Genomic DNA, 144,179 nt, shown 5'->3' on the forward strand with positions numbered 1-144,179 from the left:
GGTACCATTTGTCCTAATAATAGTTGGGGTTTCCCTTACTACACTGTTGCAGTGGCTGCTCATAGTGTGGGAAGGCAGAGAGAGTGGTGTTCTTCCTCCGGTATGTTTCATCTGAGCAGTGCAGCTCAGGCAAGGTTCCAGCACTGCTGGGAATGGATTAGGTCGAGCTGGAGCTGTTTGTAAGATAAGAAATGAAAGTCGGTTAGTCTTTCATGAGCAAAATTAATGCATACTCGGCAAGCAGGAGCAAATACGTATTTTTTAAAAGGACCACTTTCCATAGCAAAGAGTAGTTTCCTTCTTGGCAGAATGTCCTCTCAGCATGGTGGAGAAGAGTAGGAAAGTGAGTGGAAAGGGCAAGGTGCTGCTCTGCTTGGCAGTAGACCTTCGTAACTGCCCTGGCCCTGTGACTGATTTTATTTATTATGACACCAGCCTCATAAGTTGGGAAGCCTGGCTGCATTTTCATGTCTTAGAATAGGGGGGAAAAAATACCTGGCTTACCTACTTCAAAGTATTGTAAGAATCAAGGAAGAAATAGATGTTCTAGCTCTTTGGAAATCTTTAAATGCTGGAGACAGACAGACAGACAGACAGACACACACACACACACACACACACACACACACACACAATCAGGTACCAAGACCCACACTCTGGAATAGTTATGTAATTCTGTCCCTTTTCTGTCTGTATGTTTCTGCTATGACCTGAGTTCATGCCTTTTTCCTGGGCTGTTGCACATGCCTCCTAATGTGTCTTTCTGCCTCCAGTATCTCCCTTGTACAACATCACTTCTCCACTGTACTTCCAGATTGATCTTCCTAAATCCACTTTTAATTATGTTTTCCTCCTACTCTGAAATTTGCAGTTGCTCCCTAGTACCCATTGAATCCACACCAGACTCCTTGGCCTGGTATTCAAGTCTTTGTGATCTGACTCCTGCCAAGATTTCCATCCTCGTTCTTGTATTCTGTAATATCCCATCCAGCCTCTAACATCTAGCCTGCACAAATGCCCTATAATTTCTTTGAGCCTTCAGGATTTTGTCATTTCCTCAACCTTACTTTTTATTTTCAAGCATCAGAATTAATGTTCTGAGGACTCGATTGAAATGTGAGTTTCTCCTATAAAAATTTTTGGTGTCTTGGGGGGGCATCTGTTTGGGAAAGAAATTATGCAGGGCACTCAAACATTACATGGTGGTGCAGTGAGAGGACTTCTCATATCCCTTCCGATTCTATTCATTTTTTGAAGCTGTGCTTCTTGGATAAAGTGTGAGGGTGAATATACCTGTTTTGATCAGTCAAGCAATATCTTCCCCCTTCTGTTCCTCCTAGCTTCTCCTTCCGCCCACTTTGAGTCCTGGCTTTCTCTGTTCATACTGGCAGAGTACCTTGTTTCCATCAGAGGCAGGCAATCTGGGGACTTGTATTGGAGCAGACAGGACGTGTTTCAACATTGCTTTGAAAAAAATACTGCCAGTCTGTTGGCCTGGCACACTATCACAAAACAAGTTTTAATCACTGTAATTGTTCTCTCCTTTATATTCTTCCAGAATTTTGTGCCACTCTTCAGCCACTGTCTTGCCCTCCTAACTCCTTTGTGTACATATCTTTCTCCCTAGACTTCAAGCTGTTTGAGGACAGAGATCTTTTCTTAGTTGTCATTTTGTCCCCCACAGGACTGGTGGGTGCTCAGTCAATGCCTGGTGACTTGAATGGACAGTGGATGAAGAAGGGGCTTCTGAGGGGTTTTTCATTTCTTATAAGGCAGAGGGTACACAGTAAAGGATTGTTTGAGCCCTGTTCATCCTCTGTGATGCCAGCCTTTGTGAAACTTCCCTTTGTGGCTAGGAAGTAACCAGTCTCCTGGTTATTGTCATGGAAAGACTTTGATTTCTGGCAGAGCAGCTCTTGGCTTTGTGCAGCAGTTCCATAGACTCCCTAGGAAAGAGAGCAATTTCAGAAAGAATGATTTGTTTGGTTTCCATTCCACAGAGAGAAAACAAATAAACAAAAATAAAGTTAAAAAACAACAATAAAGCATAGCATAGCCATAACCCTTTGACAAGGAATCCTGTAGCCATATGACACACAGCTTCAACAAAATCCCCTGGGCATTGAAGGGGTGCAACCCCAGTGCCAACCACAGACATCTGCCCTGCAGGACCATCTGGGAGTGGCTGGAAGAGTACCTACCCAAAGCATGGGGAGCAATGGCAGTCTCTCTGAAGGAATCCCAGAAGGATCACCATCAGGTTCATTAGGTAACAATAATGTTTTTATTCCACCTGTAGCTCTGCTCACAGGTACCCAATCTCTCTCTGTTAACCCTGTCTTTTTGGATTCTGGAGGGCAAGGGGTCCACACAAGAGCAAGGATGTGTACTTGCAGATCTAAGAACTCTCCATTGGATCTGTGTAATCTATTAGATATCTCTATTAGATCTCTCTTAGAATTATGTATCTCTGAAGAGTCTCAACAAACACTCATTTGAAATACTGCATTTTTAAATTGGGTTAAAATCCCACACATACAGGTAATAGTAAGGAACCCCTGGACTGTAGAGATACCCATATGACCAGCTCATGAAGGAGATAGGATATTGTGTGTCAGACTAGAAGTAGAGAGGAAAGACTTGGCTCTAGTATAATCTGTGGTATTAATTGAAGGAAAGAATAGGCCAATGGGGAAAGAACAGGCTTCATCATGGAAATCTAGAGTGGTCAGAACTTCAGACACAGATTCTAGGAGTACACACTCCAGGTACTAGGGAGGCCTTTTTCTCAGTTGGCGGTAGGACTTGCTATGACCAGCGTGAAATACCCTTGAGGAACAGTATCTTCTCTGTGCTCTGAGTTTATACACATCCTGCAGTCTTCTAACAATGAATTAGAGTCTATGGTACCTTAGTATCAAGAAGAAGTTTGGCCAGTACACACATACACACACACACACACACACACACACACACACCACTTTGGTTTCAATACTCCCTAAATGAATACCCAGGTGGTCTGGTTTCCTTAGCACTCTCCTGTGAATTTGGTAGCATGAGTCAGTCTTACTGAATCTGACCCACTTGGAAGTACACACAAGATTGAGTTTTTGGACAGGCAAGGCTAAGGAATGAGCTCTGAACTATGCCACATCTGTTAAAGGTCCCCTAAAAAGTATTCTGGCTGGTTAGCTCGTCAGCTTCCTCCTTGACAGTCCTCCACCTCATTGCCACCCTTCTCCAGTCACAGCTAGGGAAATCAATTAGCTTTGCACTGCCTAATGGCAGACTGTAGTCTGCAAATGTCTCATTGGTGCTCTCCATCCCCATCCACTGCTGTTGGGGTGTTATCTTGTTTGCCCATTTCCTCTTACATTTTGCAAATGCCTCAGCTGTGTTTGTGTCTTTTCCTTCCTTCAGTTTGGAGCAATCTGTTCATTCTGACGAGCCAGCAGCTTCCACAGTGTGCTAGGAAACGATCTGAGTAACCAGACTTGGTTTTCCTGCTGTTGCAAATACCTCAGGGAGGGGGAGGGCTGGTAGAAATCCATTCACTTTAATCCTGTGTGTTTTGTTCTGCTGAACTGTCCTTGTCTTCTCTTTATCCCTCTGGCCTATTGTTACAATAAGAAAAACATTGCTTTGCATTTGTATTCTGTGTCCTTTTTTGGGACAATTCTTATAATAAAGCAATCAGTTTTTCTTTAATTATGCCATGTGAGAATGCTGCATTATCTAGTGTAATTTGTATTATCTGTTGGGTTCACAATTACACCTGAATGGACCCATTGAAAATATTTTTGTGGATGTCAGTGAGGAAACAAAGTTTCTCTATTTAGATATTGAGTTACGCTTTGACTCTGTCCTCCCCATATTCATATGTTGAAGGCCTAACCCTGAGTACTTCAGAATGTGACCTTATTTGGAAATAGGGTCATTGCCAACGTACTTAGTAAAGATGAGGTCATGCTGAAGTAGGGTGGGCCCCAGTACAATATGACTGGTATCCAAAGGGGAAATTTGGAGAAAGACACATACAGAGGGAATACCATTTGAGAATGAAGGCAGAAATCAGGGTGCTATTCCTACAAATCCAGGAACAAAGATTATCAGCAATCTCCCTGACCTGCCAGAGTGTCTTGCCAATGGTTTTCAACCCCAGGCAAGTTCGCTATGGATTCAGTGTGACCAAAGAAAATGACAGCAAAACTTTTTTGGGGTGAAAGGGTTATACCCAACTTTATTTCCAGGTGGCAGGTCAGTCACTAAAATCCCATTCACTCAGAGAGAGTCTGCATGCAGCAAGCCAGTCTCTTCCTCTGGGCACCTCTGTCTGCACAGCCGTCCTCTGGGCCTCTCTGCACAGTCGTCCTGCACAGCCATCCTCTGGGCCTCTGTCCTCGGTGCTGCCAACACTCCAGCCTCTGCTCTGCTCTCCTGCAGCTGTGCAGCCATGCCATGTGTTGCACCCACACCACTGGGTGGATCTCTTTCTACAGAGTCACTAGCAATGTACTGCCCACATGTGTGTAGTGAGCTAGCCAACCAGGGCCAGGTGAGGATCCTGGCCACAGGAACTTTCATTTTATCCATACCCAGTAATTAAAAGAGCAGTGTGCTCTGGTTGGCTATACTCCTCACAGGGTTTCATTACTTCAGTCCTTCGAACTGATGCAGGCATTGCTTGTATCGACTTCTAGCCTTTGCAGTGGTCAGTGTTTCTGCCACACCTCAAAGTCCAGTCACATATGCCATGCAGTTTCCTATGTGTGGTTGTCATTTTGCACCTTCTTTGTATCCTTGCTATGCGGCACCAGTGCCTGATTCATGACAGGTTCTTAAATACTTGTGGAATGAATGAATGAATGGATGCCTACATGATAGCTTGACTTATTAGCAAGGGGAGTGGTAGTCATCATCATACTCATGGAATAAAGTGTCCTTTAAAAAGAAAAGATATGGACCCACTTTTCCCCTTTTGAGGTTATACTTTTCTCATGGGGCATTGTGCTGACAAGGAGTAGCCAGAGTTGATCGACTGAGTCAGTTTCTAAGACTCACAGTTCCATAGTCTGTTCTGTAATTCACTGCTAATCAAGCCTTAGTGTGCACGAGAAGCACCAGAGGGCTTGTTTAAAACAGTATGGTCCCACCCTCAGAATTTTGATTCATTACATCTGGAGTGGGGTCCAAGAATTAGAATTTCTAAGAAGTTATCAGGTAATGTTAATAATGCTGCTGGCCTGGGGACTGTGCTCTCATATAATTGATAGTGAAGTGGTTAAGTATGTGTGCTCTGACCAACGGTCAATCCCAGTTCGATCCCTTACATGTTTCTTCACTTTTCTGATCTGTAAATTGGAATAATATTAGTGCAGGCTTCCTAGGATTCTTGTATGGACAAAATAATGCATATAGAAAACTTAGCATTGCCCTTGGAACTGAATAAATGGTAAGTGCTGTTATCATTGTTTTGTATGTCAATTTGGTACAAGGTAACCTTTCAATGAAATGTCTGAATGATAAAGCAAGTATTAGTTGGGGCCTAGAAAAGAAGAGAAAAATTTGGAGTTAAAAAAAAACTTTAAAAAATTGGATCTTTAATATTCAACTTGAGGTTGAGGAAGATGCCTGGATGCTGCTGCAGGTGAAATGCTGATGCTAGGACAGCACAGATCATTTGCTGGTATTTTTCTGAATATGTCTTGACAGGTATTGAGTGGGTTAGAATCTGCAAGGAAACTGAAGGTTGAGAACTGGTGGGGATGTTGCAGATTGTGCTTGCGACCTGCAAACCTGGTCTTATCCGGTGTCCTTAGGTTAGCATTGCATGCCATCCCTAAGCCTATGGGCAAGCCAAATCCAGTGTTTAGAATACTTCTGTGGTTCTCTTTTAAATGCATATTGAAAGACTCAACAGGTTTGCTGGAAATAAAGAATTTTTCTTTTTTTGTATGTATGCATGTGCAGCATTTTCCAGTGTGGATGTCCATAGGCCTTTTGCATTAACCTGGGGTGTTTGGAGAAAGTGGATATTCCTGATCTAGACCTAATGAATTAGTATTCCTAGAAGTGGAGTCAGAAAAACCTGCATTTTGAAAAAGAGTCCTGTTCTGGTGCACATTAAACCTTGGGAAACACCACCACAAGACTATCCATCCTATGTGATAGCAAGGATGGTTATATTTATCAACTATAATTAATCCTTAGAGGAGCTCATAACATTGGCTCCAGTAGCTCTGTGAAATCCATTTCAAGGCCACACAAATTTTGGATCTTGCCTTATGCCACCCTAAGCCAATACCCAGTCTGTGTACAATAAAGAATGAAATGTAACTGAACAACAACTTATATCTTTGTAGTTGTTTCGATGTGTGCAGAGCTGGGTGCTTTCAGGATATAAAATTGGAAAATTAATTTCTGATTTCAGATGAGTCATTGTGGTGAACTGGCTCAACCAAGAGCCATATTCTTGTAAATTATTTTTGCACAATTGAATGAGTATTACTGGAGTCTATTCTTGGAGTTAAAAAAAATCACATTCTACTCTCATCTTTGATTCAGAGACCATAACTGGTAATCCCAGATTTATTTCACTGGAGGAGACAGAAATCAGTAGTTAGAATTCAAATAACTCAAGACCAGCAACCAACCGATGGAAGAGCATCAAGAACAGGGAGCAGTTAAGATTCTGTGCTAGGGGTCTGTATGCAACTCTTCAATGTTAGTCAACTCAGTAGGGCTGAGAGATTCTCCCTACTCTTCCTGTCTCTGGCTTGGCCTGGCCAGTGATGCTGGCTTCTATTTTTGGCCTTCACTTGGCACCTTACTCTGACATCTCCTGTTTCTGATCCTAACCTGGTAACTTGTGCTCATCCAGAATCCTTTATGCATCCGCCACCTTCTTGTCATCTCTGTTTACAGCACCAGCATCCTCTCTCTGTGCCTTGTAGGTCTCTACATATGCATACCTGTTATAATCATTGGTCCAGTGTGATAACTGCTATTGAAATACAAGCATTGGTTACCATGAGTTCAACCATTTAATCCAGATTTTTGAAGAGCATGTTGAAAAATGAACAGTAATACCTGCATCAGTAAGAAAAATCAGATCAGCAAGTTCATTAATGAAGGCTTTATTTATGACTTTACAGAGGCTAAAAAGTAAACTATAGGACTTGACTCTTGGCATCAGAAAAGTAAAATTTTATCTAAGCCTTAGTCCCTATTATGAGGGGGAATAAAGAAAGCTAATTATTGAGTGCCTATAATTGGCAACTTTGCACAGGTTGTAGAAGCCCAGATGAGGTTTAAACTGAGGTCTATCTGATGTTACACTAGATTTTGGAAACTCAAACATTTTCACTTTCTCATGACCACAAATGGCCTTCTCCAAGGAAAGAACTCTTTAAGAGTTATCAAGGGCAACAACAGTATCTGTGGAACCTCATCTGATAAATGTGTTTGTCCTTGATTATGGGTATAAGTTGCATTTGATCTTTAATTCTGATGATCTGTGTTTATATACTTTTGTTTTTTTTGCATATTTTCTGCCATTTCTAAAACTGCCGTCTCTCTCCAAAGCGTTTATCAAAGTCTCCTTTCTCATCACAGGCTGGGTTGCTTCAACAACAGACATTATTTTTCTCATGGCTATAAGTCCAACATTAAGGTGTCAGCAGGTTTAGATTGCCTGAGGCTTCTCTCCTTGGCTTGCAGATGGTCACCTCATTGCTGTAATGTCACATGGCCCTCATGCCCACACATCCCTGGTGTCTTCCCCTTCTCATAAAGACATCAGTCAGACTGATGAATTAGAGCTCTGTCCTTAGGACGTCTTTTTATTTTAGTTACCTCTTTAAAGGCCCTATCTCTAAATACAGTTACATTGGGGTTGGGGCTTTAGCATATAAATCTTGGGAGGGGTCACATCCTGTCCATAACACCACCCTACCCAGCTGTTCCTTAGAAGCAGTCCTGGGTGAGCTGAGATGGGACTTACATGAGAACTAGATAATGTAGAGCCTGCTCTGGTGGGGCGGGGGGGGGGGGGGGTGCGTGTAACTGAAGGACTCTCTTTTACCATGGTGAAACTTTAAGACTTCCTAAATATCTTGAAAACCAAGCATCTTTGTACTTAACTGACCTTACCTGTCAGATGTCTGTCAATAAGGTGACGGGGAGGAGAGCAGGTCAGTTATTGATGGACGGTGCCTGGAAGAGCTGCAGTTTGAAAAGAAATCTTTGACAGATTGGTATAAGTCAATGCAGGATCATTAACACAGATAAAGGATTTTATGTTTTCGGATACGCTCTAATGGGAATTTCTCAACTGCAGTTTCATTTACTAATTACTTAGATAATATTTTTGCTTATAAATAGCTTTTTATTTAGTCTCTGACCTAAGCTACATTTTATACTCATTCCTTGGTTGACAGGCATTTAGTTCAGATACAGCTGGCAAATATTAGGTTCCTTCTAGCACTTACTGGCAGTGAAATGTCAGGGCTGAGGTAAAATTCCTGTCTAAGACTTTCAAAGCCTATGTAAGAATTATCTCAAAATGCAAATAAATAGTAGTAACAGAACTTGAATAACGAATGCCATTATGGTAGGCTTGAAGTCACCACGTAATTGTAGTCCTAGCTCAGTTCTGGGGTTCCCCTGTTGGGGAGCTGTTAGGGCCACATTTCCTCACCATGGGGGAAAAATATAAAGGCCCACCAGATGTATACTACATTTGTTACTTTCTCCAAACTGCTGGGCTTGTCACTCAGTCACAGAGGGAAATCAGGTTTGTCTGACACTGTATTCTTCATTGTCAGGTTGATAGAGTGCTCTCTGTACCTCAAAATCTTTGTCAATTGCTATTTTTCTTTTCTTGTTCCAGGATTTTTCTAGGTATGGAAGTTAACAAGTCTCTAATTTCTGGGGAAAATTAGAAATAGGAAAGGAAAACCTGTTTCTCCCATTTTAAATGCTGCTTTGTTTACCCTTTTCCATTTATCAGGCTTCTCATAGTTTTTCATGAGCAGGATTCATGTGCATCAAAACTACAAGGCAGCCAAGCTGATTGTGATACTTCCCCCCCTTTCCACTCCTGTCTTTACTGGAGGAATTCTTCCTTACCACTATCAGAATAGCTACCTTGTCTGGAAGGAAACTAATTTTGCTTCCTCCCCTCCTCTGTGCTTAAGGCATTATCCTTCCATAGTTCTTGCCATTTTAAAAGGGACTTCTGAAAAGACTTAAACTCTTCAAAGACCAAGGGCTGTGTCTTTATTGGTGGAATTTCATTGAAGAGTGTCTATGTAGGTTGGGAGCTTCCTTGTAATCTCAGCAGCTCTCCACTTAGAGGCAGCCCCATGCCCCAGCAGGTTTCAGTGGAGGGATAAAGCATTTGTGATGATTGTAAGCTTTAGTTCCCAGGCACTTAAAATTTTCTCTTGTGCCAAGAATCTGTTCTAGAACAAGTGCTTTACCTATCCCATGATTAAATGAAAGGGCTGAGCTCATTTTCCTGATAAGTAATTGTTCAAGGACTCTAAGGAAAATCTGAGCAAACTTTTAAAAAGAGAGGTTAAGAATGTCGTGGTAAAATAAAGGGGCAGGGCTTGTGAGGACTGTGCAATTAATTACATATTAGGTAAGCCTAGTTCCATGACTACTGGGGTGATAAAATACTGGAATGTCAGACTTGAAGGAATTTCAGAGGTTCTCCAGCTTGTTTATCAAATAGGAGGCAATGTGGAATAATGAGGAAAGGAGGGGAAAGAAGCATGTGCTTTGGAGTCACAAGGACCTAGGTTTAAATCCCATTCTTAGTGGGTGATCCTGGGAAAATAAAGACTTCAATGGTTTCCACTTCTACAAAATGAGAATGATAATGAAGGCTCTTGTGGGGTGTGGAGATCTTTCATGCCTGAAGTACTGGGAATAATGCCTGGTCCATGGAAGGTGCTCAACAAATGGTAGCTGCTGTCACCATCATCATCGTCATTAGGTTACAGATAAGGCAACTGAGAAGTAGAGGTTAAGTGACTTAAGGTAGTTTAGCATTTTATTTAAGAACAGGGACTAGAAGCCAGGTCCCCCACATCTCTGACTGCATGGCCTGCCACAGCACACTACACTGTTCCATCAACTCTCACATATGACATACGGCCCTTTATAAGAAAGTGCCAAATTGGGGTAAGCAATAAAACTTGAGTAATCTGAATGTGCGGGTTAACTGTTCTTCCTCTTTATACTCTGAAAAAGGTTTGCTCAGGACAAGCTGGCCAAAATAACAGGAGTTTTATGGAAGTGACCTTCCAGAAAGAGAATGACAAAGGCTTGAGTAGTTATGGGGATTATTTTAAAGAATCATTAATATTTTTATGAAGTTACACTATCATCATTTTAAGTTGAATATTTGGAGTTCTTGGATTTTAAATATCTCTGATAACTCCTGCCTACAAGTGTTCATTCCATTCGACAGGAAAGGAAATTGGGGTCTACAGAGATGAGGGACTTGCCCAGAGTCACAAAACTGATAAGTGACAGAATCACAATTAGAACCAATCTCTCCTACATTCCAGAGCAATTTCTATCCAATCATAAGTCCCCAGATTGAAAAGCCCTCCTATTTTTCTTGATATTGTACATCCTATGAGTTTGGACAAATATATAATGTCATATAGCCATCATTATAATGTCATACAGAGTATTTCACTGCTCTAAAAATTCTCTGTACTCTGCCTATTCACTGTATGCCCCAACCCCTCATGCTTTTTTTAATTTAATTAATTTATTTTTATTTTTTGAAGAACATTATGTTTACTAGGCTCTCCCCTATGCCAAGTCCCCCCCACAAATCCCATTACAGTCATTGTCCATCAGCATAGTAAGACGTTGTAGAATCACTACTTGTCTTCTCTGTGTTGCAAAACCCTCCCCTTTCCCAAACCCCACACATTATACATGCTAATCATAATACCCCCTTTCTTCTTCCCCACCCTTATCCCTTCCTACCCTCCCATTCTCCCCAGGCCCTTTCCCTTTGGTAACTGTTAGTCCATTCTTGGGTACTATGATTCTGCTGCTGTTTTGTTCCTCCAGTTTTTCTTTTGTTCTTATACTCCACAGATGAGAGAAATCATTTGGTATTTGTCTCTCTCTGCTTGGCTTATTTCACTGAGCATTATACCCTCTAGCTCCATCCATGTTGTTGCAAATGGTAGGATTTGTTTTCTTCTTATGGCTGAATAATATTCCATTGTGGAATGTAATATTCCACACATCTTCTTTATCCATCCATCTACTGATGGACACTTAGGTTGCTTCCATTTCTTGGCTATTGTGAATAGTGCTGTGATAAACATAGCGGTACATCTGTCTTTTTCAAACTGGAGTGCTGCATCCTTAACGTAAATTCCTAGAAGTGGAATTCCTGGGTCAAATATAAGTCTATTTTGAGCATTTTGAGGAAGCTCCATATTGCTCTCCACAATGGTTGAACTAATTTACATTCCCACCAGCAGTGTAGGAGGGCTCCCCTTTCTCTACAACCTCGCCAGCATTTGTTGTTGTTTGTCTTTTGGATGGTGGCCATCCTTACTGGTGTGAGGTGATATCTCATTGTGGTTTAATTTTCATTTCTCTGATAACTAGCAATGTGGAGCATCTTTTCATGTGTCTCTTGGCCATCTGAATTTCTTCTTTGGAGAACTGTCCAGCTACTCTGCTCATTTTTTAATTGGATTATTTGCTTTTTATTTGTTGAGGAGTGTGAGCTCTTTATATATTTTGGATGTCAAGCCTTTATCAGATCTGTCATTTATGAAAATATTCTCCCACACTGGAGGGTACCTTTTTGTTCTATTGATGGTGTCCTTTGCTGTGCAGAAACTTTTCAGCTTGATATAGTCCCACATGTTCATTTTTGCTTTTGTTTTCCTTGCCCAGGGAGATATATTCATGAAGAAGTTGCTTATGTTCACATCCAAGAGATTTTTGCCTATGTTTTTTTTCTAAGAGTTTTATGGTTTCATGACTTGCATTCAGGTCTTTGATCCATTTTGAATTTACTTTTGTGTATGGGGTTAGACAGTGATTCAGTTTCATTCTCTTACATGTAGCTGTCCAGTTTTGCCAGCGCCATCTGTTGAAGAGACTGTCATTTTGCCATTGTATGTCCATGGCTCCTTTATCAAGTATTAATTGACCATATATGTTTGGGTTAATGTCTGGAGTCTCTAATCTGTTCCACTGGTCTGTGGCTCTGTTCTTGTGCCAGTAACAAATTGTCTTGATTACTATGGCTTTGTAGTAGAGCTTTAATTTGGGGAGTGAGATCCCCGCCACTTTATTCTTCTTTCTCAGGATTGCTTTGGTTATTCTGGGTCCTTGGTGTTTCCATATGAATTTTTGAACTATTTGTTCCAGTTCGTTGAAGAATGTTGTTGGTAATTTGATAAGGATTGCATCAAATCTGAATATTGCTTTGGGCAGGATGGCCATTTTGACGATATTAATTCTTCCTAGCCAAGAGTATGGGATGAGCTTCCATTTGTTAGTGTCCTCTTTAACTTCTCTTAAGAGTGTCTTATAGTTTTCAGGGTATAGGTATTTCAATTCTTTGGTTAGGTTTATTCCTAGGTATTTTATTCTTTTTGATGCAGTTGTGAATGGAATTGGTTTCCTGATTTCTCTTTCTATTGGCTCATTGTTAGTGTATAGGAAAGCCACAGATTTCTGTGTGTTAATTTTGTATCCTGCAACTTTGCTGTATTCCAATATCAGTTCTAGTAGTTTTGGAGTGGAGTTTTTAGGGTTTTTTATGTACAATATCATGTCATCTGCAAATAGTGACAGTTTAACTTCTTCTTTATCAATCTGGATTGCTTGTATTTCTTTGTTTTGTCTGATTGACATGGCTAGGACCTCCAGTACTATGTTAAATAACAGTGGGGAGAGTGGGCATCCCTGTCTTGTTCCAAACTCAGAGGAAAAGCTTTCAGCTTCTCGCTGTTAAGTATGATGTTGGCTGTGGGTTTATCATATATGGCCTTTATTATGTTGAGGTACTTGCCCTCTATTCCCATTTTGCTGAGAGTTTTTATCATGAATGGATGTTGAATTTTGTCAAATGCTTTTTCAGCATCTATGGAGATGATCATGTGGTTTTTGTCTTTCTTTTTGTTGATGTGGTGGATGATGTTGATGGATTTTCGAATGTTGTACCATCCTTGCATCCCTGGGATGAGTCCCACTTGGTCATGGTGTATGATCCTTTTGATATATTTTTGAATTCTGTTTGCTAATATTTTATTAAGTATTTTTGCATGTACATTCATCAGGGATATTGGTGTGTAATTTTCTTTTTTGGTGGGGTCTTTGCCTGGTTTTGGTATTAGGGTGATGTTGGCTTCATAGAATGAGTTTGGGAGTATTCCCTCCTCTTCTATTTTTTGGAAAACTTTAAGGAGAATGGGTATTATATCTTGTCTGTATGTTTGATATAATTCCGAGGTAAATCTATCTGGCCCAGGGGTTTTGTTCTTGGGTAGGTTTTTGATTACCGTTTCATTTCTTTGCTGGTAATTGGTTTGTTTAGATTTTGTGTTTCTTCCTTGGTCAGTCTTGAAAGGTTGTGTTTTTCTAGGAAGTTGTCCATTTTTTCTAGGTTTTCCAGCTTCTTGGCATATAGGTTTTCATAGTAGTCTCTAATAATTCTTTGTATTTCTGTTGGATCCATCGTGATGTTTCCTTTCTCATTTCTGATTCTGTTGATGTGTGTTGATTCTCCTTTTCTCTTAATAAGTCTGGCTAGAGGCTTATCTATTTTATTTTTTTTCTTAAAGAACCAGCTCTTGGTTTCATTGATTTTTGCTATTGTTTTATTCTTCTCAAGTTTGTTTATTTCTTCTCTGATCTTTATTATGTCCCTCCTTCTGCTGACTTTAGGCCTCATTTGTTTTTTTTTCCCAATTTTGATAACTGTGATGTTAAACTGTTCATTTGGGTTTTTCCTTCTTTAAATATTCCTGGATTGCTATATACTATCCTCTTAAGACTGCTTTCGCGGCATCCCACAGAAGTTGGGCTTTGTGTTGTTGTTGTCATTTATTTCCATATATTGCTGGATCTCCATTTTAATTTGGTCGTTGATCCATTGACTATTTAGAAGCATGTTGTTAAGCCTCCATGTGTTTGTGAGCCTTTTTGTTTTCTTTGTAGAATTTATTTCTAGTTTTATACCTTTGTGATCTGAAAAGTTGGTTTTTAGAATTTCAGTCTTTTTTAATTTACTGAGGCTCTTTTTGTGGCCTAGTATATGGTCTATTCTGGAGAATGTTCCATGTGCACTTGAGAAGAATGTGTATCCTGTTGCTTTTGGGTGTAGCGTTCTGTAGATGTCTGTTAGGTCCATCTGTTCTAGTGTGTTGTTCAGTGCCTCTGTGTCCTTACTTATTTTCTGTCTGGTGGATCTCTCCTTTGGAGTGAATGGTGTATTGAAGTCTCCTAAAAAGAATGCATTGCAGTCTATTTCCTCCTTTAGTTCTGTTAGTATTTGTTTCACATATGCTGGTGCTCCTGTGTTGGGTGCATATATATCTATAATGGTTATATCCTCTTTTTGGACTCAGCCCTTTATCATTATGTAATGTCCTTCTTTATCTCTTGTTACTTTCTTTGTTTTGACATCTATTTTGTCTGATACTAGTACTGCAACACCTGCTTTTTTCTCCCTATTGTTTGCAGGAAATATCTTTTTCCATCCCTTGACTTTTAGTCTGTGCATGTCTTTGGGTTTGTGGTGAGTCCCTTGTAAGCAGCATATAGATGGGTTTAGTTTTTTTATCCATTCCGTGACTCTATGTCTTTTGATTGGTGCATTCAGTCCATTTACATTTAGGGTGATTATCGATAGGTATGTACTTATTGCCATTTCAGGCTTTAGATTCGTGGTTACCAAAGGTTCCAGGTTACTTTCCTTACTATCTAAGAGTCTAACTTAACTCACTTAGTATGCTGTTACAAACACAATCTAAAGGTTCTTTTCTATTTCTCCTCCTTTTTCTTCCTCCTTCATTCTTTATATATTGTGTATCAAATTTATACTTTTTCTCTATCCCTTGATTGACTTTGGGGATAGTCAATTTAATTTTGCATTTGCCTCACAATCAGCTGCTCCACCTTCCCTACCATGATTTTACTACCTCTGGTGACAGTTATCCAACCCTAGGAACACTTCCATGTATAGCAGTCCCTCCAAAATAGACTGCAGAGATGGTTTGTGGGAGGTAAACTCTGTGAGCTTTTGCTTATTTGGAAATTGTTTAATTCCCCCTTCAAATTTAAATGATAAACTTGCCAGGTAAAGTAATCTTGGTTCCAGGCCCTTCTGCTTCATGGCATTAAATACATCGTGCCACTCCCTTCTGGCCTGTAAGGTTTCTGCTGAGAAGTCTATTGTTAGTCTGATGGGCTCTCCTTTGTATGTGATCTTATTTCTGCCTCTGGCTGCTTTTAACAGTCTGTCCTTATGCTTGATCTTTCCCATTTTAATTACTATGTGTCTTGGTGTTGTCTTCCTTGGGTCCCTTGTGTAGGGGAATCTGTGGATCTCCATGGCCTGAGAGACTATCTCCTTCCCCAAATTGGGGAAGTTGTCAGCAACTACCTCCTCAAAGACACTTTCTATCCCTTTTTCTCTCTCTTCTTCTTCTGGTATCCCTATAATGCGAATGTTGTTCCGCTTGGATTGGTCACACAGTTCTCTCAATATTCTTTCATTTTTAGAGATCCTTTTTTCTCTCTGTGTCTCAGCTTCTTTGTACTCCTCTTCTCTAGTTTCTATTTCATTTATTGTCTCCACCATATCCAACCTGCTTTTAATACCCTCCATTGTGTTCTTTAATGATTGGATCTCTGACCTGAATTCATTCCTGAGTTCTTGGATGTCCTTCCGTACCTCCATTAGGATGTTGATTATTTTTATTTTGTACTTCCTTTCAGGAAGAGTCGCAAGGTCCATATCATTTAAATCTTTCTTGGGAGTTGTATTAATAATTTTACTCTGGACAAGGTTCCTTTGGCGTTTCATGTTTGTATATGGCGCCCTCTAGTGTCCAAAAGCTCTATCCTGGAGCTGCTGAGCCCCTGAAGCAATGTCAGGGGTTGCAGGGGAGCGGTACTGGGGGTAGGAAAGAGCTGTTCCCTGCCTCCTGGCTCCTGTGCCTGTCTCCACTGCCTGAGCCAGTGTGCTGGGCACACAGGTATAAGTTTTTGTCCCAGAGCAGCCAGATATGGATCCCTGCTTTCCACAAGCAGCCGGAATCCCAGTCTCCCCAGGAACTCTGCCTGTATTAACTTTCCAACCCGGTACTCATGCGAGTCTCATGAAAGCACCATGAAATGTAGGTTTGTGCTCCCAGCGCAGATCTTTGGAGCTAGGTATTCAGCAGTCCCAAGCCTTCACTCCCTCCCTGCTCCATTTCTCTTCCTCCTGCTGGTGAGCTGGGTGGGGAGGGGCTCACATCCCGTGGAGCTACAGCTCTGGTATGTTACCCCGTTCGGTGAGGTCTGCTCTTTTCTCCAGGTGTGTGCAGTCTGACGCGTCTTCTTTCCTGTTGCTCTCTCAGGATTAGTTGCTTCAATTAAATTTTCTAATTGTATCCAGTTTTAGAGGAAGCCTCTGTCTCTCCTCTCACCCCGCCATCTTTGGTCCCATATTATTTTGATCCCCTCATGTTTTTATTGTCTCCATAGTTATGCCTTTTCCAAAATTTCATAGAGTTCAAATCAGTCATGCAGTATAGCCTTTTCAGATCAGCTTCCTTCACTTAGTAATTGTTGGGAGCAAACCTGTGGGCCTTTAGGCAGATTCGGTCACAAAAGCCTTAAGACAACAGCAACGTTTGAGTAAAGTCTTTCCTGTAAAGTCAGCAACAATGAATCCATCCACACGTTAGAAACAAGTTTTCCCCTATTACCAAGAAACACATTTAGTGAATTCCTAGGTTAGAGCTAGTGGTTAGGTTACCTTGCAACATGTGCTTTTCTAGGTTAGAGCTAGTGGTTAGGCTACCTCACAACATGTGCTTTTTCTGTCCTTTGTTAATCAAGAAACACCCTCTGCCCCAGGGGAAAACCCCTCCCTTAAAACCTCCCTCCCAAGGGCCCCACCCCCAAAATGGCGAACTCCCCGCTTCTCTTCCGGGTCCTCCATTCCTGCCGGCGCCAACCAAGACCCAATCACCCCTCTACACCTCCCCGCCGGCGCCACCTAAGGTCCAATTATCTCCTGACCCACCCCTTACTTGCTAACCTGTATAAATTGAGCCTGCAAACAATAAACTGTACCAGCCTGATCAGACATCCTGTCTTGCTGGTCGTTCTTTGTGTCCCTTGCCTCTCTTTTTTTTTTTTTTTCAATTCTCTCCTCCAGGTCGTCGACCCCCGTTGATAGTCCTGCAGGTCGGGACAAGTAATATGCATTTAAGCTTCTTCCATATCTTCTCATGGCTTAATAGTTCATTTCCTTTTAGTGCTGAATAATATTCCATTATCTGGCTCTACCACAGTTTATGAATTCACCTATGGAAAGACATTTTGGTGGCTTCCAAGTTTTGGCAGTTAGGAATAATGCTGTTAAAAATGTCCATGTGTAGGTTCTTTGTGGACATGTTTTCAACTTCTTTGGGTAAATATCAAAGAACATGATTGCTGAATTGTGTGATGAGAGTATGTTTAGTTTTGTAAGAAGCTGCCAAACTGTCTTCCAAGATAGTTGTACCTATTGCATTCCCACCAGCAATGAATGAGAGTTTTGTTGCTCTATGTCTTTGTCAACATTTAATGTCATCAGTGTTCTAGAACTTGGCCATTCTAATGGGTGACCCTCCTATTTATTCTTGCCCTTTCAGATGTCAAATTCTTGAAAAATAACTGAGTAGGGACATGATGGTCCCTCAGGGCTGTTTGAGACAGTGTTGCCAGATATCTTTCTAGCAAGTGGCACCATCAACTTGAATTTTTTAAAACTGATACTGTACATTTTTTAATATAGCTGACTGGTGACCCAGATTCATCCCTCTATATTCCACTTTGGTTTCTGCAGATTTAAGTTCCTATTTTGGTCTTTCTGTTCTGCATCTTGAACTAGCCATGGACATAATTCAGCCCACAAGAAATTTAGCCTTCACCTAACCTATAAGATCCTGGAATTAGTCCCATTTGGTAGGATATGGAAGCTCACTGTAACTCTGGGGGAAAATCCTGGGACAAAATACCTCTAAAATTGAAATCAGTCAAAGGGAGAAATAAAGTTATGAAACCTGTTTATTTCTTACAAGCAGTCATGCTGTCTCTTGACCAGGCTGAAGTAGAAGAGAGCTCTGCCCAAACTCTCTGGTCCAGATAAACTCTTGCATGCCCTTGTAATTACCTATTGATATGTAGGTGAACTATTTTTCTCCACCCCTTGGAAACACCTATTGATATGTAGATGCACTAAAACCAGGTGAGAGATTCTGGAAATACTACAATTTTACCCACACTCATCAAGGGCCTTTTCCCCATTTGTCTGGTTTTTCTTTGTGCTTAGTTCCTGACCAACCCTAAGTTTGTTCACTGGGACCTAGATCCTCTGCTTCCTACTTCTAGTATTCGGAACTTACTAGTGATATCTAGAACTTTATCTTGTCATAATATGGTAACTAATCCTGTTATGTTCCTGATAAGAGGTCTTAGAGTCTGCCAGAGGAATTTGATGGTATCCCACTGTCAAGTTAACAAGTGCAGAACTGTTTTACTGTAGCAACCAAAGGCTTTCTGTAACCAAAAGACTGACTGGGAGAGGGGCTGCTACCTTATAGCTTGTAGAATCTTTCAGAATAGCTTTACAGATGACTTCTTATTGGCTCTGTGAAAACTCAATCAAAAACACCATTTGTATAAGCTGAGCAAGCTCCAACAATATTTCATAATCTGACTCTTAGAAGTAGTAACTCTTTGAGTTAAAATTACATGTAATTAATATGACAAAAGGGGGTATTCTTAAACCTCTTGCCTTGCTATCTTTTCTTCCCAGCAGCCATAGGTGAGAGCTAACTATGAGGGTCTCTATGTCTGGCCTCTACTCTACCATGTGACCTTGGCCTGGAACAAGTAGAAGTTAAAGATGGGTCCCTGGAACTTCTTGGTTCATCTATATGTAAATCACTTAACATTATGCAAATCATTTCCCTGAACTTCAGTTAGACTCCTAAGAGTAAACAGTTTCCACTCCCACCACTGTACTTTCTGCCTCCAAACCAGGTGTTCTTATTTGTAAAAGGAAGAGAGCTATTGTATGTCCTACTAGAGAACAGGAATGGGACAAACAAAAAACAGACTCTATTGAGACAAAAACAATTCTGGAGAATGTGTTGTGAATTGCTGCTGGATGTAGCTAGGGAAATATAAAAGAACAAACCCTAAACGGGGGCTCCAGAGGAACAGAAACTCACACTGACTCATAACCTCACCCTCCCCGCCTGCCCAGTGTACATAACACTTGGCATACTGCTTTCTCTGGAGCACATTCTCCTTTATGGTGTCATGGACCTGTATTTCAAGTATGAGGACTATGACTACAAATACTTCCTGAACCAAAGGTCAACAGTCCTCTTCTATGAACCCCTCTAAATATATACATGTACACATGCAATTTAGCACCTTCAGACCTTTTCCTCTTAGGGGATGGATCCTGGAGAGCTGGGGCCAAGGATTGATCATTCACTCATTCCTTCCGCCATCCAGTCATTCGTCCACTGATTTATTCAACAACTATTTGAGTGTTTGCAGTTTGCCAGATACTTTATTTGGCATTGGATAACTGGAACTTTCAGTTTTTAAAGATAGAAGAGGAAATTAGGTGTTAGAGAAATAAAATACAAAACAATGATCTTTCCCTTGGGAAGAGTGTCCTAAAAATCTTCTCACTAGTTGCTATGTGTTAGTCATCAATCAAATCAAGTCATTCTCTTGGAGTCATATTACTCTGTGAACATATTTATTGTTAAGAGACAGATAATGATTAGTATAAACTTGTTTGGAGAGGATAGAGGAATAAGAACTCCAGCTTCTCAACTCAGCTTCAACTGACTACCAGACTTCCAGAAGTTGGGTTTATCTTGTTCTAGAACCTCTGACCAAAGGGTCTTCTAGGACATCTTGAAAAGTTATCAGACTTACTGGATAAAGGCAAGATGATAGGTTCAGCAAAAGAAATTCAGTGAGTGATACAGGACTGACCTTGTATGGAAGGAGTAGGGGCTTTTGTGGCATGCTTTGAGGTTTCCCCCTTAGAAAAGAATGTCTGTCATTAGCCTGAAGCAGGAGACTGATATATTCTAGAAGTGAACCGAGTTACTGAAAGTCAACTCACTGAAAGTTGAATCACCAAGAACTATCTTGGTGAATGATTAATTGACCAAGTCAGTAATTGACTGTCTTTCAAAGTTTTACTGTGCTTTGCTGTAGCCATCTTGTAGCCAGTATGGTGTGGGAGCAATAGGGATATTCTGTCCCTTGGAGATAGTAGCATACTTGTCCTTTCTCTGAAAGTGTTTAATTATTGATTCACCAAAGACTTGTTTCAATTAACTACTTTAAAAATTTCTTCTTAATTATTTGTGCTCAGTGAGATGTGTATTTGCCTAAAGAGGCTAGAATGTGCTATGTTAAACAAATTAACCTCAAAATCCCAGTGTTCTAAAATAGCAAATGTTTACTTCTCATGTATGGGTAATATAAGTACAATATGGTATTTTATAAGAAGTTCAGATGGCTGGGAACCAAAACTGGTGGAAGATGAACCCAGGATGATGGAAGCTATCATCTTGTACTGGTACTATTTAGAATACATGACCAGGTAAGGGAAGAGCCTAGAGAATCACTAAGGAGTCTTAATTGATTTAGGCAGGAAGTGATACATATAATTTCTCTTTATGTTAGAACTAGTCACATATTGCTCCCTAACTGTCTGTAGAGTGGCTAGGTTTCTCTTATGGAAAGGAGAACACGAATTGGTGACCAGTAAGACTATCAACATAGATGGACTTACTGTTTTGGAGCCTTTTTCTGAAATTTTTAAATTTACTGAGTTTGCAACAGTGGTTTTTCTGCAGCTGGAGTTGGGTGATGGATGAGGGTTGGCAGGGAAGGCTGTGTCCCATGGCAGAGGCTTAGATGTCTAGTTCTCTAGGAGGTGGAGGAGGCAAGACTTGATGTTGGTGACCTCAGTGCCCCATCCACGCCCCCTACACACATACACACTCACACATGATCTGAAGGGGCAAGCAGGTAGAGGGGTAGCTCTAACATTGAAACCAACAGGGTCTGATGAATTGATTATTTGGTGAAATGAATTTCAGAGCCCTTTGGGTGATGTCATTTTTGGTAAGTTAAACTAAAGACTGAAATTGCAGAAATGTTTGTGCTTGCTTCATTAAAAAATTTTTTTTGTAGCTTTGTTGAAGTATAATTGACAAGTGGAATTACATGTAAAGTGTACAATGTGATGATTTGATAGACATATGTATTGTGAAAGGATTGCTACCACCAAGTTTATTACATGTTTTTTTAATTTAAGCATGGATTTATCATGAGAAAGGATTGATAATTTTATCAGCCAGCCAATCAGAAAGCTTTTGGGAGGATGGGGGAGAAAGGGGATATTAGGAATATTTTGGCTTGGGTTGTTGGGGGAGGGGAGAGGAGGCAGTTGGGGTAGGGCACTGCTAGTAGAAGAAGGGCACAATTTTTTTGATGGCTCTTCCTTGATTCAAGGCCTGCCTGGTCTCTGGGGATTAATCTTGAAAGTCCAAGGAACTGAACTGCTCTTTCAGTCATTTGTTTGTACTTTCTCATGTAAAGCAGTATTCCTCAAAACATACTTTATATTTTATGTTCACAATAAACTAAGTTAATAGTTCCTTTTTATGTTAAGCTGAAAGTACTTTTTTTAATGAAAGATTTTTATCAAAACAATTTTATGTTAGTATAATAGTTTGGATTGGTATATGTGTATACTTTAAAAAATATTTTGTTACAAATAAAATTGTGTATGTTTAAAGTATACAACATGATTTGATATATACATAGTGAAATGATCTCTACTGTCAAGCTAATTAATGTATTTCTTTACATAGTTGTGAACTAATTAATGTATTATCTCCTAATATAATTACCACTCTTGTTTTTGTGCTGAGAGCACCTGAAAGCTGCAGTCTTAGCAAAATTTGTACATTCAATATAGTATTATTAGTCATAGTTGTCATGCTGTACATTACATCTCTAGATTTATTCATCTTACATAACTGTAACTTTGTACCCCTTGATCAATATTCCCCCATTTTCCCCACCTTCCTACCCCTGGTAACCATTTTTCACACTTTGCTTCTATGTATTTGACTTCTTTAGATTACACATAGTAAGTGAGATCATGCAGTCGATTTTTTTTCTTTCTGTGTCTGGTTTATTTCACTTAGCATAATGTCGTCCAGTTTCATTAATGTTGCAGATGACAGGATCTCTTTTTTAAAGGCTAAATAATATTCCTTTATATGTATGTATATATACATACCACAGTTTCTTTATTCATCTGTTAATGGACATCTAGGTTGTTTCCATATCTTGGCTATTTAAATGATGCTGCAGTGAACATGGGGACACAGCTCTCCCTTCAAAGTACTGATTTAATTTCCTTTTAGTATATACCCAGAAGAGGGATTTTTGGATTGGATAAAAGTTCTAAGTTTAATTTTTTGAGAAACCTCCATACTGTTTTCCATAATGGCTGTACCAGTTTACATTCCCACCAACATGGTACAAGGGTTCCCTTTTCTCCATAGCAATTGCATTTTTCACAGAAATAGAAAAAATCTAAAATCTGTTTGGAACCACAAAAGATTCCAAATAGCCAGGGCAGTCTTGAAGAAGAATAAAGCTGGAGGCATCTCATCCTAATTTCAAATTATATTACAAATGTATAGTAATCAAAACAGTATGTTGCGGGCATTCAAACAGACACATAGATCAATGGAACAGAACAGAGAGCCCAGAAATAAGCCCAAGCATATACAGTCAACAAAAGCACTAAGAATATACAGTGAGAAAAGAATAGACTCTTCAATTTATGATATTGGAGAAAACTGCATATCTACATGCAAAAGAATGAAATGGACTATTCTTCCATCATACTCTAGTCCATTTTGAGTTCATTCTTAAGACTTAAACATGAGACCTGAAACCAAAAAACTCCTGGAAGAAAACATAAGGGAAAAGATCCTTGGCACTGGTCTTGGCAATGATTTTCTGAGATCTAACACCAAAAGCTCAGGCAACAAAAGCAGAAATAATCAAGTGGGACTGCATCAAGCAAGAAAGCTTCTGTGGAGCAAAAAAAAAAAAAAAAATCAAGGCGGAGCCAAGATGGCAGCATGAGTAGAGCAGCAGAAATCTCCCAAAACCACATATATTTTTGAAAATACAACAAACAAAACTCTTCCTAAAAGAGAGACCACACCTGAGAGAACCCAGCCCCCTCCAATGCAGCTCCACCATATCGGAGCAGCAGCCGGAGGCAGGCCATGCCCACAGAAGACACAGGACAACAGCCAGACCACATCCACACCTGAGAGAACCCAGCGCCTTGTGAAGGGGGTAAGATAAAAGCCCTGGCCCGGCGGGACCCGAGCGCCCCACACCCCAGCTCCCGGTGGGAGGAGAGGAGTCAGAGCGGGGAGGGAGAGGGAGCCCAGGACTGCTAAATACCGAGCCCCAGCCATCCGCAGCAGAGCACAGACACAGTGCATGCATGAGGTGCTAGAAACTAGGGAAAAAGGACAGTAAGACCTGTCAGCGGGTCACTGCAGAAGATGCACATGGGACAAAGAAAAGCGAGTGCTTTTTGGAAGTCTTAAAGGGACAGGGACCACACAGCTGAACGGAAGCATCCTGGGACACTTAGTCAAGGAGCAGAGAATCTGGGGATCTTTGGGCACTCTAAACCCCTGGCAGCAGGGAGCACAGAGGCCCCTCATGGAGATAAATAGCCTCCTGGGCATTCCCCCTCCAATGCGGATCCACCATATTGGAGCTGCAGTCGGAGGCAGGCCACACCCACAGCAACAGCAGAGATAAACTCCATAGCAGCCAGAGAGGAATCACCAGCCCTTTCTGCGTGCAGCTGCTCAGCACAAGCCACTATAGGTCGCTGTTCTCCCAGGAGAGGAAAGCGACAAACCAACAAGAAGGAAAGTTCTTCCAGCTGTCACTCATGCCGGATCTGCAAACTATCTCTATCACCATGAAAAGACAAAATTACAGGCAGACCAAGATCACAGAGTCAACACCAGAGAAGGAGACAGACCTAACCAGTCTTCCTGAAAAAGAATTCAAAATAAAAATCATAAACATGCTGATGGAGATGCAGAGAAATATACAAGAGCTAAGGGATGAAGTCTGGAGGGAGATTACAGATGCCAGGAAGGAGATTACAGAAGTGAAACAAACTCTGGAAGGATTTATAAACAGAATGGATAAGATGCAAGAAGCCATTGATGGAATAGAAACCAGAGAACAGGTACACATAGAAGCTGACATAGACAGAGATAAAAGGATGTCCAGGAATGAAACCCTATTAAGAAAACTGAGTGACCAATCCAAAAGGAACAATATCCATATTGTAGGGGTACCAGAAGAACAAGAAGAGAGAAAAAGGGATAGAAAGTGTCTTTGAAGAAATAATTGCTGAAAACGTCCCCAAACTAGGGGAGGAAATAATCGAACAGACCACGGAAATACACAGAACTCCCAACAGAAAGGAAGCAAGGAGGACAACACCAAGACACATAATAATTAAAATGGCAAAGATCAAGGACAAGGAAAGAGTTTTAAAGGCAGATAGAGAGAAAAAGGTCACCTTTAAAGGAAAACCCATCAGGATATCATCAGACTTCTCAACGGAAACCTTAGAGACGAGAAGAGAATAGCATGATATATTTAATGCAATGAAACAGAAGGGCCTTGAACCAAGGATACTGTATCCAGCACGATTATTATTTAAATATGATGGAGGGATTAAACAATTCCCAGACAAGCAAAAGTTGAGGGAATTTGCTTCCCACAACCCACCACTACAGGGTATTTTAGAGGGACTGTTCTAGATGGGAGCACTCCTAAGACTAAACAGATGTCACCAGAGGATAAAAAATTACAAACAAAGAAAGCAGACCAACGAAATACTAACTAAAGGCAAAAAATAAAATCAACTACCCACTGAAAGCAGTTAAAGGAAACATGAAAGAGCACAGAATAAAACAACCAACATATAAAGACTGGAGGAGGAGAAATAAGAAGGGAGAGAAGAAAAGAATCTCCAGACAGTGTATATAACACCACAATAAGTGAGAAGTGAGCTAAGTTAGGCAATAAGATACTAAAAAAGCTAACCTTGAACCTTTGGTAACCATGAATCTAAAGCCTACAATGGCAATAAGTACATATCTCTCAATAGTCACCCTAAATGTAAATGGACTTAATGCACCAATCAAAAGACACAGAGTAATAGAATGGATAAAAAAGCAAGACCCATCTATATGCTGCTTACAAGAAACTCACCTCAAACCCAAAGACATGCACAGACTAAAAGTCAAGGGATGGAAAAACATATTTCAGGCAAAAAAACAAAGAAAAGAAAGCAGGGGTTGCAGTACTAGTATCACACAAAATAGACTTCAAAACAAAGAAAGTAACAAGAGATAAAGAAGGACATTACATAATGATAAAGGGCTCAGTCCAACAAGAGGATATAACCATTCTAAATATATATGCACCCAACACAGGAGCACCAGCATATGTGAAACAAATACTAACAGTACTAAAAGTGGAAATAGAATGCAATGCATTCATTTTAGGAGACTTCAACACGCCACTCACCCCAAAGGATAGATCTACTGGGCAGAAAATAAGTAAGGACACAGAGGCATTGAACAACACAGTAGAACAGATGGACCTAATAGACATCTATAGAACTGTAATCCAAAATCAACTAGATAAACATTCTTCTCAAGTGCACATGGAACATTCTCCAGAATAGACCACATACTAGCCCACAAAAAGAGCCTAAATAAATTCCAAAATATTGAAATTCTACCAACCAACTTTTCAGACCACAAAGGTATAAAACTAGAAATAAATTCTACAAAGAAAACAAAAAGGCTCACAAACACATGGAGGCTTAACAACATGCTCCTAAATAATCAATGGATCAATGAACAAATTAAAATAGAGATCAAGGAATACATGGAAACAAATGACAACAACGACACAAAACCCCAACATTTGTGGGATGCAGCGAAAGCAGTCTTCAGGGGAAAGTATATAGCGATCCAGGCACACTTGAAGAAGGAAGAACAATCCCAAATGAATAGTCTAACATCACAATTATCTAAGCTGGAAAAAGAAGAACAAATGAGGCCTAAAGTCAGCAGAAGGAGGGACATAATAAAGATCAGAGAAGAAATAAACAAAATTGAGAAGAATAAAACAATAGCAAAAATCAATGAAACCAAGAGCTGGTTCTTTGAGAAAATAAACAAAATAGATAAGCCTCTAGCCAAACTTATTAAGAGAAAAAGAGAATCAACACAAATCAACAGAATCAGAAATGAGAATGGAAAAATCATGACAGACTCCACATAAATACAAAGAATTATTAAAGACTACTATGAAAACCTATATGCCAACCAGCTGGAAAACCTAGAAGAAATGGACAACTTCCTAGAAAAATAAAACCTTCCAAGAGAGACCAAGGAAGAAACACAAAAGTTAAACCAATTACGAGCAAAGAAATTGAAACAGTAATAAAAAAACTACGCAAGAACAAAAGCCGCAGGCTGGACGGATTTACCTCGGATTTTATAAGACACACAAAGAAGACATAATACCCATTCTCCTAAAGGTTTTCCAAAAAATAGAAGAGGAGGGGAATACTCCCAAACTCATTCTATGAAGCCAACATCACCCTAATACCAAAACCAGGCAAAGACCCCACCAAAAAAGAAAATAACAGACCAATATCCCTGTTGAATGTACATGCAAAAATACTCAATAAAATATTAGCAAACCGAATTCAAAAATATATCAAAAGGATCATACATCATGCCCAAGTGAGATTCGTCCCAGGGATGCAAGGATGGTACAACATTCAAAAATCCATCAACATCATCCACCACATCAAGAAAAAGAAAGACAAAAACCACATGAACATCTCCACAGATGCTGAAAAAGCATTTGACAAAAGTCAACATCCATTCATGATAAAAACTCTCAGCAAAATGGCTATAGAGGGCAAGTATCTCAACATTATAAAGGTCATATATGATAAACCCACAGCCAACATCATGCTGAACAGCGAGAAGCTGAAAGCTTTTCCTCTGAGATAGGAAACAAGACAAGGATGCCCACTTTCCCCACTGTTATTTAACATAGTATTGGAGGTCCCAGCCACAGCAATTAGACAAAACAAAGACATACAAGGAATCCAGATTGGTAAAGAAGAAGTTAAACTGTCACTATTTGCAGATGACATGATATTGTACATAAAAAACCCTAAAGACTCCACTCCAAAACTATGAGAACTGATATCGGAATACAGCAAAGTTGCAGGATACAAAATTAACACACAGAAATCTGTGGCTTTCCTATATACTAACAATGAACCAATAGAAAGAGAAATCAGGAAAACAACTCCATTCACCATTGCATCAAAAAGAATAAAATACCTAGGAATAAACCTAACCAAGGAAGTGAAAGACCTATACCCTGAAAACTACAAGACACTCTTAAGAGAAATTAAAGGGGACACTATGAAACGAAAACTCATGCTATGCTTGTTGCTAGGAAGAATTAATATCGTCAAAATGGCCATCCTGCCCAAAGTAATATACAGATTTGATGCAATCCCTATCAAATTACCAACAACATTCTTCAACTAACTGGAACAAATAGTTCAAAAATTCATATGGAAACACCAAAGACCCCAAATAGCCAAAGCAATCCTGAGAAAGAAGACTAAAGTAGAGGGGATCTCACTCCCCAACTTCAAGCTCTACTACAAAGCCATAGTAATGAAGACAATTTGGTACTGGCACAAGAACAAAGCCACAGATCAGTGGAACAGATTAGCGACTCCAGACATTAACCCAAACAGATATGGTCAATTAATATTTGATAAAGGAGCCATGGACATACAATGGTGAAATGACAGTCTCTTCAACAGATGGTGCTGGCAAAACTGGACAGCTACATGTAGGAGAATGAAACTGGACGATTGTCTAACCCCATACACGAACGTAAATTCAAAATGGATCAAAGACCAGAATGTAAGTCATGAAACCATAAAACTCTTAGAAAAAAACATAGTCAAAAATCTCTTAGACATAAATATGAGTGACCTCTTCTTGAACATATCTCCCCAGGCAAGGAAAACAACAGCAAAAATGTACAAGTGGGACTATATTAAGCTGAAAAGCTTCTGTACAGCAAAAGACACCATCAATAGAACAAAAAGGTACCCTACAGTATGGGAGAATATATTTGTAAATGACAGATCCGATAAAGGCTTGACATCCAAAATATATAAAGAGCTCACCCACCTCAACAAACAAAAAACAAATAATCCAATTAAAAAATGGACAGAGGAACTAAACAGACAGTTCTGCAAAAAAGAAATACAGATGGCCAACAGACACATGAAAAGATGCTACACATAGCTAGTTCTCAGAGAAATGAAAATTAAAACCACAATGAGGTATCACCTCACAACAGTAAGGATGGCTACCATCCTAAAGTCAAACAACAACAAGTGTTGTCGAGGTTGTGGAGAAAGGGAATCCCTTCTACACTGCTGGTGGGAATGTAAATTAGTTCAACCATTGTGGAAAGCAGTATGGAGGTTCTTCAAAATGTTCAAAATAGACTTACCATTTGACCCAGGAATTTCACTCCTAGGAATTTACTGTAAGAATGCAGCACTCAAATTTGAAAAAGACAGATGCACCCCTATGTTTATCGCAGCACTATTTACAATAGCCAAGAATTGCAAGCTACCTAAGTGTCGATCAGTAGATGAATGGATAAAGAAGATGTGGTACATATACACAATGGAACATTATTCAGCCATAAGAAGAAAACAAATCCTACCATTTTCAATAACATGGATGGAGCTAGACGGTTTTATGTTCAGTGAAATAAGCCAGGCAGAGAAAGACAAATACCAAATGATTTCACTCATCTGAGGAGTATAAGAACAAAGGAAAACCTGAAGGAACAAAACAGCAGCAGAATCACATAACCCAAGAATGGATTAACAGGTACCAAAGGGAAAGGGACTGGGGAGGATGGGTGGGTAGGGAGGGATAAGGGGGGGGGGTAAGAAGAAAGGGGGTATTATGATTAACATGCATAGTTGAGCGGGTTGGAGAAAGGGGAGGGATGTACAACACAGAGAAGAGAAGTAGTGATTCTACAACATTTTGTTATGCTGATGGACAGTGACAGTAATGGGGGTTGTGGGAGGGACCTGGTATACAGGAGAGCCTAGTAAACATAATATTCTTCATGTAAGTGTTGATTAATGATAACAAAAAAAAAGAAAGAAAAGGGGGATTACTCCCTGATAGGATAAAACTAACTGCAAATCAATGATTAATGCATGCTTTAAATATCCTTAATTTTGATGATTTGAAGGGTGTCAGATGATCAGCTATGGAAGTACATTTTTCTGACAATATTCCTTTCTCTTAAAAAAAATGCAGTTCCTGTGTGGTGATCTCCAATAGGTTCTTAACAATGGTATAAAGGTTTTATCAATGTGTGGGCAAAGGGTTTCTTTGTGTTTATACAGAGGATCAAAGCCCAGTTTGCCTATCCAGAAAACGAATTAAGATACGATGTGAAGAAGAACTTCCAACATCAACATTGTCTGGAAGAGTCATTCCAGAAGATGATCATCAAAAAACTGCAACAAAGATCCTGGCACTGTTGCAGTTGTAGCTGCATTCATCCCACTGTTTCCTGGACTTGTCATTGGAATGAAGAAGGAGATATCTAAGGTGGCCTGTGCATACAGTAAAACAACAAATTTGACTGGATCTATACTGTCGGAACTCAACCAAGAATTAGGAGAAGTGCAAGTTGCAGTGCTCCAAAATCATGTGACTACAGACTATCTAATGTTAACACATGGGATGTGAACAGTTCCCAGGAATGTGTTCTTTTAATTTGTCTGATTTTTCTTAAACTATTCAAATTCAGTTAGACAATATCCATCATGTCATTGATAAATTTTCACAAATGCCTAGGGTACCTAACGGGTCTTCTTGGTTTCACTGGATATGGCTGGTAATTGTAGGTCGGCTTTTGTTATGTAGCTGTATTCCTATTATGTTAATGTATGTGCACAATTTAATTAGTAGTTTAAAATCTATATATGCTTATGTTACTCTACAAGAAGATATCTCAAAGAAATAATCAATCTTCCCATGTTTTCTTCTGTCTGCTACTTCTATAGCTTTTCTTCTTCCTTCCTAATTACAACCCTTTAGTAGAATTCATGCCTCATATAAAAAATTACCGAGTATCGTAATTCTTCCAAGTGGTAAAGACACCTCAAGACAAATGCTGGGCATAGAAGCCACAGGGCATAAATCTGCAAAGAAGTAAAAAGCTAACCTTTTCAAACAATAAGGCTTCTCTCTCCTACCAACTTTACATTTCCCTGTATGGCCCCGCAAGATGACTGGTTAGCTGGAGACTGGTAAGATTCCTCAAAGGAGGCACAACCTAAGACAGGCACAGTCGCAGGGGGACCTTCAGGAGAGAAATTGGGGACCAACAGAGAGGAGGCTTAGAACCTCACCCCCCCTGTTTTGAGAGAAATCTGCATCTGTGGATGTTTTGTTGCCCTTGTCTAGCTTGGATTAATAATTAGTCTATAGGCACAGACCTGATCATCTACATTTGCCCTCTTACACCACTAAATTATGTTTTCTACCTTTATCTTGCATCTACCTACCACTTCAGCATTTTATTAAAAATAATAATAATAATAATAATAATAATAATAATAATAAGGGAGAAATGTGGGATTCACATATAAATCATGTATAAGAATCAAAATAAAAATCATATGTGACTTGATTGTTTATACTTCATGATGCGTGATCAAAACCGAAAGTTTCTGTGATGTGACTGCCCTTGCACTGTTCACCATGTAAGAACTTATTCACTATCTAAGACCTTGTTTGCCATGTAAGAACTTGTTTGTTATGTTTCAGAAGATTGGAGACTGTTGAGATATAAGCTTGGGGTTGATTAATTGAGTCCCCTATACAGATCGATAAATATGAGAGATGCCTTCTCAAATAAAAACCATAAAAAAAATGAAAAGGCAACTAAATGTATAGGAGAAGACATTTAAAACTATATACCTAATAAGGGGTTAATGTCCAAAATATATGAGGAACTCATACAACTCAATAGCTAAAAAAGCCAAGCAATTCAATTAAAACGGACCTGAGTAGGCATTTTGGTCAATGTACATGTGAAAAGGGGCAGAACATTACTAATTGCTAGGGAAATGCAAATAAAACTGCAACAGGATATCCCCTCACACATGTTAGAATGGCTATTACCTGAAAGTACTTTTGTCACGATAAATTTAGAAGACACCTTCATAGTAATTTTGTCGAATGTTATACAAAGATTTAAATAAAATTGTATGTTCAGATCTCCTTTCTTCTTGTATCTCAAAATAGTCTTTCTCAGTTAAACTGTATGAAACCGCTGATCAACTTTTTTTGAAATAATTATCCTTCTGTTGCTGCTGGTCTACCCATAGGTTTGTCTCATGAAAAGATCAGTGGATGAACCAGGAGATCCCGTTCTAGTGTGAGATCTGCCAGTATTAAGCCATGTAACTTTAGACAAGGAAGTTAACTTCTGACAAATGGGATAACATACTTTTTTACCTATTTTATATCCATGCATTCTTTTAACAGTTATACAATCAATGCCTAATAACTGCCAGGCTCTGTGCTGGACATTGGATGTGGTGAATAAGCCAAGCATGACCCCTGCCCTCCAGAATCTTGTAGTTTAGCACTGGGGCATTTGCACTATCCTCTTCAGTAAGCATTCCAAATAACTCTGATGTTCTTTACAATATAGCCTTAAGTCTGGTAAGTGCTCTTTCCAGTGAACTAAAGCAGGTTCACCAAGGTGAACACACTGGTGAATGGTGTTGACATCAGTCAGTTGAAAGGATCAAGTCTGATGCACATCTACTTTACCTACAAGCAGCAGCTGATTTGCCATCTTCTCTACTTTCTGTGTAGCCTGTACTGCCTCTGTTACAGTCACACGGGGATCTTGGCTTGGCATAGGCCTTCCTTTAAAAGGGCCACCCTCATGCAAAATCAGGATATCTCTATGCTAGTATGTTATGGGAGTTGCTCAAGGAAGGATGAACTGGACTGTGAAGTAGAGCCTCCTCCATGAGGAGGTTGCTAATTTTATTTAAAATTAAATTTTGCTGAAATTTTAAAGTATTACAAGCATACAACATAGATTTCAAGAGGTACAAATAAGTCTATGATGAAATTCTCCTTTGAATTCCCTTCTCCCGGCCTTCTTGTTTCTGTCCTCAGAAGCAACCACTGTTACCAGTATTTTTGTCTCTTTCCAGAGATAGTCCATTCACATACAACGGTACTTATTTTAAATGAACTTTAATGTATATTATTACTTTTACGGTTACTTTTCAGAAAACCAAATGGTTGATCTCTCCTACCAGTTGATCTTGGAGCCATGTTTGTTCTAGTTACACATATTTCCTAGATTGTTCCCATTACGCACATTTCCTGAATTCCTGGCAGGAAGACAGCTATATCCTAAGACCAAAGATAAATCAAAAGTAGTTTCTTATCAGGAGAAGATGATAGATTCCTAATATATGGTAAGGTGAACCAAAATTATTCTTAACCTAGTCCACTATGGGGAGCATTTAATGAAAAATTGCAATGATTTGGAGGTGCCCTTAATTTCTGAGGCTGGGATTGGATACTGTAAGGAGGTAATGAGGGTTTTCTTAAACTGCCTTGGGAGGGTGCACAGTAGGACAAAGAGTGAAGCAGCCTTACTGTGAGGGGAAGAAAAACTTGTGTCAATGTTGTCTCCCTGGAAGTCATGAGAAAGTGAGAAGTAGAGTGAAGATGTAGTCAGTTAATGACTTCGTAACTTACTCTTTGCATAATTTAAAAAAGGATTTGAAGTATTGTAGGATTTAGTGTGGAATTAACTTATTTTCTTGAGCAGCCCTAGGGCCATTGTTTTGCATCAGTAACCCTGGAAGAGCCTTAATATCTTCAAAGATGTAGTGGACACTCTGCTTCTTATTGGCTGAGGATATAGCCACTTTCAAAGATTCAGCCTTGCCTTAGGATTTGGGACAAAAAATCATTTTCATGCATTTGAGGAGACTTAGATCAGAAGCTTGGAGATGGCATCATGTACTTGGTTGCTAACCATTTTCTGCCTTGCTACCGAGCTGCTTGCAACCAAAACCTTCCTTAGTCTCTGGTCTCCATATCTGGGCTCATGTAATGTTTCCCCAGTTTCCCTAGGTTGAGATTTCTTGCCTTCCCTGCCAACTCCTCACTCCAGTCTTTTAAAGGATTCATTCATTCATTCAAAGAGGTTTATTATTATTATTATTATTTTTTTTGAGAGGGCATCTCTCATATTTATTGATCAAATGGCTGTTAACAACAATAAAATTCTGTATAGGGGAGTCAATGCTCAATGCACAATCATTAATCCATCTCAAGCCTAATTCTCTTCAGTCTCCAATCTTCTGAAGCATAACGAACAAGTTCTTACATGGTGAACGAATTCTTACATAGTGAATAAGTTCTTACATGGTGAACAGTACAAGGGCAGTCATCACAGAAACTTTCGGTTTTGATCACGCATTATGACCTATAAACAATCAGGTCAAATATGAATATTCGTTTGATTTTTGTACTTGATTTATATGTTGATCCCACATTTCTCCCTTTATTATTATTATAATTATTATTTTTAATAAAATACTGAAGTGGTAGGTAGATGCAAGATAAAGGTAGAAAATATAGTGTTGTAAGAGAGCAATTGTAGATGATCAGGTGTGTGCCTGTAGACTATGTGTTAATCCGAGCTAGACAAGGGCAATAAAACATCCATGGATGCAGAAGATTTCTCTCAAAATGGGGGGTGAGGTTCTAAGTTTCACCACTGTTGATCCCCAATTTCTCACCTGATGGCCCCCCTGTGACTGTGCCTGTCTTAGGTTGTTCCTCCCTTGAGGAATCTTACCCGTCTCTGGCTAACCAGTCATCTTCCGGGGCCATACATGGAGATGTAAAGTTGGTAAGTGAGAGAGAAGCCATATTGTTTGAAAAGGTTAGCTTTTTACTTCTTTGCAGATTTATGCCCTGTGGTTTCTATGTCCAGCATTTGTCTTGAGGTATCTTTACCACTTGGAGGAATTATGATACTCGGTAAATTCGATATGAGGCACGAATTCTATTTAAGGGTTGTAATTAGGAAGGAAGAAGAAAAGCTATAGAGGTAGCAGATGGAAGAAAACATGGGAGGATTGATTATTTCTTTGACATATCTTCTTGTAGAGTAACTTAAGTATGTATAGGTTTTAAACTACTAACTAAATTGTGCACACATATTAACATAATAGGAATACAGTTACATAAACAAAGCAAATCTATAATTACCAGCCATCTCCAGTGAAGCCAAGAAAACCAGTTAGGCACCTTAGGCATTTGTGAAAATTTGTCTATGATATGATGGATATTGTCCAACTGTACTTGAACAGTCTGAGAGAAATCAGATAAATTAAAGCAACCCATTTCTGGGAACTGTTCACATCCCATATGTTCTTTTAACTGTAGATAGTCTGTAGTCATAAGATTTTGGAGCACTACAACTTGCACTTCTCCTAATTCTTGGTTGAGGTCCAACAGTATAGATCCAGTCAAATTTGTTGTTTTACTGTATGCACAGGCCAGCTTAGATATCTCCTTCTTAATTCCAATGGCAAGTCCAGAAAATGCTGGGATGGATGCAGCTACAACTGCAGCATTGCCTGGATCTTTGTGGAGGTGTTTTGATGATCATCTTCTGGTGTGAGTCTTCCAGAGAGTGCTGATGTTGAAAGTTCTTCTTCATATCATATATTAGTTCATTTTCTGGGTAGCCAAATTAGGCTTTGATCTTCTGTATAAAAACAAAGAGACCCTTTGCCCACACTTTCATATGCCCTTTATACCATTGTGTAGAACTCATTGGAGGTCACCACACAGGAACTGCTTTTTTTTTTTATTAAGAGAAAGGAATATTATCAGAAAAGGGTACCTCCATAGCCGATCATCTGACACCCTTTAAGTGATCAAAATTAAGGATATTTAAAGGATGTGTTAATCTTTGAATTACCATTAGTTTTATCCTATCAAGGAGTAATCCCCCTTTTCTTACTTTATTAAAAAAATCTTTAATGTACACTTACATGAAGAATATTATGTTTACTAGGCTCTCCTCTATATCAGGTCCCCCCTATAAACCACATTACAGTCACTGTCCATCAGCATAGCAAAATGTTGTAGAATCACTACTTGTCTTCTCTGTGTTGTACAGCCCTCCCCATTTTCCCTCCCCCCTATGCATGCTAATCTTAATACCCCCTTTCTTCTCCCCCCCCTTATACCTCCCTGCCCACCAATCCTCCCCAATCCCTTTCCCTTTGGTACCTGTTAGTCCATTTTTGGGTTCTGTAATTCTGCTGCTGTTTTGTTCCTTCAGTTTTTCCTTTGTTCTTATACTCCTCAGATGAGTGAAATCATTTGGTATTTCTCTTTCTCCACTTGGCTTATTACACTGAGCATAATACCCTCCAGCTCCATGCATGTTGCTGCAAATGGTAGGATTTTCCCTCTTCTTATGGCTGAGTAGTATTCCATTGTGTATATGTACCACGTCTTCTTTATCCATTCATCTACCGATGGACATTTAGGTTGCTTCCAATTCTTGGCTATTGTAAATAGTGCTGCGATAAACATAAGGGTGCATCTGTCTTTCTCAAACTTGATTGCTGTGTTCTTAGGGTAAATTCCTAGGAGTGGAATTCCTGGGTCAAATGGTAGGTCTGTTTTGAGCATTTTGATGAACCTCCATACTGCTTTCCACAATGGTTGAACGAATTTACATTCCCACCAGCAGTGTAGGAGGGTTCCCCTTTCTCCACAGCCTTGCCAACATTTGTTGTCGTTTGTCTTTTGGATGGCAGCCATCCTTACTGGTGTGAGGTGATATCTCGTAGTTTTAATTTTCATTTCTCTGATAATTAGGGATGTGGAGCATCTTTTCATATGTCTGTTGGCCATCTGTATTTCTTTTTTTGGAGAACTGTCTGTTCAGATCCTCTGCCCATTTTTTAATTGGATTATTTGTTTTTTGTTTGTTGAGGCATGTGAGCTCTTTATATATTCTGGACGTCAAGCCTTTATCGGATCTGTCATTTAGAAATATATTCTCCCATACTGTAGGGTTCCTTTTTGTTCTATTGATGGTGTCTTTTGCTGTACAGAAGCTTTTCAGCTTAATATAGTCCCACTTGTCATTTTTGTTGTTGTTTTCCTTGCCCGGGGAGATATGTTCAAGAAGAGGTCACTCATGTTTATGTCTAAAAGGTTTTTGCCTATGTTTTTTTCTAAGAGTTTTATGGTTTCATGACTTACATTCAGGGCTTTGATCCATTTTGAATTTACTTTTGTGTATGGGGTTAGACAATGGTCCAGTTTCATTCTCCTACATGTAGCTGTCTAGTTTTGACAGCACCATCTGTTGAAGAGACTGTCATTTCGCCATTGTATGTCCATGGCTCCTTTATCAAATACTAATTGACCATATATGTTTGGGTTAATTTCTGGAGTCTCTAATCTGTTCCACTGGTCTGTGGCTCTGTTCTTGTGCCAGTACCAAATTGTCTTGATTACTATGGCTTTGTAGTAGAGCTTGAAGTTGGGGAGTGAGATCCCCCTTACTTTATTCTTCTTTTTCAGGATTGCTTTGGCTATTCGGGGTCTTTGGTGTTTCCATAGGAATTTTTGAATTATTTGCTCCAGTTCATTGAAGAATGTTGCTGGTAATTTGATAGGGATTGCATCAAATCTGTATATTGCTTTGGGCAGGATGGCCATTTTGACGATATTAATTCTTCCTAGCCATGAGCATGGGATGAGTTTCCATTTGTTAGTGTCCCCTTTAATTTCTCTTAAGAGTGACTTGTAGTTTTCAGGGTATAGGTCTTTCACTTCCTTGGTTAGGTTTATTCCTAGGTATTTTATTCTTTTTGATGCAATTGTGAATAGAATTGTTTTCCTGATTTCTCTTTACATTGGTTCATTGTTAGTGTATAGGAGAGCTACAGATTTCTGTGTGTTAATTTTGTATCGTGAAAATTGCTATATTCTGATATCAGTTCTATTAGTTTTGGAGTGGAGTCTTTGGGTTTTTTATGTACAATATCATATCATCTGCAAATAGTGACAGTTTAACTTCTTTACCAATCTGGATTTCTTGTATTTCTTTGTTTTTTCTGATTGCCGTGGCTAGGACCTCCAGTACTATGTTAAATAACAGTGGGGAGAGTGGGCATCCCTGTCTAGTTTCCCATCTCAGAGGAAATGCTTTCAGCATCTCGCTGTTCAGTGTAAAGTTTGCTGTGTGTTTATCATATATGGCCTTTATTATGTTGAGGTACTTGCCCTCTATTCCCATTTTGCTGAGAGTTTTTATCATGAATGGATGTTGAATTTTGTCAAATGCTTTTTCAGCATCTATGGAGATGATCATGTGGTTTTTGTCTTTCTTTTTGTTGATGTGGTGGATGATGTTGATGGATTTTCAAAAGTTGTACCGTCCTTGCATCCCTGGGATGAATCCCACTTGGTCATGGTGTATGATCCTTTTGATATACTGTTGAATTCTGTTTGCTAATATTTTATTGAGTATTTTTGCATGTACATTCATCAGGGATATTGGTCTGTAATTTTCATTTTTGGTGGGGTCTTTGCTTGGTTTTGATATTAGGGTGATGTTGGCTTCACAGAATGAGTTTGAGAGTATTCCCTCCTCTTCTATTTTTTGGAACACTTTAAGGAGAAGTGGTATTATGTCTTCTCTGTGTGTCTAATAAAATTTCGAGGTAAATCCGTCCGGCCCCTGGGTTTTGTTCTTGGGTAGTTTTTTGATTACCACTTCAATTTCTTTGCTCATAATTGGTTTGCTTAGATTTTGTGTTTCTTCCTTGGTCAGTCTTGGGAGGTTGTGTTTTTCTAAGAAGTTGTCCATTTCTTCTAGGTTTTCCAGCTGGTTGGCATATAGTTTTTCATAGTAGTCTTTAATAATTCTTTGTGTTTCTGTGGAGTCATGATTTTTCCATTCTCATTTCTGATTCTGTTGATGTGTGCTGATTCTCTTTTTCTTTTAATAAGTTTGGCTAGAGGCTTATCTATTTTGTTTATGTTCTCAAAGAACCAGCTCTTATTTTCATTGCTTTTTTTCTGTTGTTTTATTCTTCTCAATTTTGTTTATTTCTTCTCTGATCTTTCTTATGTCCCTCCTTCTGCTGACTTTAGGCCTCATTTGTTCTTTTTTTTCCAGTTTTGATAATTGTGATGTTAGTCTATTCACTTGGGATTGTTCTTACTTCTTTAAGTGTGCCTGGATCGCTATATACTTTCCTCTTAAAACTGCTTTTGCTGCATCCCACAGACGTTGGGGTTTTGTGTTGTTGTTATTTGTTTCTATATATTCCTTGATCTCTATTTTAATTTGTTCCTTGATCCATTGATTATTTAGGAGCATGTTGTTAAGCCTCCGTGTGTTTGTGAGCCTTTTTGTTTTCTTTGTAGAATTTATTTTTAGTTTTATACCTTTGTGGTCTGAAAAGTTGGTTGGTAGAATTTCAACATTTTGGAATTTACTGAGGCTCTTTTTGTGAGCTAGTATGTGGTCTATTCTGGAGAATGTTCCATGTACTCTTGAGAAGAATGTATATCCTTTTGCTTTTGGATGTAGAGTTCTATAGATGTCTATTAGGTCCATCTGTTCTACTGTGTTGTTCAGTGCCTGTGTGTCGTTACTTAATTTCTGCCCGTTGGATCTTTCCTTTGGGGTGAGTGGTGTGTTGAAGTCTCCTAAAATGAATGCATTGCAGTCTATTTCCCTCTTTAGTTGTGTTAGTATTTGTTTCATGTATGCTGGTGCTCCTGTGTTGGGAGCACCATTCTATATATTTAGAATGGTTATATCCTCTTGTTGGACTGAGCCCTTTATCATTATGTAGTGTCCTTCTTTATCTCTTGTTACTTTGTTTTGAAGTCTATTTTGTCTGATATTAGTACTGCAACTCCTGCTTTCTTCTCACTGTTGTTTGCCTGAAATGTTTTTCCATCCCTTGACTTTTAGTCTGTGCATCTCTTTGGGTTTGAGGTGAGTTCTTGTAAGCAGCATATAGATGGGTCTTGCTTTTTTATCCATTCTATTACTCTGTATCTTTTGATTGGTGCATTAAGTCCATTTACATTTAGGGTGACTATTGAGAGATATGTACTTATTGCCATTGCAGGCTTTAGATTCGTGGTTACCAAAGGTTCAAGGTTAGCTTCTTTAGTATCTTACTTCCTAACTTAGCTCGCTTATTGAGCTGTTATATACACTGTCTGGAGATTCTTTTCTTCTCTCCCTTCTTATTCCTCCTCCTCCATTCTTCATATGTTGTGTGTTTTGTTCTGTGCTCTTTTTAGGAGTGCTGCCATCTAGAGCATTCCCTGTAAGATGCCCTGTAGAGGTGGTTTGTGGGAAGCAAATTCCCTCAGCTTTTGCTTGCTGGGGAATTTTTTAATCCTTCCATCATATTTAAATAATAGTCATGCTGGATACAGTATCCTTGGTTCAAGGCCCTTCTGTTTCATTGCATTAAATATATCATGCCATTCTCTTGTGGCCTGTAGGGTTTCTGTCGAGAAGTCTGATGTTAGCCTGATGGGTTTTCCTTTATAGATGACCGTTTTCTCTCTAGCTGCCTTTAAAACTCTTTCCTCGTCCTTGATCTTTGCCATTTTTATTATTATGTGTGTTGGTGTTTTCCTCCTTGGATCCTTTCTTTTGGGGGTTCTGTGTATTTCCATGGTCTTTTCGATTATTTCCTCCCCCAGTTTGGGGAAGTTTTCAGCAATTATTTCTTCAAAGAGACTTTCTATCCCTTTTCCTCTCTCTTCTTCTTCTGGTACCCCTATAATACGGATATTGTTCCTTTTGGATTGGTCACATAGTTCTCTTAGTATTGTTTCATTCCTGGAGATCCTTTTATCTCTCTCTATGTCAGCTTCTATACGTTCCTGCTCTCTGGCTTCTATTCCTTCAATTGTCTCTTGCATCTCATCCATTCTGCTTATAAATCCTTCCAGGGATTGTTTCACTTCTGTGATCTCCTTCCTGACATCTGTGATCTCCCTCTGGACTTCATCCCATTGCTCTTGCATTTTTCTCTGCATCTCTGTCAGCATGTTCATGATTTTTATTTTGAATTCTTTTTCAGGAGAACTGGTTAGGTCTGTCTCCTTCTCAGGTGTTGTCTCTGTGATCTTTGTCTGCCTGTAGTTTTGCCTTTTCATGGTGATAGAGATAGTTTGCAGAGCTGGTACCAGTGACAGCTGGAAGAGCTTTCCTTCTTGTTTGTTTGTGGCCTTCCTCTCCTGGGAGAATAGCGACTTCTCGTGGCTTGTGCTTCTCAGCTCTGCTCATACAGGGCTTCTGCTTCCTGCTCGGTTGGTATGGAGTTTATCTCTGCTGTTGCTGTGGGTATAGCCTGGCTCAGGTTGCTCCTCCAAAATGGTAGAGTCCCATTGGAGGGGGAGCGGCCTGGAGGCTATTTATCTCCGTAGGGGCCCTCTGTGCTCTCTGCTGCCCAGGGGGTTAGAGTGCTCAGAGATCCCCAGATTCCTTGCCTCTGGGCTAGGTGTCCTGTCCTGCCCCTTTAAGACTTACAAAAAGCACTCCCTTTCGTCAGGCGCTGGGTTCTTGCAGGTGTGGATGTTGTCTGGATGTTGTCCTGTGTCCTCTGGTCTCTATTTTAGGAAGGGTTGTCTTTGTTATATTTTCATAGATAAATGTGGTTTTGGGAGGAGATTTCTGCTGCTCTACTCACGCCGCCATCTTGGCTCTGCCTCCAGGTTTATTATTTTTACAGTTACTTTTAGTTCTCCTGGGTAAGAGACTGCCAAATGCTGCCTGGTCCTGATGGAGTGCATCTTTCTAACAAGGGAAACAGAGTAAGTGAACAGGTAGTTGTAATACAGTGCAATATCTTATGATCACATATTGTTAAGAGTGAGCACAGGATGTTGTATATTGGAGCACATTATATAGTGAGTTAATCCAATGGGGCAGGGAATTCATAGAGGATGTAATGGTTAACCAAATTGTAGAAGTTAAGTAGGTGGAACGAGTTAGAAGATAGTGTACAAGACTACCCAAACTTCTTAGATGTTCTGCTTCCCATGACTGAATCTGCCCAATCTTACTATCTTGGTGTCTATTATTCACCACCATAGTACTGTGTTGTTACGTCCTCACTAGGCATCTACTTGGCCCACAGCTTGATACCTTGATATTAAAGTCCACTCATGTAGACTTTTTTCTAAATATATTCCTTGTGGGTCTCTCTGTTCTTTAAGCTAGCTAGTTCCATCCACTCTATAGCACTGGTTAGGACAACATGGCAGACATTTTGATTTCTGGACAAAGGGGCATTTTGAACTCTTGAGAAATGTCATTCATAAGGGCGTGACAAGCAAGGCAATCTTCAGAGGTGTCAAACTGGTTGTGGTGTAGGGACTTGTAGCTGCTGCCTGCCCCAGAGCCAGGAAGAAGGAGCTACTTAGAGTCATAGATGGGTTTGAAGTCGGTGTGATGACAGAATTTCATAGACTTCTGCCTGGGAGTCAGGTTGGCAAAATGCAAATGCCAGCTGATGCTAACAGGTATGGATCAAAATGGTCAAGATAGAAAGGAAGGAGTTGGACTAGTGCCAAAGCAGAAGCATGGGTAGAAATCAACTCCAAATCATTTCCTGGAGCCAGCAGCCCAACTTGAAATGTCTTGAATCATGAGCTGGAACAGCTAGATGGTGACTAGGCAGCCAAGCGGTTGGGAGGCCAAAGTTGGTTGTTAGCAGGGAAATGGAAGAGAGAAGAGGTGAGGTGTGCTGTTGCCGGAGTAAGGGCCTCTGCCATGGACTTCTGTTGGCAGCGTTTTTGAGGTATCCTTTTCAGAGAGCTCTCGGGGTGCCCAGCTAAGGGTAGGGGCTTAGGAGTGTATAGGGCCCTGTGAGGGAATAATGTCACCCTCACTCCTTCTTGTTCAGCCTGAAGTTTAGCCTCTAAAATAAGGTGGACTTGATCATAATGATTTTATCTGAGTCCCTCCATGGAAGCATCAGTTTGTGAAACATTCAGCCTGATGCTTTCCATGTGTGCAGATTGATATTAAGATTTCTAGGACAGGAATTATGAAACAGTAATTCCCACACGGCTAATTGGTGCTGTCTGTAGTCAAGTCTACACCAGTCTTCACAAATGTTGACAAATGAGATCAATGTATAGTGAGTTCCCACAACTATTTTTTTTTTTTTTTGGTGGTGGGGTGGGATGAGATTTATCCACATGGACTGAATGTAGTTCAAATATGTTATGTTTTCACCTTGAAATATTTCTGTATTATAAAACATGTATAGTTTAAAGAAAAAAACTTACCCTAGATAAAGAAAGAAAATATTGCCAGTACCTTCTGACTTTGCTGGTGCTCCCCTTGTTGATGGCACCTTCATCTTTCTCTCATGTCCCAGAGGAAACCACTCTACTGTCCTGTGATAATCATTCCTTGCTTTTCTCTATTGTTATAGCAACCAGGTGTGTATTCTGAAATACATTTATTGTTTAGTTTGGCTATTTGATAAACTTTATATAAATGGAATCATATTCCATATATTCTTCCTTGACTTGATTCTTTGCTCAGCATTATGTTGGTGAGTGTTTTCCACGTTAGTGCAAGTTGCTCTAGTTTGTTTCTACTATTGAGTTAGGGATACACCACAGTTCATTTACCCAATCTATTATTTATAGATATTTCATTGTTTTTCTACCTGTTTTTATATTACAAGCACATGCCATTATAAATGTTATTTTTTTGCCTTTTACTACATATGTGTGAGGGTTTCTCTTGGGTATTTACCTAGGGGTAGAACATGTGCATGTCCAACTTTACTAAGTAATGCCAATCTGTTTTCAAAGGTATATAGAATTTTCTAAGCTATTTAAGATATTCCAAAGCATCACATACTCATTAGCAGTTGATATTTTGTCGGTCTTTAAATTTTTGGCCAATTTGGTGGGTATTTCTGGGTATATAATTAGGGTTTTATTTCACATTAGCTGATTACTAATGAGGTTTTCATTAAGGATTCCCCTATTTTTCTAAAAATCTATTCAGGCCTTTTACATACTTTATTCTGCAGGATATGTGGTTTGTTTCATACTATTTTTAAATAGATACACTAGTATATACATATATAGTGTTGTATGTGCTATAAAAACTCTTTCACATTGTGACTTGCTGTTTTTGATTTGCTTTATGGTAACCTTTAATGAATGGAAGTTTGTAACTTTAATGTAGTCAGATTTATCAGTTACTTTTTGTATGACTTGTACTTTGTGTTTTATCTAAGAAGTTTTTCCTTATCCAAATGTCACAGTCTCTTTTATTGTGCAGTAATTCCTCTGTGATTATGTCTTTTCCATCTAAGTGTTTAACCCACTTGGAACTTATTTTTTTGTGTGTGGTTTGAGTAAAGATTCAGGTTATTACTTATTTTTCCAAATGGATAATCCTTTCTTGACTGGTTTAAAGTCCATCATTACTTTACTGATCTGGAAAAACACCCTTGTCATATATCATGTGCCCATATATGCACAGGTCTGTTTCTGGGCTTTTTATTGTGTTTCATTGATGTATTTGCTTAATCATGCATGTTACTTATCCAGATCTTAATTACTATAGCTTTATGGTAACTATTGATATCTATAGGGAAATTTCCTCAGCTTGTTCTTTTTTTTAAATATATACTTTATTTCATATTATCATGGAAATAAAATAAATATAGGCCTTACTACTTTCTAAAATGCACTTTTTTTTGAGAGGGCATCTCAAATATTTATTGATCAAATGGTTGTTAACAACAATAAAATTCTGTATAGGGAACTCAATGCACAATCATTAATCAACCCAAAGCCTAATTCTCAACAGTCTCCAATCTTCTGAAGGATAACGAACAAGTTCTTACATGGTGAACAAATTCTTACATAGTGAATAAGTTCTTACATGGTGAACAGTGCAAGGGCAGTCATATCAAAGAAACTTTCAGTTTTGATTATGCATCATGAACTATAAACAATCAGGTCAGATATGATTATTCATTTGATTTTTATACTTGATTTATATGTGAATCCCACATTTCTCCGTTATTTTTTTTATTTTTAATTTTAATAAAATGCTGAAGTGGTAGGTAGATGCAAGATAAAGGTAGAAAACATAATTTAGTGCTGTAAGAGGGCAAATGTAGATGATCAGGTGTGTGCCTATAGCCTAAGTATTAATCCAAGCTAGACAAGGGCAACAAAACATCCACGGATGCAGAAGATTTCTCTCAAAACAGGGGGGGTGAGGTTCTAAGCCTCCTCTCTGTTGGTCCTCAATTTCTCACCTGATGGCCCCCCTACGACTGTGCCTATCTTAGGTTGTTCCTCCCTTGAGGAATCTTACCCGTCTCTGGCTAACCAGCCATTTTCCGGGGCCATACAGGAAAATGTAAAGTTGGTAAGTGAGAGAGAAGCAATATTCTTTGAAAAGGTTAGCTTTTTACTTCTTTGCAGATTTATGCCCTGTGGCTTCTATGCCCAGCATTTGTCTTGAGGTATCTTTACCACTTGGAAGAATTATGATACTTGGAAATTTTTTATATGAGGCATGAATTCTACTAAAGGGTTGTAATTAGGAAGGAAGAAGAAAAGCTATAGAAGTAGCAGATGGAAGAAAACATGGGAAGATTGATTATTTCTTTGACGTAACTTCTTGTAGAGTAACATAAGCATGTATAGGTTTTAATAAAGTAATTAAATTGCGTACACACATTAACAGAATAGGAATAGAGATACATAACAAAAGCCGACCTACAATTACCAGCCATATCCAGTGAAACTAAGAAAACCAGTTAGGTACCCTAGGCATTTGTGAAAACTTATCAATAATATGATGGATAGTGTCTAACTGAATTTTAATAGTTTGAGAAAAATCAGACAAATTAAAACAACCCATTCCTGGGAACTGTTCACAGCCTATATTTTCTTTTAACAGAAGATAGTCTATAATAGTCGCACAATTTTGGGGCACTGCAACTTGCACTTCTCCTAATTCTTGGTTGAGTTCCGACAATATAGACCCAGTCAAATTTGTTGTTTTACTGTATGCACAGGCCAGCTTAGATATCTATTTCTTCATTCCAATGGCAAGTCCAGGAACTGGCAGGATGAATGCAGCTAGAACTGCAACAGCACCAGGATCTTTGTTGAAGTTTTTTGATGTTCATCTTCTGGAATAACTCTTCCAGAGGATGTTGATGTTGGAAGTTCTTCTTCATATTGTATCTTAATTCATTTTCTGGGTAGCCAAATTAGGCTTTGATCCTCTGTATAAACACAAACAAACCCTTTGCCCACACTTTGAAGTGACCTTTACATCATTGTGAAGAACCTATTGGAGACCACCACACAGGAACTGCTTTTTTTTTAAGAGAAAGAAATATTATCAGAAAAATGTACTTCCATAGCTGATCATCTGACACCCTTTAAAAGGTCAAAATTAAGGATATGTAAAGCATGCAGTAATTGATGATTTCCAGTTAATTTTATCCTATCAGGGAGTAATCCCCACCTTTTTTTGTTATCATTAATCAACAATTACATGAAGAACATTATGTTTACTAGGCTCTTCCCTACACCAGGTCCCCCCCACAAACCCCATTACAGTCACTGTCCATCAGCATAGCAAAATGTTGTAGAATCACTACTTGTCTTCTCTGTGTTGCAGAGCCCTCCCCTTCCCCCCCTTTATACATGCTAATCATAATATCCCCTTTCTTCTTCCCTGCCCTTATCCCTCCCTTCCCTCCCATTCTCCCCAGTCTCTTTCCCTTTGGTAACTGTTAGGCCCTTCTTGGGTTCTGTGATTCCGCTGCTGTTTTGTTCCTTCAGTTTTTCCTTTGTTCTTATACTCCAGAGATGAGTGAAATCATTTGGTATTTGTCTTTCTCTGCTTGGCTTATTTCACTGAGCATAATACCCTCTAGCCCCATCCATGTTGTTGCAAGTTGTAGGATTTGTTTTCTTCTTATGACTGAATAATATTCCATTGTGTATATGTACCACATCTTCTTTATACATTCATCTACTGATGGACACTTAGGTAGCTTCCATTTCTTGGCTATTATAAATAGCTGTGATAAACATAGTGGTGCATCCGTCTTTTTCAAACTGGAGTGTGCATTCTCAGGGCAAATTCCTAGAAGTGGAATTCCTGGGTAAAATGGTAAGTCTATTTTGAGCATTTTGAGGAACCTCCATACTGCTTTACACAATGGTTGAACTAACTTACATCCCCACCAGCAGTGTAGGAGTGTTCCCCTTTCTCCAGAGCCTCGCCAACATTTGTTGTTGTTTGTCTTTTGGATGGTAGCCATCCTTACTGGTGTGAGGTGATATCTCATTGTGGTTTTAATTTGAATTTCTCTGATAACTAGTGATGCGGAGAATCTTTTCATGTGTCTGTTGGCCATCTGAATTTCTTTTTTGGAGAACTGTCTATTCAGCTCCTCTGCCCATTTTTTAATTGGATTGTTTGCTTTTTGTTTGTTGAGGTGTGTGAGCTCTTTATATGTTTTGGATGTCAAGCCTTTATCGGATCTGTCATTTACGAATATATTCTCCCATACTGTCGGGTACCTTTTTGTTCTATTGATGGTGTCCTTTGCTGTACAGAAGCTTTTCACCTTGATATAGTCCCACTTGTTCATTTTTGCTTTTGTTTTGCTTGCCCGGGGAGATACGTTCATGAAGAAGTCACTAAAGTTTATGTCCAAGAGATTTTTGCCTATGTTTTTTTCTAAGAGTTTAATGGTTTCATGACTTACATTCAGGTCTTTGATCCATTTGGAGTTTACTTTTGTGTATGGGGTTAGACAGTGATCCAGTTTCATTCTCTTAAATGTAGCTGTCCAGTTTTGCCAGCACCATCTGTTGAAGAGACTGTCATTTCGCCATTGTATGTCCATAGCTCCTTTATTGAATATTAATTGGCCATATATATTTGGGTTAATGTCTGGAGTCTCTAATCTGTTCCACTGGTCTATGGCTCTGTTCTTGTGCCAGTAACAAATTGTCTTGATTACTATGGCTTTGTAGTAGAGCTTGAAGTTCGAGAGTGAGATCGCTCTCCACTTTATTCTTCTTTCTCAGGATTGCTTTGGCTATTCGGGGTCTTTGGTGTTTCCATATGAATTTTTGAACTGTTTGTTTCAGTTCGTTGAAGAATGTTGTTGATAATTTGATAGGGATTGCATCAAATCTGAATATTGCTTTGGGCAGGATGGCCATTTTGAGTATATTAATTCTTCCTAGCCAAGAGCATGGGGTGAGTTTCTATTTGTTAGTGTCCTCTATAATTTCTCTTAAGAGTGTCTTGTAGTTTTCAGGGTATAGGTCTTTCACTTCTTTGGTTAGGTTTATTCCTAGGTATTTTATTCTTTTTGATGTAATTGTGAATGGAATTGTTTTCCTGATTTCTCTTTCTATTGGTTCATTGTTAGTGTATAGGAAAGCCACAGATTTCTGTGTGTTAATTTTGTATCCTGCAACTTTGCTGTATTCCGATATCAGTTCTCATAGTTTTGGAGTGGAGTCTTTAGGGTTTTTTATGTACAGTATCATGTCATCTGCAAATAGTGACAGTTTAACTTCTTTACCAATCTGGATTCTTTGTATTTCTTTGTTTTGTCTAATTGCCATGGCTGGGACCTCCAATACTATGTTAAATAACAGTGGGGAAAGTGGGCATCCCTGTCTTGTTCTCGATCTCAGAGGAAAAGCTTTCAGCTTCTCGCTGTTCAGCATGATGTTGTCTGTGGGTTTATCATATATGACCTTTATTATGTTGAGGTACTTGCCCTCTATACCCATTTTGCTGAGAGTTTTTATCATGAATGGATGTTAAATTTTGTCAAATGCTTTTTCAGTATCTATGGAGATAATCATGTGGTTTTCTCCATCTTTTTGTTTATGTGGTGGATGATGTTGATGGATTTTTGAATGTTCTACCATCCTTGCATCCCTGGGATGAATCCCACTTGGTCATGGTCTATGATCCTTTTGATATATTTTTGAGTTCTGTTTGCTAATATTTTTTTTTGTATTATTGCATCTACATTCATCAGGGATATGGTTCTGTAATTTTCTTTGTTGGTGTGGCCTTTGCCTGATTTTGGTCTTATGGTGATTTTGGCTTCATAGTATGAGTTTGGGAGCATTCCCTTATCTTCTATTTTTTGGAAAACTTTAAGGAGAATGGGTATTATGTGTTCTCTGTATGTCTGATAAAATTCTGAGGTAAATCTGTCTGTCCCAGGGGTTTTGTTCTTGGGTAGTTTTTTGATTACCGCTTCAATTTCTTTGCTCGTAATTGGTTTGTTTAACTTTTATGTTTCTTCCTTGGTCAGTCGTGGAAGGTTGTGTTTTTCTAAGAAGTTGTCCATTTCTTCTAGGTTTTCCAGCTTGTTGGCATATAGGTTTTCATAGTAGTCTTTAATAATTCTTTGTATTTCTGTGGAGTCATGATTTTTCCATTTTCATTTCTGATTCTGTTGATGTGTGCTGATTCTCTTTTTCTCTTAATAAGTTTGGCTAGAGGCTTATCTATTTTGTTTATGTTCTCAAAGAACCAGCTCTTATTTTCATTGCTTTTTTTCTGTTGTTTTATTCTTCTCAATTTTGTTTATTTCTTCTCTGATCTTTCTTATGTCCCTCCTTCTGCTGACTTTAGGCCTCATTTGTTCTTCTTTTTCCAGTTTTGATAATTGTGATGTTAGTCTATTCACTTGGGATTGTTCTTACTTCTTTAAGTGTGCCTGGATCGCTATATACTTTCCTCTTAAAACTGCTTTTGCTGCATCCCACAGACGTTGGGGTTTTGTGTTGTTGTTATTTGTTTCTATATATTCCTTGATCTCTATTTTAATTTGTTCGTTGATCCATTGATTATTTAGGAGCATGTTGTTAAGCCTCCATGTGTTTGTGAGCCTTTTTGTTTTCTTTGTAGAATTTATTACTAGTTTTATACCTTTGTGGTCTGAAAAGTTGGTTGGTAGAATTTCAACATTTTGGAATTTACTGAGGCTCTTTTTGTGAGCTAGTATGTGGTCTATTCTGGAGAATGTTCCATGTGCACTTGAGAAGAATGTATATCCTTTTGCTTTTGGATGTAGAGTTCTATAGATGTCTGTTAGGTCCATCTGTTCTACTGTGTTGTTCAGTGCCTCTGTGTCCTTACTTATTTTCTGCCCAGTGGATCTATCCTTTGGGGTGAGTGGTGTGTTGAAGTCTCCTAAAATGAATGCATTTCAGTCTCTTTCCTCCTTTAGTTCTGTTAGTATTTGTTTCACATATGCTTGTGCTCCTGTATTGGGTGAATATATATTTAGAATGGTTATATCCTCTTGTTGGACTGAGCCCTTTATCAGTATGTAATGTCCTTCTTTATCTCTTGTTACTTTCATTGTTTTGAGGTCTATTTTGTGTGATACTAGTACTACAACCTCTGCTTTCTTCTCACTGTTGTTTGCCTGAAATATTATTTTCCATCCCTTGACTTTTAGTCTGTGCATGTCTTTGGGTTTGAAGTGAGTTTCTTGTAAGTAGCATATAGATGGGTCTTGCTTTTTTATCCATTCTGTTACTCTGTGTCTTTTGATTGGTGCATTCAGTCAATTTACATTTACGGTGACTATTGAAAGATATGTACTTATTGCCATTGGAGGCTTTAGATTCGTGGTTACCAAAGGTTCAAGGTTAGCCTCTTTAGTATCTTACTGTCTAACTTAGCTCGCTTATTGAGCTGTTATGTACAGTGTCTGGAGATTCTTTTCTTCTCTCCCTTCTTATTCCTCCTCCTCCATTCTTTATATGTTGGTTGTTTTATTCTGTGTTCTTTCGTGTTTCCTTTAACTGCTTTTAGTGGGTAGTTGATTTTATTTTTTGCCTTTAGTTAGTATTTGGTTGGTCTACTTTCTTTGCTGTGATTTTATTTTCTCTGGTGACAATCTTTTTTGTTTTACGAGTGCCCTTGTCTAGAACAGTCCCTCTAAAATACCCTGTAGAGGTGGTTTGTGGGAGGCAAATTCCCTCAACTTTTGCTTGTCTGGGAATTGTTTAATCCCTCCATCATATTTAAATGATAATCATGCTGGATACAGTATCCTTGGTTCAAGGCCCTTCTGTTTCATTGCATTAAATATATGCCATTCTCTTCTCGTCTGTAAGGTTTCCGTTGAGAAGTCTGATGATAGCCTGATGGGTTTTCCTTTAAAGGTGACATTTTTCTCTCTATCTGCCTTTAAAACTCTTTCCTTGTCCTTGATCTTTGCCATTTTAATTATTATGTGTCTTGGTGTTGTCCTCCTTGGATCCTTTCTGTTGGGGGTTCTGTGTATTTCTGTGGTCTGTTCGATTATTTCCTCCCCCAATTTGGGGAAGTTTTCAGCAATTATTTCTTCAAAGAGACTTTCTATCCATTTTCCTCTCTCTTCTTCTTCTGGTACCCCTCTGATACGGATATTGTTCCTTTTGGATTGGTCACAGAGTTCTCTTAGTATTGTTTCATTCCTGGAGATCCTTTTATCTCTCTCTGCATCAGCTTCTCTGCATTCCTGTTCTGTTTTCTAGTCCATTAATGGCCTCTTGCATCTTATCCATTCTGCTTATAAATCTTTCCAGAGTTTGTTTCACTTCTGGAATCTCCTTCCTGGCATCTGTAATCTCCCTCTGGACTTCATCCCTTAGCTCTTGTATATTTCTCTGCATCTCCGTCAGCATGTTTATGATTTTTATTTTGAATTCTTTTTCAGGAAGACTGGTTAGGTCTGTCTCCTTCTCTGGTGTTGTCTCTGTGATCTTGGTTTGCCTGTAATTTTGCCTTTTCTTGGTGATAGAAATAGTTTGCTGAGCTGTGATGAGTGATGGCTGGAAGAACTTCCCTTCTTGTTGGTTTGTGGCCTTCCTCTCCTGGGAGAACAGCTTCCTCTAGTGGCTTGTGCTGGGCAGCTGTGCACAGACAGGGCTTGTGATTCCTGCCTGGCTGCCATGGAGTTTATCTCCGCTTTTGCAGTGGGCGTGGCCTGGCTCAGGCTGCTGCTCCAAAATTGTGGAGCCGCATTGGAGGGGGAGCGGCCGGGAGGCTGTTTATCTCTGTGAGGGGCCTCCGTGCTCCCTGCTGCCCAGGGGTTTAGAGTGCCCAGAGTTCCCCAGATTCCCTGCCTCTGGACTAAGTGTCCTGCCCTGTCCCTTTAAGACTTCCAAAAAGCACTCGCCAAAACAATACAAAACAGAAAAACAAACAAACAAACAAAAATTATATAAACAATTTTAAAAAAGCCACTTGCTTTTCTTTGTCCTCAGGCGCTGGCCTCAGGGACCTGCTCACTGGTCTTGTTGCCCTCTATCCCTAGTATTGGGGTCCCTGTTCCTTTAAGACTTCCAAAAACCACTCGCCAAAAAAAAAAAAAAAGCCACTCGTTTTTCTTTGTTTTCTGGCCCCGGCCTCAGGGACCCGCTCACCATTCTTGTTGCCCTGTTTCCCTAGTATCCAGGACCCCACGCATGCACTGTGTCTGCACTCTGATCTGGATGGCTGGTGCTGGGTGTTTAGCAGTCCTGGGCTCCCTCTCCCTCCCCTCTCCGACTCCTCTCTTCCTGCTGGGAGCTGGGGGGAGGGGCGCTCAGTCCTGCTGCGCCAGGGCTTGTATTTTACCCCCTTCATGAGGTGCTGGGTTCTCGCAGGTGTGGATGTGGTCTGGATGTTGTCCTGTGTCCTCTGGTCTCTATTCGAGGAAGGGTTGTCTTTGTTATATTTTCATAAATATATGTGATTTTGGGAGGAGATTTCCGCTGCTCTACTCACGCCGCCATCATGGCTCCACCTCTCTGGCCCAACTTTTTTTTAACTTAAGCCTTTCTCATTCTTCTTTCGAAAATAACATTTGAACAATATGAAAAGTCATGAAATGGGCTTCTTGTTTGCTCAAAAATCAATACAAGTTGAAAGAAAAAAATATCTATTTTTTTTATTTTTACCATCACAGTAATAGTTCCAGTGGAAGAATTAAAAAAAATAAAAATAAAGACAAACACACAGATATACAGAAAGTCCAGTGACTACTTTTAGGTCAAAAAACATTGAAAGAAATGTGTGGAGGTTAGTAGCCAGACTACACCATCTGAACTAACTGCAGTAACTGTGCCATAAATAAATATCTTCCTTTTTAAATACTTGGTTCACAGATTTTTTCCTGGAATTCATCCATAGTTGATTCCCAATAAATGTCTTCTTTGTGACTGTGGTACCATAGAATGTACTTTGTTTCATCATAGAAATTTTCAAGTCAAATCCATTAAGTTTTCATTAGTCTAGTTACTGCAGAAAATCCCATCATATTTGACATTAATTCAAATTCATCCATAATCTTCTATTATGTTCTCTTTTTGACTGAGCTAAAGTATTCATCAAAAGAAAGGTTTCTGGTGTACATCACTTGGCATCTGAAACTTATTTAGCATGAAGGGAAAAGTCCATTTTGGGTCATCTTGTTTATGTGTTTGCTTCATTTCATTAATAAAGAATAACATGGGCCTAAGGAGAACATCAATAAATAAAATCTAATATACTTGTCTCTAATTAGAAAAGTTGATGTTTATCTCTTATATAATATTTATAAAACCTGAGGTATCTGTTCAGAAAGTACTATAACTTTCATTTTCACATAAACAAAAGAGAATTTGTCCATCCCACCTTTCTGCAGAGCCAGTTTGATGAGCAGTAGGTTACCATATCTGAAACGTATATATTTAATTACCCTATGCTGGCTTCAGGGTTGGGGAAAAATGCTAAATGCTATTGGAAATGGACTCAGCTGTCTGAAACAACCTCACATTGCTACTTTCCATTCCTTCCCTAGAAAGCATCCTGTTGCTCAAAGCCAGGCTTCCAGAGCTGGTTTTTTTCCAGGTGGTGGTTTATAGATCTTTTGGGTTTATGAGACCTGTGAGATTTTATTTGAAAAATGAGGGTGGAGGGGAACTAACATGGATTGCCAGCTTTTAAAGGAAACAGCTATTATTTATCCCTGTCATTTCCTTATAGAAAGCAAATTTTAGCATAAAGTACTAAAAACATGATTTCAGACTAGAGTCCTTCAAATTAAGTATATTTAAGTTAAATAAATTTAACTGTGTGAAAAACTCAACACAGAGACTTATTTAGAGTATTATGGCAAGCTAGGTACTTAGATCAGCTCTGCTATTGAAAACAACTAAATCTGTACAAAATAGATTGTAAAAATCCTCTTAAATTTATCAGTGACTAACAACAAAAGTAGTTATTTTTTGACCAAAACATTAAGTAAGAGCCAGAACAAGAAAGGTAAGCAGAGCTGCAAGGAGTATTCACCCTTAGAGAAGAGCATTTCTCAAAAAGGAAACTGGAGCATTGGCCTTTAGCTCTGTGAATGTTTTTTGCTTTATGGTCTGCTTTGCCTGATAGGAATATAACCACAACCTCTTCTTCTTCTTTTTTTTAAAGGTATCATTGATATACAATGTTATCAAGGTTCAACCTCTTCATTTTGTGTAGAATTACATGGTATATGTTTTTTTCCTCCTGTTATTTTCTGCCTCTTAATTTTTATGTTTTATGTGTGCTTCTTGTAAACAGCAGAGAGTTGAAACTAATTGGTGTCTTAAACTGACAATTTTTGTCGTTTAACTGGAACATTTAGATCACTTATATTTACTATGATTATTGCTGTAGTTGAATGTATATCACTTTGTGTTATTAGCCTTAGAATTTTTCCTATGATAGTAAGAATACAGATGTGTTTTACCTAACCTTTATTCATCATTGAGTCAACAAGTAGCACATTTGATGATGTTTTCTTTAAACACTATTGTCCGAAGAGGAATGATCAAGACCTTTTTAATTAAAATAAAAGGTGCTGGGTGAGACTCTAGCCACTTGAGTAGGCAAAACAGATGGTGAGGGAAAAGTCAAGCATTGTAGCCAGGATGCACCTTCTTAGAAGAAAACCTTTGTACCAGTCATTTCTCATAGCACAATGTATTTGTATACTCTTGCTTTTTATGAGTGGCCTGTTGTGCTTTTTATTCCTCTATTATTGTGTCTCTGAGCATGAATGATTTGTTGTTGATTGTAAAGTCACCTATGTTGTTTGTTCTCCAACACTGATAGATTTTGTCAAAGAAAAAAATAAAGGCTTTTTTCTGGTTTGGATTAATATTTCATATTCTTGAATAGTGTTTCTACTCTCTTAGAGTTGTGAACACAGAATTATAACTTTCAGAGAACAGCTTCCATAAATATGTGGGATATAAAAACTGACAATTTAAATCTTTTTAGTGGAAAAAAACCCAATGATTTGTTTCTATTAAAAAAATTAAAAAGTATTAGGAAATAATTAGGTGAATCATTCTTTAAGCCTCTTTTCTACCTCTGATATAGACAGCTAATCAGTAAGCCAAGTGATCACCACCTCCATGTGGTGTGACTTCATGAATGCTGAATCTAATGCACAGTATAGTGAATATAGGCAACAATACTGCATTATAATCATCAAACTTATTAAGAGATTAGATCTTATTCTGACCACTAAAAAGAAATTATAATTACGTGATGTGATAGAGCTGCTAATTATCGCTATAATGGGAATCATTGAAATACATGTGTACCAAATCAATGTGTTGTATACCTTGAATTTACACAATGTTATGTGTCAGTATAGTTCAATGAAAAAAAGACATTTGTAATGTAGATGTTTCTAAGAATGCTATTTACCTGCTGCATTGAGAACAGTGTTAAACCAGTGTATGGGAGTTATATCTATTCTGGAAAGCATGCAGCAAAGTGTTTAAGAACACTTAAAAACAAAACAAAATGCTGAAAGTTTGTTTCTGCAGAAATATCTTGTAGGTGTTTGAAATTCTACCATAAGAATTCCTTTTAGTTAAATATGGCTCTTATGAACATCTTTTAAATGATCCTCTTGGAAGGTAGGCCCCTTTATGGTCTCTGACACCTAAAGGTTTATTGGACGTCTTTTTCTTGTGAGCAGGAGATACCTAAGTGTGTGAACACATTGGGTACTTAAGGGGATGATGGAGGAAGGGTAAATGATGAGTTTGGGGGCTCTGAAGACAAGCTCCATGCACTACATAATGTTAATAGAGGACTAGAAGGGCCTGCGCACTGAAACTGTCCACACACAAGAACCTATATTTTTTTGTGTTAAGAAAGTACATGCTAAATTCATCAGTAGAGGCCTAGTAATAGAATCGGTTATATTCCAATAATAATGATAGAAATGGGTAAGGAGAAAGATGGGCTAAAGGTTAAAGGGAAGGATGCAAGTTTAGAGCTTACTTGGGAACCAGAGGGGTGGAAGTGTCAGGGATATAAAAACTTCTGTCTCGCTTCTTAGGGAGAAAATGCCTGTATAGTAATTCATGTTCATATTCCTGCTTTTTTATAGCATTAAATGCAGGGATATCTAATTTGCACAATGAAGGTCTAACTGCATTTTTTTTAAGAGGTGAGAAAAGGTTCTAAAATGTGGTGGTGAATCATGGAATTTCTTGGTTTGGATTCTTCTGTTAAGAATGATGGTTATGTATAACTTCTGCGGAAGGTTTCATAAGCAAGCACAAGATAGGTGGAACTCTAATAGAACATTATTATGCCTGGAGTAGTGTTGCTAAGGTACACTAATAGAGTCACGTGCTAAACAGATTACTAAAGTCCAAGTTATAAGTTTAAGACTAAGGTAGATTCTGGAATGAACTGTTGGCTTGACAGACAAGGGTTTAGGGATAAGGGTGGCACAAGAACCTATATTTTTGTGTTAAGAAAGTGCATGCTAAATTCATGCATTTAAGTAAGCACAACAGAAAAGTCCCAGCCTTAGGAATTGTGTGATTGTTGCCTAATATCAGTGATTAGCTACAAATGAAGTGGGCATTTGGCTTCAGAAACAGTCATTTTCAGGTTGAGGCGGGCTTTTATTCTGCAGGAGCATTTAACTAGAGCCGTTAAAGGGGTATCATTGGGTCTTTCATTAAAATGACAAGGAACATACTACTTAAAATGGCCTAAGTGCCCTGGCCTATGTTGCTCCAAGCAGCTTAGAGGTTTAGTCTGTGACAAATGAGTATGATGGAATTGCTGGAGAAAAAAGAAAACTGTGAAAAATGTACAGAGCTCTTCCACCTTCATTTACTGAGATGACCACAACCTGGCTCCACAGAGGGAAAAGCTCCTGTATCCTTCCGAGTCCCAGCAGGAAACAAGTGGTATATTCAGAAGGGGTGATTGGAGGGAATTGAATGACTGTATGGGCAGGGTTAATAGAAACAAAGACGGAATGGTGAAGCACCCCCGAGGAGGGGCTGCCACTGTAGGAGAGGGCCACCTGACAGAAGCTGTGGCCTGGGCTAGAGGAACACAGCCACTGCTACCCCGCTGCTTGGCCAAAAGGGAGCCAGATCTCCTGCGGGGCCTCCCAGTGGCCACACTCAACAGGAAGCCAGAGGTGAGGAAGCTTCTTAGATGGTAATGGTCAGCCTGTCGACAAAGATGAGGGTAGAGAAAGGTGGGGAGTATGTAACATCTGGACGGGGAAAGAGAAACAGTCTTGTGTTTCACAATGGCAATGGGATGGGGAAGGCATCCTTTCTTCTGCCACTTCCACCTGGGAGATATCTTCTCTTATTTCCAGCAGTGGATGTCTGTCTGGGCCACCAAGAAAGCACCATGAGTAGATGATGTCCCATGTCTTAAAAGGCTCAGTTGAGAAGATAATAGATTATGGAGTGGTGGAGACCTGGAGATCACTGTGTTATCATGGGTCAAGATGAGCACATGATAATTAGCAGCAGAGATTTTAAGCTGATATTTATTATGTCACCTTATATTTCATGTTGCATAGAACATTAAGATAGCACCGTCTGTAGGGGTCAGAAAAGTATGACTATTCTTATATAATTGTATAATTATATCATTTTAGAAAGACTGAAGATAGAAAGAATAGACAGTGACTTTTATGCCTTTTTCCTTTCTTCTCACACCTTTCTCTTCCTGTCCGTCCTTGCTCTTGCTGACTATACTCAATAATGGCATTAAGCCCAAATGAATATTGTGCTGTCTATCATAAAACATTATGTGAGAAGCCTGAGTTCTACTGAGGCAAATGTTTCTGACCTAGAAAAAGTGTGTGTGGAATATAATCTGTATTGATAGTTGATTCACATGCTATACAATTCATCCATTTAAAGTGTACAATTAACTGTTTTTCATATAGTCTCAGTTATGCAACCATTGCCACTAATCTCAGAATGTTTACATTAGTATTCTGTAAATTTTGTTTATCCAGTCATCAGTTAATGGATACTTGGTTTCTAATAGTGCTGCTATGAACATTGCTGTACAAATTTTTGCATGGATGTGCTTTCACACACAGAGTTGTGGATTTGCTGGGTCATATAGTAACTGCTTAATTTTAGCCATTCTGGTGAGTGTGAAGTGGTATCTCATTGTGGTTTTGATTTACATTTCCCTGATGGCTAATGATGCTGAGCATCTTTTCATAAAATAATTGGCCATTTTGTATACCTGCTTTGAAGAAATGTCTGTTCAGATACTTGACCTTCTTCTCAGTTGTGATATTTGTCTTTTTATTGTTGAGTTATAATAGTGTTTTATATATTCTAATATGTCATTTATCAAGTACATGATATACAAATTCTTGCATTCTCTTGGTTGCCTTTTCACTTCCTGATGGTGTCATGGGATGCAAAAGCTTCTTAATTTTGAGGAAACAAAAATTTGTTTTCTTGTGTTGCTTGTGTCATATCTAAGGAAATATTGCCAAAGCCAAGATCATGAATATTTATTCCTAGGTTGTCTTTTGAGGAGTTTATAGTTTTGGCTCATATATAGAAATCTTTGATCCATTTTGAGTTAAATTTTGTATGTGGTGTGAAGGAAGGGTCTAACTTCTAATTTTTTTTCTTTTTATATATGGATATCCATTGGTGCCAGTACAACAGATAGATCTGATTTTGTAGACTTCATAAAAAATTGGTCTCTGTAGAAAATACAGGCAGTTGGAGAGAGGGCTGTTTCTTTAAACACAACTCATTTTAGGAGGTATGATAGGCAATACTCAAACAACATGGCAGTAAAGGTTCATATTCTGTGTCCAAGTTAATGTGTCTTGGAAGATAAAGCAACCAGGGAGACCAATGGGATTAATGGCATGAAGGGGTTGGTGCTGCCTGGTATGTGCATGTACCCAGGTAACAGTTATTCAGCCACATATATCCTGATTATACAAGTTTACCCATGATGCAACAGGTCTGTTTGGAAAGCTCTGAAAAAAAAAATGAGGTTTGCAGTGAGATATAGAAGTTCCTGGAATTTTTAAATGGGAAATTCTCATTCAAATGTTGTAGGGGAAGAGACAGTGAAGCAATGAAAGGGCTCTTGGTGTCTGTCTGAAGGGGATTCAAGACATCTCTAGGCATGATAAAAACTTTAAAACTCATAGGCTACACAGCTGAAAAGGAGGTGTCCATTTTTTCATCCCTTCATGCAAAGAGAAGGAATATTTCAGACAGTGAGAAGACACTTGGAATGATTAGTAGAAAGTAAAAACATAGAATGTTGACATTATTTTTTTGCCCTGAGAATTCTGATTTTCCTCTGTTTCTCATTTCATGGGCGCTTTTTTCCTCATGAAGTAAAGAGAACCCTTTTCCTCAGTGTGTGACAGAATCCCCCAATCCCATTCCTGCTTGGCCATTTCTGGCTTCAGGTCAGTGCAGTATACCCTCAAGCTAGGGGCGAGGTGTCTGTAATCAGGTGAGGATGAAAGCCATGCCTCCCAGTTATCTTCCAGGAGCAGAGCCTACTAGGATCATGAATTCTCTTAAAGCTGCTGTAATTGTATGTTCTCCTATTTAAAACTTCATTTTCCTGGTTTTAGTATTGTTTATCTGAAAAAATGGAGATGGAGCTAATTTCAATTGTACAGAAAACTTCAATCAGATGTTATTCTTTCGTTTGCTTGTTTACATACTTCTTGCATAATTAATGTAGCACACTGTGATCCAAATTAACATTGTTTTTTACAGTTTAGCTTCATATTTGACTAGGTGACATTTTCTTGATGTTATTACCAGAAACTGTAATGGGTATATTTTTTAATTTGGTAAGTAATTTATGTGCACAGTAAAGTACTTTCTTTCTCCAATTTATTACCAAAAGATTAAGGCCATCACGAAGTATAATATTTTCAGCTAGTGACAGCTCTGATACCACCGCTGACATACCCTCAGTGCCACACAATTCTAAGTGCAATTAGCTTTTCTTTTTCTTTTCTTTTTTTATTGAAGTATGGTTGCTATAAATATTATATTGGTTTCAAGTTTATAGCACAGTGGGTCAACAGTTACCCATATTTTTTAAATCCTTAACCCTACTAGTGCAGTTACTATCTATCAATGTAGGAAGATGTTACAGAATCATTGGTTGTATTCTCCATGCTGTACTACCATCCCTGTGACCAACTTATATTGTGATTGCAAATTATTGTGCCACCTTATCCCCCTCATCCTCCCACCCACCCACCCACCCCAACCTTGCCCCCATGGTAACCACTAGCCACTTCTCAGTGTCTGAGTCTACTGCTGTTTTGTTCCTTCTGTTTTGTTCTGTTTTTATATTTTACAAATAAGTGAAATCATATGGTATTTGTCTTTCTCAACCTGGCTTACTTCACTGAGCATAATACCTTCTGGATCCATCCATGTTGTTGCAAATGAGAGGATTTCTTTTTTTCTATGGCAGAATAATATTCCATTGTGTATATGTATCACATTTTCTTTAGCCATTCATCTACTGATGGACACTTAGGTTGCTTCCATGTCTTGACTACTGTAAATAGCGTGGTGATAAATAGGGGTACATATATCTTTTTGAGTCAGGGATTTTGTTTTCTTCAGGTAAATTACTAAAAGTAGAATTACTGGGTTATATGGTGTTTCTATTTTTAATTTTTTGAAGAATCTCTATCTTGCTTTCCACCATGGCTGCCCCAATTGACATTCACACCAACAGTGTAGGAGGGTTCCCATTTCTCTGCATCCTTGCCAACCTTGTTAATTCTTGTCTTTCAGATATTGGCCATTCTAACTGGTTTGAGGTGGTATCTCATTGTAGCTTTGATTAGCATTTCTCTGATGATTAGTGATGTGGACATCTTTTCATGTGCCCATTGGCCATCTGTATTTCTTTTTTGGAAGAATGTTCAGATCCTCTGCCCATTTTTTAATCAGGTTTTTTTTTTTTTGGTGTTGAGTTGTATGAGTTCTTTATGTATTTTGCATGTTAACCCCTTATTGGATAAGTTGTTTACAAATATATTCTCCCATAGTGTAGGATGCTTTTTGTTCTGATGATGGTGTCCTTTGCTGTACAGAAGCTTTTTAGTTTGGTATAGTCCTATTTGATCAACTTTGCTTTTGTTTCCCTTGCCAGGGGAGATGTGTCCAGAAAAAAATTGCTCATGGTTACGTTAAAGAGATTTTTGCCTATGTTTTCTTCTAAGAGTTTTATGGTTTCATTTCTTACATTTAGGTCTTTAATCCATTTTGATTTTACTTTGGATTACTGTCTATCTCCATACACAAGTTTCATTCTCTTGCATGTGCCTGCACAGTTTTCTCAACACCAGTAATTGAGGAGATTGTCTTTTCTCCATTGTATATTCATGGCTCATATATCATGTATTAATTGAGCATATATGTGTGGGTTTATATCTGGGCTCTCTATTCTATTCCATTAATCTATGAGTCTGTCCTTGTGCCAGTTTTGATTACTGTAGCTTTGCAGTGTAGCTTAAAGTCAAGGAGCATAATCCCCCCAGGCTTTGTTCTTCTTTCTCAGAATTGCTTTGGCTCTTTGGGGTCTTTTGTGGATCCATATAAATTTTAGGATTATTTGCTCTAGCTCATTGAAAAATGCCATTGGTGTTTTGGTAGGGTTTTCATTGAATTTATAAATTTCTTTGGGCAGCAATTAGCTTTGCTTTTGTCAAAGTTGCTGGTGACTGACTGAGTGATGGTCACATGGGTCTCTGCCTCTATGGCTTGGATGGGAATAGAAAACAAAATCAATCTCTTTCATGAAAAAGCTGCACAAGATGGAATTTCTCTACTTAATGTGAAAGTAGAATCGAGTCCTCTGTTCATACATTCATGTTCTTCTGGGTTGGAAATTTAGTTTGTCTCCATTCATGTGTCTTTAATAAAAAAGATGATTAGAAGTGATTTCTACCATTGAGGAAATGCTGGATTTTATCATTAGCACTTGGTAAAATGGGGGCTTATATATTTAAATTGATCCTCTCATTTGGGGCCATGTATTTATTCCAAGGGCAGAGAAATATCTTCCATAAACAGTTACCGATAGTTTTAAATAATCATTTTGATACATTGTTTTATAGAGCTGGTTAAAGCTGCTGAAGTAGACAAACTCTTTTGATTTGGTAGATCTAGTGTCAGATGCCAAGAAAATTTGTATCCTTTAGCAACTGTGTCCTTATTACCCTTATAAATAAAATGGATTGTTATTTGTCTCAGCTGTCAATCACTTGGGGGCTACCTCATGTGGTATCTTATTCTTGTTAGGTACACTGTTAACGCAAGTATTTCTTTCACATATAACAGGAATTTTGTTGAGTTTCTCAACATAGCATTTTGCTTGTGGTAATTTATCAGTTCATTTCCAACCCCTTCCCAGTAATGCATATGAAAATGATTAATGATTATTCCTTTATTTTTATTTCTTTTGGAACTGCCAGCCCTATTTACAGAAGATCATTATATTTTTATAGATCTTAAGCACATCTGCTGAATCAGCAAAGCAAAGAGTTCCAGCAGTTTCACTGATCATAGCTGCATCTTTTGGATATTGCAAACAGCTATTACAAATCACTTGGGAGAGTTGGAAGGGGAAGACCCTGTTTGTGTTTTAAAGGAGAGGAAATGCTGTGGAAGGTTTCTGAAATATTGATGTTACAACCTATAATAAAATGAGCTCCTAGGCAGCCCCAACTTCCTAAAAGTCCCCCAAGCACAACACTTCCTCAAATAAGTTTTCACTGCTATTTTAACTTAAAAAACCTGTGTCCAAGAGATGGAAGGGGTGCAAGGAAGATTCCCCTCCAAGAATGCCATCTCCTTCAACACTGTTCGTATGAAGATCTCTCAGCCTTCTCCTGCTAATGTCCTAATGGCATTACTTTCCGCAGCCCTGCTTATAGGTCTGTTCCATTTCAGCTTGGTGATCATATCCCTTCTCAGTGAATCCTTCTACTCTGCACACTAAATCACCCAGCTTGCCTGCAAAGCCTCAGCATCATCACCTTTTTGTATCGAGATGCCAAAGTCTTCACATTTACTTTTCCAACATCTTTTTTCACATGTATTTATTTTGATCATATTCACCCCCATTTGGAATTGGCCACTGCTTGGGAACATATATCCTTATCACATAGGCTAATACTAAGCTCTTACTGAATGGAGCTGTTTTTGCAGACAGAATTTGATTGACATAGTATAGACTCAAATACACAGCATCATTAGCTAGATAACTACAGGATTCAACTCCACAGGTCTCCCCTTTAACTTCGGGCTGGGAAAAACGTGCATGCTTGGTATAGCAGAGGCAAAACCTCCCTTGGCTCTCTTATCATGGACTCCTCTTGGGCAGGATTTATCTGTAGGCATATGATGGATGTGGTTGTCTCGGGTCCCTTGCAAACCTAACCTTGTATTTCAGGAAGATGGCTGGTCATAAGGATGAGAGGCTGGACTAGCCCTGGAACCCAGCCAAGTAGGTGGAGTGTGAAACATACCACAAGTGTAAATGGTTGAGGGGTAGAAGCTGATAAGCATACTTGGATCCAGATAGGCAGCTGTGCTGTGGGGTCTGAGGAGTGTAAAGGTGCCTAAGAATGGTGCTGAGGAGCAGCAGGGCTGGTGAGCATCTCTGAGAGACCAGAGGTTATCTGTTTTCTGTTGTACCCTTCCACCATCCCTGTCAGATGGCAGCCTGCCTTGCCGCTACAGAGGTTTCTGCAGCCTGAATGAGGTCAGAGACTTACATCATCAATTCTGTTCCAGAATGAAGTACTGACAAATAAAAAATGCTAGAATTTTCTCTGGGTAATGTGCTATATAAGTAACACACCTCAATATATGAGAGACCACTCCCCACCCCCTCCTCTCTCCTTTTCACCTTGAAGTCTGGCTTTCCTTAGACTTAAGACAATCAGCTGCTTTCTTTCTTGTGCATAAAGAAATGGGGCTAGTGGAGTGTTGATGAAAATTGAGCTGACATTAAGATTCACACAGAACCATGGAATGTTTATATCACGAGTCCCTGATGAATGTAAAATTAAAACCACCAAACAGCCCAGGTCCTTTTTGTGCATTCAGGTGGGGTGAAGAAGCTCAGGAATCATTTTGCAACTTCTCTGGTTTTGATCGCTCCTCCATACAAGTAGTTATACTTTCAGAACTGTATTTTTAAGATGAGTATTTCATAGAAATAGGAAGCGTGTGAGAGAAATGGTCCTGCCTCATTCAGAAAACCTAGACCAAATGTGTTTACCTAGAGTTCAAAGCCATCTGTCACCCAGCCGGCCTTACTCATCCAGTGCCTTTGTCTCCTCTCGCCTCAGCTGTACCTCTCTGAGGTAGCTAGCTGGCCTTCAGCCTCTGTAGATTTTGCTGCTACCTCACCTTCACTCACCCTTCTCATTGTCCTGATCTACTGGCACTCTACCTGGGGTTTATGTTGCACGCCTGCTGTGAAGCTCAGTGATCCCTCCAGTTGCCACCAGGATCCTCATCTCATTGGCTTCACAATGCTCATATTCTCCATAGAACTCATGATGACCCTTAACCATTTTGGACCTCATGTCACTTTCTAGTTGCTCCATTTGCATACAACTCAAGTCCATGGTGACATGGGAGATCCATCAAGGGCAGGATACTATGACAATCTTCTTTTGTGTGTGGCCTTTAAATAGTTGAGCACATTGTGAGGACCAAAGGGGGTTCGACTGAGTTAGAGTGTGAGAGGGATAGCTATTTGTAATAAGGTGGGGGGTAGAGGTGGGGGAGATACTGATTAACAATCATGACTTGTTAATCTAATACAAAACCTATTTTTTTTTCTACTTTTGTTATCTTCTTTCTGATGCCAAGATTGTTTCCCAGTGAAGTCTAACTCTCCTGGCCTGGCATTTTAATTCCTGCTATCTTGAAAGTACATGTGGTTAGGATGACAAAGCAGTCCGGACAACCACATGCTGGATTGTTAATTTCTTATATCCATTTCAAACCATTCTCTTTTTAAGTCTCCGGGAATGCATGAATTCTATTTATGCATTGAATCTGGATGTTTCTTCCGGAAAGAAACTTGGTATTCCTGAATGCTGCTTGAGAAAGACTGTTTGCATTTAGAATTTCAATGGGATAGCTTTGGAAAATGAACTGACTAGCTATTCCTGAATTCTGTTTAGAAATGACAATGTTTAACATTTCCTAAAGAACAATAGAAAGGTGACACTTATTAAAGGAAATGGCTGGCCTTTGATCTTTCTGGCAGCTTCCAGTTTCTGAGAGTGTAACTGAGATTGAGTCTTGCTCATTTGGATTACTATTGATTCACTCCATCTATTCCTCTTGATGCCCATTACCATTTCTCTAGCTTAAATTGTTTATTTTCTGGATTATTAAAATAGCTTCCTCACAGGCCTCTATCCCTCCTAGCAGTCTTGTTTTTCTCAATTTCAGCTACCAGGGAGCCACCAAAATGATATTTCTAGAACACAGTTCTGTGTCACCCCTGCTTACAGCATGTCAATAGCTCTCCTATGCCCACAAGGTAAGCAGAACCTCCGTGATCTGTCCCCGTTTTCTGTCCAGCTCTGCAGCCTGCTTCTGCCTCACTCTTCCTATGCTAGTAATACTGAAACGCTTATGATGCAGTCCTCAGCTCTGCCTTTCAGCATCTCCCTTTCTGTCCAAAGCCCTCCTCCTTCTTCCTCTTTGTGTGTTTAATTCTGATCAGTCATTTACAATTCATCTCACCTGCTCTTTCTTCTTGGCTACTTCCCTGATTGTCACCTGTCCTTAGGTGCCTGTCCTGTGGGCTTTCTGAGTACTCACCATCAGTTGCGCAATTCTCGAGTCTGGTGTCTGTCCATGAGGCAACGTGGCATGAGTCTTCAACGCACACTCTCTAGAACCAAACTGCCTAGGTCTAAATCCTGGCTCCACCACTTCATAGTTCTACTATCTTGGGCAAGTTCCTTGACCTCCCTATCCCTCAGTTTCCTCATCTGTAAAATGGGAATAATAGTACTTTTCTCAGAGGGTTGCTGTGTTGAAGAAAGTTAGTGAATACATACGCATTCCTTGAAGGCTTCCTGGTATTGGGGGGAAAGTTTTCCCTCTACCTTTCAGGGCTCTTCCAGCTGCCCTAACAATTAAATGGACATGAGACAGAGTAACAGGAGAATATCAAATTTTATTTCATACCTATGAGGAATCCACACAGACAAGGGATTCCAGAGACAGGCAAGTGAGGTATATATATCATCCTGAACTAAGGAGGAGGGTCTTGGGGTCTGGGACTTCAGAGGGAAGGAAAGCTATTTACAGGAAGCTGAGGAGTGAATGTTTGGTAAATAAATGTTTGCTGGGCCATATAGAAACAAGGGACCTAGGGAGGGATTCTAACAAACAGCTTGTAAAGTCTTCCCTGTTTACCCTACTTCCTATTAAAATGTAATATTCTGTGGTGGTGGCTCTCTTGTGGACAGGTCCTCCATCCAAATTCATTTTTAGCCAGTTAGGGGGACGGTCAAAGTTTCTTCCTGAGGTTTTTGGGCTTTGATTTATTTTTCAGCTTGAAATAATCTGCATGCCAAAGTGGTGCATCTTGGGGCAGCCTGGCCTTGGCCCCCATACTGGGATCTTGTAAGGACTTAAGAACCATGAACTGTGATTATTTGTACACTTAGAATCTAGCACAATACATAGCACAGAGTAGGTACAATGGTATGGCCTTATTTGATGCAAGGTGTCTTTTAAAAATTGAGATTAAATTCACTTACCATAAAAGTCACCCTTTTGAAGTGTACAAGTCAGTAGTACTTAGTACCTCAACAGTGTTGCACAACCATTACCTCTATTCAGTTCCAAAACATTTTCATCATCCGAAAAGGAAATCACATCCCCATATACTTGTCATGTAGTCAGCCCCCATCCGATACTCGCTCCCTTCAGCTGTCATGCAAGGAAATTTTCTGATGCATTCCCTGCAGGGGCATATTAGAAAAGTGTGATGTAACAAGGCCACAACAGGAATAGAGTTGTAATTCAAAAATGCAACATTTGTAAAAGATTGGCTGTCGGGATTTTAGCTTCTGCTCACTGGGCTGGCCATGTCTCATGAAAGGATTTTCTGAGGCTACCAGTGTGGTGCCAAGTGTTCTACTGTCCTTTTCTTTAAATAATACAAGATTTCTTTGAAGGGACATAATAGTAACATTTTTCCTTCAATCAGGGGCTTTAGAAAGAAGGCATTCCACATTGTGTAAGATGTGCTTAATGCAGTCTGGCCTTTAGAAGGCCACCATCTGAAGTATGTAGAGACAAGAGAGAAGACTAGAGCAGGTGCTGTTGACAGCACCGTTCCTGTGTGCCATTGCTGGCTCAGTGGCTCCACAGTGATATTGGGTCCCTGTTGAAAGAGCCATTCAAGCGATCTGCTGCCCACCAGCTCAGCCCATGCATATTCATAGTTGAGAACAACACTGCCTTACTAAAGGACTTTCTGACATTTATGAGGACCCAGCTATAGCTATTGATTTCTCACTCTTTCCATTGCCAGCTGCTGCCACTTTGCTGACCCTTTCAAGTCCAGTTCTACTCATGTATTGAGACCACTTCCTGCTGTGCATGTGCACATGTGTGTAAAAGACCTCTCTGTGGCAGTGAAACTCTATCCCAATATCAGGTGTGTTTTGTGAATCTGATTACTAGTATTTTTTCTCCATCAGACCTCTTAGAATCCAGATTACAGAGACCTTCTGCTACCTCTGCTTTGACCTTCTAGATCCCCAGAACCTTGATGTATGTGTGATGATTTGGGCAACTATAGGGGCTTTATCCCTCAGCCTGCTGTTCGTAGCCTCGGACCACTGTCTGGCCTTTTCCACATTGTCATTAGAATTGAGACTGGCATTGCCTGTATCCTACTGTTAGAACATAGATAGATTTATATCTGACAAGAGACATTGTAACATTCACATTTAAAAAGTATTTGCTTTAAAGTAGGTTATACAGATCTACATGTGTATGTGGGGAAAAGTCAAAGAAATTTATTGCATGTGAAGGGTAGTATCATTTAAAAATCTATTATCAGATTCACTTTTATTTTCTAATTAGTGTGATAAAATTCAATCAGTGCTTTTATTTAATGCCTAATTTTAGGAAGCTTTTTGCAGCTAATAAAATGAATATATTTAAGGCCAGGGGGATCTTTCAGACCCTGAAAACTCAATGCTTTTCTTAATGAGATGAGGGGTCCTGTAACTCCTGTTGCATCTTCTAGGCAGTGGGGATTTGCCTGCCCCAGTGGCTCTGTGTTGTGCAAAATACATGAAAAGGGAGAAGCTAGAGCTGCCTTTGTACAACTCAGATCTGGTCAGGTAACTTGCTGCTGCATGATTTATGTTTGGGAGAAAAATCAGCCTCTTCTGCAGACAGGCCAGAAGGACTGAGGTGGCACAAAGAGTGGCCGCAGGTCTGCAGAGAGGGCATGAGAGACACCAGCCAGGCGCTGGGGTTGACTGGTTTTTACAGGGTAGAGTCAGCTGGACTGTGAATGCAGTTGGCCCTCACTGGTTAGGCACATGCTGAATCTCCCCATGTGTGAGGTTAGGAACAAAATGTCTAAAAGGGAGGTGGCAGAGTTTAGGGACTGCCTGGATGTGGTTCCGTCCTTTGCCACTTCCAAGGATGGTTGGTCACTGTACGTGCTGGGTAGGTTACTAAGCTGCTGGGTGATTCTGTTTCCCAGCCTACAAAATGATAGATGAATAATATCATCCACCTCTCATAGGTAGAGAACCTGGTGTAAAGCAGGTGCTCAGTGAATTTTAGCTCATATTACTCTAATTATTACCACGGCTACTGGAAAGTAATAAGTATGGTGGCTAAAAAACATGAGTCAGCCATCAGAATAACTAAGCTTCTCATGTGGACCCACCACTTAACCACTTTTTTCTAAGTGGCGTAAGTTACTCAACCTTGTGGGTCTCATTTTTCTCATCTGTCAAATGGGATGAATATGAGTTCCTACCTCAGAGGATAGTGGACAAGAGTAAATGAGATAATACATACAAAGCCGTTTATATAGTATCTGGTACATCACGAGCACTCAGATATTACTAACTGCCAATTTAATTATCACCACCGGTACAATCATCATGAAATTAATGAGTTGTGCCTTGTGATATTACTTCCAGCACAAGAACTTTGGGATTCCCAAGTCTTCAGGCAGTCCTATATACTTTTTCTCTCAGTCCAGCTCAAATGCTGGAAATGGATGGCCAGTGTCAGGGTCTATCAACAGATTCAAGATAGTCCTCTTTCTTGCTGTCTGCCTCAAACCTCTCCCTTGCCTGCATTCTTGGAGAATTGTAGGGAGATGCTTTGTTAGGACACTAAGGGAAAAGAGAAGCACAAAGGGGAAAAGAAAACATCAGAAGTGAGTTTTTGTGTAGCCTGGGTCCCACTAGCCACAATTGCTCTTGTCTGGACAGCTTCTGAGACATGTGGATGTTGAATATGCACAGATCACAATATATAAAATAAGTAAGACATCCTATATATAAAATATGTATACAGTTACTATCTCCCAGATATATACTTTTTATAACAGTTCTATTGAGATATAATTCACATGCCATAACATTCATCTTTTTAGGTACAAACTGTAGTGGTTTTTAGTACATTCACCATGTTGTGCAACCAGTACCACTATCTACATTCAGAATATTTTTGTCATTCTCCCCAATAAACCCAAGCCCATTAGCAGGCATTCCCATGCCTCTCAATCCCCCCAGCTGTAGGCAACCACTAATTTACATTCTGTACCTGTGGAATTGCCTGTTCTGGACATTTCATTTAAATGGATTCATGTAATAGGTGGCATTTTGTCTCTGACCTTCTTTCACTAGCATAATGTTTTCATGCTTCACTCATGCTGTAGTGTGTATTAGAACTCCATTCCTTTTTTATGGCTGAATAATATTTCGTTGACTGGTTCTTTCCAATGTTTTAAGTAATATCTGTCTTAAACCTCCAACTTAATTCAATGTCCTCAGGGTAGCTCTTCCTTCTCATCTCTTCCATTTCCCTAAGAGAAAGGGTTTTTGGAGTCCCAGGCATTGTGGGACACACGGGGGATGGTGGATACAAGAGGTTGTTTAGGGCACATTACCAATGGATGCCTGGATCTTAGCATCCCTGTACAGTTACAGACCTACCCAGTGGTCTCTTTCCTATTCATAACGAAGACAGAAGGGTCATTGTCCCTCAGGCACAGACATATAAAAAAGCTTGCAACTTCCTGTCCTCACACAGATGGGCAGTGTCCTCTGCCCGCAGAGTACAGAGAAGAGAGCTAGCTTACAAATGCTGCCTTGCCTTCCATACCATTTCAGTTCTGGCTACAGGACATGTGCTCTCCCTGGAGAGCTTTCACTGACTTGCATAAAGGAGCAGGATAGCGACAAGTTTCTCAACTAGGCTAATGTTTGAATTAAGATAATCCTAAAAACAGTGACATTTGGCAGCGTGGGGAAATAATACTGAGAAATGCTTTGGAGTCAGATGGAGTTGGGTTTGAATTTCTCAACTCTGACCATGGGTCCTTAGCCTCTCATAATGATTCACTCATCTGCGAAGTGGCATAATAGTACCTCATAGGGTGAAGCTGGTAAAGTTCCTGGCATACACAGTTGACCCTTGAATGATTCAGGGGCTAGGGGTGCCTGCATAGTTGAAAATACATGGACAACTTCTGACTCCTTATAAGCTTAACTACTAATAGCCTACTATTGACTAAAAGCCTTACTGATAATATCAACAACACATGTGTTGTATGTTATATGTATATTATACTGCATTCTTACTTTCTTTTCCCTAGCTTCTTTGTGTTTTTTCAAATTGTCACAAATGTCCAAACATTTTCCAATATATTTTTTGAAGAAAATATGTATAGATGTGAACCTGTGTAGTTCAAACCCATGTTGTTCAACTGTAGTAAGCGCTTCACAACTGGTATGGTACATGGTTACTCCTACTTGGGTATACCTTTGTGTAGTGATTAATAGCATTTGACTTTGGAGTCAGGCAGGCATAGGTTAGAATCCTGGCTTTACTACTTATTAGCTGTGTGCCCTTGGGTGAACTCTTAGGTTCCTGCCTTATCTGGAAACAGTTGTACTTTATAGGGTTGTTGAGAAGTTTAAACTACATGTTTTTTTTCCAGGGCATCTCAGCACATGGTAGCGGCTCAATACACAGTAGCTATTGCTACCATTAGGAAGGCAAATACATCTCTTCTGGTATCATGTTTACATCAGTCCACCTAGGCTCCTTGCCCTTCCCATAGTACTCAGGATAAACTCTAGACTCCTCTTCAGGGCCTGCAGAGTCCTGCGCAGCCTGGCTCTGCTCACATACCCGACCTCACCTCCGACCAGTAACCCCCTCCTTGCTCTGTTACAGCCATACTGGCCTTCTTGTGATTTTACTCAGCTCCACCAAGCCCTTTCATGGGCCTTCTGTTTGCTGTTGCCTTTCCTCATGTCTCCAGATCTTCCAGTTGGCAGCTCCTCCTTGTCATTCAGGTTTCAGTTCAAGTGTTAACCTACTCAGAGAGGCTTTCTCAGCCATCCAGTAGAGTTTCCCCATCTCCAAGTCACTGTTTTATTACCCTCTTTTATTTTCTTTATAGCACTGATTGCTATCTGAAATTATTTTGACTTACTATTTGTGGTCAATTTCCCCCACTAGAATATGAGCCACATGAGGGCAACCACTTTATCTGTTTGGCTTATTGCTGTACCACAGCAAATAGAACAGGACTTGGGAAATAGTACAATACGTACTTGCTGGCTGGCTGGAAATGGTGAAAATCTTCACTCTGGCATTCAGGATTGCCACCATGGCTGGGAGTGGTATCCCGCCAGAGAGAGGAACTGTCTGCAGGTTACATGGCAATAGCTCATTAGAACAGATTACATCTTTAACTGGAAAGGAATCCTAATGTACTATCCTCTTACGGAGCATTTCTCTTTAGAAGCTGTGTCAGTCAGCTGAAAATATGCTTCATATCAGGCAACCACATGTGTGACTCTGTGAGGTGAAGCTTTTTGTTTTTACATTGAATTACTCAGATAATGTCATATGTGCCTGCTTCACTTTGCATGTAGGTACACATTTGGAGTGTTTTTTTAAGTTTAGTTAAACAGGCTCTAGGAAGCATTGGGAGGATTAAACACCTGGCTTGGTAACTAGTAACGAGCCAGATTTGGAAAGATAGTTTGCATGAAAACCTATGGGTGCAGACGGTGAGTCTGCTGGCATAAATTTGCAAAGCCCGTAGAGGAGTCTGGGCTTGACAATTTTATTGTGTATGGGAGGTTATTAAGAAAATAATTGAGGGTCTCTGGAATAATAAGCAGTGACAGTCTGTTCTTCCTGGAGAATTCACAAAGGCAGAGTATCCTTGACAGATACTTCATTTTTTTAGAAGTGGTGAGGTGTGGGGAATGGGTTGAAAATATTAACAGTTAAGCAGGAAAGGATCTGAAAATAAACCAAGATGTGGTGATGTCTGGTGATTGGGCTTCCCGAATCTCTGACCAAGTAGAGAGATTGGACGGCTCCTGGAGACTTAGTCATCTCCTGGCCAAGAATTCTCCTGGTTGGTGCTTCCCGCACTTCTCTCAAAGCCACTAGAACTAGCATGATGCTCAGCTAGAGGAGTGAAGAGTCGCATTGAGAGGGGCAGCTCATCTGATGGTAGTGTTCCCAAATGCTCGTCATGAGGCTCTAGAGACTCTGATTCATAGAGATATGCAGTTCTAATAAAGTCCCCAGCTATTTTTTTTATTAGGGTATCATTGATATAGAATCTTATGAAGGTTGCACATGAGCAACATTGTGGTTACAACATTCACCCATACTATCAATCGCCCGCCACCCCATTGCAGTCACTGTCCATCAGCGTAGTAAAATGCTATAGTCCAGTTATTTCTGATGGCAGATGTTTCTGAACTGTATTTTGGGAAACGCTGATTTAGTGTCTTTCACTTAATGAAGTTTTAGAATTTTAGTGTACACCAAACCTTACACCTCACCAGCATCCCCTGCCCCTTCTGTCTGAGAACTGCATAGGACCAATTGAATAATTGCCTGTTATTTGCCACTGGGAAAGAGAAAGCCCCTTATTGGGCCTCCTCTCCTCCTTTCCACACGTGTGCTGTTGTGTATTTGGCAGTGTTTTTGTCTCCTTTTGATCCCTATTCTTCCTTCCTTAAATGAATACCCAAATTCCCTCTTGACTGTAGTTGCTAAGGGTTGTAATTCACCATTCTCATTAATCAGAGGCTCTGTGTAGGTGCTACAGTCTGAATGTTTGTGTCCCCCAAAATTCGTGTGTTGGAATCCTAATCCCCATGGTGATGATAATAGAAGGTGGAATGTTTTGGGGGGTGATTAGGTCATCATGACTGGGATCAGTGCTCTTGTAAAAGCGACCCCACAGAGCTCCCTAGCACCTTCCACCATGTGAGGAAGCAGTGAGAAGTCTGCAACCTGAAAGAGGCCCTCACTCGATCATGCTGGCCCCTTGAGTTCAGACTTCCAGCCTCCAGAGCTGTAAAAAATAAATTTCTGTTGCTTATAAACTGCCCAGTCTGTTGTATTCTGTTACAGCAGCCTAAAAAGACTGACACAGTAGGTGTTCTAGTTACTGGTTTACTCAGTTTAAAACTCTTTTTAGCAACTGAAACTCAAACTGAAGAAACTTCAGTGTCAACTTCAGAACCCTTCTTTAAGCTCTAAACCATTGCACACAGCACCTACCTCTCTCCCAGCCCAGTGCCTCTCTAAATCCTGTCCCCCGGCAACAGGGGAATGGGCATCTGTTGGAGAAGCAGATAAAGGAGGGTTTCACAGAGGGAGCTGAATTTGAGCTGAGTCTAGAAACAAAGGCCATCTGCAGATCAAGTTGGAGGGACAGTGCAGTCTAGAACAAAGAAACAATATGAATGTAACCATACATGAAGTCCAGTATCTTTCCAGCTTACTAAATGTATGTCAGAACCATGTGGGGTGCCAAAGGAAGAGATGAGTGGAAAGCAACAGATTCCTGGGCCCTGGCCTCAGAGTTTTTGATGCCAGAGATCTTGGGAGCTACTTATGATTCTTAATTTTAACAAGTCCCCACACAAATGATTTTGATACAGATGTTTTGTGCACACTTTGAGAAATAGTGGCCAACCTAGTGGTAGCTTGGTACAGATGTGGAAACTCAGGGAGGAGAGTGACCTGTTGGTTGAAAGTATCCATTCCAGGGAAGCTGTGAAAGATTCTTCCATCTAAGGTGAGCTCTGAGCCATGCTCCTGAAAGTCTCTCCTAATTTGTACTTGGCTATAAATTTAATATCCTTTTTATGATACTTGAAAGAGCTGCATGATTTCATGGTCCGGCCATTACTGCCGGCATTAAAGAAATGACTATTACTGGTACTTAATATATCTTTCCGAGTTTCTTAATGACTGTGAAGCAAATAGCGTAAAAGCTACCCTGTTTGCATACAGAGCACATATGTAGAGAGTGAACACCTGTTCTCTTGGGGTGGGTTTGATAGGCAGTAGCTCCCTTCAGGCATTCTCAATATAAAGAAAAGGACAATACTTTTATCACAAATCTCTCCCACTGTTCCTTGGGCCCTCATGGGTCTTCAAGTACCCTCAAGCTCTAACTTCAAGTTAGTTAATTCTTGGAAGACAGGTAGAAAGAATAGCACTCCAGTTAGGGCTCTAAAGAATTTTTTAAGGGACTGAAATAAGGGAAAATGATGAATGCATATACTGATAAGAACTTCTCTCTCTACCCTCACCTTTTTATGGGGAAGTGTGTGGGAGGTGGTGGTGGTGGTGTGGGAGACCCTACTGCTTCATCACCGTTGCTAAACTACCTTAATTCCTGCAAGTCACTGTATTTAATGAAGGATCATGATATGGCAATCTGAGGGAAACTGCATTATAATTTAGGTTCATAATATTGCACTGTCTCCTGATGCCTTGGTGTTCAGGATGCTTAAAGTAGATATACCACAAAAAATGATTTGTGAAGGAATGTACTGTGTCCATTTACAATTTCCTTTTCCCATTAATATAAGATTGGGGATTGAAGCACCGTTAGTCAAGAATGAGAAAGTTAAGGCAGCTAAAATATCTTAAGAGTCCATCTTTCCCTGTAAGTGTGGATTGTACTGGCCAGTGAGTGGGTGAGAGTCAGAAAGACTAAACACAATGAAGAAACTTGACCAATCAGGAGTATAGGGTGAGTATGAACCATTTTCCTCCCTGGATCTTGGTGAGTGGTCAGCAGCACCAACTTCTTTAATTTAATGCTTTCCTGTCCTGGTTAGGGCAAAGTGTATTCTGTTTAAGCATCTCTTGGGAGTTTGTGTGGTGGAAGATGAGTGAATATGTGAATAGATTCAGTGAATACATGAATAGATTTAGTGATTTTTTGATATGCAAAGCATCTTGCCAGTTATTTTAGATAAATAATGCCTACAATCCACAGGCACCCGGTTCTCCTTCCCTTACTCTCACAGCTTTCCTGCAGGCTGAATTGCTACAAGCTCCATAAACAGATGATGGACACCAGTATGGGGGAGAACCTTCCAGCATATAGATTGATTTAAGAACACCCATTTAGACTTAATAGAATAATTATTGAGATAATTATTGAGATAAATGGCATGCCATATTAGTAATTGAATATTGCATAAACAAGATATACTGGCTGTAATTATAGTTCTACAAATACCTTAATAGGTATATTAAGTCAGTGAGCCACAAAGTATTTCACCAAAGGTTAAATCTTTAAGATGTCCCAGACTGTAAATAACTGCTACTTTGATTCTTTCTAGAATATATGTAGTAAATAGAATTATGGTTTTGATGGTGCTACCTTTGTCTCTTTTGATCTAAAGAGGTCTATCAGCTAACAAAGTGTTCTGGACATTTACTTTGTGTGTTGGTCTGTATTAGGGTCTGTGGAAACTTGATTATTTTATGTTACTGAAAGCTGAAACATTGACTAGATGCCCAAAAATATAAGTTACACTCTTTGGATAATAAATAGCCTCTAACTTTCCTCACCTTATATAGGTTACTAGGATATTAGATAATACACTGCAGTAATAACTCGTATGAGACTCTTCATTCATATAATATACGGAAGCCTTTATAACCTCGAAATGTGTCTGAGATGAGCAACCATTGTATAGGATAAAACTTCTGGATTTGGAGTCAAAACCAAGTTCTGCCTGTTGGTAGCTCTGTGACTTTGAGCAAGGTACTTCAGCACTCTAGTTCTCAAATTTCTCACCTGCAAAACGGATGTAGAGGTGACACTTCCCTCTCACTGCTGATGTTGGAGATGGAACAAGATCAAATAGGGAACATGAAAGTGCCAGATGCATAGTTGAAGCCCAGTCAGTGTTTCCATTCCTTCTACAAATACAAACTAGTTTGCAAACAAGTGATTGAATTTGACTTGAAGATCTAGAACCAGATACTAACCTTATTCAAATTTATCTGCTTGAATCCATCAATATCTTTTCCAGGGGGTCAGAGTGTAGTTAGGAGTGTAAACTTTGACACCATGCATCCAACTCATGGCTTGCTCATTAATTAATGGTGGCAGGTAGGTCAGGTTATATAACCTCTCTGCTTCAGTTTCCTCATCTATAATTTGGAATAATCCAGTAGTACCTGCCCCACAGGACCAATGCAAAAAACAGCGATGCAGGTAACATACTTAGCTCAGCACCTGTCCACACCAGGCACTCAATTAATGTTAGCTATTGATCTTGCACTGAAATTAGAGGTGCACAGCCAGTTTATGCAGATGGTATACAACTGGAATGACAATCTTTGGGGAGCTAATTGTGTGGACTGTGGAGTTTCTGATGTGTTTGTCTTCTTCCTCATTCATTCTTTAGGTCTTGCATGGTGTTTGGTACCTGGAAGCAGTAGTTGTTATTATAACATAATTATAAAGTCCATTTATTCATTTATTCATTCATTCAAACAACAAATGGTAACTGGGTGCCTACTAAGCACTACAAAACCTGCTGGATACTAGATACACAGTCATGAACAAAGCAGATGGTTCTTACTCTCATGGAGTTTGTTATTCAAGTCATTTGTAGCACACTACGCTTGGTGCTAGGGAAACATGCTCTATGTATGGCCTTGAGATATTTATTATAATCTAGTTAAACTACATTAAATCTCTCTGGAGCAAGACAAAATTTAACTGGAAAAAAATACAAAGTCTAGTTGGCTCGATCAGGCATAGGTACCTACAAATAAACTATCCAGTATGCTGTGGCTGATTACCACATGAGTGACGATGTTATGCTGAAAGAGTTCAAAGGAAGAAATGATCAGTGAGGGTGACTTGTGATCTCATTGGTTCCAGGATGATGGGCAGGGCTGGTGACTGGAACATGGGCCAGATTTTACAGTGCAAGCCAGACTCAGATGACAGGGAACAAGGGGGTGGAAGTAACAGGCAAAGGCAAGGAGGCAGAAATGTGTGTAGTGAGTTTAGGGAACATAGAGGAACTTTGACCGAAGGAGAGATTTTTATATAGAGTGTTACATGTAGGTAGCCTCGTAGAGTGGAGAAAGTAGATGGGAACCGTATTTTGGAGAAGCTGGAATATCAGGCAAGGACTTTAGAGTACCATTGAATTTGTCTCAGCAGGTTACTGTTGAGATCATGTGCCAAGTGATATTTTTGGAGGCTGGAGATTTCAAAGTGTATGCTGAGTTACCCAGTACAGTTATGAGGACTAGAACAGTGATAGTTGTAACTGAAAGAAATATTCAGTAACTCCACCTCTCCAAATTTAGTGTAAGGAATTAATTAGACAGTGGTGTCAAGATGAGTGTACAGGGATGTTCATCCTAGCATCTCAAGCATTCTTTAAATACATAAAATACCACACATGTGATTAAAATTTCCTATTTTAACCCCTCTTCTCCTGTATCCCATTTGCCTCTACCCCTACTCTGTATGTAAGCGCTGTATTGAATTTGATGTTAATCATCTCTTGTGAATCATCTCTTACATTTTTACTGTCATGAATGAATCCACAGTGTAAAGTGTCATTTGCAAGTTTTTAACTTTATATAAATGGTATCATACTGCATCCTTTTGCAACATCATTTTTGAAATTTATCCAGCCAGTATATGTAGCTCTAGTCCAGTAGTTGTCAGACTTCAACATGTGTCAGAATCACCTGGAGGTCTTGTTGAACCACACACACCTTGCTGTCTCCCACTCCCAGAGTTTCTGATTCAGTAGTAGGTCTGGAGTGGAGCCCAGGAATTTATATTCCTGATAAATATATGAGACCACATTTTGAGAACACTGCTCTAATTCTTCAGTTTAGCTAAAGAATAATATTCCATTGTCTGAATGTGCCACAATGTATTTACCTGTTCTCTTATTGATGGCATTTATGATGTTTCCATTTTTCCCAATTATTGACTATATTATAGTGAATATTGCTGTATACATCTTCTTTTGCCATTGTGCTGAGAGTTTTATAGTATATATACCTAGGAGATGGTAAGGATGGATGGTAGGGAATGCATATCCTCAACTTAGGAGATTTTACTGAATTGGTCTTCAAAGGGGTCGCACCCATTTATACTCCTTTCCTCCTGTAATACACATATCTGTGTGTCAGATTTCCAGTTCCACATCCTTGCAAAAACTTGGTAAGGTCAGATCTTTAAGTTATGGCAATCTGATGTATATTCCATTCTTTTAAATTTACATTTCCCTGTTCATTGGGAAGTTGAATATCTCTTTATGTGTTTTATTGGCCATTTGTGTTTATATGCATTTTGCATTATTTGAGATCAGTGCTGTGCATTAGAAACACAATGTGAGTCAATATGTACTTTACATTTTTCTGGTAGTCACATTAAGGAAAGTCAAAAGGAACAGGTGAAATTAATTCTAATACTATATTGAATCCAATATATCTGAAATATTACCATTTCAACATTTAGTCCATTATAAAAATTACAAATGAGGTACCTTACATTATTTTTTCATACTAGGTCTTAAAAATCTGGTGAATATTCATACTTACAGCACACCTCAACTCTGACAAGCCACATTTCAAATGCTCAACAGACACGTGGGGCTATTGGCAATCATATTGGGAAATGCAGTTTGAGTGTCCATGGCCTTTGGATATACATTGCAAAATAGTGTCACCCACCCTGTCACTTGTCTCTTCATGTTGTATATGTTGATTTATATTGCATAAAACTTTTTTCTTTTTTTTTGAGAAGGCATCTCTCATATTTATTGATCAAATGGTTGTTAACAACAATAAAATTCAGTATAGGGGGGTCAACGCTCAATGTACAATCATTAATCCATCTCAAGCCTAATTCTCGTCAGTCTCCAATCTTCTGAGGCATAGCGAACAAGTTCTTACGTGGTGAAGGAATTCTTACATAGTGAATAAATTCTTACATGGTGAACAGTACAAGGGCATTCATCACAGAAACTTTCGGTTTTGATCATGCATTATGACCTATAAACAATCAGGTCAAATATGAATATTCGTTTGATTTTTGTACTTGATTTATATGTTGATCCCACATTTCTCCTATTATTATTATTATTTTTATTTTTAATAAAATGCTGAAGTGGTAGGTAGATGCAAGATAAAGGTAGAAAACATAGTTTAGTGCTGTAAGAAGGCAAATGTAGATGATCAGATGATCAGGTGTGTGCCTATGGACTAAGTATTAATCCAGGCTAGACGAGGGCAGCAAGACATCCACAGATGCAGAAGATTTCTCTCAAAGCAGGGGGGGTGAGGTTCTGAGCCTCACCTCTGTTGATCCCCAAATTCTCACCTGATGGCCCCCCTGCGACTGTGACTGTCTTAGGTTGTTCCTCCCTTGAGGAATCTTACCCGTCTCTGGCTAACCAGTCATCTTCCGGGGCCATACAGGGAAATGTAAAGTTGGTAAGTGAGAGAGAAGCCATATTGTTTGCAAAGGTTAGCTTTTTACTTCTTTGCAGATTTATGCCCTGTGGCTTCTATGCCCAGCACTTGTCTCGAGGTATCTTTACCACCTGGAGGAATTATGATACTCGGTAAATTCGATATGAGGCACGAATTCTATTTAAGGGTTGTAATTAGGAAGGAAGAAGAAAAGCTATAGATGTAGCATATGAAGGAAACATGGGAGGATTGATTATTTCTTTGACATATCTTCTTGTATAGTACCTTAAGTATGTATAGGTTTTAAACTACTAACTACTTTGTACACACATATTAACATAATAGGAATACGGTGACATAAACAAAGCAAATCTATAATTACCATCCATCTCCAGTGAAGCCAAGAAAACCATTTAGGCACCCGAGGCATTTGTGAAAATTTATCTATGATATGATGTATATTGTCCAACTGTACTTGAACCATCAGACAAATTAAAGCAGCCCATTTCTGGGATCTGTTCACATCCCATATGTTCTTTTAACCATAGATAGTCTATAGTCATGAGATTTTGCAGTGCTACAACTTGCACCCCTCCCAACTCCTGGTTGAGTTCCAACAGTACAGATCCGGTCAAATTCGTTGTCTCACTGTATGCACATGCCAGCCTAGACATCTCCCTCCTCATTCCTATGGCAAGTCCAGGAGACGGTGGGCTGGATGCAGCCACAACCGCAGCATCGTCCGGATCCCTGTGGAGGCTTTTTGATGATCATCCCCTGGCACAAGTCCTCCAGAGAGTGCTGATGCCGGAAGCTCCTCCTCATATCGTATCTTAGTTCATTTTCTGGGTATCCAAGCTAGGCCTTGATCTTCTGCGTAGAAACTAACAGACCCTTTGCCCACACTTTGACATGCCCTCTATACCACTGTGCAGAACTCATTGGAGGTCAGCACACAGGAACTGCTTTTTTTTTTTTTTTTTAATTAAGAGAAAGGAATATTATCAGAAAAGAGTACCTCCATAGCTGATCATCTGACACCCTTTAAGTGATCAACATTAAGGATATTTAAAGCATGCGTTGATCTTTGATTTTCCAATAGTTTTATCCTATCAAGGAGTAATCCCCCTTTTCTTTCTTTCTTTCTTACTTTTTTTTTTTTTTTTAATTTTTAACCTACACTTACATGAAGAATACTATGTTTACTATGCTCTCCGCTATATCAGGTCCCCCCTAACAACCCCATTATGGTTACTGTCCATCAGCTTAGCAAAATGTTGTATAATCACTACTTGTCCTCTCTGTATTGTGCAGCCCACGCACCCCTTTCTCCCTCCCCCCCATGCATGCTAATCTTAATACCCCCCTTCTTCTTCCCCCCCCTTATCCCTCCCTGCCCACCCATCCTCCCCAGTTCCTTTCCCTTTGGTACCTATTAGTCCATTTTTGGGTTCTGTAATTCCGCTGCTGTTTTGTTCCTTCAGTTTTTCCTTTGTTCTTATACTCCTCAGATGAGTGAAATCATTTGGTATTTCTCTTCCTCCACTTGGCTTATTTCACTGAGCATAATACTGTCCAGCTCCATCCATGTTGCTGCAAATGGTTGGATTTTTCCACTTCTTATGGCTGAGTAGTATTCCATTGTGTATATGTACCACATCTTCTTTATCCATTCATCTACCGATGGACATTTAGGTTGCTTCCAAATCTTGGCTATTGTAAATATTGCTGCGATAAACATAGGGGTGCATCTGTCTTTCTCAAACTTGATTGCTGCATTCTTAGGGTAAATTCCTAGGAGTGGAATTCCTGGGTCAAATGGTAGGTCTGTTTTGAGCATTTTGATGCACCTCCATACTGCTTTCCACAATGGTTGAACGAATTTACATTCCCACGAGCAGTGTAGGAGGGTTCCCCTTTCTCCACAGCCTTGCCAACATTTGTTGTTGTTTGTCTTTTGGATGGCAGCTATCCTTAATGGTGTGAGGTGATACCTCATTGTAGTTTTAATTTGCATTTCTCTGATAATTAGCGATGTGGAGCATCTTTTCATGTGTCTCTTGGCCATCTGTATTTCTTTTTTGGAGAACTGTCTGTTTAGTTCCTCTGTCCATTTTTTAATTGGGTTATTTGTTTTTTGTTTGTTGAGGCGTGTGAGCTCTTTATATATTCTGGACATCAAGCCTTTATCGGATCTGTCATTTTCAAATATATTCTCCCATACTGTAGGGTTCCTTTTTGTTCTATTGATGGTGTCTTTCGCTGTACAGAAGCTTTTCAGCTTAATGTAGTCCCACTTGCTCATTTTTGCTGTTGTTTTCCTTGCCCAGGGAGATATGTTCAAGAAGAGATCACTCATGTTTATGTCTAAGAGGTTTTTGCCTATGTTTTTTTCCAAGAGTTTAATGGTTTCATGACCTACATTCAGGTCTTTGATCCATTTTGAGTTTACCTTTGTATATGGGGTTAGACAATGGTGCAGTTTCATTCTCCTACATGTAGCTGTCCATTTTGCCAGCACCATCTGTTGAAGAGACTGTCATTTTGCCATTGTATGTCCATGGCTCCTTTATCAAATATTAATTGACCATATATGTTTGGGTTAATTTCTGGGGTCTCTAATCTGTTCCACTGGTCTGTGGCTCTGTTCTTGTGCCAGTACCAAATTGTCTTGATTACTATGGCTTTGTAGTAGAGCTTGAAGTTGGGGAGTGAGATCCCTCCTACTTTATTCTTCTTTTTCAGGATTGCTTTGGCTATTCGGGGTCTTTGGTGTTTCCATATGAATTTTTGAATTATTTGTTCCAATTCATTGAAGAATGTTGCTGGTAATTTGAGAGGGATTGCATCAAATCTGTACATTGCTTTGGGCAGGATGGCCATTTTGACGATATTAATTCTTCCTAGCCATGAGCATGGGATGAGTTTCCATTTATTAGTGTCCCCTTTAATTTCTCTTAAGAGTGACTTGTAGTTTTCAGAGTATAAGTCTTTCATTTCTTTGGTTAGGTTTATTCCTAGGTATTTTATTCTTTTTGATGCAATGGTGAATGGAATTGTTTTCCTGATTTTTCTTTCTATTGATTCGTTGTTAGTGCATAGGAAAGCTACAGATTTCTGTGTGTTAATTTTGTATCCTGCAACTTTGCTGTATTCCGATATCAGTTCTAGTAGTTTTGGAGTGGAGTCTTTAGGGTTTTTTATGTACAGTATCATATCATCTGCAAATAGTGACAGTTTAACTTCTTCTTTACCAATCTGGATTCCTTGTATTTCTTTGTTTTGTCTGATTGCCGTGGCTAGGACCTCCAGTACTATGTTAAATAACAGTGGGGAGAGTGGGCATCCCTGTCTGGTTCCCGATCTCAGTGGAAATGCTTTCAGCTTCTCGCTGTTCAGTATAATGCTGGCTGTGGGTTTATCATATATGGCCTTTATTATGTTGAGGTACTTGCCCTCTATTCCCATTTTGCTGAGAGTTTTTATCATGAATGGATGTTGAATTTTGTCAAATGCTTTTTCAGCATCTATGGAGATGATCATGTGGTTTTTGTCTTTCTTTTTGTTGATGTGGTGGATGATGTTGATGGATTTTCGAATGTTGTACCATCCTTGCATCCCTGGGATGAACCCCACTTGGTCATGGTGTATGATCTTTTTGATATACTGTTGAATTCTGTTTGCTAATATTTTATTGAGTATTTTTGCATGTACATTCATCAGGGATATTGGTGTGTAATTTTCTTTTTTGGTGGGGTCTTTGCCTGGTTTTGGTATTAGGGTGATGTTGGCCTCATAGAATGAGTTTGGGAGTATTCCCTCTTCTTCTATTTTGTGGAACACTTTAAGGAGAATGGGTATTATGTCTTCTCTGTGTGTCTGATAAAATTCCGAGGTAAATCCGTCCGTCCCCGGGGTTTTGTTCTTGGGTAGTTTTTTGTTTACTGTTTCAATTTGTTTGCTTGTAATTCGTTTGTTTATCTTTTGTGTTTCTTCCTTGGTCAGTCTTGGGAGGTTGTATTTTTCTAGGAAGTTGTCCATTTCTTCTAGGTTTTCCAGCTTGTTGGCATATAGGTTTTCATAGTAGTCTTTAATAATTCTTTGTATTTCTGTGGAGTCTGTCGTGATTTTTCCATTCTCATTTCTGATTATGTTGATTTGTGTTGATTCTCTTTTTCTCTTAATAAGTTGGGCTAGAGGCTTATTTATTTTGTTTATTTTCTCAAAGAACCAGCTCTTGGTTTCGTTGATTTTTGCTATTGTTTTATTGTTCTCAATTTTGTTTATTTCTTCTCTGATCTTTATTATGTCCCTCCTTCTGCTGACTTTAGGCCTCCTTTGTTCTTCTTTTTCCAGTTTTAATAATTGTGATGTTAGACTATTCATTTGGGATTGTTCTTCCTTCTTCAAGTGTGCCTGGATTGCTATATACTTTCCTCTTAAGACTGCTTTCGCTGCGTCCCACAGAAGTTGGGGCTTAGTGTTGTTGTTGTCATTTGTTTCTATATATTCCTTGATCTCTATTTTGATTTGTTCATTGATCCATTGATTATTTAGTAGCATGTTGTTAAGCCTCCATGTGTTTGTGAGCCTTTTTGTTTTCTTTGTAGAATTTATTTCTACTTTCATACCTTTGTGGTCTGAAAAATTGGTTGGTAGAATTTCAATATTTTGGAATTTACTGAGGCTCTTTTTGTGAGCTAGTATGTGGTCTATTCTGGAGAATGTTCCATGTGCACTTGAGAAGAAAGTATATCCTGTTGCTTTTGGATGTAGAGTTCTATAGATGTGTATTAGGTCCATCTGTTCTAGTGTGTTGTTCAGTGCCTGTGTGTCTTTACTTATTTTCTGCAGGTGGATCTATCCTTTGGGGTGAGTGGTGTGTTGAAGTCTCCTACAATGAATGCATTGCAGTCTATTTCCCTCTTTAGTTCTGTTAGTATTTGCTTCACATATACTGGTGCTCCTGTGTTGGGTGCATATATATTTAGAATGGTTATATCCTCTTGTTGGACTGACCCCTTTATCATTATGTAGTATCCTTCTTTATCTCTTGTTACTTTCTTTGTTTTGAAGTCTATTTTGTCTGATATTAGTACTGCAACCCCTGCTTTCTTCTCACTGTTGTTTGCCTGAAATATGTTTTTCCATCCCTTGACTTTTAGTCTGTGCTTATCTTTGGGTTTAAGGTGAGTTTCTTGTAAGCAGCATATAGATGGGTCTTGCTTTTTTATCCATTCTATTACTCTATGTCTTTTGATTGGTGCATTAAGTCCATTTTCATTTAGGGTGACTATTGAGAGATATGTACTTATTGCCATTGCAGGCTTTAGATTCGTGGTTACCAATGGTTCAAGGTTAGCTTCTTTAGTATCTTACTGCCTAACTTAGCTCGCTTATTGAGCTGTTATATACACTGTCTGGAGATTCTTTTCTTCTCTCCCTTCTTATTCCTCCTCCTCCATTCTTCATATGTTGTGTGTTTTGTTCTGTGCTCTTTTTAGGGGTGCTCTCATCTAGAGCATTCCCTGTAGGATGCCCTGTAGAGGTGGTTTGTGGGAAGCAAATTCCCTCAGCTTTTGCTTATCTGGGAATTGTTTAATACCACCATCATATTTAAATGATAGTCGTGCTGGATACAGTATCCTTGGTTCAAGGCCCTTCTGTTTCATTGCATTAAGTATATCATGCCATTCTCTTCTGGCCTGTAGGGTTTCTGTTGAGAAGTCTGATGTTAGCCTGATTGGTTTTCCTTTATAGGTGACCTTTTTCTCTCTAGCTGCCTTTAAAACTCTTTCCTTGTCCTTGATCCTTGCCATTTTAATTACTATGTGTCTTGGTGTTGTCCTCCTTGGATCCTTTCTGTTGGGGGTTCTGTGTAATTCCATGGTCTGTTCGATTATTTCCTCCCCCAGTCTGGGGAAATTTTCAGCAATTATTTCTTCAAAGACACTTTCTATCCCTTTTCCTCTTTCTTCTTCTTCTGGTACCCCTATAATACAAATATTATTCCTTTGTATTGGTCACATAGTTCTCTTAGTGTTGTTTCATTCCTGGAGATCCTTTTATCTCTGTCTATGTCAGCTTCTATACGTTCCTGCTCTCTGGGTTCTATTCCTTCAATGGCCTCCTGCATCTTATCCATTCTGCTTATAAATCCTTCCAGGGATTGTTTCACTTCTGTGATCTCCTTCCTGAAATCTGTGATCTCCTTCCGGACTTCATCCCACTGCTCTTGCATTTTTCTGTGCATCTCATCCCACTGCTCTTGCATTTTTCTCTGCATCTCATCCCATTGCTCTTGCATTTTTCTCTGCATCTCTGTCAGCATGTTCATGATTTTTATTTTGAATTCTTTTTCAGGAGGACTAGTTAGGTCTGTCTCCTTCTCAGGTGTTGTCTCTGTGATCTTTGTCTGCCTGTAGTTTTGCCTTTTCATGGTGATAGAGATAGTTTGCAGAGCTGGTACAAGTGACCGCTGAAAGAGCTTCCCTTCTTGTTGGTTTGTAGCCTTTTCCTGGGAGAATAGCGACCTCTAGTGGCTTGTGCTGGGCATCTGTGCGCAGACAGGGCTTCGGCTTCCTACCCAGTTGCTTTGGAGTTTATCTCCGGTGTTGCTGTGGGCTTGGCCTGGCTGGGGCTGTTCCTCCAAAATGGTGGAGCCCCGTTGGAGGGGGAGCGGCCGGGAGGCTATTTATCTCTGTAAGGGGCCTCTGTGCTCCCTGCTGCCCAGGGGGTTAGAGTGCCCAGAGATCCCCAGATTCCCTGCCTCTGGTCTAAGTGACCTGTCCTGCCCCTTTAAGACTTCCAAAAAGCACTCTCCAAACCAAAACAACAACAGCAACAATGAGAGAGGGAACAGAAAGAAAAAAAAAAGGAAAAAACACGCGATTTTTTTTTTTTTTTTTGTCCTCAGGTGCCGGTCGCAGGCACCGCTCACTGGTCCTGCTGCCCTGTCTCCCTAGCACCAGGGTCCCTGTCCTTTCAAGGCTTCCAAGAAGCACCCACCCACCAGTCCCGCAGGGAAGGAGCACTCGATATTCTTTGTCCTCAGGCGCTGGTCCCAGGCACCCGCTCACCAGTCCCGCCGCCCTGCCTCCCTAGCACCGGTGCGCCTGTCCCTTTAAGGCTTCCAAAAAGCGCTCGCCAAAAAGAAAAAAAAAAAGGGGGAAAATGCGCGATTTCCTCAGTCCTCAGGCGCCGGTCTCAGGCACCCGCCCGCCGGTCCCGCAGGGAGAAAAGCGGGATATTCTTTGTCCTCAGGCGCCGGTCCCAGGCACCTGCTCACCGGTCCCGCCACCCTGCCTCCCTAGCAACGGGGGCCTGTCCCTTTAAGGCTTCCAAAAAGCACTCGCCAAAAAAAAAAAAAACCTCTCCGGTTTCTTTCCACCCGCCGGGAACCGGGAGTAGGGTCGCTCGGGTCCCGCCGGGCCGGGGCTTGTATCTTACCCCCTTCACAAGGCGCTGTGTTCTTGCAGGTGTGGATGTGGTCTGGATGTTGTCCCGTGTCCTGTGGTCTCTATTTTAGGAAGATTTTTCTTTGTTATATTTTCATAGCTCTATGTGTTTTTGGGAGGAGATTTCCACTGCTCTACTCACGCCGCCATCCTGGCTCCGCCCTGCATAAAACTTTTTACTTTTAATGTAGTTCCATTTACAGTTGTTTCCTTTATGATTTGTGCTTTGTCTTATTTAAGAAAGTCTTTGTATCTGAAGATCATAAAAATACTCTGTAGTTTTTCTTAGCTGAGTTTTTAGTTTTTCTCTTAACATTGAAGGTTTTAATTCAGTGGGAATTTATTTTTTGTGAATGTTGTCATGAGGGGATCTACTTTTTAAAAATTGTCTATACACTGAACCAGTTGTCCCAAAACCATTTGCTGCATAGTCCACTATATTCCGTTTATTTGTAAAGGTACCTCTGCTATAAATCAAGTTTCCACAGAGTGTGGGTTTGTTCCGTTTGTCCATTGGGCTATCACTGTTCCATATCTCAGTGCTTTAATTACTAAAGCTTTTAAAAACACATTTGGTATTTGTTAGGCTGACTCTTCCCCTCTTGTTTTCCTTTAAAGTTTTCTTGGCTATTCTTGGCCCTGTGCCTTTCATATGAATTTCAGGGTCAGCTTATCAAGTTCCATGAAAACTCATTTTGGGATTTTGATTGGGCTTGTATTGAGTTTATATGCTATTTGGAGGGAATTCAGATCTTTATGATAGTTTTGTCATACAAGGTCACATTTTATTTCTTCACTTATGAAAGCCTTACTTACTGTCAATGAAGTTTTTCTTCATTGAATGAAGAATTTCTTCCATAATGTCATGATATGTATTTTGCTATTTCTATGTACCTTATATATTGTTGCAAATAGTATCTTTTCAAAATTTGTTCTCTAACTTTTGCTTACTAATGCATAAGAATGCAATTGATATTTTTATTTTTTGTACTTTTGTAACTCTTCCCTTGAAATCTTGGGGTATCCTATTTATTTATTTAAAATATTACATAGAATAAAATCCATTTCTCTTTGGCATAGAGTTCTATGAAGTTAGACAAATGCATATAGTTGTGGAACCACCACCACACCTGGATATAGAACAGTTCTATCACTCCCCCAAATGCCTTCATCCTACTACACCTTTCTAATGAACTTCTCTTATATCTGTCCTCTGGAAATCCTTAATCTGTTTCTGTCTCTGTTGTTTGGCCATTTGCAGAGTGATGTATAACTGGAATCACACGGTATTTCTCCTGTGAAGTCTGGGTTTTCTCACTTAGCATATGTATCTGAGATTTACCATGTTGTTGTATATAATAATAGCATTAATTTTTCTTGCTTTTCTTCATTATATAGATGTACTACAATTAATTTATTCATTCACCAGTTGAAAGACACTTGAGCTATTTCCAGTTTTGGGTGGCTATGAATAAAGCTGCTATAAACATTCACATACAATATTTCGTGTGAACTTATGTTTTCGTTTCTCTTGGAGAAATGTCTAGGACTTGGGATAAATATGTTTTACTTCATAGGAAACTGTTAAACTATTTACCAAAGTAACTGGACCATTTTGCATTCCCACCACTAATGCGTAGGAAGTGCAGTTGCTCATCATCCTTGCCAGAACTTGATATTGTTCTAATTTTTATTTTTCTCTGCTCTTTGGCCATTGTGACAGGTGTGTAGAGATATTTCATTGTCTTTTTAGTTGGCATTTTCCTAGTGACCAATGATGTTAAATGTCTTTTCGATTTGCCTTCTGTATATCTTCTTTGGTAAAGTCTGGTAAAATATTGTGCCCATTTTTAAAGTTGGGTTGATTGTTTTCTTATTGTTGATTTTTGATAGTTCTTTATATATTCTGGAGACAAGTCTTTCATCAGATAGATGATTTGCAATTATTTTTTCCTTGCCTACAGCTTTCCTTACTATTCTTTCATCAGTGTTTTTCACAGAACAAATGTTTTAAATTTTGATGGAGTCCAGTTTATCAAATAATTTTCTTTGGTGAATTATCCTCTTGGTGTCATGTCTAAGAGCTCTTTGCTCAACCCAAGATCACAAAACTTTTATCCTATGTTTTCTTCTATAAATCTTGTTTTACATTTAGGCCCATGGTCCACTTCGAGTTAATTTTTGCATAGAGTATAAGTATGGATTTAAGTTTACTTTTTGGCATATGAATGTTCACTTTTTGGCATATGGATGCCCAGATTTTCCAATATCATTCATTGAAAGGGCTCTCCATTATCTACTTCATTTCCTCTGCACCACTGTCAAAAATCAATTGACTATGTCTGTATGGGACTATCTCGTATTTTTTATTAAAGAGCTTTACTGAAGTATAATTTATAAAACACAAAGTGCACCCGTTTTGAGTGAACAATTCAGTGGTTTTTACTCTATTTACAGTGTTGTACAACCATCACCACAATATAATTTTAGAACCCTTCCATTACCCCTAGAAGAGATCTGGTGCCCATTGACAGTAAGTCACCTTCCCTGATGCCTGCCTTTTCCCAGTCTTAGGCAGTTACTTTTCTACTTTGCCTCTATGGATTTGCCTATTCTGGACATTTTCCATAATTGTGATCATATATTGTATTTTGTCCCAGGCTTTTTCCCATGTAGTGTAATACTGTGAAGGACCATCCATGTTGTAGCATGTATCAGTACTTCACTCTTTTTACTAAAGAGTTAGTGTTGCATTGTATGGATGTACTACATTTTGTTTATCCAGTCATCAGTTGAAGGACATCTTGGGTTGTTTCCATGTTTTGGCTATTGTGAATAATGCTGCTATTACCATTAATGTATAGGCATATATTTTCATTTCTCTTGGATATATAATGAGGAGTGGAATGGCTGGCTTATATGGTAATTCTGTTTAATTTTTTGAGGTACTTCAAAAGTGTTTTCCAAAGTGGCTGTACCATTTCATGTTCCCATGAACAATGTTAAGAGAATTCCAGTTTCTCCACACCCTCACCAGTGCTCGTTACTGCTTGGCTTTTTATTGATGGCTATTGTGCTACTTCTGAAATAGTATTTCATTGAGGTTTTGATTTGCATTTCCCTAATGATTAATCATGTTCATATTAATCATGTGAAACCTCCATGAACATCATTTCAAAGGCTTCTTAGTCACTCATATATCCAAATCCTTTACCCATTTTTAACTGGGTTGCCTTCTATCTAATTATAAGTGTTTTTAATATATTCTGGGTACAAGTACTTTACCAAGGATATGGCTTGCAAATATTATTCCCAGCCTGTTGGAGATATCCCTTTCTTGAAGTATCCTCTGAAACAAACAAAAAAATTTTTTAATTGGTGAAACCCAATATATTTATTTGTCTTTTATTATTTGTGCAGTATCTGTCATACCTAAGAAATCATTGCCCAATCCAAGGTCATGAAGATTGATTACTGCTTTCTTCTAAGAATTCTTTACTTAGGCTCTTATATTTAGTTCTGTGGTCCATTTTGAATTAATTTTTCAGTGTCACATGAAGTAGAGGTCCAGGTTTATTGTTTTGCATGTGGATATTCAGTTGCCCCAGAACAGGGCACTTTCTGGACTCTCAATTCTTTGCTGTTAATCTGTGTGTGTTTACTTTCTTCAATATCATGCTGTCTTGATTTTATTAAGTCTTACATGTGAAGCCTCCAACATTGTTCTTCCTTTTAAAGGTGTTTTCACTATTCTAGTTACTTTGACTTTCCATAATATTTTACAGTCATCTTGTCATGAATGCTTATAATTATATTGGTTTGCCTACAGTTTCTCTTGTATTTTTACATATAGTCATATCACATGCAAATAAAAATAGTTTTGTTTGTTTTTCAACTTTTAGAAATTTTTCTTACTGTACAAGCAGGATCCTCCAGCAAAATATTGAACAGAAGCACAAACAGAGCACATCCACATCTTGTTTCTAAATTTTCAGTGGATGCTTCTAATGTTATCTTACTAAATCTGGCAGTTACTGTTAGTTTTTGGTAGACAGCCTTTATCAGGCTAAGGAAGTTACCTTCTATTTCTATTTTAATTTTTTCCCCTTCAGAGTATTGCTTTCAGTCTTTCGGTGCCTGTATGTAGATTTTTATCTTGTCAACCCTTTTAATGAAAGCATAGTCTTTTAAGGGCACCAGGTTTTCCTGAGGTCTCACTTCCAACTCCTTACCTTATATTAGCCAAGACTTTGTTTTCTGTACATATATGACAATTAAAATTCAAGATTCTAGTGAAAGGGGACCAAGAGAGATCCATGTGGCTGCTCTAACATCAGGTCATAGGCTCTCTGCCCTTGGTTTTCAAGTTCCTCATCATTTTGGGTTTCTGTTTTGTTTTTGTTTTTGTTTTTTTAATTTCATGAAAGTTCAGCTTAAGTATTTGAAAGTCTGAGTTTTAAATAAATTTCCTCATTTCTAGAAATTTTATATCAGGAAGCTTTTGGGGGAATTGCTAGTCTATTGCATTATTGCGAACTAAAGATTTTCACATGGTTTAAAAATGGGGAAAAAAACGTTAGGGAAACAACTGAACTATTTTTCTCATGCATAGCCCAATGGCTTGCAAATATTTGGCAGTTAATAAATATCTGTTGAATGAATCAATATTTTTTGTGCCCGTTATGATTCACAGCTAATGGGGGAAGAAGAGAAGTGAGTAAACAAATGTGCCAAGGTTTTGAGCCTGGAAGAATGATGGCGCCAATGATAGACAAATGGGGGGGAAGGTTAGAGGGATGGTGATTTATGGGAAATGGTAAGAATGTGATTTTCAGGTATATTGAGTTGGAGGTGGCAGAAAGACTTGTGGGTTGGGATTCTCAGCTAGGTATGAGGGAATAAAACTCTGGAGAATGGTCAGGGATGGGTTTACAAATTAGGGAATTATTTGCACTAAGGTGATAGTTGAAACTATGACATTAGCTGCTGTCACTAAAATATAGAGAATATAAGAATAAAAAAAGTATAGTGGGTTCAATATTTAGCCTTGATTAAAGTGGAATGAGAAGGTACAGCCTATGAAAGTATACATAAAAGGTATGGTCCAAGAAATAGGATGATAAAGACATATAGTATCACCAAAAACATGGAAGAAGAGAGATTTTAGGGAAGAGAAAAGGTTTAAATGGAAGTTGGTCATAAGATTCAGATACTATGTATGACTCATTACCCCTGGATTTACTTGCTAGGAATGTCTTTATCTGAGTCATGTTTATAACCATGAGAATTAGCATGTTATAATACTTCTCTTTTTAACTATGGTATAATTTTTAGCTTGAATCTAATCAAAGAATCAGAAAGAGTGGTTTGGGTTACGATTTTTTCCACGTGTATCGTTTTGCCTTTACCTATATATACACACACAAACACATCTTTGAAAGCACATCTTGTTATAAAAGCTCTAGATGTAGCTGTAGAAAAACTACTTACAGTTTTCCTGCTATTGAAAAGCCACAGTATACCACAGTTTGAAAGCCACAGTTTAAATATTGTAAAAATTGTTCAGAGAAAAAGGACATGGCCCCTTAAAAAAATGAAATGCATTTGGAAGAGGCTTGAAGTCTATTACCTAAGTGTCTTAAGGAAATCGACTGGGTGCTAATGCCAACTAAAAGTCTCATGTGCAGCGTATGGCCATAATCTTCCCTGGCTCTAACTGTCCTTCCTGCCAACAAGGAAGGAGAATTTAGAGGCTAGAAACTTGGGAAGGAAAATAGGACTTTTTTAGAAGGGTTGTAAACTTGCAGCTATAGGGCTGACCTTCTAGTGGGGGTATCAACGGTTGAATGAAAGCTATTTGAAAGAGCTTTTTATGTAAGCTGTTAAAGTGCTAGAACCATATCCAGGAGTGCTATGTATATATATATTCCTATAAATTTCTGACTCTAAAGAAATATTCAGGGTGAGTTAGAGAGTCATTGTTGACTTAGGCATGAGACGAACAACTAGAATTAGACTAAACAATGGCTGCTGCTTCATCAGGCCTACCTAATTTTAACTAGCATTAAAATCTTCATAGAGATTATGTAACATGTTTTCTTACATTGTAAATAAATTACTTGTTTTTTTAAATAGCTTTATTTGTAGAGTTCTGTTTGTTATAAAGCTTAAATGTCAGTGTGTGCATGTAACACACCAAATATACACAGATATTCACTGATGTTTCCCTTAGTTGTTGTCTGTGATGGGAACTGTCCTTCTGAATTATGGGAAGTGGTTAATTGATACCGTATGGCTCAGTACTAGGATTTAGAAAGCAAAATACATGGTTGTAAATGGAGCAAAGGATTAATTGGAGTCCATGGTCTTGAGTGAGGGAAGATTTAAAATACAGAAGTCAGAGGGAACAAAAGTTAATGTCAAGGGTATAGTAAGGAGAGCAGAGGCTGATATATTGTTATAGGGATAAGGAGTCTTTGAGATACAGACCAAGTCTTCCTGGGTCAGATAGCCTTTTGTATTTTGTAGGCAGCAGCACAGAATAACTGGCTTCCCAGGGAATGGCCAGGTCTGGGCTAGAGGCTGGCATACAGCTGCACTGTCCCAATTTGCTGCCTGGGCCATTCTTCAAGCTGGAGCAGATCCTGACAGAATCCTTTCTGCTTGGATAATGAAGCCATAATCTAGCCAGCCTGTCCAACTGATGGCAGCACATTTGATTTGTAGGTCTCATACCCTAGAAGAAAGGGAAAGCTTCCAGATTGTTAGCACTGCAAATGCAAAACTACAGTGTGATGGCAAACATCACAGAAACACACAGTGTTTATTTTTTAAGCATTGCATTTAAGATGGAAATTTCCTGAACAGTGGATGCAATGACAGTGAAAGGTGGAATAGTAAGAACCAATTTGGTAGCCATTAGCTTTTTTATTTTTCTATTCCATATGGATTGACAAGAATGTGAAATGAGATGAACAGGGGTATATCCTTAAACATTCAAAACAATTCAAAAAACAATTGATTTTTGTCTATGATAAAGCAAATCCATGTAATAAAACCATTGCCTGAAATTCTGTCTATATGTAAAAGGGGCAGAATAAATGGGGAGATTTCCTGTACTAGACTCTAAAGGCCTTAAATAAGTTAGAGGGTTTTTTCCTCTTGTGCTGGAATTTTTCAGTCAGTTTTTGGGTACTTTGGCATAAATTTGATGAAAGCCCCACAGACTTCTCATAACTTATTCATGGAACCTCACAGAATCACTTGGTTCTCTCAGCTATAAGGTATCAGTTAGGCTACAAATATTTAAATCCAGGGAAGCCAAGTCTTTATGTTTTTCCTGTTAAGTTACTTGGAATCACAAAGCAGCAGTCCACTTTTTGACTGTGATTATCCAGCAGCATGTGTTTAGGTTAAAATCTTTGTGGTCTGTTGTCTTTAGATGGAAATTATTTCATCAGCAAGACCTGTTAACATATTTGTCTTCATGCTCCCCACCACCCAAGTGAAATGCCAGTGGGTAGGATTTTGGGGAGAGCCTGGGTCTGCTGTGATGTAAGAGAGGAATGAGCTACCACTGTGAACTGCACTGGTCCCCAGCCAGCCAGCAGCCAAGGCCTGAATTGTTTGCAGGAGCTATTTGGAGGCAAAGCTGGGATGCCTGTGCTGCCTGGCTTCAACCTTGGCTCTGTTCTGGGCAGCAAACACCCGTCTCCCTCTCTGGAGTGGTCCATCCCCTGCTTTCTCTCACCTCATTTGCTGCTTCTGCCAATGCTCAGGCTGCAGTCATTTTCCCAAGGCTGTTTTTTTCTCCAGTGGAGCATGCTTGACACAAGGTTCTTCATCAATGCTGTAATGCACCTATGCTCAAAGTCAGCATCCTCTGACCTCTTGGAGGAGTGGAGCCGTGAGAGAGGTATGATGGTAGGGATAGAATTTACTATGACCAGTGATTGGATTACGTTATGCATGCCAGCTTTAAGAGTTGAGAGAATAGGTGGCTGATTACATGGTATGGTTTAGACATGGTCTCCCTCCACCTTCCCTCAAAAGATCCTCCTCATGAGCCTTTCCTAGTGCCTGGTGTTCCACTGTTAAAGATGGATTTATCTAGTTTAAGGTCTTCTCTGCAAAATACAAATCCTGGTACATGACACAGTATACCCAGACATGTAGTAGATCCCCCAAAGCTAAGTGAATGAATAAGTGAACTAGAGGAATTATCTATTAACCGAATTTACAGTGGAGTATATTAATAGGGAGTATTAGTATATTAATAGGGAGTATTAGGTTACCAGATGACTCAGCCATTTAAAATTGCTTCTTAAATTTTATATAACAATCACTTGAGAATCTTGTTTAAAGAAGATTCTGGGGCTGGACAAGACCCAAGAATCTGCATTTCTAACAAGTTCTTAGGTGATGCCAGTGCTGCTTCACAATTTGAGTAGTAAGGATTAAGAAGACTCTAGGGTAGGGTTTCCCAACTTGCCTGACCAAGGAATCTTTTGGGGTATTTGTTAAATATTTGAAATCAGAATCTCTAGGGTATTGACTTGGGGATCTCTATTTTTAATATATGCTTCAGGTTATTTACATGAACTGAAAAATAATAATCTTAGGAGGGAATGGGGCAGAGGCTTAAAAACATTTGGGGGCATTAGGTGGTCCACAGCCTTTTGGGAGTAAAGAAAAGATTGAAGGCACCAGGGCAGATTAGAAAACACATGGCTACAATTTTGCTTTAGAGCCATTCCTATACATGGCCTTGAGTTAGAGGACAGAGGGAAAATGAGGAGCCATTTGTTCTTTTTCTCCCAATAGGTAGCATTGGTATCACTTTTTACCAGCACAGAACATTACTTGGTTTTCTGGGTTTTGTTTTGCTTCTTGAGTAAGTTTGGTATCTTGAAAACAGCCAAGTTGATAGACACCATCTTTGGGTATTTCTCTTAAGTTCACTTTTCCCTGCATTTGCCTTCTCTGTGAGTGTTTAAATTTTAGTCTTCTTTGTCATCACATATTCTGTGAAACACTGGAAAACTTATTTCTTGGACTACTAAGACAGAGATGAGAGGGAACAGTCTGTGACACAGGGCTGTTGGAGAGACTGTCGCTTCTTTAATATCCATCCACGGAGGTGTGGTGCTATCTAAGGTCCCGCAGTGGGATGTAGTCAGTGATACACTTTGGTCTGTGGTTATCCTGGTCTGCTACTATTGCAGGCATTGCCAGTGACCAAGGAAAAGCTTCTCAGACACAGCCTTCTGAATGAGACGTGTGGCAAGCGTGAGAGGCTGCTGGGGATAGGCGGGCAGCCTCAGTGGCAGATACAAGTGACGGAACTCGGGACACTGTGAAGGTATCAATGACTTGCCAGAGGCCACATTACAAGTTGATGGCATAGCCTCATATTTGTATGAAAACTTTATTTCCAGTCTTTTGCAGGAGCCTTTGGGGTATTGATGTTCCCCGTTTTTAAACTATCCATTGGAAAGATGTGATCCTCATACTTAACATACTTTTGAATTCTGTCTCTCCCCTTCTTCCCTTGACATCTGTATAACTGGAATAGAGGGTGGGATTTGCAGCCAACTACATGAGAAAGTTTTCAGGTTACTCAAGGCAAGAAAGCAGCTTGTTTGTGAGTAGATGTTAGACTTCCTTTTGCCAGTGTGCATTCCGGGATGGAAAGATAGGGGGGACCTTGACTCTATGCCTGTCCCTTTATCCTCTCTCCTAGATGTTCTTGTACATTGAGACACTTTGAAAAAGTCTTGCATGGAAACTTTCAGTGAGGTCACCTATAACATTTCAGGGTCACTTTAAAGGGTCAAGAATGGCAAGTTTGAACACACAGAATTGACTTCATTGCTACCAGCCACTAGGATCGAACTTCAGAGACCTGCCACCAGGTGAATGGTGACACCAGTTTGAGCATGTCTGCAGGTCTTTGGCTGCATTCTGTGTGAATATGACCCACATTCTGCTAGGTAATTACATACCAAATCATATCTACATCACTCCTTTTCATTTCTAACTCCTACTTATGAATAAAATGATATGCAAGTGGTCAGAGGGCATTGAGGGACTCGGGTATAAAATATGTCCTCTCTCCTGCCTGAAAAGAAGGTACCAGAGATACCAACTCTGTGTTTGGGGGGTTGAGGAATTCCAGAAGGTCTCGTGTGTTTAGGGATGCCAGAATGAATGGACTTTAGTGAGGCTGCAGATATTTTGAAGTCTAGAACACCAGAAAGTCCAGAGATTCTCAACAAGACCAAGGTTATTTTTTAATGTGGAGATGCAATTAAGTATGTTCAGCAGAGTCATCTATACTTCCTACATTTTTATTTTATTTAACCTTTTTCCCCTCTAAATTTTTCTTCAACACTTTATCTCCAACATAATGAAAAAGTTGGCATTCCCAGAATCCTTTTATTCAAGGTCATCTAAGTGGGGCTTTTGAGTCCATATACTACTTTCTACGGATGTTTATGTTTGAGTCAAGGATGTGTGGGTATATGTCTGTAATGGAAAAGGAAAACATTTTAGAAATTCACAGCTTCCACACGGTTTGAAGTTTACAATAAAATTACAGAAAAGTTGCAGTTTACAATAAAAAAGCATATCCCTGAATTCAAATGAGATTCATTCTCCTACCTTCTCTTTAACTTTGCAGGTGAACTTAGCTTCCTGTAGTCTCTGAAGCATTTCCATCAACACTGGCAAATACATAAGAAAAATAAATCATTTTCAGCTTCTTTGATACCTGTTTGAAATGCTAATTGATGGGCATGTGTCCATTCAATCTACAGTTCATACCAATCCAATCCCTCCCTAGGCAGGTTTGCATATTTGATGAAATCAGACTTATACCAAGAAGACAGGAGCCCAAGTGAGATGAAAACAACCCAAATGTGACAACACATGAAATGGGCAGCTCCCACGTTTCTTGCCTCAATTTCCTCCTAATAGTCTCTCAGAGGAGACCACCCCCTGAAACAGCAAGAGTACATTTTATGCACATTAACTTTTCAGTGAGCTGGGAATGACAGTGGATTTGCCTGTGTTTGTAAAAGCACAGTTCCAGTGTTTTCGAAAAACCTGTGATAGGCATGGCTTGAACTAGATTTCTAATATGATTCTTTGAAGAATTATAACTGCCTAGACTATGTCTAAGGGTGTGTGGACTTGAGTGGGGAGGCAACAAAAGGATTTTGGCAAGGCCACTTAAGAGAAAGGGGGGTAAGACACACATAGATAAGGTACAGTAATATGGAGCGTTAAACTATGGCCTGGATTCTGTCACCTTCATGTCATTTCTAATCTTGAAAGTAAGACTTCAAGTGGAGTTTTGCAAGGTGGGGTTTTCTATAAACCATACCTGAAGGTGGTACCCTGCTTGGATCTGAGGGTGGACAAGGGAGAGACCTGATGTATATTTGTCTGGATAGAGCTGTGGAAATGTGGCTATTAAATAAAGGTTTGGTAGTAGATAGGACCCAACATCAAAAAAACAAAGGCTGTAAAGACAGAGAATCTTAGTTTAATGGCAAGAAAAGTCTGCTATGAGATTAAAGTATTGAACTATAATGATAATGAAAGAGAAAATGCTATTTATACTAGAGTGTAATTACTTTGTACAACTGTCATGATAAATAGCCATAAGCTTAGTGGACTCAAATGACACATATGTATTATCTCACAGTTCGATAGGTGAGAAATCTGGGCACCATGTGGTTCAGATGGTTCTTCTGCTTAGGGTCTCACAAGGCTGAAATCAAAGTGGCAGCCAGACTGTGTCCCTTTGGGAGTCTCAAGGGGAGAATGGGCTGGGCGCATACAGGTTTCGCACTGAATTCAGTTCCATGCAGCCCCAGGACTGACATTCCAGTGTCCTTGCTTGCTGTGGGCTGGGGTTGTTCTCAGCTTCTGGAAGCTGCTCACATTTCCTGATGGGTGTTTCTCTTCAGAGCCAGCAGGGCTGAATTGAGTTCTTCTCATGCTTCGAGTCTTCCTGACTTCCCTTTTTGCCTCATCTCTCCTGCCCCTTCTAACTTTGACTAGGAAAGCTTCATTGCATTTAGAGCTCATGTGACTACATTGGGTTTGCTGGGATAATCCAGGATAACCCCTCTGTCTTAAGGTTTATAGTGTGATTATAGGTGCAAAGCCCCTTCATATTAGAACCTTCATTAGTGTGGGCTAGTGTGACCATGGGACAAGCATCTTAGAGGGAGGGATAAGAGGGATATCTTGAGGGTTCTGCCTAACATCTGGAATCTTAAAAATATGTTCACTTCTTGAAAAGGGAGGGTGGAGCAATAAATCCAGAGTCTTATAGAACCATCCGGTTGTTACTGGAGAGAAAAGAGGAGTAAAAATGTGAAACTGATACCCATTCACTATGTATCATTGACTGAGAGAAGGAAATGTAACACTACAAGGAGAACAAAAAAGAGGTCCTTAGAAGAAAGGCCCTATGTACAGGTGATATTTACAATACTTAAGCTGCATGGCATGGCCATCAACTAATCACAGTGCATGTTGGCCACTATTCCACACTGGTACATACCCATTCTGTCACACCTTATGGGCCCAAGGTAGAATTGTATTCACCATCCTTGTTGCAGGTCCTCCCTCCATGCTTCTAGTAAGGGGGCTCCAAGCCCAGCCTTTTTTGTCCATTTAAGAGTGCAGATCTTTCTGTACCAGAGAAACGATTTCTAAAAGAAGAGGTCAGCCTCCACACAGGAATTAGAAAAGTCTGGTAATATGTAGGGATGGGAGCCTGGGTAGTGATGTGATGTAGAAAGCTGGGCTCAGGAGTCCAGACGGACTCCATGGAATTGAGAGGTAGGAATATGGGAGTAAGTCTTTGAGGCAGGCATGTTGAACATGTGTCTGAGAGAGGTCTAAATATAGGACTTCATCACCCTGGGGTGGCAGGTGGGCAGATTCACAGTTATTGTTAGTGTAAGTCAACCAACAAGCATAATGTCGACCCATGGTGGTGTGTGCCAGCCTGACCCTGGGGGCTGGGATAGCTAGGATCTGATGCAGGGAACTTAGAGGGATGGCATTTGGGGTAGTCCACATAAAACTGAGGACTCAGTCATGAAGACTGGGTGTCAGGAAGCCAGACTGCAGTTCCAGATGAGGCCTTTTGTATAGAGAAACAAGATACATGGTTACGAGGACATTGCGGTCTAAGGTAATAATGGAATCACAAATACAGCAAACTTTGGCCTTGAGCAGGAAGTGGTCTTGGGGTTGCACTTGACTGTGCAGGTAGGAGGTGAAGTTAACCTGACTAGTGGTTTAGAGTGTCGGTGGCAGGCTTGAAGGCCATCCATGGTCTGGTGCAGTTTCAAGTCCAGAATTTGGCCCTACCTTCACATCCTGCTGCTCCATATACTGGTAGAACAAGTGTAGCCTGTATATCAGCTTTATGATAAACATATTGGGCTATATTGCTTTGAACTTTAATAAAAAGAGTCAGGACCTGACTCTTGTCTTCTAAAAATAATTTCACTTAAAATGCTCTGTTATAAGAAAACATAAAGCCACTACTGAAAGCAACTGATGGATATCACAGGTTTCCATGACATTGGAAAAAAGGTATTTTTACAGGGGAGGAAAAGTAAGGTTAAAAAAAAGTCTTCTCAAGATGGCGGCGTGAGTAGAGCAGTGGAAATCTCCTCCCAAAAACACATAGAGCTATGAAAATATAATAAAGAAAAATCTTCCTAAAATAGAGACCACAGGACACAGGACAACATCCAGACCACATCCACACCTGCAAGAACCCAGCGCCTTGTGAAGGGGAGTGCTTTTTGGAAATCTTAAAGGGGCAGGACAGGTCACTTAGACCAGAAGCAGGGAATCTGGGGATCTCTGGGCACTCTAACCCCCTGGGCAGCAGGGAGCACAGAGGCCCCTTACGGAGATAAATAGTCTCCTGGCTGCTCCCCCTCCAACGGGGCTCCACCATTTTGGAGGAACAGCCCCAGCCAGGCCAAGCCCACAGCAACAGCGGAGATAAACCCCAAAGCAACTGGGCAGGAAGCAGAAGCCCTGTCTGCGCACAGCTGCCCAGCACAAGCCACTAGAGGTCGCTATTCTCCCAGGAAAAGGCTACAAACCAACAAGAAGGGAAGCTCTTCCAGCGGTCACTTGTACCAGCTCTGCAAACTATCTCTATCACCATGAAAAGGCAAAACTACAGGCAGACAAAGATCACAGAGACAACACCTGAGAAGGAGACAGACCTAACTAGTCCTCCTGAAAAAGAATTCAAAATAAAAATCATGAACATGCTGACAGAGATGCAGAAAAAAATGCAAGAGCAATGGGATGAGATGCAGAGAAAAATGCAAGAGCAGTGGGATGAGATGCAGAGAAAAATGCAAGAGCAGTGGGATGAAGTCCGGAAGGAGATCACAGATGTCAGGAAAGAGATCACAGAAGTGAAACAATCCCTGGAAGGATTTATAAGCAGAATGGATAAGATGCAAGAGGCCATTGAAGGAATAGAAGCCAGAGAACAGGAACGTATAGAAGCTGACAGAGAGAGAGATAAAAGGATCTCCAGGAATGAAACAACACTAAGAGAAATATGTGACCAATACAAAAGGAAAAACATTCGTATTATAGGGATACCAGAAGAGGAAGAAAGAGGAAAAGGGATAGAAAGTGTCTTTGAAGAAATAATTGCTGAAAACTTCCCCAAACTGGGGGAGGAAATAATCGAACAGACCATGGAATTATACAGAACCCCCAACAGAAAGGATCCAAGGAGGACAACACCAAGACACATAATAATTAAAATGGCAAGGATCAAGGACAAGGAAAGAGTTTTAAAGGCAGCTAGAGAGAAAAAGGTCACCTATAAAGGAAAACCCATCAGGCTAACATCAGACTTCTCGACAGAAACCCTACAGGCCAGAAGAGAATGGCATGATATACTTAATGCAATGAAACAGAAGGGCCTTGAACCAAGGATACTGTATCCAGCACGACTATCATTTAAATATGATGGCGGGATTAAACAATTCCCAGACAAGCAAAAGCTGAGGGAATTTGCTTCCCACAAACCACCTCTACAGGGCATCCTACAAGGACTGCTCTAGATGGGAGCACCCCTAAAAAGAGCACAGAACAAAACACACAACATATGAAGAATGGAGGAGGAGGAATAAGAAGGGAGAGAAGAAAAGAATCTCCAGACAGTGTATATAACAGCTCAATAAGCGAGCTAAGTTAGGCAGTAAGATACTAAAGAAGCTAACCTTGAACCTTTGGTAACCACGAATCTAAAGCCTGCAATGGCAATAAGTACATATCTTTCAATAGTCACCCTAAATGTAAATGGACTTAATGCACCAATCAAAAGACATAGAGTAATAGAATGGATAAAAAAGCAAGACCCATCTATATGCTGCTTACAAGAAACTCACCTTAAACCCAAAGATAAGCATAGACTAAAAGTCAAGGGATGGAAAAACATATTTCAGGCAAACAACAGTGAGAAGAAAGCAGGGGTTGCAGTACTAATATCAGACAAAATAGACTTCAAAACAAAGAAAGTAACAAGAGATAAAGAAGGCCACTACATAATGATAAAGGGCTCAGTCCAACAAGAGGATATAACCATTCTAAATATATATGCACCCAATACAGGAGCACCAGCATATGTGAAGCAAATACTAACAGAACTAAAGAGGGAAATAGACTGCAATGCATTAATTGTAGGAGACTTCAACACACCACTCACCCCAAAGGATAGATCCACCGGGCAGAAAATAAGTAAAGACACACAGGCACTGAACAACACACTAGAACAGATGGACCTAATAGACATCTATAGAACTTTACATCCAAAAGCAACAGGATATACATTCTTCTCAAGTGCACATGGAACATTCTCCAGAATAGACCACATACTAGCTCACAAAAAGAGCCTCAGTAAATTCCACAATATTGAAATTCTACCAACCAATTTTTCAGACCACAAAGGTATGAAAGTAGAAATAAATTCTACAAAGAAAACAAAAAGGCTCACAAACACATGGAGGCTTAACAACATGCTACTAAATAATCAATGGATCAATGAACAAATCAAAATAGAGATCAAGGAATATATAGAAACAAATGACAACAACAACACTAAGCCCCAACTTCTGTGGGATGCAGCGAAAGCAGTCTTAAGAGGAAAGTATATAGCAATCCAGGCACACTTGAAGAAGGAAGAACAATCCCAAATGAATAGTCTAACATCACAATTATTAAAACTGGAAAAAGAAGAACAAATGAGGCCTAAAGTCAGCAGAAGGAGGGACATAATAAAGATCAGAGAAGAAATAAACAAAATTGAGAAGAATAAAACAATAGCAAAAATCAACGAAACCAAGAGCTGGTTCTTTGAGAAAATAAACAAAATAGATAAGCCTCTAGCCCAACTTATTAAGAGAAAAAGAGAGTCAACACAAATCAACATAATCAGAAATGAGAGTGGAAAAATCACGACAGACTCCACAGAAATACAAAGAATTATTAAAGACTACTATGAAAACCTATATGCCAACAAGCTGGAAAACCTAGAAGAAATGGACAACTTCCTAGAAAAATACAACCTCCCAAGACTGACCAAGGAAGAAACACAAAAGTTAAACAAACCAATTACAAGCAAAGAAATTGAAACAGTAATCAAAAAACTACCCAAGAACAAAACCCCGGGGCCGGACGGATTTACCTCGGAATTTTATCAGACACACAGAGAAGACATAATACCCATTCTCCTTAAAGTGTTCCACAAAATAGAAGAAGAGGGAATACTCCCAAACTCATTCTATGAAGCCAACATCACCCTAATACCAAAACCAGGAAAAGACCCCACCAAAAAAGAAAATTACAGACCAATATCCCTGATGAATGTAGATGCAAAAATACTCAATAAAATATTAGCAAACAGAATTCAACAGTATATAAAAAGGATCATACACCATGACCAAGTGGGGTTCATCCCAGGGATGCAAGGATGGTACAACATTCGAAAATCCATCAACATCATCCACCACATCAACAAAAAGAAAGACAAAAACCACATGATCATCTCCATAGATGCTGAAAAAGCATTTGACAAAATTCAACATCCATTCATGATAAAAACTCTCAGCAAAATGGGAATAGAGGGCAAGTACCTCAACATAATAAAGGCCATATATGATAAACCCACAGCCAGCATTATACTGAACAGCGAGAAGCTGAAAGCATTTCCACTGAGATCGGGAACCAGACAGGGATGCCCACTCTCCCCACTGTTATTCAACATAGTACTGGAGGTCCTAGCCACGGCAATCAGACAAAACAAAGAAATACAAGGAATCCAGATTGGTAAAGAAGAAGTTAAACTGTCACTATTTGCAGATGATATGATACTGTACATAAAAAACCCTAAAGACTCCACTCCAAAACTACTAGAACTGATATCGGAATACAGCAAAGTTGCAGGATACAAAATCAACACACAGAAATCTGTAGCTTTCCTATACACTAACAACGAATCAATAGAAAGAGAAATCAGGAAAACAATTCCATTCACCATTGCATCAAAAAGAATAAAATACCTAGGAATAAACCTAACCAAGGAAGTGAAAGACTTATACTCTGAAAACTACAAGTCACTCTTAAGAGAAATTAAAGGGGACACTAATAAATGGAAACTCATCCCATGCTCATGGCTAGGAAGAATTAATATCGTCAAAATGGCCATCCTGCCGAAAGCAATATACAAATTTGATGCAATCCCTCTCAAATTACCAGCAACATTCTTCAATGAATTGGAACAAATAATTCAAAAATTCATATGGAAACACCAAAGACCCCGAATAGCCAAAGCAATCCTGAAAAAGAAGAATAAAGTAGGAGGGATCTCACTCCCCAACTTCAAGCTCTACTACAAAGCCATAGTAATCAAGACAATTTGGTACTGGCACAAGAACAGAGCCACAGACCAGTGGAACAGATTAGAGACCCCAGAAATTAACCCAAACATATATGGTCAATTAATATTTGATAAAGGAGCCATGGACATACAATGGCAAAATGACAGTCTCTTCAACAGATGGTGCTGGCAAAACTGGACAGCTACATGTAGGAGAATGAAACTGGACCATTGTCTAACCCCATATACAAAGGTAAACTCAAAATGGATCAAAGACCTGAATGTAAGTCACGAAACCATTAAACTCTTGGAAAAAAACATAGGCAAAAACCTCTTAGACATAAACATGAGTGATCTCTTCTTGAACATATCTCCCCGGGCAAGGAAAACAACAGCAAAAATGAGCAAGTGGGACTACATTAAGCTGAAAAGCTTCTGTACAGCGAAAGACACCATCAATAGAACAAAAAGGAACCCTACAGTATGGGAGAATATATTTGAAAATGACAGATCTGATAAAGGCTTGACGTCCAGAATATATAAAGAGCTCACACGCCTCAACAAACAAAAAACAAATAACCCAATTAAAAAATGGGCAGAGGAACTGAACAGACAGTTCTCCAAAAAAGAAATACAGATGGCCAAGAGACACATGAAAAGATGCTCCACATCGCTAATTATCAGAGAAATGCAAATTAAAACTACAATGAGGTATCACCTCACACCAGTAAGGATAGCTGCCATCCAAAAGACAAACAACAACAAATGTTGGCGAGGCTGTGGAGAAAGGGGAACCCTCCTACACTGCTGGTGGGAATGTAAATTAGTACAACCATTGTGGAAAGCAGTATGGAGGTGCATCAAAATGCTCAAAACAGACCTACCATTTGACCCAGGAATTCCACTCCTAGGAATTTACCCTAAGAACGCAGCAATCAAGTTTGAGAAAGACAGATGCACTCCTATGTTTATTGCAGCACTATTTACAATAGCCAAGAATTGGAAGCAACCTAAATGTCCATCTGTAGATGAATGGATAAAGAAGATGTGGTACATATACACAATGGAATACTACTCAGCCATAAGAAGTGGAAAAATCCAACCATTTGCAGCAACATGGATGGAGCTGGAGAGTATTATGCTCAGTGAAATAAGCCAAGTGGAGAAAGAGAAATACCAAATGATTTCATTCATCTGAGGAGTATAGGAACAAAGGAAAAACTGAAGGAACAAAACAGCAGCAGAATTACAGAACCCAAAAATGGACTAACAGGTACCAAAGGGAAAGGAACTGGGGAGGATGGGTGGGCAGGGAGGGATAAGGGGGGAGAAGAAGAAGGGGGGTATTAAGATTAGCATGCATGGGGGGGAGGGAGAAAGGGGAGGGTGGGCTGCACAACACAGAGAGGACAAGTAGTGACTCTACCACATTTTGCTAAGCTGATGGACAGTAACCGTAATGGGGTTGTTAGGGGGGACCTGATATAGGGGAGAGCATAGTAAACATAGTATTCTTCATGTAAGGGTAGATTAAAAATTTAAAAAAAAAAAAAAAAAAAGAAAGAAAGAAAGAAAGAAAAGGGGATTACTCGTTAACAGGATAAAACTATTGGTAAATCAAAGATCAACGCATGCTTTAAATATCCTTAATGTTGATCACTTAAAGGGTGTCAGATGATCAGCTATGGAGGTACTCTTTTCTGATAATATTCCTTTCTCTTAATTAAAAAAAAAAAAAAAAAAGCAGTTACTGTGTGCTGACCTCCAATGAGTTCTGCACAGTGGTATAGAGGGCATGTCAAAGTGTGGGCAAAGGGTCTGTTTGTTTCTACGCAGAAGATCAAGGCCTAGCTTGGATACCCAGAAAATGAAATAAGATACGATATGAGGAGGAGCTTCCGGCATCAGCACTCTCTGGAGGACTCGTGCCGGGGGATGATCATCAAAAAGCCTCCCCAGGGATCCGGACGATGCTGCGGTTGTGGCTGCATCCAGCCCACCGTCTCCTGGACTTGCCATAAGAAGGAGGAGGGAGATGTCTAGGCTGGCATGTGCATACAGTGAGACAACGAATTTGACTGGATCTGTACTGTTGGAACTCAACCAGGAGTTGGGAGGGGTGCAAGTTGTAGCACTCCAAAATCTTATGGCTATAGACTATCTATGGTTAAAAGAACATATGGGATGTGAACAGATCCCAGAAATGGGCTGCTTTAATTTGTCTGATGGTTCAAGTACAGTTGGACAATATCCATCATATTATAGATAAATTTTCACAAATTCCTAGGGTGCCTAAATGGTTTTCTTGGCTTCACTGGAGATGGCTGGTAATTATAGATTTGCTTTGTTTATGTCACCGTATTCCTATTATGTTAATATGTGTGTGCAAATTAGTTAGTAGTTTAAAACCTATACATACTTAAGGTACTATACAAGAAGATATGTCAAAGAAATAATCAATCCTCCCAAGTTTCCTTCATATGCTACATCTATAGCTTTTCTTCTTCCTTCCTAATTACAAACCTTAAATAGAATTCGTGCCTCATATCGAATTTACCGAGTATCATAATTCCTCCAGGTGGTAAAGATACCTCGAGACAAGTGCTGGGCATAGAAGCCACAGGGCATAAATCTGCAAAGAAGTAAAAAGCTAACCTTTGCAAACAATATGGCTTCTCTCTCACTTACCAACTTTACATTTCCCTGTATGGCCCCGGAAGATGACTGGTTAGCCAGAGACGGGTAAGATTCCTCAAGGGAGGAACAACCTAAGACAGGCACAGTCGCAGGGGGGCCATCAGGTGAGAATTTGGGGATCAACAGAGGTGAGGCTCAGAACCTCACCCCCCCTGCTTTGAGAGAAATCTTCTGCATCCGTGGATGTCTTGCTGCCCTTGTCTAGCCTGGATTAATACTTAGTCCATAGGCACACACCTGATCATCTGATCATCTACATTTGCCTTCTTACAGCACTAAACTATGTTTTCTACCTTTATCTTGCATCTACCTACCACTTCAGCATTTTATTAAAAATAAAAATAATAATAATAATAGGAGAAATGTGGGATCAACATATAAATCAAGTACAAAAATCAAATGAATATTCATATTTGACCTGATGGTTTATAGGTCATATTGCATGATCAAAACCGAAAGTTTCTGTGATGAATGCCCTTGTACTGTTCACCATGTAAGAATTTATTCACTCTGTAAGAATTCGTTCACCATGTAAGAACTTGTTCGTTATGCTTCAGAAGATTGGAGACTGACGAGAATTAGGCTTGAGATGGATTAATGATTGTACATTGAGCATTGACCCCCCTATACTGAATTTTATTGTTGTTAACAACCATTTGATCAATAAATATGAGAGATGCCCTCTCAAAAAAAAAAAAAAAAAAAAAAAAAAAAAAAGTCTTCTCATGTTCACAATTCTCTCCTTCTTGTTACTTTTGATGGGGCCTCAGCTGATTGGGGCCAAGAGTAGGTGGACTTTAAAAAATTACAAATGGACAGTTGCTAAACAGAATGGATGAATTTGTTCAAAGAAAAGGGCTGCATGCATCTCCTAGTCTTGCATGTTATAACTTGCCTACCAATCTATCACCAAAGAACATGCCTACTGCTCCTCAGGGATGTGCTTGCAAAAACAGGATGCTTTTCACACAAGCCGGTGCTCTTAGCCAGCGAAGTATAAAGATACTTGGGTAGGATTTTATAATGTATTTCATGGTAATTGAAAAATTCGTTTAAAGGCTCCTTCAGCCCAGTTGTGTTGGGGAGCTCCTCGTTAGTGCAGCTGAAGTGACCACTGTGCAATTTGACAAGAGGTGAATGAGGCCACCTTGTCTTTTTATCCAGAAGAGTGAGCTCTGGCTCTTGGATGGCTATTGTCTGGGGCTTTGCTCATTTTGAACCCACCGTGAGCACAGGCCTCAGTGATCATTTCAAGATATGAGTTGAGCCATTTTGAACTTCTGAAAAGCATTTCTAAGGTCACATGCCTTTGTATTGGCGAGAGTATTTAATAAGCACATTTAATTTAATTAAAGAAAGCCCCTATATAAGTGACCATGCTCAATGTGTCCTAATTCAAAAATTTGCAAGGAACATGTCTCATGTGGCCTAAAAAGAAGCTTAGACCTAACATAGTCAAGGGTTAATTTGATTTTCTGTTCTGTGCATTTAAAAACAGGAAATAAGTGATTCTTATAATAGATTTGGAATTTCATACTTGGGTACTCGACGGTGTACAGCTTATCAATGGATATAAATAAATGAAGAGCAATTTTAGTCATTGGGAGGTTGATTGCTTCATGGTTGTTACATTCAGAGTTCTGCATGTTGGAAATTGAAAAGTTTTTGACTTTGAGTTAAAACACCTTGTTTTGAGTCCTAGATCCACTAATTACAGGGCACCTTTGAGAAAGTGACATAATATTATGTTTCTCAATTCACTCATTGGTAATTATAAAATAGGGATAGTAGTAGTAAGTAATAATTTCTAAGTGTGTCCTCATACTCCAGATGAGCCCACGGAGGCACATGGAGCTAGGTAACTTGCTCAGGAGTGGCCCAGCTAGTAATAATGGAGGTGGGCTTCCAACCCAGGCAGCCCAGTTCCAGAGCCTATGCTTTTAACTCCTGGTTTCATGTCTTGAAGGGGTTTTGAGACTCAAATCAAATGCCATCATATGTGTGAAAGTGCTTTGAAAACTATAAAATTCTAGATAAATAGAAGGTATTATAAAAGTTACTGAGCCTACCAGAAGGCTTTGGTTTCCTTTGAGGAGGGAAGCCTTTTCCTGGCAGTAGGCTTGTGTTGGTGTGATACGGAGGAAGTTGTAATGCACTAGATGTGATGCCTTGATTTGAAATGCCTTAAAAGCCTAGTGTATCAGGAAGCTCCCCCAGCTGAAAGGAAGCAAACCTTGGTTCTAGTGCCAGCTGAGCTACTAATAAACTAGTTGACTTTGGCTAAGGTGTCAAATTTCTCTAGACCTTAATTTCATTAAGTATGAAGCAAGACATTGGTGTAGACAATGGGTTTTAATTTTTCAGGGGTCGGGGACCTCCTTTGTATTAGCTTATATACTCTAATATCAGCTATGATACCTCTCCACAGATAATTGTGTACAATTTTAGGATTTCACAGACTTGCTGAAGCCCATCCATGGTTCCACAGACCCTAGGTTAAAAACTCCAGGTCTAGATATTAAAAGTTCTTGGCTGCTCTCAGATTCTAAGATTGGAACCATACTTTTTGTAAAAATACACTTTTAAAAAGTTTTTTAGAGGAAAATAGCCTTCATAAATCACTGAAAGTCTGTATGAAACCTCTGTGCTGAGATGGTCAGAATCACATGATTTAGAGTTTAAGAATGGATCACCATTGATAGCAGTGAGGTATAGCTATAATAACTCACAAAAGAATTCTGCATTTCGATTTTATTTTGCTGAGGAACTTTTTTTGAAGAGGGGAGGAGAGTCATAGCAATATCCAACTTGACATATTAATCATACATTTGGCTTTGCAGTGCACTTACAAAAGTGCTGGACTTACTACTTTTAGTTCTGGTATCAGCAAAAGATAACAGCGCTGTTTCATGCTGGTCCACAGGGAGCAGCAGAATTTTTTATAAGAAGCAAGCTTTGGCATGGAAGCCATAAAACATTTTATATCTATAAAAGTAGACAATGCAAACCCCAAGTGGGTGCAAGATTTGTGGGTGGTCTGTCTGTGAAACATTTCTAATTACTCTGGTGAGTCCTACTGGGATTGCTGTAATTGTCTCTTGTATCTATATCCTGGTGCTTTGAAACAGTTGGCAAGAACTGTCAAAGAATCCCCAAATCCATGGATTGGTAGAGCAAACAGGATCCAAGCCACCCTCTCATTTTATAAATGAGAATTACTGAACTTCTCTTTTAGATGTGGTCCTTTGGAAACAGACAGACAGGTTTGCATGCAGGAAATTCATTGGGGAGTACTCTTGGAAACAAACCTGTAAGGATGTGAATGAAGCAGCATTGCATAGAAGTAGCTGCTGAACTATGGTGTAGTCATGACAAAGGCCTTAGCCTATTCAATGGGGATCTCACAAACTGAGGTATTCCTTCATAGTTGTCCCCAGTTGAGACAAGGGGGATAGACCAGCCTTTGAACACCTCCATTGCCTGGTCATCAGATTTGGCTGCCCACAGGAAGGGGCCATAACATCAGACAACTTGGTTCCCATTGGCTGAAGGCAAGTTCTGGAGAGAGGTTCCACTGTGAGCCATGAGCAGCCAAGATTCCTGGCAACTGGGGGAATGAGTGCCTTAGTCCTGAAGTGGGGTTCTGGGTGGCATACCAGAGCATCCACTACAATGAAAATGTAGTTTGTACTACCATCATCTCTTACCTAGATCACTGCAGTAGCCTTCAAACTGGTCTCCTACCTTCAGTTTTTGCCTTCATTCAATCTGTGTACACTGCAGCCAGTGTTATCTTTCTAAAACCCAATTCCTACCCTGTTGCTATGGCTTTCAACTCTTTAATGGCTTCTCATGCCTTCTGGATAGGCTAAACACTTTAGTATGGCTTCCAAGGCCCTTTATGATATGACATCTGTCTTTAGCCACAGGTCTTGCAATTTCTCTCTTGATCTCTGTAGACCAGTCATGGACCTACTTGCAGTTCCATGAATGTATGATTCTGTCTCACCTCTAAGCCTTTAAACATGCTGTTCCCTTTGGGGAACATATACACTTAAGCCTAGGTAACTTCTAGTTTAAATGCTTCCTCTTTTAAGAAGTGTTTTCTGATTATTTACAGAGTATTCCATAGTAAATTCCTATTGTAATTATCCTCTATTATACCACATTGAAATGTCCTGTTTACATGTTTATCTCCTTTCTAGACTGTGAGCTCCTTGAGGGCAGAAAAACTATCTTTAGTATGTATCCCCTGAACTTAGTACAGTGATTGAAACTTGGTTAGATAAACAGTAAGTCTTTGTCAAATGTACAGGTGACTTGTCTAGTCCAGGGTCACACACTGTGCATCTGCCAGGATGGATTGTTTTTGATATTTTATTCAGGTCCCATGAGGACAAACTGTATGATCATCAAGTTCCTATGTCTGTGTCCCCATGGAATTATGAAACCAGGCCATTTCAGGTATAAAGCAGAATCATCATAGTTGAAATAGCTCTAGCTGAGGTGAAAAATATAACATCTTTAAAAATGGATGTGACCTGTGTGTCATATTCTTATAGCTCCTCTGAAAGGAGATTTGAAAGAGACTTGTAATCCTGTGAGGGATGTGTAGTGACATGTGAAATCATAACATAGCACTCGGAGCTGGTAGGCTGCATATGGAAGTGTTAATCATGGTCAATAGGATTAATCGTTGACTATAGACATGTCTGTCTGCTGACAAATTTTCAGACTCTGCAGGGATTTGCTGGTAGGAGGTTTTAGAAGCAGTACTGCAGAAGTAGGGCCAGATTAAAACTGTGGTGCTTGAAAATTATTGCCAAGGGACTGAAAAATTTGAGTAAGATTTTCAGGAAGCCACAGCCTCTGGGTAATGTATGAATTCCAGAAAAGTATCACGCTATGTTCCTGGACAAAGGTGGTCTCTCTAATGATATAGGTAGGCCATGGTACTGCCATTACATAAGCTCACCTTTAAAAGTGTTGTAACAAGGCATTAATCAGGGCTACCTTATCCACAGCCAACTGGGATTAGACAGGAAAAAAGATGTCACTGCCCTTTGTGTACAATTATGGTGGGCCTGCACCCAAGAACACGCCCCTCTGTGGCCTATCTCTCATCAATCTCTTTGTTTTCTCTTGGCTGCAGATGCTCTGCAAAACCAAGTGTTGTTAAGGGAGGTGACTACACCATTTTGACAGGACATATCTCATATCTAGCATTGATTAAGAACATATGGCTTAAGCAGTGAGTCTTAAACTTTTCAGGTGGTTGTGGACCTCTTTGAATCTGATGCAAACTAAAGAACTTTTTTTCCAGAAAATTCAGTCCATGAACTTTTACATTTAATTTTGTGGGGATCTTGGACCCCCCAAAGCCCTTCAGTGAACCACTGATTAAAAGCCGTTGATTGAGAGATGAGAAAAAAGGCTTCCATTTATTGAGTACCAGTTATGTACCAGGTACTGTGCTACACACTTGACATGTATTATCTCATTTAATCCACACAGTGACCCTCAGGGGCAGATACACTTACTATTTTACAGCTCAGGGGTGGTAGAACTGGGATTGAAATATAGGCTGGTAGGTTATGTTAATAGGCTAAGTTAATTCCATAAGCAGATATAAAAGCCAAGTAAATAACTGCCAGAGCCTGTAACCTTAACATGTATACCATACATCATCTAGTGATTGAACCTTTGAACTTTAGTAGTGTTGCCTGTCAATCTTTTCTTTGCTTTTATTTTCAGAAGAAACCTCTTGTAAATAGTTGTTCATGGAATCAGAGTTTTGATATTCTGTCCTTCCAATTCTGTTGATTGTTAGTATAGCTCAACATATCCCTGGTCTATTTAAACTAATTTTAGGTATATAAAATGTCCCCTTTTTCATTATGTAGAATGACTGTAGAGAAATACAAATGGTGGAATGTCTCTTGCAAACTAACTCAAGACCATTATTCTACTTTTACTTCTATCAGTATATTTTAGGGGTGTGCTAAGAGTAATTTGCATAACAAAACTCAAGTTATTATGCTTTGTCTATATTAGAAATACCCGGTCGCTCTTCCTTTTTTTTTTTTTTTTTTAACCATTTCATTGTTCTTCAACACAGGTCAAATAAGCAATCCTCAGCATGGTATAATTTCAGGATTTTGTTTTATGATTGCAGACACTGTGGCATTCTAGTCATAAATAATTTTGTATCCATCTCTAAAACAAGAATTTTTCCCTTCAGAATCAAAATAACATCAGCACACCTAAAAATTAATACTTATTTAATATTATTTAATACCCAGTGCATAGTCAAATATTTTCAGGGGTCCCCAAAATGTTCTTTACCTCCCATTTGTCCAAATCCAGATTCAGAACAGGGCCATCTGATTCCATCTGATTGTTGTAAGGGTCTTTTAATCTAGAGCACTTTGTTTTTCCCACTACAGGAACATTTTGAAGAGAGTAAGTTACTTATTTTCTAGGCTTTCTTGAGGTGCTGTTCAGCTGGTTTCTCTGTATATACCCTGTATTTCCTATGAACTGAAAATTGGATGTAAAGGCTTGCTTAGATTTCAGTCATACACTTTAGACAAAACTGTACCATAGGCAATATTAGGTACTCTGTGTTGTTTCCCATTAGGAAATTGTCTCACCATTAGTGGTGCTAGGATTAAAATTTAGATTAAGGTGATGACTGCCCAATTTCAGGAATTTGGAGCAAGCTTTCCATCTATCTAAATCCTTGCCATTCCCAGCTCCCCTCCCAAATATTCCCCAATGACTCACATTTCTTTAGTAGGCATCATGCTAATTCCACAGTCAGATATAAAACTAAGTAAATGACTAATTTTAGAGCCTTTAAATTCTCCCTTAAGAGTTCAGGCTGGGAGAGGAAAACTAGTGCTACCTAGAACAGAGCCCAGAAAAAGGGAGGCTGGTTAACCAAAAGAAACATCAGTTTTGCTTCTTGTCTGAGCTATGGCCTTGACCTAGATATTGTCAAGCACAGCAGGCCCATTTCAGGAAGGGATGTGCCTTTTTCCCAGTGAAGGCCTTGACTGTGGGAGAAATCTACGAGAGGAACTGTTCAAACCCAGCTGTGCTCAGGGCAGACTGAGCTTGGGCAATAGCCTGCAGTGGTGCCCTGTCCCCACGGGAGGGTTTTCCTTACCCTGCCCCAGCAGCATTTGCTTCTCTTCCCTGTCCCTGTAACATACAGAAGCACTCACACATTTCTGACTCCTAGGTTTCCCAAATACTGAAGTCTGTTCCAAATCAGGAATCATATCACCTTATCCATAGTTAAGGATTAGAGAGCCTCCTTTCCTACATTTTTGAATTTTAACTGGAGCTGGTGGTGCACAGCCATAAACTAGGGAGCAAGGTTGCTTGTTAGATGGTGACTTTGCAGGCTGTATACCAACAGGGGCGGGGAGAGATTTCTGAGGATGTATCTTCCTGATGTTCCTTATATCACACTACATAAGTTGCTGTGTATGTTGCCTTTTTGTAAGGCTGGCCTTGGTTGAGGAAAAACAAACTCAGAGTAGTTATCTGTGTAAAACACTCCATCCTCTTAGGTGTGTTTGCATTATGAAACAGCTTCAAAGAGAACACATTTCTGACTAAGATTTCCTAATTAGTAGATATGAGCACTTTATCTGCAGCAACCCATTAGCTGCGAGACCAACGTCTTTCATGAAAGTCACCCAATATGTGATATAGGTGTTTGCTCAGTGTATTGATTTTACCACTGAAATTGAAAACACCTCTGATGAGTTTTGGAAAATGAAGTCATCGATCTCAATAGAGATGTTATATAGATTTCGTCACTTTTGATGCACAGAAAGGCTACTAATTATTCTCAAGTAAATGCCTCCAATACACAGTGACAAGTTGTATTAGAAGTTGGCAACCTTTCAGAGCTGTGTGCCAGGACTCCATTTATTCACTCTCTTGGGAATGAGCAGCTGCTTCAGTGAGAGGGGGCTGGCTAGTCCCACTAGCAACAGTGTTAAGTGCTCTGAGTCTGAGAGAAGGCAGCCAGACAACGATCTCTGTGGCCCTGTGCTGTAGGCTGCTTTCTGCAGTTCCCAACAGCTATGCTTAGGGTTCATCTTGCCAGTGGATCCCATTCTCCCAGATACTAATCAAATTAGACAACCACACATTCTACAATTTATTCCCTAAATACTTACTTGTAGCCCACACTGTGGCAGGTGCTACAGATACCATGGTAAACGGGGCTGACATGTCCTCATCAAACTTAGTTTAGTGGGGAAGATAGTAAATACAGAAATAAATATGAAATTATAGGTTGTAAGTGCTATGAAAGAAGTAAACAGGGACTGTGATTGAAAATACAGTAAGCAGAGGCACACTTAGACAAAATGGCCAGAGAAGAATGTCTAGTATATGCCAAACACTCCACTAGATGCTTCATTAAAAAGACTGAGGTGACAGTGAAATAAGCCAGGCAGAGAAAGACAAGTACCAAATTATTTACCTCATTTGTGGAGTTTAACAGTGAAGCAAAACTGAAGGAACAAAACAGCAGCAGACTTGCGGACTCACAGACTCAAAGAACGGACTAGCAGTTACCAAATGAGAGGGGTGGGGAAGGGTGAGTGGGGAGGGAGGGAGAAGGGGATTTAGAGGTATTATGATTAGTGCACATGGTGTGTGTGGGGTCACAGGGAAGGCAGTGTAGCACAGAGAAGACAAGTAGTGGATCTGTGGCATTTACTACACTGATGGACAGTGACTGCATTGGAGTATGGGGGGGACTTGATAATAGGGGTGAATGTAGTAAGCACAATGTTTTTCATGTGAAACCTTCATAAGAGTGTATATCAATGATACCTTAATAAAAAAAAGACTGAAGTGAGATATGGTCCTTGTCCCCAGGGATTTGTCAATTTATAGTAAGTTCAGTAAGAAAAGCATTGAATGAAGCAAAATAGAAACTTACAGGAAGGAGCAATTAAATCTGCCTGGAATAGAGGGTAGGAACATCAGAAACAAAGGGTGGCAGCATGGAAGGGTAACTAGAAGAATGCTGTGGACATGAAGGGCAGCAGAGGAGGGGGGCACGTGGTGAGGAAGTTCCACATAGAGGCAACCGCAAGCGGAAAGGGATGGAGATATGTATGAGGGAATGAGGTGTAGATCCTTTTGGAACCCTGACCACAAGTGGGCTTTCCTGCAGATCCCCAGATTGGAGACTGGATGAGTGCAGAGCTGCTCTGTTTGAAGCATCAGAGAGGGTAAGAGAGGAACTGTAGTCGTTTTCTATAGCTGTTATGGCAAACGGTCACAAACTTTGTGGCTTAAAACAGCATGAATTTGTCTTACCATTCTGGAAGTGGCTGAGCCAAAATCAAGATGTCAGTCAGGCTGTGTTGTTTTCTGGGGGTTCTAAGGGATTTGTTGCCTTGCCTTTTCCAGATTCTGGAGGCTTCCCTCCTCCCTTGGTTCGTGGTCCCCTTGCTGTATCTTCAAAGCTAATGCCATCACGCACATCTGACCCTTCTTCATGTCTCTCTCAGACCCTGGCTGGGAAAGGTTTTGTATTTTCAAGGAACTATGTAATTGGACTGAGCCTTCCTGGATAATCTGGCATAAACTCATCTCAAGATTTCAACCTTAATCTTACATCTACAAAGTCCTTAGTGCCATGTAAAGAATCCTGTTCTTGGGTTCTGAGAATTCAGATGATGTGGACACGTTGGAAGGTAGCCATCATTCTGCTTATCAGGAACCTAGACTGTGCCCTCTTAAATGCCCCTCGATATCCTACAGCTTCCCCTGAGACACTTCTGAAGTATCCTAGGCCTTTAAAGACATTTAGGAATCCTTGCTCTAACATGCCCATGTTTTCCTGTTTATTAACATGCCTCTGAGTTTGTTTGGAAGAGATGGGATGGGGGCTGGCATTTGTGCCATACTCAGGACTTAAATGTCTTTTCTCCAGACAGATCTTCCCTGAGAAACTCAGATTAAGTTAGTGTTCCTTACTATATACTTCCAGAGCATCTTGTATTTCCATCTGTGTGTGTGTGTATAGGTATGTAGAAGAAGCCAGAAAGATCAGAATAAGTCAGCTTGTGAAGCATCTCTTATTCACTCAGCGGTCATTATTTTGAGTAAGGTCCAGAAGGATCTATCAGTGAATGATAAAGACACAGTCCCTTCCCTTATCCCTATTTTCCTACTGGGGAGACAGACACTGAACAAATGGTTTAAGATGCATGGCAAATACTTTAAAATAGGACATAGGGTGGGAAGCAGCCAGAGGCTTTTTATGGGCCACTGAGAGCTTGCAGACCTGGAGGGGACTGTCAGCCATTGTGAGGAGACACCAGGGTGGAAAGAGGCATGAACAACATGCCCTGCAGCCAGATGGGAAGATGTCTAAGTTAGCAGATGCGTCATCCATAGGGGATGACAGTTGAGAACTCGATTAGGATTATATATCTAGCATTTGGTAAAGGGTGGCTATGGATCATGTACCTTGTGACCTTGTGGCTCCCATGCCAGGAAGACACGTAGACTCCTTAAAGTAAAATCAATCCCAGGATGAAGTATAAGAGCTTAGAGAGGGAGAAAATCCCGAAGTGTGTTTAAACATAACACGGTTGAGGAAACCCATAAGTAATTACAAACTTACCTGAAATTGGCTAAATTGAATTTTTTGCTTTCTGGTGGAGTGTGGCCTCAAAAAAGTGGTTCAGTTGTCTTATAAAACAGCAGTTCAACACTTTTTTTTAACAGACCTGAGAATGAAGGCTGTTAACATTCATATGTGGTACATATGTTTGCTGTGCTGAGGGGCTTGGATTTTATTCTATCCGAAGGTAGCTGGCTGTAGCTAGCCATCAGGAGGTTCAAGTACGAGAGAGACAGAATCAGGCCCACTTTGAAAAATAAACTCACAGAACAGGTTGCAAGAAGACCTGAAGGGTGGGGATGGCAGGAAAAGCAACAGAAGAATGCCCCAGTCACCCAGGGAGAGAGAGTGATTTCAAACCTAGCTGTGCTCTGCCGTACGCTTCAGGGCTGAAAGGGCCCACAGGTCATAGGGCTCAATGTGCATCTTTTGGAGGAGGTGACCATATTCTGTTTTTACAAGTGAGTCAGCTGAGGCTCAGAGACAGACAGTGAATTTCAAAGGAAGAAGATGCAGGAATAATTATTTTGCTGATGTCAGCGTGATAGCCATCAAAGACTAGATTAAATGTTGATATTTCTTGAAATGTTGCTCTAAATTTACATTTGGCATAGTCATTAGAGTTTGTTACAGTGACAAAGTACAATAGTTGTAATATTTCCTAGGTGAAAAGCCATATGTAGATTGCAGCCTGAGATTCATTTCTCATGCCCACTGGGAGCCTTGACCCTGAATAAGCCCAGGCCACCATCAGCCTCCTGGTCACTACCAGAACTGCATACGTGCAGTGCAGCCTAGTGGGAAGTAGCAAGTGAAGAGGACCTGGGTATTGAACCTGGATCTCCATCTGCCTGGTAATAGTTTTTGTGTCTACGGTGCCTAGCACGGAGATGGAAGGTGCTAATCAACAGGGAGCATGAGTGTGGGGATGTGGTTGTCACTACATTAAAAAAAATCCCATTCATCGCTACTTGAATTTACCAAAGGATTGCCATATGGCTAGTGATAAGTTAATGGTCAAGTATAAGCAGGTTTCATGTATGAGCAGGTCTCACCAGGCAGGGATAGGCAGGCAAAGCCAACAGTGCCCAAGAAGCATGTGTGGAGGGACAGAGGCAGGAACCTGGGAGACACCCAGGATAGGTCGTAGGGTGATGGTGAGGGTGAGCTGGAAGATCCTTGACATTTAAAACTATTCCTATGTCATTTTGCAGAGCTAAGTGTCACTTGAGCCCCATAAGTGTTTGTAATTGGGTTATATTTTCCAAGAACTTGGAAACTTTTTTCCTTTTTCCTTCTGCACTTTCAGTATTTTAAGTCGTGCAGTTTTGATAGCAAGAAAAGAGATTTGATCTCTGGATACATTTAGGTTAATGATTCAGTAGCAACTTCAGCTGTACTTTTCTATAAATTGCTCCTCTGAGCTTGATGACTTTACTGAGCACTTTTAGTACTTTTTATTTTTTTAGTAGCAGACAGTGCCATTTTTCATCATTTAAATAGTAAACACCACACTAATGATACATAAATTTGAGAAAGGAAAAAAATTCATTCTGATTCCCAGCACCTTAAAATTAAGAACAATTTTATACCCTTTTCCACATACATACACAACTTTTCAGTGGTGATCACAGTGAGTATATATCCTGTGTTTTCACTGAATATTGTTCCTACATTCCTACCAGTCTCATAATCACTGTAAAGAAGTACTTTTCAAGGTTTTGCAACTGCCTCTTGTTTCTTAGTTCTCAGTCTTGTTTGTTTTGTTTCAATCTGCATAAAATTTGAGGGATATATTTCAGTCTGCCTGCTGGCTTTTTGCTGCTAAAGTCAAGGCATCAGAGACGACTTTTAGCTTTGCATTTTGATCAGGCCCCTTTCAAAGTGTTGTGTCACTGTAGTTGAATTTCAATGGCATTAGTTTCACTTACTAGATTGGAGATTTGTATTAGGGCATTTTAGAAATGGTGGTTTTCCAGTTCTTTCCTGTTGGGGCAGTGCCAGATAACACAGCTTTTACTGTAATAGGTCTGCCTAGACTGCAGCTGGCCTGCCACGTGGGGCTGGAGAATTGTGAATTCAGTCACTTTCCCCCGTCCTTTGATTACTACAGAGCTTGTCCCTGGGAATTATCAGCAAATTCTGGCAGGGAAGTAAGCAGGACAAGAGTCAGGAAAAGGGCTGTCAGAGGGCTGTGGGGTGAGGGGAGGTCCTTTGGAATTGGACCAGAGCAGTGGTTGGGAGTGAAGAAGAGAAGATAGTAGGGTTATGGTGAATATATGACAAAAATTCTCCAGATTTCTAGAAAAGATTCTTTCATTTAAAAAAGATACATTTTCTTTATGTCACAGACTCCTTTGCATTTTGGGGGGGAAAAACCCAAAAAGCTATATACTCTACTCACCCCCAGCCCCTGCAAATGCAAGCTATCTCTCATAAATATAATAACTAGGATTCCTCACAAGCCATGCGTAGCACTTGGAGTGAAGAACCTCATTCTGTAAGGAAGATCTTGTGGGAGGAAAGTAGTTGTGCCAGTATTCCCCAACACTTTCTCTGATTTTTTTCTGTCCTTCTTGAAAAGAATTTTGTCTTCTATTACAGGTTTTCAGCCTTCTTTTAAATAAAATTGTGTTAGGGATGGATCACAGTGACCTCCCCAGAAGGTGAGGAATCCGTGAGGAAGTATGTCTCGGATAAACAGCATGGATCCTAGAGTCAGTGCCAGGAGAGGAGTTATGAGGAGGTTTGCAAGGGAATGAACCAGAAGAAGGAGACAGAAATAGCTGAAGTTTGCCTTTTCATGGATCTTCAAGCTGGCTTGCAATTATGTGCCTAGTCTTCTTTGTATACAAAATGCTACTCCTCTGATGTTTATGATCTTCAGCAAATTACTAAGTCCAGGGCCTGTTCTCACTGCTTGTCAGTGTCTTCAGTGGCTAAGACTCTGGGCTCTGTATTTTGACTTTCTGATCTCAGAATCAAATTCCTGAGTAAGATACCTCATCTCTTTCAGCTTCCATTTTCTCATCTGCACAATGGGAATGGTAATTCTTAAGTGTGAGGATTAAGTAAAATAATGTTTATGGAAGGACATTGCTTGTGCAGTGTGCCAGATGCACATTATGTGTTCAAGAATTATAGCCATTATTATTAAATTTTTTCTAAGATTCCAAGATAGATTCTTCCTCTTCAGGTCCATGGGCCATGTGGCCAGATAATTATAATGTACATGGATGGAAATGGGCATTTCTAACTGCCAAATAAAATTGGAAAGGGACTTTTATCATGAAAGTGGATTCTTTATATATTACAATCATCTATCTCTATTATTACCCTTGTCTTTTCTTTGAAGATTCCCATTATTTTGCTTGATAATCAGAAGTTTGATAATTTGGAGGATAAATGTGTTCAGGTTTATATGCATAGTTCACTAGTATTATGTAAATAAGTTTTTCAAAGAGAGGAAATAATGACCAAAGCCTCCATTTCATTAATTGTGTGTTGCAGGAACTGTCTAGCAAGAGGACAGGGCCCAGTGTCAACCTGATAGGCAGGCAGATTATCCAGTGGGAATTATAGCTTAAGAAAATCCACCCATGTGTGTATGATCAGTTTAATTCATCCTGCAGAAACTGATGCATATACAAAATTGAGGTAGATTTATCCTACCAGAGGGTGAGTTTTGGTGTGGAGTTACCATTTAAATGTTTTCTCTGTTACTCCCACAACCTCTGTATTCATCACCATGGGAGTCATCATCATACTTCTAATACTTGTCTTTGTCTTCTCTGTTAGTATATAAGCACTGTGAAGTGGAGACTGGCTCTGTCTTGTTCACTGCTTTATTCTCTCATATGGTTCAGTGGTCAGCCCTTAGTATTCAACAAACACTTACTGAAAAAAATTGGCTCAACACCAGTATGTTACTGAATCATATAACATAATGGTTAAGAGCTTGGACTTTGTTATTACTGTGGTTGGGATTTATGTCCCAGATCTGTTGCTTGTGAGCTATGATGACTGGGGGCAAGTCACTTAACCTCCTGAGCTTCATTTGCTCATCTGCAAAATGGTGATAAGATAAATAATTAAGAGGATCATTGTGAGCATTACACAAAGTGAGGTATCTCGAATGCTCAGGATTGTACCTGGTACATGGCAAACATTCTATGAATTGTAGCTATCATAATTTTGAGTATTAGTCAAAATATTTATTGGCTGTAAATAGTTGATTGGAGGGAGGAAAAAGAAAAGTTGGAAACAGTGGTTTACATGATAGAAAAGTGGAGACACTCTATGAAAGTCTGAAAAGACTGAAGATTGAAATATTCTACAGGAATAGAGACATCTGAGGGGACATTTAATAGGATGAAATACTACATTACTCTTATGAACTATATGGTGCCCCCAGGTCTGAAGGTGTTAACTTGATAACTAAGTACTACCAAAGAAATGCCCTGATTTAGCGCAAGGTATAGTCATCCTAATTATGTGGCAGCTGCTCATCCTGTAGGGTAGCCTCCTCTCTTTAATTTATTACACCTTGTGGTCATGGCGATGTTTTCATATGTAGTGGGTGTGTCACTGAATTTTGATAGACAGCACTTGAGGCCCCATAGAAATTCCTTTTCAAATAGAAGGGCTTACATTTCAATTTTCAACATGTTCAGAGTCTTAATGTTTCATTTCACTAAGGCCCTATCTACTTTGTGGGGGCAATCATTGTCTGTTGTTTTGACTGTGTTTGGATGCTCCTTTGATCCTTCATTCAAAAAGTTTTGTTGCGTGTCCATGAGATGCCAGGCTTTGGGTCCCTGCCCTCGTGGACCTTATACAACCTTAGAGGCTAAAGAGACCTCATGGGAGCCCTGGCTCCACCTATATATTTTATAGGTTGAGAAATAATAGCACAGGAGGGCAAGTGAGTTGTCTGAGGTTAGAGTGCTATTTAATGATCCAGCTGGAGCTAGAACCTAGGTCTCCGGATGTCTTATATGGTCAGTGCACCTTCTGATAATGCTGCAACTTGAGAAATGGTCCATTGGTTCCCATTACACTGCCTTGGTTTTCAGTCACTTGTTCAGGTGGGAAATGCTATACTGTGCAGCTAGAAGGAAAAACCAGTCATATTTTTCCAGAAGGGCTCTGATGACTCAGGTCAACCCTGACAAACTATTGGGCACAGGATTGGCTCCAGTTGATTAGTATCAATGTGTGTAAAATTGTAGGAAGAACTCAGAAATCAATTTGGTTGGGTTTGCTGGCATTTCTGCAGGTTATTTCCCAAGTCAGAATTTAAATCTGAAGTTTGGGCTGATGATCAGGTGCAGATGAATGTACAATTTATATATAAGCACATGATAATATGAATGCAATATCCTCATCATGTCACCAAGCTGAATTTCTGGTGACATCAGGTTTATTCATTCATTTCTTCCTCTTTTCAATAAATGCTTGTGGAACACTTATCATGAATTGGACATTAGATACACTGTGGATCTAAAGTTGAGTAAGAGAGAAGGCCCTTGTTATTGAGGAACTTAGAATCCAGATTTCAGGGTAGGATCTAGTGGATGGTGTAGGCTTTGGTTGGTGTTCTGTGATGGACTGAAGAAAGTTTGCCTGTGAGCACAATGTGCACGTGAAGGCCTGAAACGAATGCCATTGTTTCTCTCTCTTGGAAACTCATACCTACTTCTGCTAGCCTTGCAAATGAGGCAGGCCTCCTTGTGCCTCTAAGGGTTAAAGAATCATGGAATCATTAGGGTAGGTTGTGATTGTCAATAAAGGAAATTATATTTTCTTCTATCCAGGAACCATTGTTCTTCCAAGGAGTTTGTGGCTTGGCTGGGGACAGGGTTATCAGGCTTCCCACGGGTTGGATGAGGATTGATTCCTTGTGTTTCTGCCATATTGTGCTATGCCACCACCTGCCTGCTGCTGTGTTTGTCTGAAGCTGAACTACTCTTCTGTTAGGAAATTTTGCCTACCACCGAATATGCCTCAGGCTGCAGTCCCTAACCTGAGCTTGTGCTTTGTTGCTAAGCTCCCAGAATGTTTCATCCTCTAACCAGGATTCCTTTCTATGATTACTGCTGAGTTCTTCCCCAGTGGTCTGCCGTAGTCCTGGAAGTCTGTATAGTCTCAGGATCTGGGTTCTCCCTGGATTGGCCAGTCTCATTGCCCAGCATCACCCCCCTCTCACCAGGGTATCCCCAGTTGTGATTCTGGTAGCACCTACCTCAGTTACCAAATGGCTGCAAATACTTGTACTGTATTTTTGTTAATTGGCTTTGGTGGCTGGATTTTTTATTATGTATTCTATCTTATCCTCAAATGAAACAATTTTTTTTTGTCAGTGTAGAATAGTCATCAACTAGTAGAGAAATGCATAGAGAAGAAACTAAAGATCACTTATAGATACCTACTGGTAACATTTTGTTAGCATGTATGAATGTACATATACACAATTCTGTTACTGCTATCTTAAAAAAAATACATCAGATCTGATTAGCCCTTACTAACTTCAACATCACTGCCCCTGTCCAAACCATCATGATCTCTTGCCTGGAGCCTATCAATAACCTCCTAGCTGGTCTACAATCTATTCTTTATCCAAGATCCAGTGGTCTTTTTAAATGTTCATCACATCATGTCACCCCCTTACTCAAAAGTGTCCAATGACTTTCCATCACACTTTGAATAAATCTTCCCTCCTTTACATGGACTGTGAGGCCCAGTTGGCTCCTGCTTCCCTCTGTTGTCCCATCTGTTATCACTCTTGTTCTCTTTTTACTCCATTCTAGCCACAATGGCCTTTTTGCTGTTCTTCAAACATCTGAAGCATGATTCTGTCTTAGGGACTTCTGCTTGTTGTTCCCTCCATTAGGAATGTTCTATACCTAGGTATTTACTTGACTTGCTCTTTCACCCCACTGAAGTATCTGCTAAGTGTCACCCACTATTATTTTTAAAATAGCAGCCTCTCCTGATACTGCTGTTCCCTTACTTGCTGTATTTTTCTTTCTAGCATTTACTCTCACCTGACATCGTATTACATATATTTTGTTTCTTGTCTTTCCCCTCCAATAGACTATAAGGTTTATAATGACAGAGACTTTGTTTACTGTTTAACAACAGTGTCTGGCACATGGTAGGTACTCAATAAATATCTGTTGAAGAAAATTTTTGAAAAATAATTATACATGCCATTTAGTAAGTGACTTTGTAAACTTAACTATATATTAAGGAGACTCTTCCACATCTGGAAATAACTGATATACATTACCAATTTTATGTTTGCCTCTTTCAAATATTAGTAGTTATTTTGAAATAATGTCTTGTCATCCAACTAGGCCAGAAAATAAAGAGGGACTGTGAAGATTCAAAAAGACATCTGCACCCCTATGTTTATAGCAGCACTATTTACAATAGCCATGATATGGAAGCAACCTAAGTGTCCATCAGTAGCTGAATGGATAAAGAAGATGTAGTATATAGACCCAATGGAATATTATTCAGCCATAAGATGAAAACAAATTCTGCCATTTGCAACAACATGAATGGAGCTAAAGGGTATTATGCTCAGTGAAATAAGCCAGGTGGAGAAAGACAAGTACCAGATGATTCACTAATTTGTGGAGTAAAACAATGAAGCAAAACTGAAGGAACAAAACAGCAGCAGACTCAGACTCCAAGAAGAGACTAGTGGCTACCAAAGGGCAGAGTGTGGGGAGGGCAGGTGAGGAGGGAGGGAGAAGGGGATTAAGGGGCATTATGATTAGTGCACATAATGTAGGGGGTTCACAGGGAAGGCAGTATAGCACAGAGAAGACAAGTAGTGACTGTAGCATCTTACTACGCTGATGGACAGTGACTGCAATGGGGTTTGTGTGGGGGACTTGATAATATGTGTGAATGTAGCAACTACAGTGTTGCTCATGTGAAACCTTCCTAAGATTGTGTATCAATGATACCTTAATAAAAACAGAAAAAGGGGACTGTGAAATATTTGGATGACCTCTCTCATGCATCAGGAGGTAGTTTCTAAAAGGGGTTCCAAGCAGGTTTTGAGCAATGAAATTGCTTAAAGTGATTATTTTGAAGGGAAGGGCTTTCATTATGAAGAAAATGGTATATAGTATGTTAAGTTCAAATAGTCCTATTACTTTATAATCACACTTCTTATAAACAAGAGATACTGGAAGAAAGAGAACATTTGGTAGGTACTCTAAAGGTGTTGTCAGAACAAGCGACAGATGACAGCAGTACAAGCTTCAGTAACATGTTTATGTTATTTCACTTAATAATTTGATTTTCAGTATTTTTTTGCACCTTAAAGATTTGTTTTGAAATATTTTTATGGCATATGCCCTTCTAACACCAGAAGGTAGGCTGCATAGATATTATTTGCTTCTTGCTGTCAGATTTTAGAAGCCCAAGAGGTTCTGAGGCAACTCACATTCTTTATTCTCTGAGTCTATGTGGGGACTTTGGAGAAAAGTTCTATGCTGTAACCAAGAAATCTTAATGAGGGAATTATCTTGTTGAATAAAACCCAATCCAGAAAGTAGTATGCTCCTAGGTTAAAGAATAGTTTTGCCTTAACAAAAGTTTACACATCTGTTGGGAAGCTGTGTTTTTTTGATGTGTTTTGTCATTTAATAGCCTTACAAACAGGTTTTTCAGCAGACCTAAATATACAGTGTATTTCAATAAAATGTATACACACTTTGAAAACCAATATTTATATGTAAGGAATCTTATGTTAACATGTGGTAGCACTGTCTGTAGCTTAAGGAAGCAAATGTGTACCATCAGCCTCTCCTACACTTCGAGCATGACCTTGAAATGGTTGCATGGATTTGTTCAATTTCAAATTCATGTCTGCATACTATTAACATATTAGTAACATTTCCCAGTACAATTTTGTCCTTCTTTTTATTCTCTTTGGTTTATCATAAAAGCACTCCAGGTTCATTATAGAAATCTGTGAAAAAGAGAATATTAAGCCTGAAATAAACCCAAATCTAGATATCTTTCCTGAAAAGGAATTTGAAATTTGTAGGGACACCTTATGATCCTGAAAAATGACCTATCTGATCCCTGAGATTTTGATTAGTTACTAGACATAGTAAATAATTCTTTTTCTGCTCTTAAGAGGACTATATGGTGTTCATTTGAAGGGTTTAGGAAATGCAGAAATGCTTAGGAGAAAAGAGTCACAATTGCTCATAATTCCACCCCCCTACAGCCAAGAAATATTGCTAACATTTTAACCTACATCCTGATAGCCATTTCTTGATAGAGTTGAGACTCCAATGTATATACAATTTGTATCATACTTTTTCATTTACTCTATCATAAGCATTTTCTATATTATCAAAAATTCTTCATAAATATAATCCTTATAGAATACATAGTATTTCATGTTAAGAAGTACCATAATTAACCTTTCTTCAATAATATTTAGGTTTAGAAAACTTATTACCATTGTAGTTGAGTTTACAATGAGTATCTTTTCACATAAAAAGGAAAATTTGAAATATAGAAAAGTATGAAGAAAACAAAACCTCCTGTAATAAATGTTAATATAAATTTAATGTATTTCCTTTCAGTATTATATCTCCTTTTCCATTTTTATACAATTATGTATTACATATAAATATATTTATTTAGTCATTATAGATATGTATGTATATGTATAAATATACGTAAAGTTGATTTTTACTATTCATGGATTCCATGTTTGCATATTCCCCTCCTCATGAAAATTTGTGACCGAAAAAATCAACATTAACAGTGTTTTCATGGTTATTCATGGGATAACAATTTTGTTTTTCTTTTTATTGTCTTTGGTTTATCAGAAGCACTCCATGTTCACTATAGAAATCTCTGAAAAAGAGAATATTAAATCTGAAATGTACCCAAACCTAGATATCTTCCCTGGAAAGAAAGTTGGAATTTATAGGGTAACCTATGATCCTGAAAAATGGCCTAGATCTCTAAGATTTTTATTAGAAAATTTTTATGATAAACTAAAGACAATAAAAACAAATTTGCAGTATGGGAAAATATTTGAGGCACCCAACATGCACATTCCCAGCTGAGATGGAACAAAGTGATGATGTGCTTTTTTTCAGTTTATTAAGTACCATGTTTTTGAAATTTTTGTTGATGTGTATATGTGTAAATATATATAAAGCATTGTATGTGTGTGTATTAATATGCACATTCAGGGTATTGTACCCTACTTTTTCAACTTTTACTGTTAGCATTTTTTGTGTCTTTAAATATTTTTGAAACCCTGATTAATGGCTACCTAACATTCCATCCTAAACCTATCCTGTCATTTTATCAACATTATGCTATTTATGGGACATTAGGTTCCAAAATATTTGCTGACAATTAATGTAATCAACTACATCAATAGGCTAAAGGAGGAAAATCATGTAATCATATCAATAGATGTAGAAAAAGCATTTAACAGACTCCAACATCCATTTATGATAAAAAAATTCAGCAATCTAGAAATAGAGGAGAACTTCCTCAACTTCATAAAGAACATCTAACATCATTCTTAATGGTGAGACACTAGATGTTTTCCTGCTATGACTGGGCAGAAGACAAGGATGTCCTGCTTACCACTCCTTTTCAGCATCATACTGGAAGGCCTACCTAATTCAGCAAGACAAGAAATAAATTGGGAACAATAAATAATCCTTTGTTCATGGATGACATGATTATTTATGCAGCAAATCCCCCAAATCTCCTGGAGCTACTGAAGATTATTACAGTAATGCTGCTGGATACAAGGTTAAGGTAAAAGTGATTGCTTTCCCATGTACCAGCAATGAACAATTTGAATTTAAAATTAAAACATGGTATCATTTACATTAGTACCAAAATGATATAATTAGGTATAAATATAACAAAATATATACAAGAGCTATATGTGGAGAACTATAAAACTCTGATGAATGAAAGCAAGGAAGATTTGATTTTATTTGAAATAAATGAGATACTTCATATACATGGATGGAAGGACTCAATCTTGTTAAGTTTTCAGTTCTTTACAATGATCTATAAATTCAAGGCTATCCCAACCAAAATCCCAGCAAGTTATTTTGTGGCTACCAACAAACTGATTCTAAAGTTTGTATGGAAACACAAAGACCCAAAATAGTCAACACAATACAGAAAGGTGGGAAAATTTGGATCACTGACACTATGAACATCACAACTTCCTGTAAAGCTACAATGTGGTGTCAGTGAAAGATCAGTCAGACAGAATAGAGAGCAAGAAAGAGACCCACAGAAATATAGTCAACTATTCTTTGGCAAATAAGCAAAGACAATTCAATGGAGAAAAGATTAGTCTTTTCAACAAGTAGGGCTATAACAATTGGACATCCACATGTGAAAAGAAAAAATGACACAAACCTTATATCTTCCACAAAATATAATTCAAAATATATCACAGACTTAAATGTAAAATGCAAAATTATAAAACTTCTAGAAAATAACATAGGAGAAAATCTGGGTGACCTTGGGTGTGATGATGGTTTTCTGGATGCAATAGCAAAAGCACAATCCATTGAAGAGAAGTTGAATAGTTGTGCTTCATTAAAATTAAAAACATATTCTCTCATAAGGATACTGTTAAGAGAATGAAAAGGTATGAGCTGAAAGAATCTTTGCTAGACATAACTGATAAAGGATTAGTGTCTAAAATACACAAAGAACTCTTAAAACCCAATAGCAGAAAAACACAACCCAATTAAAAAATGGGCAAAAGATCTGAACAGACATGTCACCAAAGAAAATATACATCACAAATAAGCATGAAAAATGCCCAACATTCATCATCAGGGAATTATAAATTAAAATGAGATACTACTATATACTTATTAGAATGGCTAAAACTCAAAACTCTGACAGTACTGGATGCTGGTGAGAATGTGGAGCAATAGGAACTCTCATTCAGTGCTGGGGGAAATGCAAAATGGTACAGCCACTTTGTTGACAGTTTGGCAGTTTCTTACAAAACTAAATATGCTCCCTTCATAAGATCCAGAAATTGCACTCTTCTGTATTTACCCAAAGGAGTTGAAAACTTACATCCACATAAAAACTTACACACAGATGTTTATAGCAGCTTTATTCATAATTGCCAAACTTGGAAGCAACCAAGTCCTTCAGTAGGTGAATAGATAAATTATGGTACACCCATAAAATGGCTTATTATTTAGCAATGAAAAGAAATGAACTATTATGCCATGAAAATATACTCAGAACACTTAAATACATATTGCTAAGTGAAAGAAGCTAACCTGAAAAGGCAACATACTGCATGTGGTGTAAATGACAGAATTTCCAGAATTTCCCTAGTTCATTTACATATATCAGTGGGTGTTTACCACTGCAGAGCCTCCCATCAATCCAGGGTAGGGGGTGGAGAGAAAATGGCCATTCTCTCCTCCCCTCTGTTCCTCGTATGTAATTGGTCTGGCATTTGCCAATCACCAAGGACCTGCCCATGAAGATCATCTTGGAAGGGCAGGTGGGAAAAGGGAGCATGAACCAGAGGATATGGATGGAGCTGGTCTTGGCTAGCGATCCTGAGCTAGCTGTGAGAAATAAAACTCTTTCTCCCAACCTGCCCTGCCCCATGTCCTCCTTCAGTTTCACAAGATTCATAGGGAATTTGTCCCAGGAGGGGAACCCCCTTACTCCCAGAGCTACACTGCATGATTCCAACTATATAAGACATCCTGGAAAAGGGAAAACTATGGAGACAGTAAAAATTTCAGTGCTTGCCAGGGATTGAAGGAAAGGGAGGGATTAGTAAGTGGAACACAGGGTATGTTTAAAGCAATGAAACTTTCTATATATTAGTGGGTATGTGTCCTTATACATTTATCAAAACCCGTAGAATGTACAACACAAAGAGTTAACCCTAATGTAAATTATGGACTTAAGTTGATATATCAATATTAGCTCATCAGTTGTAACAAATGTACCATACTAAACAGGATATTAATAACAGGGGAAGCTGTGTGGGGTGGTCAAACAGGCTGACAGGGTATATAGGAACTCTCCACATTCCACTCAATTTTTCTGTTTGCCTGAAAGTGCTCTAAAACAGACTATTATGAAAAATTGTTGCTGAAATGTCAGACAACCTTGTCATTCTGAAGTTCTGCTTTTGTTCTACTGTAAATGGTACATCACGTACATAGGGAATAGCCTTATTATATATTTTAATATATGTTTATAAATGTCTCAACAACTGAACTGTACATGCTTTTCACTAAAATATTCTGGGTATGCAAAGGTCACTTCTCAAGTTCTCCTGAAGCATCTGAGGTGGTGTGTTAATACAATTGGGGTTGAAATTCCTCAGCCTATTGCTCTAAGCTTTGATGAAGCAGCAGAGGCAATCTCAGGCTTTTTGGAGGTTAGGTAATCAAAGGCACAGATGGCCTAAGGGACTTGGAGCTTTCTAAAGGGTAGAGGCTTTCTAAGATGCAGCACTTGAGCTTTAATCAAACAGCTGCAAGTTCATGCGCTGTTTCTTATTCTCCAGGGCTGAATGGGTTTTGGTGTTGAAATTGCTTTGGCACCGTGAGCAGCTGGGGAATTGGTGTGCAGGGCTTTGTCTGTTGGCTCAAACAGAGGAACAAGAAGGAACACAAAGAAGATCTTTGGTGGGTTAGTTTTGTTCTGAGTCACCTCGAGTCCAAAAGGTATTCCAGTTGCTTGAAGCTGTGAATGACAAGTTTGTTCTTTTTTTCCACACTTCTGCATCTCTCAGACAAGGGGTGATGAAATAAGGGTTCTGTGACTGGGTACCCCTCTGTGTTTTAAAATTGTGTTTTTAACAAATAATCTGTGAGTAGTAATGAAACCCCCTTAGTCATGTAAAGGTGTTACAGAAAGGCAAGCTTTTGTTGTTTTTCTTCATCTGTCAAAGGCAAAATGAAGGCAGCATTTCCTATGATAACTGCAGACTGCTGATAGACATTGCTTCTGATTGGGGCAGACGTTTTATCAGCATTTATTTGTCTTTACTTTTGAGATATGCAAGGCATGTTGACAAGCCAATTAACAGATACACTGTTAGATGATAACAGATAACTGAACAACAGGAAGTAAAGTTGAATGCTATGAACTATCTACATCAAGAATGCAAGCAGCGTAAGTTGAAGATTCAGCTCAATTTAGCAAATATGTACTGAGTACCTACTAGGTACTTCTGGAGATGATGACTTTGGCTACTTGACCTGGCTCCATGATCACTTTGGAGTTCTGAGTGGCTCAAACTCATATTCTTGTTAAGCATTCAGAATGTATCTGAATGAATACACTGAAGGTGACTTAGGTGTATTTTTTGTGTCTCCTCCCCACTGAGTTCCCATACCGACTTTCTGCTGCCCTCTTTTGGCCTCACACCTTTTCTCCTTTGGCTCCCAGATTGTAGGCCTCTGGGGTTGGGAGTGCTCTAACAGGATCTTCCCTCTCATCTTCACAAGATTGGTTGCTACCATGCTTCCTGAACTCCTTGAAACATATAAGCTTGGTTCCTCTATTCTCAAGACCAGACTCTATATCTTCTCAAAGTTACAACTGGCTAATTTGAGGAATTCATATGTGGTAATCTTTTAATAGAATCCTGAAGAGAGAGAGTAGGAAGCCACCTTTCTCTTCTTTGGTAGTATATATTACCTTAATGAATTAGTTTATGGGGACAGTTTTTAATTTTTTTAAATTCCTTCCCTCCCTGAATCAAAGGGATAACTCTGATGTTGGGAACTTCGGAGAGGTAGGAGAGGAAAATGATCATCATCAAAATAGACATCTGAGGAAGAGGTTTTGAGCAAGTGGTTGCTTCTCTCATCATCCCACAGTTCTGCTTACATTTTGTGTCTTGTCTTCAGACTCAGTGTCCGTGTTTGAGATTAGGAGAGCCATAGTTTCAGGTGGGAGTGACATTGGTAGCAAATGGTACAGTTGGCTAATTCCAATAAATGTTACATATCCAATCAAATGATGGAAAGAAGACTACAGAAGAGTGTAAAATTGGAGGTCAGAAGGCATGCTTAAGGCTCTCTGTTATGGACTGAATTTTGTTCCTTGAAAATTTATATTTGAAAGCCCTAAACCCAGAGGTGATGGTCTGGGTATGGGGACTTTGTGAGATAGGGTTAAATGAAGTCATAAGGGTGGGGACCTAATCTGATGGGATAGATGTCTTTATAGAAGGAGGAAGAGATGTGAGAGAACGCTCCCTCTGTGTGCACAGAGGAGAAAGGTGGGAACACAATGAGAAGGCAGCTGTCCATAAGCCAGGAAAAGAGTCCTCACCAAAGATCGAAGTTTCTGGCATATTGATCATGGTCTTCTGGCCTCAACAACTGTGAGAAGAGAAAGTTCTGTTGTATAAGTCTGTGGTATTTTGTTATGGCAGCCAAGGCAGACCAAACTAATATACTCTCCTACTCATGTTTCATACTGCAAAGCATTTGTAAAGTATTCACCTGCTTAAGGCAGTATCTTTGGTGTTCCCTCTAGTCCAAGTGTTTATGATACCCAGCATGTTCTCTAGGAATTGATAGTTGTCTAGGGTTCGTCAAACTCTACTTTTGGATCCAGCAGACATCACAACCTTGCACAGACCTGGCTAATACAGGCAAACTAGACCAAAGGCCATGCATTGGCCAGGTCTCTACACTGATACAGGACTGAATATGGCAAAAATAGCTATCCATCACTTTTCAAAAGTCCCCTGCAATTCTGATGCCTGCAGTTACCTGGGTTTGAGGAATTAATTTTAGGATCTAGAGATTCTTCTTGAAGTATATACTATTTCTGTAGTTGGTTGATGGGTCCTACATAAGTTAACTAGTTGCCTGAGAAAGATAGCCTACTTGGGTGTAACTGTGTCATGTCATGCTTTAGTATATGGTAGAGCAAAAATCAAAATGGAAAATTCCATTAAAAAATATACATTGAACACCTAATATGGATGGGGAAATATGTATACATACACACACATATACATATAGAAAAATCAGGGTTTTTTCCTCAAGTTGCAGCTGTGAAGCATTTTGATATCAATATTTTCCTAAGAACATCAATTTATTAAAAAGATATAAATGAAGCAGCTTTAATGAGGTTAGAGGTGGGTTACCTGAGCAGCAACAACTTTTGATACACCCCTTTAGAGAACTAAGGTTCCGAAGAACTCACTTTGAAAACCATTGCTTGAAGAATGTTGCTTTTCATAGGATTTGGTTCTTTGAGGAAAAATTGAAGGATTCTTAGACTTAAACATGATGTAAAGGGCACTAAGCTGTTGTCAAGGTGTTGTTAAGAGATATACAATATTATTTAAAAACCAGGTAAGTTGTATCCAGGAAAAGAAAGGAGGGATGCTAAAATTATTTGGAATAGAAGTCTTGCAGGATTACCCATGTCACATGTTTCAAGGCCCAAGAACCATAGTGTTGTGACTTCTTTCTACAACAGGCTCCATTCCCACCCATACCGGTTTGAGGTACAATTTTTGTCCTCTTTCAGAGAAAGCCCATTAGAAGGATACAATATCAAACAATTTGGTTTTTAGATATAGCTTCTCCTGGCAAGCGTGTACGTGGGATCTAAGAAATGGTCGACAATATCAGTGGGAAGACTTAGGCTAGATACAAGCTCTTTTATGCATAATATTTAAAGCATTATTACATGAGTGCTCATGGTCGTATTTAAGTAGTATTCCCTCCCTCTTACCCCCTAAACTTTAAGCAGGAACTACACTCTTTAGCCACTCCTAATAGAAACTACAGTTCTTCCTATTTGGAAGGATTGTGGTTTGATTTATTCTTATCTAATTATATTAATTCACTTGCCAATTCAGATTTTCAAGCTGCGTTTGAAGAGGTCATAGATAAGTAAGCTAAAACGCAACTCATGGGGACATCAAGTCCCTATAACACAAAGGCAGAGGTAGCCTTTTTAGGGGTGGGGTGTGTGGGGGGGACTGACTCATACAAAGAATTTCAGAAAAGACTGTATGGGGCTTTCATTTCCCTGGCCTATCTAGGATTCCTTTTCCAGTCCTGGTACTGGAATGAAAATGAGAGAAGTTACAAAAACTTACCCCAAAATTATATTGTTTCTGCTCTTAAAAACAGATGATGTTGACTCTAAAATTACTTCTCTATCATCCAAAATCTTCAAGGAAATGCAAATACTTCCAGGAGAGAAATAGCAGTATTCATTAACAGTGATAGCTTGTGGAGATAATGATGGTCAGCTGAGAATAAAGGCCAGTTGGAAGAAGGAACAATTGGTACCTGGGTAGAAAAGTGGAGCACTGATAAAGGAGGGTAGGGGACAGCTCTGCTCCTATGCTGCTAGTTGGAAAGCATGGAATTAGGCATGGAAGTAAATTCCTGAGTTATTGGTTAAAATCATGGGTGCAAGTTTACCTTGCTCTGAATTTATTTTTTATTTCTGAGCTATTTAGAAATGTATTCTTTAAAATGTGAAAGATTTAAAGATTGATTTGAACTACCTTTGAGGACAAGGAAAGGGCCATTTATTGCCTGTTATCAGGTGGTGATTCCGCTATGTACTTTTTATTTATTCTCTTTGAACCTTCAAGGCCATCCTAGTAGGTTATTATTATTTTCCTTAGTTAATGCCAGTAAAATGCTATTCCTCATTTATTCTAGCAGTCTAGGTGCAAATTTGTCAATTTGAAAAAGCCTAATCCAATTTCTTATTAGCACTTTGTATATAGAATCATTTATGTAAATGATGTAATATAAATATAATTGACATTATGTAATGTGGACACATCTCCTTGGGTAAGGGAAACAAAAGTAAAAATAAATTAGTGGGACTACATCAAACTAAAATGTTTATGCACAGCAATGGAAACTATCACAAAGCAAAAAGGCAACCGACCATATGGGAGAATATATTTGCAAATTATATATCTAATAAGGGGCTAATGTTAATATCCAAAATACATAAAGAGCATACAACTGAACATCAAAATAAATAAATAAATAACCCAGTTAAAAAATGGGCAAAGGACCTGAGCAAGCATTTTTCTAAAGAAATACAGGTAGCCAGCACACATCTGAAAAGATGTTCAGCATCACAAATCATCAGTGAAATGAAAATAAATACCACAATGAGATATCACCTCACTCATGTCAGAATGACCACTATCCAAATACAAGAAGTAACAAGTATTGGTGAGGATGTGGAGAAAAGGGAGCCCTCTTACACTGTTGGTGGGAATGTAAATTGGTGCGGCCACTGTGGTTCTTCAAAAAACTAAAAATAGAAATACCACTGAACCCAGTAATTCCACTTCTAGAAATTTATCTGAAAAGAACAAAATCATTAATTTGAAAAGAAATATATGCACATGTATGTTCATAGCATTATTTACAATAGCAAAAATCTGGAAGCAACCCAAGTGCCCATCAATAGATAAATGGATAAAGAAGAGGTGGTACATATACACAGTGGAATATTACTCAGACACACAAAAAAAGAAGGTAATTTTGCCATATGAGATGTGGATGGACCTAGGGGGTATCATGCTCAGCAAAATAAGTTAGATAAAGACAAATACCATATGATTATGCTTATATGTGAAATGTAAAAAACCAAAGCAAACACAAACAAAAAAGAAATAGACCTATAAATACTCACAACAGACTGTTGGTTACCATGGTGGGCAGGCGGTGTTGGGGAACTGGATGAAATAGTTAAAGGGGATAGAGAGGTACAAACTTCAAATTACAATATAACCAATAATGTAACATCTTTAGTATGGTAATGGAGAGTAACTACATTTACTATGGTGAGCATTTAGTAATGTATATAATTACTGAGCCTCTATGTTGTACATCTGAAACCAATGTAATATTTTATATCAACTATATTACAATAAAAAATCTTTTAATATAATCTATATTAATATATCTAAGAAATAAATTATGAAAAAACTCAACATCTTAATTTAAAACCTAGAATTTCTTAAAACCCTCAAAATAAAACTGTAGTAAACATGATAAAATATATCTCTACTCAGTGAAGTTTTCATGAAAGTCAGTAACAAGGTGTGGATGTCCATTATTACCTCTATTATTTAACATTTTATTGGAGACAATAGTCAAAGACGAGAAAAAAAACAGAAGTAAATAAATTTTAATGGAGGAAATAAAGCTCTCACTATTTACAGATATATATATATACAGAAAACCAGAGACAATTTAAAACTATTAAAAACAGTAAAAGAATTTATAAAGCTAATGAAACAAAATAAAACAAAATGCATATATGAATTGTTCATATATACAAACAATATAATAGTTAAAATGTGTGGGTAAAATTGCAGTATTTCCAGAATCTCTGGACTGGCCTTAGTGCATCTCCTTATCAGTAGGTGATTACAAGGATGAGCGAGGACTTATGTGGACCTGAGAGGTTGAGGGGGGGTTCTTCTTCTGCAGCAGGGTTGTAAGAGACACAGGAGAGCATAAGTGGACGGCTTGTAAGAAATAAGTGGGTTTCTTCCACTTTATTTCTCCCTTTGACTGATTTCAGTTTTAAAGGTACTTTGCCCCAGGATTTTCCCCCCCAGAGTTACAAAATGTAATAATAAATAATAGAGCATTTCAGTTTTACAATATGAAAATGTCCTGGAAATCTATTGCACAGCAATGTGAATATACTAATGCAACATATATTTTTCTTGAATGAAAGAAAAGTTAATACCCTGTTTATGAAAGCAGCACAAATGTTTTAGAGGACTTTAATAACTTTAAAGTGCTATTTAAGGACACTGAAGACCTGGGAAAGTGAAAAAAAACCACTTTGGGTATTATATAGCTGTCATTTCTCTATTGGTTTACACGTTTCAGTAATCAGTGTAATCATTGATTTGTTTTTTTCCCCCAACTTCATTGAGATATAACAGAATAAAATTGAAAGTATGAAAAAGTAAATTTTAAAAATTAGACAACTATTAAAGCTGGACATTTTCCTGTGCATTATATTCCTATTCCTTTTTCATTATGAGAGGTTATAGGAGCTGATCACCTGTGAGCTTATTTTTACATTTTAGGTTTTAAAATATTTTTTCCAGGCCCAGGTGTTTTGCTTTGACATTGCAAATACATTTGGACTCCTTTACATTTTTATGTATATTTAAACATTTGCTGTGTTATGAAAAAGATTATTCTTGGCAGTTTATGGAGTCTCTATATATTTTGCTACTTCCTTTCTACTAGGTGTGAATTAATGAATTAATTATTGGAGTGGGTGTTGCATGTCAAAGAGGGAAAATGCATATGGTGATTAGAAGGCATCTTGGTACATTTTTGTTGTATCCTCCCTTGCCAGGTACTATTGACATTTACTTTTGAATGATGCATTTTTTTATAGAGGCATAGTTGATATACAGTCTTATATTACTTTCAAGTGTGTGACACAGAATCTAGGTACATTTCTGAGCTGTGTTTGGGCATTGCTCTGGCTTTGTTGGTTGTTCAGCACCTCTCCTAATACTAACTTATTAGGAAAAATCATTCTCAATGAAACAGAGATGTGCATTTTCATAATTTCCAGACCTGTTTATGTTATTCATTCAATTATCTGTTGGTTTAATCACAAAGTTGTTAAGCTATTTTCAGGAACTATCTCAGAGCTGTCTTTACGATGTATAGCTCAGTTTTATTCTGAAGAAATTTCAGCTATACTAACCATTAAAACAATATAATCCAAAATGGAAGTTTCCACAGTTGGTTGTTTTTTTTCCTCACTGGTGAATTGATAATTTGCTGGTCTGTTAATTGAAGTCTCATGAATTGTCCTGTGTGTGAATAGTAGTAAAATAAGAGACCCAGTTCTTTCTCTTGATGAATATTCAATTTAAGGAAAATTTTGGAATTTAACAAGAACATTTTAGGATTGCAGTTCTCCGGTACTGTTCCTGGAGTTGAGAGGTGGTGACCACTTTAACTTGATTTGATTATGGAAACATAGCTATCATTTTGCCATCCACGGCAGAGAAGATTTTTTGGTACTCTCCCCTCTCCCTGTACCCTTTTGGTTCATGGAGATCTGCTATTGCAATCCCATGATAATTTAAGTCATCCAAAAAAAAAAAAAACTAACTGAAATGTATTTTCTCAAGGCTAACAACCTTAAGTATAAGAATATAAAATCTTTCTATTTAGCATCTCTCATTGTCTCACTGTGTCAACTGCACAGTCTTAGGCAAATATGTTTATGAATATTCATTACCATGATTAACTTTACCTTGTAAAGCAAGGATTTTTTTTATTAAGGTATCATTGATATACAATCTTATGAGAATTTCACATGAGCAACATTGTGGTTACAACATTCACCCATATTACCAAGTTACCCTCCACACTCCATTGTAGTCACTGTCCATCAGTGTAGTAAGATGCTACAGAGTCACTACTTGTCTTCTCTGTGCTGTACTGCCTTCCTCGTGCTCCCCCCCAACATTATGTGTGCTATTCACAATGCCCCTTAATCCCCTTATCCCTCCCCTCCCAACCTCCCCATCCCCTTCCCTTTTATAATCACTAGTCCCTTCTTGGAGTCTGTGAGTCTGCTGCTGTTTTGTTTCTTCAGTTTTGATAAAGCAAGGATTTTCAAGTGATACGGCATTTCTGACTTCATTAAGACATGGTGAAATAAAGGGTAAGTTCAAGTATAGATTTAAAACTTTTCTTATTTCTCTCTGTGAGAGTCTGTTTATGAACCTACAAGTCTTAGTCTAAGTCCAGTGAGATGACCAAATCAATGAAAACTTGGATCAGTACTAGAACAATTCCTAGACCTTGCTCAGTTACTAACCAACTGTATGAGTTGGGCAAGACTTTCTGGGTCTTGTTTTTCTCATATGAAACATAAAGAGTGTTGGAGGAGAATGATTCCCTAGGATCACTCAAACTCTAAAATGCTATGATTCTCAGACACACTAGTAGATAATCACATATTATAACTTAACTTGTCTCTATATGCAGATGTGAAGAGACATTTTAAAACTGACCTTATTAATTGGAACCTGCTTACTAATTGTTATTTAAATTCACTCCTCTGTTTTTCAGATCCTTTTATGTATGTCATCCTAGCTTTGTTAAAACATTTTTCCTAGAGACATATTTTATCTTCAAATCATCTAATCACTGATACCATTCTAAAGCCAGATTTATGGCAGAAAATGCACACTTTTTAAAAAGGAAGAAAACAAGAAAGGAAAAAAGTTTAATACAACCATAGTTAAAACAGGTACTATTATTAGTTTTGATTTCTATTGGGTTCACTCTAAAGAGAAGTTCACAGTTCAATATTTCTGTCAAACTTTGTCCTCACGGTGTTTGATGCAAGAAGTAGAACAGAATGAAAAGATGAAGCTAGGGACTTGTGTAAAAATAACAGAGAAATTTTGGAAATAAACATAAAAGGAGTTAGAAGGCAGTTTCTCGCCTCTGGTGAGAAGACTGCCCTTGGTTCTTCCTGCTGTCACTGTCCAGGTGTTATGCTAAACAATGACATTATATTTTCACTCTGCCTAAGGACACAAATAGATCTTGAGTTTTAATCTGACAGGGCGCAATTCAAATGAGATGTGTCTGTTTTCTTTTTTCACTAGACTTAAATAAATGAAAACTTGACACTTATAAGAAACTCTTGGAACTCACAATCTTGCACACATAGATGTGCTATCACATGCAGTTTACAAAATAATAAAACTGAGGAAAAGTTGGGGTTTCTCATAATTTGCTGTTTCCTCTAGGAAAATAGGACTGGGCTGTATTTTCTGGCTAAAAAGCCATCCATCAGTCTTCAGTCACCATCACTGTTTTGTTTTAAGTCTTTAATCCAGTTTTGATTTATTTATAAAGTCCAAGACTGCCAGAGCATCTCAGTATCTCTTGTGCTACCTCAGTTTTCCAAGGTGTGTGTTACTGAAACAATTTAAAAGAATAATGTGATTCATAAGACACAACAAAAAAATTTTGCCCTTTTAAAATTCTTATTTACATATGACCTTAAAACATCAGTAGGTAATTAATTTCTTTATCAAACACATCATTGATTTTCCATTATGTGCCAGAGACCATGTTAAATGCATCCACCTCAAACATTCTACTGCCTGAAATGGACAAATACATTTAAGGCTAAATGGGTTCATTTTTTTAATCTTCTCAAAGTAGTTTTCCTTTCTCCATTTCACTTCAAGATACATGGTTGGGCCTTCTTCATCTACCTGTAGCCCTGGCAATAGGCCAAAGAAACATGTCCCTAGAAAGATCTTAAGCATGTATCTTTAGCTGAGATCCCTGCTGTTCTTTACCTCATCAGCACAGAGTAAATCTGAAATCTTCCTACATATGCCCAAGGGATGTGTGCCATATTATCATTTCCTGTAAGAATGTACTGCACCCAGGAAAATTTCATAACTGTTAATAAATGCAACTTTCTTTTAAAAGATTGCCAGATTGCATGGCAGTAGTTGTGGTCTTCACATGGTTGGTTCAAAGGGTATCCTAGCTCCCACAACAGAGACTAGTGCATAGCATTTTAGGAAGATAGGCACCAGGAGGGCTGGCAAGAAGGAAGAAAACATCTGGAAATTTATGTACAAACAGAATCAGATCTCCTAAGTTTTTTTAACCTTACAAACAGAATCAGATGTCATACATTTTGTTAACCTAGGTGAGTATTATGAAAAATCCAGATGGCAGAATCAGGAGGTATAGGTACCTAATCTAAATTCATAAGGAAATTCTGCAGAAGCTGAAACCAAATAGGGTAAACTGCAATCCCAATGCTGGACTGATGGCAATTGAGAGGGACTAGCAAGACACTTCATTAGGATGGATTTTGTGACTAGATTTGGTGACAGGTTACTGCTAATCTAGGAAGCCAGGAACAAGGTCATGAAACCAATCAGACCCTGACCTTTATGTAGATTGGCATTTTCAGATTGTGAATTTATGTTATTTATAGTGATCCTTTAGTTTGTCTCTTGCGTTTGGCTCTTCAAAGCCTTTTCATATTGATTTCATCATTTGTGATTTATGATTATATGATAGGCAGAGTGACTCTTATTTATTACAGTTTGCCTTCCTGTTTTCATTACTACCATTTTCACAGTAACACCCCACTTTCAGGATAATTTTGTGTTTCACTTCATTTAAGTTCCTAGCATTCTGAACCCCTTTAAATTCAGTAGTAGCTGACTTGGTACAAGCTACGCTAGTGACATCAACTCACAGCTGTTGTTTTAACTTTGTAGTCTCCATGCAGGGAAGCAGGGGTTCTAACTTTGCATTCCCCACAAAATGCAGTTCTTGAAAAACCTCAGTGTCTGCATATTTCGCCTCTGGGATGATTTTTTGAAGATTCATATGGAAGAGCATGGTATGATTTGAGCTTTTTCATATCATGCCTGGGGAACTGAAATCTGATCAATACTAAGTCATTCTTTTGGGTTTTGAAGATGGTCTGAGGAAATAAGTTATCTTAGTGAAGGGAATGAAAAGAGAAGAAAAAATTTACCTCACTTCACAGTTTCACCAAGGGGTAGCCCTTCATGGGAACTATTTGGTTGGTGTTCAGTGTCTCTTGTGGGATATATGAAGAGATGAAAGAAAGAAAGGGTTGATGATATTGACATGACTCAAAAAATATATGGTTTTAAATAATGAGACCCTATATCTCAGAGGAGAATCTAAAGGGCATGAGAGAAACCCACATATAACTCACGTTAAAAAAGTGAAGCTGTATAATTTCCTTTCCAAGGTCATAATCGTTTGTTTTTTTTCAGATGTTGTGCCAAGAAATAAAAGCTCAGGGGTTGTAGAAATAGCATCAGTTCATTAGTAAACCTCTTGATAATATAAGTCTTTGCTATTAGCCTTCTGTTTCTTTTGCTGCCAGGGGGCAGGAACAATGGAGAACCTTAATTATTTTTAAAAACTAAATAAATAAAAATCCCCTCTGTTCAAATGTCATTACTTCTCTGGAAATGAAATCATCTATTAGATAAAATATTATTGAGTAAATGAGTACATCATTATGTCTGGAAGGCGGATGGAGGGAATGAGAATAGAGGTTTTAAAAGCTGGGGAGAGCTTTCCCAGCATGAGATCTGTTTATTAAGAGGCTTTGGACTGGACTCTTTTGTCCTTCCTACATAAACCAATAGCCTCATCTTAATCATCTGAGTTAGTCCT

This window comes from Manis javanica, chromosome X (genome assembly GCF_040802235.1).
Source record: "Manis javanica isolate MJ-LG chromosome X, MJ_LKY, whole genome shotgun sequence".
In the NCBI taxonomy this organism is placed as follows: Eukaryota; Metazoa; Chordata; class Mammalia; order Pholidota; family Manidae; genus Manis; species Manis javanica.